Genomic DNA, 125,903 nt, shown 5'->3' with positions numbered 1-125,903 from the left:
GACACATTAATTTGACTTTAAATTAAATAAGATCTCACCTGTAACACACACAGTTGTGTGTGTGTGTGTACAGTTCAGAATCAGAATCAGAACCAGAATCTGAATTTCTTTTTTTATCCCTGAGGGAAATTCTTTTTGTTACAGACATGCAGATCCAACCAAGAATAAAAAAATCAAAGCTGGCATGGAATTGAAATATATAATAAATATCTAAATAACTAGGTAAATGCCTTAGTTATATGTAAAGAAGAACATATTTACTACTTTATAAACCCTTACATTGTAAAGAGCATGACATGACAAGAATATACCATTATGAATGTACAGTGTCTGAGTGACTGTTATAGTTTAGAGTTCAGTTGTTTGATTGGGAAAGGCAGGAATGACTTCCTGTGTCTCTCAGTGGTGCATCGTGGGAGTCAGAGTCTGTTGCTGAATGAGCTCCTATAGCTGGTAAGCACATTGCTTAGAGATGGCTGTTAAATTCACAATGTATTGTTTCAATTTGTGATATTTTTGGCCTGCACAAAAACAATAAATCATATAAATTCAACAATTGCTATCGTTTACATGGAAATGATGTACTGAGCTTATAGGGCTTGGACAGGGGGCTTCACATGATAGAGAACTCTGCTTCATGCTGTTTTATTCAACACTTTGAAATAATTCACTACAAAACATGCTAATGCATACAACCTACAGATAGTTGCAGGATAGTTTGAATGTGGGCAGTGTATGCTGCAGCCGACACCAGCATCTACCGGCGGGTGGATAAAGGCAACTTTCTAAAAATGTGAATTTGCAAAGTGTTGTGCTTGTTTGACTCCACATGTATGTGTGAGCAAAGTGACTCCAGCCAGATGTGACATTTTATGCATGACCTTCCCTATGCACTAAAATCCAGATCTCTGTATCACCCTTCATATTAGTGTCAATAACTTACCTGTTGCTCAATTATCACATTATGTCCTTGAAAAAAATTTGGACACCCCTGCTTTAATGGGTACAATGTTATTGTAACAAAAAGACACAAAAACCTTTTTTAATTTCTAAAACAGAGAATGACACTGCAATGCATAGTACATGCTGCTCTATACTTCTACAGTAGGAATAGCACTTTTAGAATCATTATTCTCAAAGTGATCGAACTGTTTTTTTTTATTATTCAGTTGACATGATGTGGTTTACATTTTAAGTGTTTTATATTTTGTTAATGAATGATGCCAGCTGGCTAACTTGCTAATGCAATAATAATGCAATGCGAAGCTAAGTCATGTGCATCTTTGATGTTACTGTCCTTGATTAATAGCAGTTATGTTAGCTGCTACTTGCTTGCTCCAACCCAGTTTTGTTGGATATTAAAATAAATATGAGCAAAAATGAGTAATTCAAAGACATATATTTGTACATACGGTGGTTGCAGAATTATCATGGGACATGGGTGTCACATTAGTGTTCTCCACTACACTGGCATACTGTTCCCCTGTTCTTGCCATGCCATAGTGGGTTTTTATAATGTTCCCTTATAATAAAATGTGGCCCATTAACTGAGTGAAGCTGTAAGCATTTGCTTTGCACTTAAAGGTTTATCTTTCAATACACTCAGGGCTCTGAAATCTCACGCATTTAGAATGAGACACTCGCATTTCAACACATATGTGTTCACATGCCAGACATGGCATTTCTCCCTTGGAGAAATGATTAACTTCGCCAGAAACGCTGGTCTATTCACAGTCTTACAGGGAAGCTGATGTTGAGCATATTTAACTAACCCCCCCCCCCCCCCCCCCCCCCCCCCCCCCCCCCCCAAAAAAAGTAAGAATCGTTCATTACTCCTTAATTGAGGATAAGGCTTCTATTAATCTTGATATTGATTTTAAGTAGTATCGCCCAGCCCTACGACACTGAGTTGCAAGTGTTAACTACCTTTTGTAATGTGTACATAAAATGCTATACAGATAAGTAGATTTAGAGACTCATTGAAGCTGATGAAATATTGCGCCTTTATTTCACTTTGTGAATAAAATAATAATAGTATAAGGTATAAAAATAAAACAAACTTCATGGGAGAAGAGATTAACTGGCGATGTATTACAAAATGTCATCTGCTACATGAACTGTTGCTGAATTTACTTCACAAACTGGCATCCACTACACAAACTGGTGAATAATTACTATTATTTGATTTTAACATAAATGTGGACTGATGTGAACTAATGAGCAAAAGAATGGCAAGTACCTTAATTCTGTTGCCTTTTCCTTAATTTTGTCTATTTCAGACAGTTTTTTCTCTCTGTATCTCCTTCTGAGTATATTGGATTTTGGCGATGATGCAGGTGGTCATTTAACTGACCACTTTAACAACCACTCTTTCAAGTATCTTAGAAATGAAGGTTAGGTTAGAGATTGGTCTGTAGTTTCCTAAGGTGTCTGGGTCCAGTGAAGGATTTTTTTAAGTATAGGAATGAGCCGGTGGTACATATCCTGTTGCCAGAGACAGGTTGATCTGTCCCACATGGGCATTGAAGTCCCCAGCAGGATGACAGAGTCCCCAGTTAGAGCGCCTTCCAGCACCCCTCCCAGGGACTCCCAGAAAGTCAGGTACTCTGCTCGTAAGCCAAAACCACAGTGAGAGACGTCTCCCTGACCCAACGACGCAGGGATACGACCTTCCTACATACTAGGGAAAACTCTAACACACGGCAGCTGGGCTCGGTAGCTATAAGCAAGCCCACACCAGCTTGCCGCCTCTTACCGTGGGCAACTACAGATTAGAGGAGAGTCCAACGTCTCTCAAGGAGTTGGGTTGTGGAGCCCAAGCTGTGTGCATGGAAGTGAGCCCGACTATCTGTAGATGGTACCGCTCAGCCTCCCGCAGAAGCTCATGTAAGAATGCACACATTTTGGGTCTGTAACATAAAAAAATGATGATTTTTGGAGCATTTATGATGGAGTTATAAACTTGCAGTACTCTGTGCGTCCACAAGGCAGAGTGAGACCACACGAGAATAGTGGAGACCTGTCTGTGCATCAAACATCCAAAAATATTTGATTCATACATAAAAATTGTCAATAAGCAGTAGTAACTTCCTGTTTCCAGTAGGTGGCACTGTGCAGGTAACTCTTGAGCATGCAGATTTGTCGGGGGGACAGATCGTTAAAAAATTTGAGGACATTTGGTTGATGCACGCCGAAGTTATGAGGAGTTGATGTTTCATAGTGAGGGTTTGACAGTCCCCACCGCCATAGGCAGCCTGATACAGGAAACCACAGAGGTGTCTCTGTAGGTCGTCTGTGCATGTGAGCGTAGAACATGGCACTTCCTGTCTCCACCATAAGGGAGCGCCATGAGCGACGCAGATCATGATCACATAGAGACGTTCAGGGTGGGGCTCTGACGGTGTGCAGAACATTTGAAGCCGTTTGGAGGAAGCATATAGGAGAGATAGCTGTTGGCGAAATGGCGAATTTGACACCGCAGCAGCCATGCCCTTTAACTTAGAGAAAAGCCTTTGATAACCTTTGATCATAGAAGGTCGTTAAGGTCATTAAAAACCGAAATGTACGGACGCAGTTTCACGGCCTTCATAGTGTAGCTACACCAACTAGTTGGGAAGGTTGTAGAGCAGAAATGAAGTTGATGGTGTCAACTATTTAGGAGCAGTAGCCTATATCACAGTAAAAAGAGGACATTTCCTGTTACCAGTAGGGGGCGCCATGAGTATGTCAGGATTTTTACATATGGAGGCGTTCAGGGTGGAGCCCTCATCATGCTCATAAAGTTTGAAGACGTCTGGATAAAGTATGCGGGCGTGATGGTGAGTTATCATCCCAAGTAGTTTAAAAGTGGTTAGAGTGAACAAACTGAGAAGTGATGCAAACTACAAGCTCATGGTGATAAACACAGAAGGCTCATCACACAACTGTCATCAGCCAGGAAAGTGTCATGTTAAAGAATGGCAACCTTCTGCTTTATAGAAACTGACAGGCAAATGTGCCAATATCAAGCAGAATGAATGGAAAGTAACATTTATTAGTTTTGATCAGTTAATATTTTGTGCTAATTTAGTTTTTAGGCTCCATAGCAGAGGTGTGTGTGTTACATTGAATATGTAAATAAAAGCCTACATAATCATATTGCTGACATGAAGCCATGCTAAAGTGCTTATTTGAAGGGCTTCAGCGCATACACGGGAATTAAGAGTGTGTTTTTGTTGCCTCTGACATTTTTGGGACTTTTCTTCATGTTGAAAATGATTAAATACATGCCGACGTCAGTATGCTAGGTTTTAATTTTCTCAGTGGAAGATAACAAGGACAATATATGAGGTAGCGTGGACTGACTGAACGATTAAGGTAAACACAGTGGGCCATGTGTGAAAGATAATAATAACAGGGAAAGATGAGAGAAGGATGGTATGGTAGCCCCTTCTGTTCTGCCGCAACCTAGCAAGCGGGCGGGGACTGCTGTGCAGCCCGATGCTTGACGCGGGACGTTTCTGCTGTTGTTGAGCTTCTCGGGTTTACTCCAGCTGGCAGGCGCATGATCACAGATATGAATATGGAATGAAAACGAAGGACATCGCAAGATGGGCAGGCTTTGAGATCAGCTTAAACTTCATCCGTTGGTGGCTCAGCTTTGAAATGGTAGGACAAAATCTGTTCCGGTTAATTAGTTTAGTTGTGTCCGCTCCTATTGGTGTGCTCTTTCGTGTATAAAAAAAAGAAGAAAAAAAGACGCAATGCGAGTTGAATGAGTTCTATGGGCTACGCAGCTGAACGTGGAGCAGAGAGAGAGCGACAGCATATCCCATCAGTTCCTCTACGTCAACAAGCATGTCGTTCGGCCTATAATTCTTTATTTCATTTTAATTTTCTTTCTGCGTGTGAACATTGTGGTCCGATCTACAGCGTTTACCAGAGGGAGAATCTGTCCCTATTTTCATTCAAAATCAGAGTAAAAAATTGGAGCATGACTCTGGCGCAACACAACTTGGAAAAGGCATTGAAATTTCAGAACCTATAATTATAATAATAGCACATACAACACGCTCCGAACAGGCCATACTTTAGTAAAAATTAAAACTTATACGTCGGTTTGCTCGATCATCCAGTTGGCATTTTTCAAACACACAACGAAAGGCGGAAGCCAGGGGGGTTAATACGGTTATTAAAGTTCATCTTCTATCGACCAGAAGCTCTTGCTGAGTATTACATGTCAGCCGAATTGACCACAACGGCAATACACATGAGATATGTATGCGATAGGATAGGTCAGTTTTGCATAAAACTAATGAACTATAAAAATATACAATTATGTATGAAGATTTGAATTGGGTCTCCTAGGTTCCGGTGAAAGGGGCGTATTTATAATAGCACGACGCAGACGTTGTTGGTGTGCTTTCCGACCGCTTACGTATTGCAATAAGCGTAAAACGTGTGTGTGTGTGTGTGTGCGTGTGTGTGTGTGTGTGTGCGTGTGTGTGTGTGTGTATATATATATATATATATATATATATATATATATATTGTGTGTGTGTGTGTAAGCATGGTGTTCATCGTAAGTGCGCAGCCGCAGCCCTGTCTACCCCCTATGTATTTGTCATGCGGATGTTGGAAGGCCAAGTTGAAGTTCGTTCTGTCTCCTCTTACTGGTCTGAGAATGTGTAAATGTTTGTGGGTGTAAGTGTTAGTCAGCAGAAATGGCTGCAGTTAGTAGGCTACAACAGCTGAGCTAGAATAACAGGTCAGTGGAGGGGTAGGCCACAGGGCTCTCAAGTTTTCAAGTTTGCTTGGAGTGAGATTGGGCCTTCGGGGGCACACAAAGACAAACACTGCAGTGGTCCCAAATGATGGTTATTCTAAAAAAATGTTTAATGAAGTAAAATGCCATTTCCTGCATTTTGGTGGATCGTAAAAGGTTGTTAAACACCTATTTTACCTACAGAAGTAAAGGTTTCTCAGTAACTATTTCCTGAGATTTCTCCTTATTTATTTTAAACATTAGTGACACAAAAATAAATTCACAACAGGAGCTTGTCAACCTAATGGTAGTACTACACTTACAGATTATTAAAACAAAATAGGTTTATACTTTCAACTTTAGTGCCACCATAATTTTAACCACAAACATATTTCTGCTTCACTGTATTCCCAATGACACCATCAGCTGTTCCAGTTCTAAAGAAAACACTATACAAACAGATCAGATTAAACAGATTAGAAACATATTACACAAAACATCTGTCATGTGAATGAGAGATGGCCTTTCCTTTTTGTGAGTCTTTATTTTATAAGACCAGAACCCGCTAGCATACACTGGTAGCTCTCCTAGTTCAGACCAACACACCCCCACTACGTCATCAGGCACCACTCTCATACAGGCTACGGAAGCCTCACATACAAACTAATCTCCCAACAACCTCCAAAACTGCCCTTTTCTCACATTTACAGAGACAAAGGACTGGCAAATATCAAATAATGATGTGGGGTGAGCATAAACTAATAAAGATGACTACAGGATCACAACTTTGTAACAGCACACTTCAGTCAAGTTTATTTTCTTATTCCTTCATCTACTATATCAGTGTTTCCTTGTTAGTAAAAAGCACCCTTTTTTATGTTGTTGAATTTGATGAGATGATAGCCTACCTAGCTAATGGATTGACTAGCCAGCTAACTGCACTAAAACCCTGTCCTGTGTTGACTACTTTCCATTTCTTTGGGAGAAATCTACCTATGTCTATGGTGTCTGGGGAGTGAGCAAACTACTTATCTTTGCAGCGTTAGGTGGACTAATATGTCCCCCTCATTCGGAGCATTCATGGAACGCACGCTTGCAGCTGTAATTCAGACCTCATCTGAAAACAAGAAATTCTATTTTCTGATTGGCTGAAAAATTATATTTTCTGATTGGCTGAAAAATTATATTTTCTGATATGTTGCTAATTCCAGACAACTGTAGGAGTGCACATTGTCTGCCTTTAACTCATTTAGTTTATAGGCATTTCTGTGTGGTGAAGTTTATCATTTGAACTTGTTGAAATGCGTGTGTGTCATGCTCAATGCATAGAACCGAAACAGTGCCAACTGTATCCTGCTGGAAACCCAGGGAAATACATGACACAGAAGTCCAGGCTATTTGAAAATATAGCTACCTTTTTTAACTGATTGGCGTGACATTCTTCTGATCACAGCTTGTACTGCCCACAAAAAAAAGAAAAAAAAAGAAGTCTTTGACTTGACAGTATGTATTCATGTAAAAAAAACTATGGTTGTTTGATTGGCATAGGTTTATTCAGAAAACAAGCAAACTGAAGTATAGGCTTCTTGTGTGAGATGATACATTTGGTATTAGAAGTGACTGGACTTCACACTGCAGCGCTTCACCATAAGGTCACTGTCCCGTATATGTGGCACAGTAGCTGTGTAAATGATGGGGGTTGGCTGCCGGGAGATCCCCGCATTGATCAGAAGAATGACAACAGTAAGTGGAAAGTTATGGCGCAGCTGCAGCCAGACCAGCGCTGGGGCATAAAGAGCAGTGAGAGAAATGATTTTAAGGTTAGTTGTGCAGGTGATCATGCCACTAGCGAGGAGGCCAGATATGTTCCCACACCACAATGAAACCCCTTAGGTATGATGAAAAGGTTGACTGAGAAGCCTTCCATACAAAGTTTGAACTTTTGGCCCATGTTTCTAAATAGTCTACTTAAGAAACTAGCCATGTGCCTTACTGGTGATGCTATGTTGTACCCAAGCGGCAACCTTCGGGACTCAAAGTTGAAGCCCATGCGGAAGTGTCAATACTTGTAATTCACGCTGCAACTGCTGGGGGCTGGCTCCAAAAGCGAGTAATTTCCCATAGACTCCCATGTTAAATTTTACAGCAGAAAAGAACATGTTTACAGCCTGGTACAAAAAAAAACATTCTGGTCTCAGATGATAGGTTCTCTTCTAGTGTCAATTGTACGGGAATTTTTTTACAACTCACTCGTTTCAATTGTATTCGGACTTAAAATTACGCTTAATTATGGGTGTTGCCGCTTGAGCAACAGACAGTTGACGTATCACAGACCGAGTTTCCTGCTTCCACGATCGCCCGCCCCCCTAAACCCCGCTCATGCTCCCCCATATTTGGAGTTTTGGCGGAATTGACGCTGCCAACATGGCGGCGGCCATCACGTCCCGGAGCCTCCCACCGAGCCTCAAAACAGCTCTTCAGAAACAAACGGGTGACATCACGGAAGCTCTGTTCATAGTTTTTACTGTACCCAGTATTGGGAAGATTACTTTAGAAATGTAATTGGTTACAATTACAAGGTACCCTGTCAAAAATGTAATAGTATTGTAACTATTTCAATTACTATATGGAAGTAATGTAACTAATTACATTTGATAACATTTAAATTAGTTTTTTTAATTTTGAATGAATGCTCTCAACTGTTCCATATTCACATTTTAAAACCTTGCAGCAGTAGCCTTAACTTAGCCAACATTACCACATTAATAAAATCAATCACAAGATTGAATTTCAGTCTCTCTTTTTACTGAAGTGAGGGGTCAGCAGCTGAAACAGACAGGCTAGAACATACACACACCCACACACAAATGTGGGCTATTGTGCTGTATCTTGATCAATAAACAAGCATACGGTAATATTAAAACACCAGGTGTAGTCTTGAGACAAAGAAACATAATTTTAACATATCTGAATGTAAACTTTCACAGCAGTCAATGCACTTGGCAAATGCAACCAAATCAGTGCTTATACTCTTGAAGGCAGTTGTGAAAAAGAACATTAGTGTTGGCCCGACAGCGTACAAGATAGCATCCTTTGATACGCTGAGTCCTGCTGCTTGTTTCAGAGCAGGTTCAGGTTTACTTGGGAAGTGCTGGCTGATTCATCTTCCCTCTCATCAGACAGACTGGATGTGCTCAACAGGACCCTCAGGTGTTTCCTCTAAAAAAGTAGATTGACATGATAATTAGATCATTAGAACTATTATACTTTTTCTTCTACAAAAGAAAGATTACGCCACTAGGTGGTGCTAGCGATCAGCATTTAACATATAATGGTTTGGCTAAATCTTAATTAATTACAATGTTCCACAACGCAAACTATATGATACTAAAGCTGATTTTATCACATACTCTGTTTCTGAAAGTCATGGAGCAGCTGGACTGCTATGGAAACAAAGTGGCACAGATGAGGCTGTGGTTAGAAAGCTAGCTACTAGCTAGCTATACCCCCTCCCTTCCCCCACACAAAACCCTACGACTTTAAATCATGTTGTGTGTTCAACACAACACAGGAGAAGACAGATGGAATGCTGGCTCTGCTCACATTCTTTTTAGCCTAATGTGAGCACCCTCAGTACTATGCTGTATTACTGCTGTATAGATGTGGATGGAGACATACCCGTAGATGCATCTTCAAGTTAGACTGGTTAGATGTCGACAGCATCTTAACTGCAAACACTCCTTGCACTGTACAATAATTTGGCCTTTACCTGCGGTTTGGGTTCTTCTGAATCTCCAATATATGAACACACTCTTCATCGCCATTGTTCCTGTCTGACAAATGGCACTAGCAGCATCAGGGCAACAGGTAATGACAGACGAGATGAGAACCAATCATCATTAATTCAAGCTTTTCTGAAAGTTGTTCAAATCAAATGTAATTAAAATTGTAACGCTTGAAATTTCCAAAAGAAACTGTAATTTAATTACATACTTTTCTCCAGTATTGTAACTAATTACAAATATGTTAATTTTGTAATTAAATTACATAACGGCATTACATGTAATTCGTTACTCCCCAACACTGGTTGTACCTGCTGCAGCACAGATGACGGAAGTGACTATATTGCTTTGGTGGGAGCTTTAAAGGTAGGGTGGAAGATTTAATTCTGATGCAGTTTTGTTAAACAAGTGTAACTTCACTTTACAATCCGATTAGTTAGGCAGTTTTGCATATAGAATATTAAACATCTGTGGAAGCTATAAAACACTAAAAACATCAGCCAATCCTGCGAGGCTCCCCTGCGCGGAGAGTTGGGTGGTTGGCTGCTCTCTTCCTGCCCTGCATGCACCAGAGAGGTACATGCATGATGGTCGAAGTCACAGGTAATGCACGTCCATGTGATTGAGAAGCGTGGCTTTGGGGTGAGCTCCGAGAGAAAGGGGTGTGTGTTTACTTTCAAAATCTTGCTGACTCTCACTGAGTTTTCAAAATCTCCTACCTTACCTTTAATGAGGTGGTTTGGGTTTGCTCACTAATGACATTGAGGGACATGTGTTGACACATATGCTGACATGCCACCAATTATCCAGAGTGAATTAGCCCAGGACCATTTTCCCAAGCTCTGCTGCCTACCAACCTGTTGGTCCAGACACTGCTGGCTCACCCTGGGTCTCTCCAGAAGGCCTTGGAGAGGACAACTCAGAGAGATCACTAAAGATGAGTACAGCCAGTGAGGTAGAGAAAGACACAGCTGAGCCTCCCTGGGTTGGTGAACTGACCTAGCTTGTGCGGACTGCCATTATAGAGCAGCCCGCACAGGAGTGGAGCAGCGGCAGAGGCCACATCAGCAAATGTGCTGGGGGTGTGAAGGCTTGTCAGTGCCCTCACATCTCCACAAGACAGGGAAACAGAACAGGGTCCACTTAACCGGGATGCTGCAGACCCCTGACACCTGTCCTGGCCTCTTCCAGTAGAGGACACAGCACTGTACACCACCCAGAGGGGAGTGACACAACAAGCAGGTGGTTGTGAGGGCTGGCTTTAATGAGGTGTGGTGTGTCTGGACATGGACATGGGTGGGAGACTGCTGATAATCACAAGTGACAGTTGTTAAGAATGTTTGCTCTGTCTTGATGGAAACAGGCTTGCTGGGCAGTGGGGCCACCATTTTTCCTACCCTCTGAAAGCAGTGCCACGGAAACTGCCACTGGATAAGCCGACAGTGTCCTTCCAAACATTCCGTCATGATCTGGTTTTTATTTCTTTTGTTTTCCTTGTTTTGGGTTTTCTTCTTTGTTCTCTGGGTTTTTGTTAAGTTCTTGTGTCTTGTTATTCTTGTCTTGTGCTTCCTGTTTTACTTTATTAGTCCTGTCCTCCTTATGCTTTGTCCTGTGTTTTACTTTGTGTGGTTTCCCACCCTGTGCGATTACCTGCTCCTCCCTAATTTGCCTCACCTGTGTCTAGTTGTCTGCCCTACCCTCTGTGTATATAGACTCCGTCTTCCCTGCACTCAGTGCTAGTTCGTCTCGTCATTCGTGCAGTATGTGTCTCGTCACTCTGGTAATGTGTTTATGCCTCGCCAAGCTTTGACCTTCTAGTTACCATGCCATGCCTTGACCTTGCCATGTTTTTGCCATGCTTTGTTTTATTTTTGATTTTGCGCTGTTGTTGGCTTTTTCCACGTTAAGTGTGATTTTTAGTTTGTTACTTTTCGGTTTGCCTTTTGACCAGGCCAAGTGCGATTTTTAGTCTTGTACTGCTTCTCTCCAGGCAGCATTCAACATCCTACAGAGAGCCGAGGTAGAGGCTCCAGTTCTGTCCCCACGTTGATCCTGCCTTGCCTTTTGTCCTTGACACAGATAGTGGCAGTGTTAGGTCAGGGGCCTTGCTGACAGGTTGTACCAGGGGGTGAAAGTGGTAGCCTACTACAGTAGGCAAACAGGCAGATGATACAGACATTAAACCAGTGATGGAGTGGGTGGTGTAGCAGTAAGACTACATTACCCACATGTCTATGCGGAAATGCATGTGTTCCGAGTTCACTGTTGCTATGAGAGTATGAGAGAGTCCAGTCGTATCATTTATACAGGTGGCAGTACAGCTTCAAAGGGAGTGGTCAATGTTATAAGGGAGGCAGGCGATGTTGCCAAGGGCCTTCAAGACAATCGTGTGTGTGTGTATTGGGGCAGAGTGTGCACTGTGCAGCGGTGAATTGCAAACGTGTATGCGTGTAAGTGAAAGGGCTTCATATTACTAAGAATTTGCTTTGGGTTGTTAGGTTGTGTTATTTGTGTTGTTGTTCTGCCTTTGTTATATAGGCAAGAGACCTGGATGGAAATGAGTTTTCAATGACGCTCCCGACCCAACCCTAGTCTATCCCAAACTGACTGCTCACAGAGTTCTGTCGGTCCCGTTGGGTCCAGAGAAATATACAGTGGGTACGTAAGTATTCAGACCCCCTTAAATTTTTTACTCTTTGTTATATTGTAGCCATTTGCTTAAATAATTTAGGTTAATTTTTTCCTCACTAATGTACACACAGCACCCCATATTGACAACCCAAAGATCACTGTGGCTGAGCTCCAGAGAGGCAGTCGGGAGATGGGAGAAAGTTGTAGAAAGTCAACCATCACTGCAGCCCTCTTCCAGTCGGGGGTTTATGGCCCAACGGCACAGCATCATGCTGTGGGGGTGTTTTTCAGCTGCAGGGACAGGACGACTGGTTAAATCGAGGGATATCCTGGATGAAAACCTCCTCCAAAGTGCTCAGGACCTCAGACTGGGCCAAAGGTTACTATTCCAACAAGACAATGACCCTAAGCACACAGCTAAAATAACAAAGGAGTGGCTCCACAACAACTCCGTGTCTGTTCTTGAATGGCCCAGCCAGAGCCCTAAATTAAACCCAATAAATGTAATAAATCTGCAAAAATGTCAACAATTCTGTGTTTTTCTGTCACTATGGGGTGCTGTGTGTACATTAATGAGGAAAAAATGAACTTAAATGATTTTAGCAAATGGCTGCAACATAACAAAGAATAAAGAAAAGAAAAATTTTAAGGGGGTCTAAATGCTTTCCGTATCCCCTTCAGTTTGGACACATGCCACACACACACACACACACTGATGTGCGCCGCATCCGGAGAAGAGCAGAAAGCTTTAAGTTACCTTGGTGGACTGGGCTGTTCTGCTCGTTATTTGTTAACTTTTAATATATTATTTGTTTGTAGCAAACAGGGCAAAATGCTATGATTACTGGATACAATTCTGCATGTTAACCCCCGAAAAAGATTATTTATTAATTTATTTTGTTACCAGTTAAACAAAGGACCTGAGTCATTAGATTTATATTATCTATAAGATATAAGGTTTATATATATTAGATTATTAGAGTTACCACATCCTTTCACTTTTTTACTCTTCATTTCCTCGTCTGTTCTACACGACACCTCTGGACATATTTTCAGAAGAATAATTACATGGAATTTTCTCAGCTTTTTCTCTGCAAAGCTTTTTAGAGGCCTAATCCTTTTCTAGTGTGTCATCGTTTCTGGAGTTACTGCAGCAGTGTGAGGTGAGACTAGCAGAATTCTCTCATGTCTGGATTTATTAAAGCCCAGGAAATGCAGCATTTTCTTCAAGCCACAGGTACACCGGCTTAGCTAAAGCATGTGACATCTGCAAAAGGAGATATTTTTACCTGTCAATGCAGAAATGTAATGTCAATTCACTGATTCATCATTAAACATATTATAACATCTGGTGGCTAGCTACTCAGTGGCCATCTGTCCCCGTATGGAATGGAATGATATTAGTTTTAGCATCGACTGCTATTCAGGCTTCACCGAGCCTAATCTGGCATCCATAGTCCCAGCAAAGTTTGTGTAACAACCATCCAAACCATCCAGTCTTTGCACAGCTGTCTTGCAATGCTGTTTACCTAGACTGTTGACAGCAGCATACAACAAGTGAGCAGGATCAGTCAACAACATGCTGACTTACTCAGCCATGCAGCTCCGGAGACTCAGCAACACCACATTGTGGACAAGGGGAAAGACATTTTATGCCTCACAGAGAAATGACAACAACCAGATGTATACTCACCTCTAAATGAGGCCTGCCCCCATGGCTACAGCTATTTAGACCAGTGGCGGTTTTGGGCACGGGCATATCGCAAGCCATTCATATCACATTTCCGCCATACTTTAAACAGCGTTTTTTACGTCGTACGCCGCAGAAAACGCCATTTTCACGTCATACGCCGTATGGCGTTTTCACAGTTTAACGTCGTACGCCGTACGGCATTTTCCAAACGGCCACTCATAACGCCGTATGGCGTTTTCTAATATTCTAATGATCTCCGCCCCATAACTTGCTCAGCCACTATAGTTCACTCTTTATCAGCCTATCAGCAGAGAAGGTCAGACCACACTAATCCATCACCGATCTCCTGTGCCAAAAAGGATCGCTTCGGTCTGGATCATAGGAGACTGTATATATAAGCCTGGATAATGCACAGCCATCATGTTTCATGAAAGAAATAAACTGAATTTTGCTTACAATAGCATTTGTTCACCTTTCTTCTTACTTCTTCTTCTTGTCTTACACACTTAAATCACAGAGAAAAGAACGTATGTTTTTAATGACTTTTTAAATCAGATTGGATTGATTTCCATGTTATTTGACACACTATCCTGAAGAACACACACCACGTTTTGCAAGTTATGGGGCGGAGATCATTAGAATATTAGAAAACGCCGTACGGCGTTATGAGTGGCCGTTTGGAAAACGCTGTACGGCGTATGACGTGAAAACGGCTTGCGATACTATCGCATGCCATTCATATCACATTTCTGCCATACTTTAAACGGCGTTCGACAGTACTTTAAACAGCGTTTTTTCGTTGTACGCCGCAGAAAACGCCATTTTCACGTCATACGCCGTATGGCGTTTTCACAGTTTAACGTCGTACACCATACGGTGTTTTCCAAACGGCCACTCATAACGCCGTATAATGCATATATTGCATTATAAATAAAATTTTGTATCATTATTATGTATTATTATTATTTGATTTGTTTTTCTGTCATTAATTAAGAAATTAATAAAAAAAAGAATTATTTCAGACAGTCATCCACACGTTTACAGAATTAAATTCACACATACCAGAGGTCTGCTATACAGTCAGCTATACTAATCTTCTATCTATTGTCATGCTATACGCCCTCTTCCCTGAGCATTCTCAGCTTGTTAGTCGGGCTGAAAATTGGTGCAGTTGCCCCTTAGGGCATTATGGACCAAAAGTTATCAAAAACGCAACACTTCGTCATACGGTCTGGCTGTGGCGCCACCACGCATTTGACCCCGACACACAGGAAATTGATGTTTTTTGTGGGTGTATCTCCCACATACTTCATCCTATGTTGGCTGAAACTATACTGTCACACTGAACATCATACTCTGCACTGATTGATATGCTGATTTGTTACAGTCAGTGCGCCACCTACTGGAAGGAGGACCTGTCTTTTGTATTTTGGTGTACTCTGCCCTGCAGACCACAGCTCGAGAGTAACTGGGGAGAGAAGACACAGGATGATATAGCACACTACGTCTGTAACTTCCACAGACCGCGAGGAATGTGAGGGCCCGCCCATCGCTGCTTGCAGCTTTAATTATTATTCTTCTCTATTATTTTTGTCCAACTTTAAATGGCTTTTCCCCCCTTTGCCATTTTCAGAAACTCAGCAAAAATTTCCAAATTCACCTCCGGACAAATTCCTCCGAAAATTGCTAGTTGACACTCGTCACAAGCACTACAAGGTCCACTCACTGCCAAAATGAATTGTGTTTTTTCCAGGAACATAGAAATATGCTACAGCCCATCCTGCCCTCATGTGGCTTCATAATTGAGAAAAGAAAACGTAAGAAAATAAAAAGTAAACATTAGAGACTATGAAGAATAGTAGTTTATTTGTTTATTATTGTGCTGTGATGGGCTCTGAATCCAGACTGGAAAGCATTGAGCAGACTGTTCCTATGCAGGTGGTCATTTAGCTGACTTACAACAGCTCTTTCGAGTATTTTGGAGTTAAAGGTGAGGTTGGAGATCGGTCTGTAGTTTCCTAAGACGTCCGGGTCCAGTGAAGGTTTTTTAAGTATCGGAATGTTCACAGCAGTTTTAAAAGCCTGTGGTACATATCCTGTTTCCAGAGACAAGTTGATCTGTCCTAATATAGACTCTCCGATCAGAGGAATAGCATCCTTGAGGAGCCGTGAAGGGATCGGATCCAGAAGACAGGTAGTAGGTTTAGATGTAGGTAGTAGGCTTGCAGATGCTGGTGGTCAGCTCAGGGAGGCCGATGGGCACGAAGCAGTCCAGAGTTAGATCAGGATCCATTTCCAGAAGTGGAGGTGTATCCTCAGTAGTCACAGAGAGATTGTGGTTGATTTGTCCTCTAATAGTAGTGATTTTATCGGTGAAGAAGCTCATGAAATCTTCACTACTAAGAGCTGCAGGAATGCGAGGCTCCACAGAGCTGTGGCTCTTTGTCAGCCTGGCTACAGCGTTAAAGAGAAAGCGCGGGTTATTCTTGTTTTCTTCTATTAGTGATGAATAGTAGGCTGTCCTAGCTTTGTGAAGGGCCTTCTTATACATCAACAGACTGTCTCTCCAGGCCCTCTGGGAGTCATCTGATTTAGAGGACTGCCACATCCTCTCCATCCTTCGTGTAATCCGTTTCAGTGATCGGATTTTTGAGTTTTACCCGGAGCTAGCCTCTTCTGGTTTGTAGTTTTCTTCTTCTTCAGTGGAGCAATCCATTTTAAGACTGAGTGTAGTGTGTCTGCAGTGTTGTTGACAAAGCGGTCCAGTTCTGCAGGAGTAATATTTAAGTTGGTACCCCCATCAGTACTTGGGACTGTGGGGAGTACTGGTAGGATTGCTGTCCTAAACTGCTTTACGGCATCTTCAGACAGACATCTGCTGTAGTAGACCTTTTCCCCAGATGCTGATAGGTCTGAAAGAGAGAAGTCAAAGTTTATTAATGAGCGATCTGAAAGAACAGGATTTTGAGACCACACTAGCAGGTTCTCAGCTTCCAGGCCATAGGTGAGAACCAGGTCGAGGGTGTGACTGTGGCAGTGTGTGGGTTCATTTACTAACTGAGAGAACCCAACTGAATCCAAGAGTGAGTTGAAGGCAATCTTCAGACTGTCGGAGTCGACATCCATATGAATGTTAAAGTCACCCACTATAATGACTTTATCTGTGCTAAGCACTAAACTTGATAAGAAGTCTGAAAACTCCAGCAGGAACTCTGAATAAGCAGCAGCAGGTGGACGATACACTATGACGAGTAAAACAAATTCTGACTTCTTCCAGCTTCTGTGAGACAGGCTGAGAGTGAGACTCTCAAAAGAAGTATGAGTAGACTTAGGTTTAGGATTCATCCAAAGACTGGAGCAGTAGATTGCTGCCACTCCTCCTTCACGACCTGTAACTCTAGGAACATGACAGTTAATATAACAAGACGGAATTGATTCATTTAATGCAACATATTCTTCATCCTGTAACCAAGTCTCAGTGAGACAAAATATATCAGTGTGATGATCAATAATTAAGTCATTAACTAAGAGCGACTTAGAGTGGAGGGATCGTATGTTAAACAATCCACACCTGAGTGTTCTGTTACCTTGTTCTATGTGTTTGTGTGTTAGTGTGTATTTTTATGAGGTTATTATGATTAATATATCTTAACTTGTGTGCTTGATGAATATACTTCAATAACTTCAACTTCAATAACATTATTAAGCTTAGTGTTTCTATGTGTAGTTGTATTTAATATGTTTTTAACTGAGGGCGGCAGTTCTCCAGAAGCAGCAGAGAGGTGTGTAGGACAGCGACTCGACCCTGGGTAGTCAGGTTGGTCTAATAAACTTGGCTATGTTGCTAGAAGTCAGAGCTGCACCACCCTGGGTGGGATGGATGCCATCTCTCCTAATAAGGCCAGGTTTCCCCCAGAAAGTTTCCCAGTTATCTATAAAGGCCACGTTGTTTTCTGGACACCACCATGACAGCCAGCGACGGAGCGAGGACATGCGGCTAAACATGTCATCACTGGTCAGATTTGGGAGGGGACCAGAGAATGCTATGGAGTCCGACATGGTTTTAGCTAAATTACACACCGACTCAATATTAACTTTAGTGACCTCAAACTGGCGTCATTAACACTGATGTGAATTATAATCCTACTGTATTTATGCTTATCTCTCGCCAGCAGCTTCAGGCTACCCTCTATGTCGCCCGCTATGGCCCCCGGGATGCACCTAACTATTGCCGCTGATGTCTGCTTTACATGCCGCAAAACAGACTTTGCCAATAACCAGGGTCGGCTTCTCAGCGGGTGTGTCGCCGAGTGGGGAAAAACGGTTCGATATATCAAGCGGCTGGTGGTGAACCACGGGCCTTTGTTTCGGGCTACGCTTCCTTCGAACCGCCACCCAACCTCTCTGACTTTCCAGCTGCTCAGGGGCTGCTGGAGGGCGGCTAACATCAGCTAAGGCAGGCCGGTCCGCACAGGCTAACTGCTGCTGGCTAGCTGCTGTGGCTACAGGTCTGTTATATAACGTGCGGAGCCGACCCTCTAACTAGCTTAGCCTCGCCTCCAAGACTGTGAATAAGCTACACTTTGTGCACACCTCACGCTCACTAAAGGAGGCAGAGGAATAGCTAAACATGTCACACACCGTGCAGTGGGCAGGAGAGGGAGATGCAGAGTGTGGGAGCGAGTGGAAAAAGCCATGCTAAGCGCTAATGCTAACCGCTAAGTTACGGTAAGCTTCGCTACAGTGGTAAACGAGAAGGGAACCCAGAGACTGGTGCGCTTAACTCTAACACTAAGGTGCTTGTGTATTACCACAATAAAAGCAAACACAATATGTCTAATGCAGAAAGTCCGTAGCACCAACAGCGCACACCAAGTGAGCAAACACAGAATTGTTGACATTTTTGCAGATTGATTAAAAACGAAAGACTGAAATGTCCTAGGTAGGACATTCCGTATTCAATTTGTAGGTTTCTTAGTTTTGTAAGTCATGTAAACAAAGTGACAGCTCACTTCATGAAAGATGGTTGCATGGGCCAGCCATTCGAGCACTAAAACATACAACATACTTTGACCACAAGATGTGAGTTTCTCTGGTAACAGACATGTTGGTAAATTGTGATTATGGAACTTAGTGTATTAAAGCCCATAAGTAATAAGGTGCTGTTGCTGCTTCCCACCTCCTCAAGCCATTGACAAAGTGGCATGGCCCTGTCAGCAGAAAGTAAAGCTTGTTCCACACTCCACAAGAAAAACAAGAAAAGACTGGACACTAGTGGAAACAATCAGGGCGGTGTGCAAGAAACACAAGAGGAACTAAGTAAACCAGGAAACGAACAGACTAAAGCTGGATCCATACTCTACAAGAACAAAGAACTTTCTTCTTGCTCACAAGGTAGCAAGAACAAGAACAACGTTCGTTTCAGCACGGACTCCGTGAGAAGCGTGTGTCATGGTTACCTGGCCTAACAAGCCAATAATGCTCAGGGAGTGGGTCTATTAAGCACTCATAGCATGATAATAGATAGGTATATCTGACTATTTTACCTCTGGTGTGTCTGAATTAAATTCTGTGAATGTGTGGATGACTGTCTGGAATTAATATTAATAGATCCCTTCCCCTGGTGTTTAACCCTTGTAGTACCCTAAGGCCCGAACGTGTACATTTTGTTTTTTAAATATTTTAAAAGAAACTGCATGAAAATGTATGAAACCCAAGTCAGGATTTAGTTTTTATATTTTTTTACAAAATGCAATGATCCCCTGTATTGTAAGGTGTTTGGTATAGGAGATAACATGTGTTGTCACACCTGTTACCCTAAGATTTTTTTGTACACATTGACTCCTGTTAAAAACACAAATGTTTGATATCGTTTAATCCTGACATGTTTTAATGCTTTCCCAATGCAAACCTAATATACCTGAGTGCATGCAGAAAAAAACATTTTAGGTCTGGTGACCCCTTTTCCAGTGTATATAGACCAGAATGTATGACATCATCATCATCATCATCATCAACAACAGCAACAATAATAATAATTAAAGCTGCACAGCGATGATGGGCCCTCGCACTCCTTGCGGTCCGCGAGACTTGCAGCCATCACCCCCCCCCCCCCCCAGCGTCTCGCGGCCTCTGTCCCCGGTTACTGGCACGTGTAGTGGTCAGCAGGACAGAGGAGTACAGTGAAATGCATATATACAAAAGGGAGGTCCTCTGGCCAGTAGGTGGCGCAGTGACTGTGGCATATCAGGATATCAATCTGTGCAGAGTCAGATGTCCAGCATTACTGTAAAGTGTCATTGACATAGAATGAAGTATGAGGGAGATACAGCCACAAAAACATCTATTGCCTGTGCATTGGCGAAGGGTCAACTTCGTGGCAGGACCACAGGCAGAGCGTGTGATAAAGCTCTGAATTTTGATACGTTTTGGTCCTTGTGGGCTTAGGAGTGAGGCCAAAAATTTGCAGCCTAATGGGGAAATTCCTTGATGAGGAGTTCATAAAAGCATGGCAGGTGCAAAACAGAAAATGGCGGTTTTTCAAAATGGTGGACTTTCGTGTCTGTAGGTCAAAGTGGGACCAATATCTAAAGATAAATATAAAGTGTAAAAAAATGTACCTACAATGAGGCACACACAAAATACAAGGCACAAAAATGAAGGCACAATGCAGTAAGAGTGCAAAAGATGTATAGTGCAAGACAGTGCAGTTGGCATAATGTAAACAGTCCAGGAATAGTTTAAGTTATAGCAGCTTATATGAGACTGGTATGACATGACTAAGATGCAAGAGAATGCACAGGATAAAGTGGCTGGTGCACAGAGTTCCTTTTGGTAAAGTGGCTGGGACAAAGAGTTCCTATCTTGGGTGGGGGGGTGGTGGTAGGGGTAGGGGGTGGGGGGTGGTGGTAGGGGTGGGGGGTGGTGTCAGGGAAGGAGGAGAAAGTGGGGCACAGCAGGCAGAGAGTTCAGCTTCCTGACAGCCTGGTGGATGAAGCTGTCCCTCAGTCTGCTGGTCCTGGCCCGGAGGCTGCACAGTCTCTTTCCTGATGGCAGCAGACTAAAGCTGGATCCATACTCCGCGAGACAAAGAGCGGAGAACGCGCTCCACGGGTGGTAAGAGATACAAAAAAAAGGTCTTTTCCGCACTGAGGTACCATACTCCGCGAGACGCGTGTGTGCAGAACTCCTCATACGGCCCGCCCACTAAACTATAAGGAAAGACTTTACTGAGTTTTTTAACACACCACAAGGACGTGTGCCATGGCAAGAGGGCATTATACAGAGAGGGTGCCTGCAACAGCGTGAGATGTCCGGCGATGAGCTGTGAAAATGCGACATTAAAAGTAACAATAGCAAAGATTCAGTGTTTGTGCCTTTATGACCACATTTGCACATCTACTGTGTTCCAATGTGCCTGCGATACTTCAAACTGTCCGGTGATGAGCTGTGAAGATGCGACATTAAAAGTAACAATAGCAAAGATATACAGACATTGTTAACGAGCCTATTATGCCCGGGTATGTAGGAGTATATAGAATGGTAATAACAGTCACCATCTGGTATGTGTGAACGGCTGTCTGGAGTTATTGGTGACAAATCACCCTGACTTGCCTTTCTTTCTTTCTTTTATTGCTCATCATGCAAACCTGTATGGTCTTATCTAAATCTGTTGAATCAGTGCTGTTTATACACCTACCTATATACCTGGAGAGGCTCTTGCGCTTCTCCACTTTCATCACGCCCACAATAAATTCCGACCAATCACAGCATGGTTGCCGCACAGCCTTGAAAGACAAAGTTCGGCCCGGACCCTGTGCACAGGAGTGCGGATCAGCGGGCGGTCAGAGACAAAAAATGACGTCATTTTGTGGGCGTAACGTCTGCAGGGGGGAAAAATGTCTTTGTCTCGCGGAGTATGGATCCAGCTTAAAGAAGCGGTGTGAAGGGTGGGTGGGGTCTCCTGTGATGCGGAGGGCCTTTCGGGTGAGACGGCTGTCGTAGAGGTCTTGGAGGGAGGGGAGAGGGACGCCGGTGATCCTCTCAGCTGCTCTCACTATGCGATGAAGCGTCTTCCTGCAGGTGGCGGTGCAGGCTCCGTACCACACAGTGATGCAGCTGGACAGGATGCTCTCAACAGCCCCTCTGTAGAAGGTGCACAGAATGGAGGGAGGGGCTCTGGCTCGTTTGAGCTTGCGGAGGAAGTAGAGGCGCTGCTGTGCCTTCTTGGTCAGGGATGCAGTGTTGTTAGTCCAGGAGATGTCCTCAGTGATGTGCACACCCAGGAACTTGGTGCTGCTCACCTGCTCCACAGCAGCACCGTCGATGGTCAGAGGGGTGTGCCGACTGTGTGCTCTCCTGTAGTCCACAACCATCTCCTTTGTCTTCTCCACATTCAGGGAGAGGTTGTGGTCTCTGCACCACTCGGCAAGAAGGTGCACCTCATTCCTGTAGTATGTTTCATCTCCACCGGAGATGAGACCCACCACAGTTGTGTCGTCCGCAAACTTCACAAAGATGTTGGAGTTGTGTGTTGGCGTGCAGTCATGGGTCAGCAGAGTGAAGAGGAGGGGGCTCAGCACACATCCTTGGGGAGCCCCGGTGTTCATTGTGATGGTGCTGGATATGTTTCTGCCAACCCGCACTGTCTGAGGTCTCCCGGTGAGGAAGTCCAGCAGCCCAGCAAGGAGTTCAGCCCCAGCTGGTCCAGTTTGTTGATGAGCTGCTGTGGGATGATGGCTGAAGTCTATGAACAGCATTCAAACGTATGAGTCTTTATTTTCCAGGTGGGTGAGAGCTGTGTGGAGTGCTGTGGAAACGGCATCACTTTAGCGGGCGCTGCAGAGCCATGCGGCCACACCCGCCAATGGCGACAGTGTCAAGGCGCGATTTTCGTCGGGGGACAATTTTGTGCCAAATCTGGTAAGTTTTTGAGCAAGTTCAGGGGGTCAAAATCGCGATACCGGAGCTGGAAGAAGAATGATGTGTAATAATAATGAAGAACCTCATGAAGACACTGGAGAGACTGGTCCTGAGACACCTCTGCTCCACAGTGGGCTCCTTCATTGATCCGCTGCAGTTCGCCTACAGGCCTAATGGAGTGGAGGATGCTGTCACCTTCCTGCTCTTTGTCACCTGGAGAAGCAGGGCAGCACTGTGAGAATCACCTTCTTTGATTTTTCCAGTGCTTTCAACACCATCCAGCCAGTGATCCTGAAGGACAAACTGGAGCAGACAGGGGTGGACCACCTGCTGTCAGAGTGGATCAGGGACTACCTCACAAACCGACCACAGTTTGTGAGAGCCCAGAACTGTGTGTCTGACCTGCTCACCTGTAGCACGGGTGCCCCTCAGGGGACTGTCCTGGCCCCCTTCCTCTTCACCCTCTACATGTCGGACTTCAGACACAACACTGACGGCTGTGTGCTGCAGAAGTTCTCTGACGACACTGCGATTGTTGGTCTCATCAGTGATGACGACGACGCGGAGTACAGAGGACTGACGCAGAACTTTGTGGACTGGTGTCAGCGAAACCACCTCCTGATCAATGCAGGGAAAACCAAGGAGATGGTGGTGGACTTTTGTAGACGACACTCCCCCCCCCCCCCCCCACCGGTGAACATCCAGGGAATGGACATTGAGCAGGTGGACTCTTACAAATACCTGGGTGTTCACCTCAACAACAAACTGGACTGGACTCACAACACAGACGCACTGTACAGGAAGGGCCAGAGCAGGCTCTACCTGCTGAGGAGACTGCGGTCTTTTGGAGTGAAAGGGGCACTCCTGAAGACTTTTTATGACTCTGTGGTGGCACGTTTCGTGCTCGGGCCCTAATTAAAATCAATGTTGACCAAGTCGAGATCGTATAGCCTCATACCAAGTAACTCAATTTACAACTCAATTTTTAAAAATATTGCATATTTTGTGTTTTGTCAGTTAAAAAATCATGCGTTTTAATTAAAAGAGTAAAAAAAAACATAAAAAGTATTAACAAACTTTATAACCATGGTTAGGTATAATGCTGAAAAGATTTGATGCAGTGAAAGTGAAAAAAAAGCAAAGCCTTTGTGAAGGCTTTCTGTTCAAATTCTATCAAATTTGGTATATTTGTAGCCAAGGAATAGCTGAATGTGATAAATGGCATCTGTGTACATAGAATCATTGTTAGCATAATGTTTTCCTCTGTCAAATAGGAAAAAAACCCAGGCAAGGATAGAAATGTTACATTTTTCCTGTAGTTTATTCTAATTTACTCAGGCATACTAATATATTAGTACACAATTAGGACACAATATTTTAAACACTGGAAATGCATTCTCTGAGGTCCCTAGATGTTCCTAGACACCAAGAACATGCATATGCACATTATTACTGTGGTGCATTTCTTCAGACTTTTCGGGTCTTTTTAGGTGATTTTTTCTTTTAGTATGGCTTGGGTTTAAAGGGTTAAGGTAACAGGTGTGAAAACAATATTAAGGGTCTACGAGGGTTAATGTGCACCGAGCCACTGTATCGCTGTGATCAATAATGGGATTAATTTCTTAATATGCAGCCATCGCCACCTCCTTTCAGGAGTTGTTTGCCAGCTGCTCATTAAAACTGTCCATCGTCGATGTACTTTCTCCTTCCAAGTCTGTGTATAGTGTGTTCTGCGCTCCTGGTTCACATTTATCATGCCTACTAAATTCCGACCAATCACACAATTGTTCTCGCACACCACCAAAAAAAAAGTTCTGTCCAGACCATGCATCGAGAACAGGCTGCAAGAGCTGTGGAACAAGCGCTCTGAGAATAAAATGATGTCATTTTGTTCTTGGAGTGCCAAGCGAAAAAAAAAGTTCTTTGTTCTCGTGGAGTGTGGAACAGACTTAAGGTCATTTTTAAACTTTAATATGTGAGAGAAAGTTAAGAAAAAGTAAATATTTTATTCAAATTTGTTGAAAGAATACTAGTTTTAGAAAGTTTCTAAAATAAAAAAATTAAGAATGACTAAGACTGTATCTGTCTTGGGTCCATGAAATATAAGGTGCTGTGCAAGAGAGGAGGGATAAAGTCTAATGAGGGGCTAGCATTGTTATAACTGTTAGCCTTGCTAGCATAGGTAGCATTTATGATTATCCCACATCTTTTTCATTAATATTATTTAGCACTAGTATTAACAGTCTTGTTTGATAGGCAGTGCTAATAAAAAGAAGGCAAACACAGGCATTGAAAAGTTGTTTTTATCCTAGCGGTCATCTATATGCCTTACCTTTACAGAACCAACACAAATTATTTTGCTGTATTCAGATGTAATCCCTTTGCAATAATCAAATATTTAAATATTAACAGTAATTTCATATTTCTAACTGTAGAAAATTACAAGTAATGTAATGTTTTACGTTCATGCAGTGGGGCCCCTTCTCAATGAACCTGGATACTGCTGTACACAGAAATAAGGGTCTTCTGTTGTGTCTCAACAGGTCAAACCTCCCCTTTGACCTCTCTGATCACCCCTTTAAAACCTTATACAATCTAATGCTTTCTACAGGTACAATAAACGTATACCAAATCCTAATGTTTAGACTTAGTCATTTGGATGTTGCAATTATTTTGATGTGCTTTTGCAAAACAGTTGATTGAACAGACATTACTGATAACTGTGTGTTAATGTTCATCTGTCTGTCACACAGGATGAGTTCCATCCGTTCATTGAGGCTCTGCTGCCCCAGGTCCGTGCCTTTGCCTACACTTGGTTCAACCTCCAGGCCAGGAAAAGGAAGTACTTTAAGAAACATGAGAAGAGGATGACTAAAGAAGAAGAGAGAGCTGTTAAAGATGAATTACTTGGGGAAAAAGCAGAGGTGGGACAAATAAGTGAATTGGTGGACAACAAAAATGTTAAAAAAAGGAAAGTCTAGTTGTAGTAAAAAGCATTTTTGCTAACCACAAAAACCTAAAGATGATTTATTTGGAACTAAACCAGTTTTTGCAACACATCCTGTTTTAATTACATTTACAGTAAGAGTATATACAGTCTTATGCAAAAGTTTGAGCACCCCTTGGGAAAATAACTGCATCAGTAGATGCCTCCATAGCCACAGACAAGTCCCTGAAGTCTGCCAGTTGGTGTTTTGGCCCATTCCTCCATACAAAACAGCTCCAGTTCAGTCAGGTTTCTTGGTTTCTGTGCGTAGACAGCCTGCTTCAAATCAATCCATACATTGTCAATGATGTTAAGGTCTGGGGACCAGAATGGCCATTCTAGATTGTACTTGTGCTTCTGGATTTTGTGTGATGGATTTTGAACTGTGCTTAGGATCATTGTCCTGCTGAAAAATCCAACCCCGGCATAACTTCAACTTTGAGACTGACTCTTGAACATTTTTTTCAAGAATCTGCGATACTGAGAGGAATTCATGTGACCCTCAACTTTATCAAGGTTTTCAGTACCTGTGCTAGCCACACAGCCAAAGAACATGATGGACCCTGTCGAGGTGTCCTTGTTTCTTCTGATCACCTCCTCCACCAAATGTCACGGTATGCAATAAGTTCTTCTCATGGACTTCAGTGTGTTTTTCACCATACATGCCTCCTCTAGTTGTGAACAAATAACTACTGTATTTTCCGGACTATAAGTCACACTTTTTTCCATCCTTTGGCTGGGAATGCGACTTATACTCAGGTGCAACTTATATATGAAAAAATATACAATTAGTTAGCCTTGTGTCCTGATGTCCCATTACAAATATAATGATGTTCTGTCCCTCTCCTGACGGTTCTGCATGTATTTTTTGGCTGGTGCGACTTATAGTCCGGAAAAAACTATCTCAGTCTCATCTGTCCACAGTCTTTCTTTCCCAAAATGCTTCTTTCTTGTCTAGGTGTGCTTTTGCATACCTCATACAACTCTTCTTGTGATGAACACTCGGGAAAGGAAGGCTTTTTGTGCATCACCCTTCCAATGAGCTTTTCCTGGTGCAAAGTACACTGGATTGTGGAACAATGAACAACTTCACTATCAGCAGCCAGATGTTCTTGTAGTTCTCTGGAGGTAGTCTGTGGCTGGTCTGTATTTGTTTCGACCTACCACATCTTCCGTTCACAGTGACTGCTCCTGTGGCCTTAAAGTTCTGCACTACATTTCTGACAGTGGAGATAGACAGTCCAAACCTTCCAGATCATTTCTTGTAATAATGAATTATCCTAGTTTGTGGGTCAGTGGAGAGCTGTTTAGAGGCCTCCATGTTTCCACTCTCTAAGAAAGAACCTAGGACAAGCGCAGCCAACAGTTATCTTTGTTAAATAGGTTTTTTCATTATTGATTCCACCTGTCTTTGTAACTGAAGATCTAATGAGCCAATCAAAGCAGTTTTGTGCTGCCTACAGGTCTTGATATGAATGTGATTGAAAGGGTTTCCAAATTTATACACATGCCTATTTCTGTTTAAATGCACATAAAAATGTTTCTGTTGGGCCAAAAAAAAAATGATTTCACTACTGAAATGTCTCTGTTTCCATAAGGTATAACATGTTAAATTGAAGTTGCTGCTTCAAAAGCTCAGCAAGTGAGAAACTAATGCAGTGGTTTTCCTAAGGGGTGCCCAATTTTTTGCATAAGAATGTATATATATTTATACACTACCGTTCAAAGGTTTGGGGTCACTTGGAAATGTCTTCTTTTTAAAAGTTTTTTTTCAAATCAGACATACAGTCTAGACAATGTTAATTAAAAAAATCAGCCTTTTCTATTGTAACTAGAATAGTCATTTACTACATTAACAATGTCTGATTAGGCCTACTTTAAAAAAATAAATAAATAAATATATATATATATTCATTCATATTCATATGTAAGGTGATATATATATATATATATATATATATATGAATACGAATAACTGAATTTATATATATAAATTCAGTTATTCAGACTATTCAGACTTATACTTTATCTGTTGTTTTACAATACGTTTGTGTTCCTAGGTGAAACAGAAATGGGCCAGCCGCCTTTTGGCTAAGTTAAGAAAGGACATTAGACCTGAATGCAGAGAAGACTTTGTCCTGTCTATCACCAGGAAGAAAGCTGCGTGCTGTGTCCTCTCAAACCCTGATCAGAAAGGAAAAATGAGACGCATAGACTGCCTCCGACAAGCTGACAAGGTACTTATTTTTGGCTGAAGAATTATTGTTTTTTGTTTTCATCAAATAAAGTTGTGGGCCTAAAAATGTCTATTGATATAATTTTATCAACAAGCTGCTTTTGTGTCTCATGGTCAAACTGGTCAATTTACCTGAGCTCTATCATACACCAATTCATTAACAAAGTGGCATGGTCCTTGTAACGCCACCAGACAGTAAGGTGTTTGTAAGCAGTGGCGCAGTGGTATAGCAGGGTTGTCCAGTAACCGGAAGGTTGGTGGTTCAATCCCAACTCCTCCCTAGTCACTGTTGTGTGTTCTTGGGCAAGACACTTCACCCTAGCCTGTGGTGCGCCTTGCAGCCGTAAAGAATTTCCCTCTGGAATTAATAAAGTATCTAAAATAAAAAAAAATAAAAAGTCAAGACATATCAAATATTTGTAATTGTTTTGTTTTAGACAGTATCCAGTGTGCCTTTGTTTAATTCAAGATAAGAGAGTGACAAAAATGTATTCCCTATCAGCAGGGTGATTGGTATCATTTTACCAACAAGCTGCTTTTGCGTCTCATGGTCAAACTTGCACATACAACACAAATTTTGCAATTTTGATCATAGACAATGCTATAAATATAAAATTGAGTGGAACTAAAATGAACTGTAAGAGATCTGATTATTCCACATAAGAATGACTTTTTTGTTCAGTCCATAATGATTGTATTATGTATTTTCCAAGGTATGGAGATTGGACCTGGTGATGGTTATCCTTTTTAAAGGAATCCCTTTGGAAAGTACAGATGGAGAACGGCTGGTGAAAGGAGGCCAGTGCAATAATCCACTCCTCTGTGTCCAGCCTCAACACATCTCTGTCTCTGTCAAAGAGCTTGATCTCTACCTTGCTTACTATGTACAGGAAAGAGGTATGTAAAACATCCTTTTATTTGTATGCTAAAATTATGGAATACTTAAGATACATACATACATAAAATACTGGCGTACCACATGGTGTCATTTTCCACAGTATCTTGAGATTTTTTTCCCCTCAACATATTCTCTCATTATAATGATCTGTTGATCTCTTAGTAAACTACCATTTATTCTTCTCTTATTTACTCAAATGCTCCACCTGAGTATTTCTGATCAGAAAGCACCTCACACCTTGGGGATTGCTGGCCACTCTCCCACAGGACTTGAGGGGTAAAAAGTGCACTTAGTGAGTAAGGAGCAGTACTTTAATGTTTTTGCTCTGTTTTGCTCTGGTTGGTAGGTGTTTCAGGCACTCCAGGAGTCAAGGAATCTATTTTTTCCAAGGTTGCTCATGGATATCTCTGCAATGTAGTATATCTGCTGCTGACAATTGTGACTCTTAAAAGAGCACCTGTTTTCTGGGTTACAGGTGTGGCATGTCATTTGCTCTGTGTCTGCTTGTGGTAGTCTGTTTTGTCATTAGATTAGTCATATCTGCACATCCTGGGTTGAACTGATATGGCATGAACAGGAGCAGTTGTTTCACCACTCCAGCAAGCAAAACTGATGCAAGCAGAATTGATGAAACCACATGAGAAGTGAGTCAAGTTGTCTCAGTTGAAACACTTCAGCTGGGAGGTGTGATATAATAGAATCAAAGTACATTACTCTTGATGTCCGTCTTACTATGTTACTAACAGAACTTTAGACAGAACATCTGCAAGTGCAATGTCTTCACGGTGAGTGAAGAAGAGCCTTATTAGCCTGATGCATGGGTTTTTTTTCAATTCAATTCACTTTTATTTATATAGCACGTTTTACAATCAGAATTGTCTCAAAGCGCTTTACAGAGCAGCTGAGCCTGAACCCCCTTAAGAGGATGAAGGAGAAACATGCACAAACATCATACATTACAGAAAACAAATATGTTTGTTGATGGTGCCGAGCAAGATGTCAATAAATAGTAATAGTAATTTAATAGTAATAATAAGTAATTAAAGCTGCAAGCAGCATTGCGGGCCCTCGCGCACCTTGCGATCCGCGGTGTCATCACAGTCTTCTCTCCTATGCTCTCGTCTCCTATACTCTCCTGTCCTATGCTCTCCTCCTCTCATTTCCACAGATATACAACGAACACAGGTTTACAACCAAACTTTCCTGCTACCAGTAGGTGGCGCTATGACCGTATCATCCTATTAGCATATATATCTGTTCAGAGTTGGGTCCATAGCAGTACTGTAAGATTTTGTCCACATTGCATAAAGTATATGGGTAGTACTGCATAAAACACAGCAAGTTCCTTTGTAATGGCGAATGGTCAACTTTGAGGCCACTCCCCCGCCACACGGTAATACTTTTGAAAGAGTTTTGGAATGCGTCTATTCCCTATGGTGTCCTGAGTGGACACAGAGAATTTCAGCTCAATTGCATGAAGTATGTGAGGCGTGAAAAGTTTTGAAGCAGGGTCACAAATAGGCACAAAATGGCCACAAAAGTCAAAATGTCGGACTTCCTGTTGGGTTTGGAGGGGGGGTCCAAGAGACTTTTTTGTGCGTTTTAGGGTGATACATATGTGTGCTAATTTTCATGATCCTGTGTCAAACTGGCCAGCGGGGCTACGCGTTAGGGCAAAAAATACAGGGAGTTCCTTTCTAATGGTGAATGGTCAACTTTGAGGCCACGCCCCCACCACACCGTCAGACTTTTGTAAGAGTTTTGGAATGCGTCTATTCCCTATGGTGTCCTGAGTTGACACAGTGAGTTTTAGCGCAATTGGATGAAGTATGCGAGGCGTGAAAAGTTTTGTAGCAGTGTCACAAATCGCCAAAAATTAACAGAAATTTCAAAATCGTGGACTTCCTGTTGGGTTTGGAGGGGGGGTCCAAGAGACTTTTTTGTGCATCTTGGGGTAATACACGTGTGTGCCAATTTTCATGACCCTACTCAAAACAGGCCAGGGGGGCAGGCAGAAAAACCTATGAAAACACAACATTTTGTGTAGCCAGTAGGTGGCGCTCTGTCAAAGCCTCAATATTGTTGTATAGATGTGTTTAGGGTCAGACTCTGATCATACATGTGACATTTCGTACAGATCGGACAGAAAACGAAGAAGTTATAGAGACTTTCTGTGTCCTCATAAATGGTCAAACTTTGAGGCCACGCCCCGGCCACACCGTCAGACTTTTGTAAGAGTTTTGGAATGCGTCTATTCCCTATGGTGTCCTGAGTGGACACGGCGAATTTCAGCTCAATCCGATGAAGTATGCGGGGCGTGAAAAGTTTGGCAGCAGGGTCACACATCGCCAAAAATGGCCACAAACCTTCAAATGGCGGACTTCCTGTTGGGTTTGGAGGGGGGGTCCAAGAGACTTTTTTGTGCATCTTGGGGTGATACACATGTGTGCCAATTTTCATGACCCTACTCAAAACAGGCCAGGGGGGCAGGCAGAAAAACCTATGAAAACACAACATTTTGTGTAGCCAGTAGGTGGCGCTCTGTCAAAGCCTCAATATTGTTGTATAGATGTGTTTAGGGTCAGACTCTGATCATACATGTGACATTTCGTACAGATCGGACAGAAAACGAAGAAGTTATAGAGACTTTCTGTGTCCTCAGAAATGGTCAAACTTTGAGGCCACGCCCCGGCCACACCGTCAGACTTTTGTAAGAGTTTTGGAATGCGTCTATTCCCTATGGTGTCCTGAGTGGACACGGCGAATTTCAGCTCAATCCGATGAAGTATGCGAGGCGTGAAAAGTTTGGCAGCAGGGTCACACATCGCCAAAAATGGCCACAAACCTTCAAATGGCGGACTTCCTGTTGGGTTTGGAGGGGGGGTCCAAGAGACTTTTTTGTGCGTCTTGAGGTGATACATATGTGTGCCAATTTTCATGATCCTGTGTTAAACTGGCCAGAGGGGCTACGCGTTGGGGGCGCTATAGAGCCATTTTTATATGTGCATTTCAAAAGTCAGCAAATTTCAAAATTTTTCGGGCGAATGAATTTTTCTACCAAGTTTGGTGAGTTTTTGGGCATGTTAAGGCCTCCAAAAATGCGATATTGGAGGGGGAAAAAAAAAAAAATTAAAGCTGCAAGCAGCATTGCGGGCCCTCGCGCACCTTGCGATCCGCGGGGTCATCGCAGTCTTCTCTCCTATGCTCTCGTCTCCTATACTCTGCTGTGCTATTCTCTCCTCCTCTCATTTCCACAGATATACAACAAACACATGTTTACAACCAAACTTTCCTGCTACCAGTAGGTGGCGCTATGACCGTATCATCCTATTAGCATATATATCTGTTTAGACTCGGCTCCATGGCAGTACTGTAAGACTTTGTCCACATTGCATAAAGTATATGGGTAGTACTGCATAAAACACAGCGAGTTCCTTTGTAATGGCGAATGGTCAACTTTGAGGCCACTCCCCCACCACACGGTAATACTTTTGAAAGAGTTTTGGAATGCGTCTATTCCCTATGGTGTCCTGAGTGGACACAGTGAATTTCAGCTGAATTGCATGAAGTATGCGAGGCATGAAAAGTTTTATAGCAGGGTCAGAAAACGGTAAAAATTACAAAAAAAAGTCAAAATGGTGGACTTCCTGTTGGGTTTGGAGGGGGGGTCCAAGAGACTTTTTTGTGCGTCTTGGGGTGATACACATGTGTGCTAATTCTCATGATCCTGTGTCAAACTGGCCAGCGGGGCTACGCATTAGGGCAATAAATACAGTGAGTTCCTTTGTAATGGCGAATGGTCAAGTTTGAGGCCACGCCCCCGCCACACCGTCAGACTTTTGTAAGAGTTTTTGAATGCGTCTATTCCCTATGGTGTCCTGAGTGGACACAGTGAGTTTTAGCTCATTTGGAGGAAGTATGCGAGGCGTGAAAAGTTTTGTAGGAGGGTCACAAATCGCCAAAAATTAACAGAAATTTCAAAATTGCGGACTTCCTGTTGGGTTTGGAGGGGGGGTCCAAGAGACTTTTTTGTGCATCTTGGGGTGATACACATGTGTACCAATTTTCATGACCCTACTCAAAACAGGCCAGGGGGGCAGGCAGAAAAACCTATGAAAACACAACATTTTGTGTAGCCAGTAGGTGGCGCTCTGTCAAAGCCTCAATATTGTTGTATAGATGTGTTTAGGGTCAGACTCTGATCATACATGTGACATTTCGTACAGATCGGACAGAAAACGAAGAAGTTATAGAGACTTTCTGTGTCCTCAGAAATGGTCAAACTTTGAGGCCACGCCCCGGCCACACCGTAAGACTTTTGTAAGAGTTTTGGAATGCGTCTATTCCCTATGGTGTCCTGAGTGGACACGGCAAATTTCAGCTCGATCCGTTGAAGTATGCGAGGCGTGAAAAGTTTGGCAGCAGGGTCACACATCGCCAAAAATGGCCACAAACCTTCAAATGGCGGACTTCCTGTTGGGTTTGGAGGGGGGGTCCAAGAGACTTTTTTGTGCGTCTTGAGGTGATACATATGTGTGCCAATTTTCATAATCCTGTGTCAAACCGGCCAGAGGGGCTACGCGTTGGGGGCGCTATAGAGCCATTTTTATAAATTTCAAATTTCAAAAGTCAGCAAATTTCAAAATTTTTCGGGCGAATGAATTTTTCTACCAAGTTTGGTGAGTTTTTGGGCATGTTAAGGCCTCCAAAAATGCGATCTCGGAGGGGGAAAAAAAAAAAAAAAAAAAAAAAAAAAAAAAAAATAATAATCCTAAGGGTTTCAATAGGGCTCTTGCACCATTCGGTGCTCGGGCCCTAATTAAAGCTGCAAGCAGCATTGCGGGCCCTCGCGCACCTTGCGATCCGCGGGGTCATCGCAGTCTTCTCTCCTATGCTCTCGTCTCCTATACTCTCCTGTCCTATGCTCTCCTCCTCTCATTTCCACAGATATACAACGAACACAGGTTTACAACCAAACTTTCCTGCTACCAGTAGGTGGCGCTATGACCGTATCATCCTATTAGCATATATATCTGTTCAGAGTCGGGTCCATAGCAGTACTGTAAGATTTTGTCCACATTGCATAAAGTATATGGGTAGTACTGCATAAAACACAGCGAGTTCCTTTGTAATGGCGAATGGTCAACTTTGAGGCCACTCCCCCGCCACACGGTAATACTTTTGAAAGAGTTTTGGAATGCGTCTATTCCCTATGGTGTCCTGAGTGGACACAGTGAATTTCAGCTCAATTGCATGAAGTATGTGAGGCGTGAAAAGTTTTGAAGCAGGGTCAAAAATAGGCAAACAATTGCCACAAAAGTCAAAATGGCGGACTTCCTGTTGGGTTTGGAGGCGGGGTCCAAGAGACTTTTTTGTGCGTCTTGGGGTGATACACGTGTGCTAATTTTCATGAACCTGTGTCAAACTGGCCAGCGGGGCTACACATTAGGGCAAAAAATACAGGGAGTTCCTTTGTAATGGCGAATGGTCAACTTTGAGGCCACGCCCCCACCACACCGTAAGACTTTTGTAAGAGTTTTGGAATGCGTCTATTCCCTGTGGTGTCCTGAGTGGACACAGTGAATTTCAGCTCAATTGCATGAAGTATGTGAGGCGTGAAAAGTTTTGAAGCAGGGTCACAAATAGGCAAAAAATGGCCACAAAAGTCAAAATGGTGGACTTCCTGTTGGGTTTGGAGGGGGGGTCCAAGAGACTTTTTTGTGCGTCTTGGGGTGATACACATGTGTGCTAATTCTCATGATCCTGTGTCAAACTGGCCAGCGGGGCTACGCATTAGGGCAATAAATACAGTGAGTTCCTTTGTAATGGCGAATGGTCAACTTTGAGGCCACGCCCCCGCCACACCGTCAGACTTTTGTAAGAGTTTTTGAATGCGTCTATTCCCTATGGTGTCCTGAGTGGACACAGTGAGTTTTAGCTCATTTGGATGAAGTATGCGAGGCGTGAAAAGTTTTGTAGGAGGGTCACAAATCACCAAAAATTAACAGAAATTTCAAAATTGCGGACTTCCTGTTGGGTTTGGAGGGGGGGTCCAAGAGACTTTTTTGTGCATCTTGGGGTGATACACATGTGTACCAATTTTCATGACCCTACTCAAAACAGGCCAGGGGGGCAGGCAGAAAAACCTATGAAAACACAACATTTTGTGTAGCCAGTAGGTGGCGCTCTGTCAAAGCCTCAATATTGTTGTATAGATGTGTTTAGGGTCAGACTCTGATCATACATGTGACATTTCGTACAGATCGGACAGAAAACGAAGAAGTTATAGAGACTTTCTGTGTCCTCAGAAATGGTCAAACTTTGAGGCCACGCCCCGGCCACACCGTCAGACTTTTGTAAGAGTTTTGGAATGCGTCTATTCCCTATGGTGTCCTGAGTGGACACGGCGAATTTCAGCTCAATCCGTTGAAGTATGCGAGGCGTGAAAAGTTTGGCAGCAGGGTCACACATCGCCAAAAATGGCCACAAACCTTCAAATGGCGGACTTCCTGTTGGGTTTGGAGGGGGGGTCCAAGAGACTTTTTTGTGCGTCTTGAGGTGATACATATGTGTGCCAATTTTCATAATCCTGTGTCAAACTGGCCAGAGGGGCTACGCGTTGGGGGCGCTATAGAGCCATTTTTATATGTGCATTTCAAAAGTCAGCAAATTTCAAAATTTTTCGGGCGAATGAATTTTTCTACCAAGTTTGGTGAGTTTTTGGGCATGTTAAGGCCTCCAAAAATGCGATCTCGGAGGGGGAAAAAAAAAAAAAATTAAAGCTGCAAGCAGCATTGCGGGCCCTCGCGCACCTTGCGATCCGCGGGGTCATCGCAGTCTTCTCTCCTATGCTCTCGTCTCCTATACTCTCCTGTGCTATTCTTTCCTCCTCTCATTTCCACAGATATACAACAAACACATGTTTACAACCAAACTTTCCTGCTACCAGTAGGTGGCGCTATGACCGTATCATCCTATTAGCATATATATCTGTTTAGACTCGGCTCCATGGCAGTACTGTAAGATTTTGTCCACATTGCATGAAGTATATGGGTAGTACTGCATAAAACACAGCGAGTTCCTTTGTAATGGCGAACGGTCAACTTTGAGGCCACTCCCCCACCACACGGTAATACTTTTGAAAGAGTTTTGGAATGCGTCTATTCCCTATGGTGTCCCAAGTGGACACAGTGAATTTCAGCTCAATTGCATGAAGTATGCGAGGCATGAAAAGTTTTATAGCAGGGTCAGAAAACGGTAAAAATTACAAAAAAAAACAAAATGGTGGACTTCCTGTTGGGTTTGGAGGGGGGGTCCAAGAGACTTTTTTGTGCGTCTTGGGGTGATACACATGTGTGCTAATTCTCATGATCCTGTGTCAAACTGGCCAGCGGGGCTACGCGTTAGGGCAATAAATACAGTGAGTTCCTTTGTAATGGCGAATGGTCAACTTTGAGGCCACGCCCCCACCACACCGTCAGACTTTTGTAAGAGTTTTGGAATGCGTCTATTCGCTATGGTCTCCTGAGTGGACACAGTGAGTTTTAGGTCATTTGGATGAAGTATGCGAGGCGTGAAAAGTTTTGTAGGAGGGTCACAAATCGCCAAAAATTAACAGAAATTTCAAAATTGCGGACTTCCTGTTGGGTTTGGAGGGGGGGTCCAAGAGACTTTTTTGTGCATCTTGGGGTGATACACATGTGTACCAATTTTCATGACCCTACTCAAAACAGGCCAGGGGGGCAGGCAGAAAAACCTATGAAAACACAACATTTTGTGTAGCCAGTAGGTGGCGCTCTGTCAAAGCCTCAATATTGTTGTATAGATGTGTTTAGGGTCAGACTCTGATCATACATGTGACATTTCGTACAGATCGGACAGAAAACGAAGAAGTTATAGAGACTTTCTGTGTCCTCAGAAATGGTCAAACTTTGAGGCCACGCCCCGGCCACACCGTCAGACTTTTGTAAGAGTTTTGGAATGCGTCTATTCCCTATGGTGTCCTGAGTGGACACGGCGAATTTCAGCTCAATCCGTTGAAGTATGCGAGGCGTGAAAAGTTTGGCAGCAGGGTCACACATCGCCAAAAATGGCCACAAACCTTCAAATGGCGGAGTTCCTGTTGGGTTTGGAGGGGGGGTCCAAGAGACTTTTTTGTGCGTCTTGAGGTGATACATATGTGTGCCAATTTTCATAATCCTGTGTCAAACCGGCCAGAGGGGCTACGCGTTGGGGGCGCTATAGAGCCATTTTTATATGTGCATTTCAAAAGTCAGCAAATTTCAAAATTTTTCGGGCGAATGAATTTTTCTACCAAGTTTGGTGAGTTTTTGGGCATGTTAAGGCCTCCAAAAATGCGATCTCGGAGGGGGAAAAAAAAAAAAAAATTAAAGCTGCAAGCAGCATTGCGGGCCCTCGCGCACCTTGCGATCCGCGGGGTCATCGCAGTCTTCTCTCCTATGCTCTCGTCTCCTATACTCTCCTGTCCTATGCTCTCCTCCTCTCATTTCCACAGATATACAACGAACACGTTTACAACCAAACTTTCCTGCTACCAGTAGGTGGCGCTATGACCATATCATCCTATTAGCATATATATCTGTTCACACTCAGGTCCATAGCAGTACTGTAAGATTTTGTCCACATTGCATAAAGTATATGGGTAGTACTGCAGAAAACACAGCAAGTTCCTTTGTAATGGCGAATGGTCAACTTTGAGGCCACTCCCCTGCCACATGGTAATACTTTTGAAAGAGTTTTGGAATGCGTCTATTCCCTATGGTGTCCTGAGTGGACACAGTGAATTTCAGCTCAATTGCATAAAGTATGCGAGGCGTGAAAAGTTTTGAAGCAGGGTCACAAATAGGCACAAAATGGCCACAAAAGTCAAAATGGCGGACTTCCTGTTGGGTTTGGAGGGGGGGTCCAAGAGACTTTTTTGTGCGTCTTGGGGTGATACACATGTGTGCTAATTTTCATGATCCTGTGTCAAACTGGCCAGAGGGGCTACGCGTTAGGACAAAAAATACAGGGAGTTCCTTTGTAATGGCGAATGGTCAACTTTGAGGCCACGCCCCCACCACACTGTAATACTTTTGTAAGAGTTTTGGAATGCGTCTATTCCCTGTGGTGTCCTGAGTGGACACAGTGAATTTCAGCTCAATTGCATGAAGTATGTGAGGCGTGAAAAGTTTTGAAGCAGGGTCACAAATAGGCAAAAAATGGCCACAAAAGTCAAAATGGTGGACTTCCTGTTGGGTTTGGAGGGGGGGTCCAAGAGACTTTTTTGTGCGTCTTGGGGTGATACACATGTGTGCTAATTCTCATGATCCTGTGTCAAACTGGCCAGCGGGGCTACGCATTAGGGCAATAAATACAGTGAGTTCCTTTGTAATGGCGAATGGTCAACTTTGAGGCCACGCCCCCGCCACACCGTCAGACTTTTGTAAGAGTTTTTGAATGCGTCTATTCCCTATGGTGTCCTGAGTGGACACAGTGAGTTTTAGCTCATTTGGATGAAGTATGCGAGGCGTGAAAAGTTTTGTAAGAGGGTCACAAATCGCCAAAAATTAACAGAAATTTCAAAATTGCGGACTTCCTGTTGGGTTTGGAGGGGGGGTCCAAGAGACTTTTTTGTGCATCTTGGGGTGATACACATGTGTACCAATTTTCATGACCCTACTCAAAACAGGCCAGGGGGCAGGCAGAAAAACCTATGAAAACACAACATTTTGTGTAGCCAGTAGGTGGCGCTCTGTCAAAGCCTCAATATTGTTGTATAGATGTGTTTAGGGTCAGACTCTGATCATACATGTGACATTTCGTACAGATCGGACAGAAAACGAAGAAGTTATAGAGACTTTCTGTGTCCTCAGAAATGGTCAAACTTTGAGGCCACGCCCCGGCCACACCGTCAGACTTTTGTAAGAGTTTTGGAATGCGTCTATTCCCTATGGTGTCCTAAGTGGACACGGCGAATTTCAGCTCAATCTGATGAAGTATGCGAGGCGTGAAAAGTTTGGCAGCAGGGTCACACATCGCCAAAAATGGCCACAAACCTTCAAATGGCGGACTTCCTGTTGGGTTTGGAGGGGGGGTCCAAGAGACTTTTTTGTGCGTCTTGAGGTGATACATATGTGTGCCAATTTTCATAATCCTGTGTCAAACCGGCCAGAGGGGCTACGCGTTGGGGGCGCTATAGAGCCATTTTTCTATGTGCATTTCAAAAGTCAGCAAATTTCAAAATTTTTCGGGCGAATGAATTTTTCTACCAAGTTTGGTGAGTTTTTGGGCATGTTAAGGCCTCCAAAAATGCGATCTCGGAGGGGGAAAAAAAAAAAATAATAATCCTAAGGGTTTCAATAGGGCTCTTGCACCATTCGGTGCTCGGGCCCTAATAATCCTAAGGGTTTCAATAGGGCTCTTGCACCATTCGGTGCTCGGGCCCTAATAATCCTAAGGGTTTCAATAGGGCTCTTGCACCATTCGGTGCTCGGGCCCTAAATAATAATCCTAAGGGTTTCAATAGGGCTCTTGCACCATTCGGTGCTCGGGCCCTAATAATCCTAAGGGTTTCAATAGGGCTCTTGCACCATTCGGTGCTCGGGCCCTAATGAAAAATAATAATCCTAAGGGTTTCAATAGGGCTCTTGCACCATTCGGTGCTCGGGCCCTAATAATAATCCTAAGGGTTTCAATAGGGCTCTTGCACCATTCGGTGCTCGGGCCCTAAAAATAATAATCCTAAGGGTTTCAATAGGGCTCTTGCACCATTCGGTGCTCGGGCCCTAAATAATAATCCTAAGGGTTTCAATAGGGCTCTTGCACCATTCGGTGCTCGGGCCCTAAAAATAATAATCCTAAGGGTTTCAATAGGGCTCTTGCACCATTCGGTGCTCGGGCCCTAATAATCCTAAGGGTTTCAATAGGGCTCTTGCACCATTCGGTGCTCGGGCCCTAATAAAGATTAGCAGCAGAGACGAGTGTAGGCAATAACATTGGAATATTCAGGGTCCAGTCAGCATGCGGGTCTGGAGGCAGACAGACAAAGAGAGAGAGAGACAGAGAGAGAGGCACAACACTACAGGAAGACAGCAAACACAGTTTATGACATGAATCACTAGTATGAACCAGACTGATGAGAATAGAGGAGAGGTAAGAGGTGAGAGGGGATTTGAGGGGACAGGGAACTGCTCAGTGGATCATGTTTGTGTCCCCCAACAGCATAGGTCTATAGCAGCATAGCTTTGTTAAAAGTTAAGAATTTATTGGCCTTATGATACCTGTTATACATGTGGCTGAGGCCATGTCAACAAGTGACTGTATCTATACCTATCAACCCCTCACACTATGTTTAAGGCTACTAAACTGCTTTACTAAACAGAAAGGTTTTAAGTCTAGTCTTAAAGGTGGAGGCAGTGTCTGCCTCTCGGACCCAGATTGGTAACTGGTTCTATAGTAGCGGTGACTGATAGTTAAAAGCTCGTCCTCCCATTCTACTTTTATGAATCCTAGGAACTACAAGTAAACCTGCACTCAGAGATCTGAGTGTCCTATTAGGAACATATGGTACAATCAGGTCCTGCAGATACAATGGAGAGCCTTGTAGGTTAGAAGAAGGATCTTGAAGTGTATTCTTGAGTTCACTGGGAGCCAGTGAAGAGACGCTAGGACAGGAGAGATATGATCCCTTTGGCTGCTTCCTGTCAGAACTCTAGCTGCTGCGTTCTGGATCAGCTGCAGACTGTTGATGGAGTAATGTGGACATCCTGACAATAAAGAGTTGCAGTAGTCCAGTCTTGAAGTGACAAAAGCATGGATGAGCTTTTCAGCATCACTCTGGGAGAGGATGCTCCTGATCTTAGTAATATTACGCAGGTGAAAGAAAGCGGTCTTGGAGACCTGCCTAATATGAGAGACAAACGACATGTCTTGATCAAAGATGACTCCAAGGTTCCTCACAGTCGTAGTGGAGGCCAGAGTAATTCCATCCAGAGAGAAAGTATTATCTGATAAACTAGTTCTGAGATGTTTAGGTCCAAAAACAATGAGATCATTGTTTTTGTTTTTAGTCTTGTCCGAGTTTAATAGTAAAAAGTTGGAGGACATCCAGTCCCTTATGTCCTTTAGACACGCCTGTAGTCTGACTAGCGGCTCTGTTTCTTCAGGCTTCATGGATAAATACAGTTGGGTATCATCAGCATAACAGTGAAAGTTTATGCCGTGCTTCTGGATGATGTTTCCTAGAGGGAGCATGTAGAGGGTGAACAGGATCGGTCCGAGCACAGAACCCTGTGGAACACCGTGGTTAACCCTTGTACCTGTGGAAGAAACATCGTTAGCATGAACAAATTGAAATCTGTCAGATAAATATGATTTAAACCAGCGCAGTGCTGTTCCTGTAATCCTGATCTCATGTTCTAATCTGTGTAGCAGGATGCGATGATCTACGGTGTTGAAGGCAGCACTGAGATCCAGTAGAACGAGTACAGAGACGAGACCCCGGTCCGATGCCGTGAGGAGGTCATTGGTGACTTTAAGCAGTGCCGTTTCTGTGCTGTGATGGGCTCTGAATCCAGACTGGAAAGCATTGAGCAGACTGTTCCTATGCAGGTGGTCATTTAGCTGACTTACAATAGCTCTTTCGAGTATTTTGGAGATAAAGGTGAGGTTGGAGATCGGTCCAGTGAAGGTTTTTTAAGTATCGGAATGATCACAGCAGTTTTAAAAGCCTGCGGTACATATCCTGTTTCCAGAGACAAGTTGATCTGTCCTAATATAGACTCTCCGATCAGAGGAATAGCATCCTTAAAGAGCCGTGAAGGGATCGGATCCAGAAGACAGGTAGTAGGTTTAGACTTGCAGATGCTGGTGGTCAGCTCAGGGAGGCCGATGGGCACGAAGCAGTCCAGTTAGATCAGGATCCGTCTCCAGAAGTGGCGGTGTATCCTCAGCGGTCACAGAGAGATTGTGCTTGATTTGTCCTCTAATAGTGGTGATTTTATCAGTGAAGAAGCTCATGAAATCTTCACTACAAAGAGCTGCAGGAATGCGAGGCTCCACAGAGCTGTGGCTCTTTGTCAGCCTGGCCACAGCGTTAAAGACTTATAAAAAGATATATATTTATCAGGGCTGTCAAAGTTAATGCCTTTTATGCAGGGTGGCTCTGTGTCTTGTAGTGTAGGGGTATGACAGCTACTTTTGGCGCGAGAGGTCCTCGGTTCGAGACTTTGATGCTGTGTGTGTGAAATCTTCCAGTGTGGTGGTAGCGACACACACACACACACGGGTTTTGCTGCAATGAGTGCTTTTATAGAGAGTCCTGAAAGTATCGGATCGTGACTCGGACTCGAGGGCAAAAAAACCTGATCGGGACATCCCTACTTTCAATGCAGCCTTAGGATAGTTCTGATATCTAAATCCTGACCTTTACTGCTTATTTTGGAGTAAATGAAACAAATCCTTTTATATTACTTAACATGTTCAGGTTGGCATGTGTCCACATAAGGCTACTTTAATTTATTAACTTTAGTAAAACAGAGGATATAGCTACTAAGTTTGTCATTGGCAATATCATTAATCACAGAGAACATATGACAATGGCTAAAACCATCAAGAAATGTGCCACTGAGTTGAGACAATCATGGCTATGGCTAAAGCTGGATCCATACTCCGCGAGACAAAGACATTTTTCCCCCGTGCAGACGTTACGCCCACAAAATGATGTCATTTTTTGTCTCTGACCGCTGATCCGCACTCTTGTGCACAGGGTCCGGGCCAAACTTTGTCTTTCAAGGCTGTGCGGCAACCATGCTGTGATTGGTCGGAATTTATTGTGGGCATGATGAAAGTGGAGAAGCGCAAGAGCCTCTCCAGGTATTTAGGTAGGTGTATAAACAGTTGTATAAACAGCACTGATTCAACAGATTTAGATAAGACCATACCGGTTTTGCATGATGAGCAATAAAAGAAAGAAAGGCAAGTCAGGGTGATTTGTCACCAATAACTCCAGACAGCCATTCACACATACCAGATGGTGACTGTTATTACCATTCTATATACTCCTACATACCCGGGCATAATAGGCTCGTTAACAATGTCTGTATATCTTTGCTATTGTTACTTTTAATGTCGCATCTTCACAGCTCATCACCGGACAGTTTGAAGTATCGCAGGCACATTGGAACACAGTAGATGTGCAAATGTGGTCATAAAGGCTAGCACAAACACTGAATCTTTGCTATTGTTACTTTTAATGTCGCATTTTCACAACTCATCACCAGACATCTCACACTGTTGCAGGCAACCTCTCTGTATAATGCCCTCTTGCCATGGCACAAGTCCTTGTGGTGTGTTAAAAAACTCAGTAAAGTCTTTCCTTATAGTTTAGTGGGCGGGCCGTATGAGGAGTTCTGCACACACACGTCTTGCGGAGTATGGTACCTCAGTGCCGAAAAGACCTTTTTTTTTATCTCTTACCACTCGTGGAGTGCGTTCTCCGCTCTTTGTCTCGCAGAGTATGGAACAGCCTTAACTGAAAAAGTCTGTTCACTGCTATGTAGGGGGAAGAGGGGGAAGGTGGGGCACAGCAGTGAGTACAGCTTGCTGACAGCCTGCTGGGCCTGGCCTGGAGGCTTCACAGCAGATTGATGGCAGCAGAGTGAAGAAGTGGTATGAGGGGTCTTCTGTGCGGAGGGCTTTTGGGTGAGACGGCTGGCGTACAGTTCTTGGGGGGAGGGAGGGCTCTTCTAAACTTGCCGAAGCCGTAGAGCAGGGGTGTCCAAAAAAGATAGAAGGGGTGTCCAAACTACGGCCGCAGTTGGCCCGCGGGCCGTAGTTTGGACACCCCTGTCGGATTTTCTATGGCCTTCTATCTTAAAATGTGTTATTTTTGGCCCGCCAGCCAAACATATCATACAATCATAAATCAAACAAAATCAACAGGCAATTCTTATTTTTGTTTTTAACTTATTGTGTAACTTTTGCATCATGATTCTCTGAACAGAACATTATCTCTCTCGCTGTCTGCATCGTGGTGCGTCACGCGGTGCTGCAGGGCTTGGTTGTTGGTTACAGCTAGCAGAGGGCTCAGAAGGTGCAAAACACCGGTTCAGCACTTCGACACAATTCACCACAAGACTAAACATGCTTCTGCATGCTGCCTGCTATCAGAGTGTCTGTACAAGTGAAGTCCTCCAAAACTACGGAGCCCCTCTGTGACATGGTCAAAAAGAAATAAATTGTGGCCACGAATTATGTATAACGTGCTCACGAAATATTGTTATTATTAGTTGTAGTATAGTAGCCCTATTAGAATTCATGGACTGGGTGCATGGGAGTGGGCTGCCCGGCCAGAGAGCAACCTCCCCGTTCAGAATTGAGCGTCCCTCTCTGGGGAATGTGCCGGAGTATTGTGGGGCTCCAGGAGCGCAGGGGAGTGGAGCGGAGCGTCCCTCTCCCTGTCCATCGTGTCCGGCCCGGGCAGGAGCGGGCTGCAGGGAGTGATGCTACAGCCATTAGAGAAGTTAAAGCGACATGATGGAGAGGGAGAGGGATGCTCGTTGCTCCCTGATGCACGGGGAGGCTGCGTCCTGGCCGGCAGCCTGCTCGGGCCTTTTTACCGGCGCCTGGATAAAACTCTCCAGAAATGCGAACATTTGTAAACCATGAATTAGTTTGTGTCGTGTGAGCAGACTGTCTGTTATAAACTTCGATGTTTTACTGATGCAGCAGAGCAGTCCATCTTTGCTTGTTAACGTTCTCTGTTGTTAAAGCTGTACAGTGAGATGCGGCACTTCTCTCAAACTGACTCCGTAATTCAGTACGCATCTGTCGTAAGGCACGTCATTACGTTTTTACGTCTCGTTGGCATGCACTGCAAACCTGTGTAAGCATTAACAAGACCCTTTGAGATCAGCACTAAATGACTCCCACCTAGTCTACCTGACATTTTACTGATGTCTGCTGCTCCTAAATCAGACCTGCCACATATGATCAGATCTCACCTTCACATAGAGTCAATAACTTGCCTGTTGCTCTGTTATCACAACCACAGTTTCTGAATGTTTTAAATTTATGCTGTAAATTCAGATAACATTTTCTGTTCTGTCATCTGAATGCTAAGATGTTATTTTGTTTGCTGTGTAAGATGTAACATATTACAAAACAGCATTTTTTCTCTGAAGTCCACAAAAATCTCCTTTGTCTTCTCCATATTCAGGAAGAGGTTGTGGTCTCTGCACCACAAGGCAAGAAGGGGCACCTCATTTCTGTAGTTTGTTCCATCTCCCCTTGAGATCAGACCTACCACAGTTGTGTCGTCCGCAAACTTCACAAAGATGTTGGTGTGTTTGATGTGCAATTGTGGGTCAGCAGAGTGAAGAGGAGGGGGCTCAGCACACATCCTTGGGGAGCCCCAGTGTTCATTGTGATGGTGCTGGATGTGTTTCTGCCAACCCGCACTGTCTGAGGTCTCCCAGTGAGGAGGTCCAGCAGCCAGTTGCACAGCAAGGGGTTCAGCCCCAGCTGGTCCAGTTTGTTGATGAGTAGGTGGTTGCTCTCGCTCCAGGTGACAAAGTTATCCACCACAGACCTGTACTCCCTCTCATCACCACCGGTGATACATCCAACCGCAGAGTCATCAGAGAATTTCTGGAGGTGGCAGGTCTCTGTGCAGTAGTTGAAGTCTGTGGTGTAGAGAGTGAAGGGAGAGAGGACGGTCCCCTGTGGAGCCCTGGTGTGGCTGATCAGTCTGTCAGACATACAGCTCTGCAGGCGTACATACTGTGGTCTGCCAGTCAGATAGTCCACCATCCAGGACACCAGTGGGGCATCCACCTGCATCGCTGTCAGCTTCTCAGCCAGTGGGGCCGGCCTGATGGTGTCAAAGCACTTGAAAAATCAAAAAACATGATTCTCACAGTGCTTGCCGGCTTATCCAGGTGGGTGTAGACTTTGTCCAGCAGGAAGATGACAGTGTCCTCCACTCCTAGGCGGGGCTGGTAGGCGAACTGGAGGGGATCAAGAAGTGGTTGGACCATGGGCCGGAGCTGTTCCAGGATGAGTCTTTCCAGAGTCTTCAAAATGTGTGACATCAGAGCCACGGGCCTGTAGTCCTTTAAGTCGCTGGGACGTGGCGTCTTTGGAACAGGAACGAAGCATGATGTCTTCCACATGACGGGAACTCTCTGAAGACTCAGGCTGAGGTTGAAGACATTATGAAGTACTCCACTTAGCTGTGTGGCACAGGCTTTCAGGACCCTGGGGCTCATGCCATCAGGGCCTGCAGCTTTGCCTGTGTGGAGTCTCTGCAGCTGTCTTCTCACCTGCTCTGTGGTGAAGGTGGAGGTGGGGAACCAGTAATTCCCAAGTGATGACTGTCAGCCGAGGGGTCTGAGGACGAGGTGCGAGCAAGGCCATCTGGGTGAGCTGTGGGGGAAGAGAGGGCGGGTGAAGTGGCTGGTTGTTGTCGCTCAGCTGCTGAAGAGTTGTTAGCAGGGTAAACTGGGGTCACTGTATCAAATCTGTTAAAAAACTGATTCATAATATTCATTAATAATAGTGATTAATTAATAATAGTGAGTTATCCAGGTCATATCTGGGTCGGTATAGAAGATTGAAGCAAGGCGTCTGGACTTGTAGAGTTTTATTGAAGACGTTTCGCTGCTCATCCAAGCAGCTTTATCAGTTCTAACTGTTTGGTGGGGAAACATGGTTTATATGTGGTTGCAGACCTCAGTGGGTGGGTCTGGGTGGGCTGTCTGTCTGTGATGAGCTGGCTGACTGTGCCTAGGTGTGTCTAATGACTGGCAAATGACTATGAGACTGCCGGAGGGGGACTGGTTGGCAGCCCTTTGTTCTTGCTGGGAGTATGTGCAAACTTACTGAGAATGGATGGAAGCACTGCATTGTATGTGGTAGAAAGATGATGTCTGAGGCCACCACCTCTGTTAAGGGAAGGTTTTTCCAGCTTAACCCTCATGGACTGTTCAGGACATTTTTGTCCTCTGAGAGAAATTTTTCTGTTTATTTTGGCCATAACTTTGTCAATATGTGGACAAATTGAATCATTTTTCCTCAACAAGCTTAATTTTACATAAATTTTGTTAATATGATTTTAAAATTTTTCATAGGTCAACAGTACACTGTGGGCAAATTTTACCCCCTAATGTGTTGTTCGGGGACAAAAACGTCCCCTAACTTTAACGGTTTTAAAAATGGTAACTGAAGTTAATTAAAAGGTCTATGCAAAAAAATTCCAAAAAATATTTATCTAATATATTTTTAAAACCGTTAAAGTTAGGGGACATTTTTGTCCCCGAACAACACATTAGGGTAGCGTTTGCGAACAGTCCATGAGGGTTAAAAAAAACCTGTGAGTGCAGAGGTGGAGTGAAGCTAAGAGCTAGGAGTTAGAGATATAAGCTGTTTGTGCCATCAGTTTGTCATGGTTTTAGCCAGGACTTTTATTTTGTAGTTCATTTTCTGTTGCATTAGTTGTAGTTTTACCAGTTATTTCCTGTTTTATTTTGTAGTCACTGTTCTCCCTCTTGTTTCTGGTGTTTTGACTTCCCCTTCCTTGTGTGTGTTCCCTCCTCCTCCGCCATTTTACAATCCCTGACATTAGTTTTGGCCCTGGTGGGCTTTTGTTTCCTGTTTCGAGTTTTGGCCCTGGTGGGCTTTCATCTCCTGTTTCGAGTTTTGGCCCTGGTGGGCTTTCATCTCCTGTTTCGTGTTTTGGCCCTGAAGGGCTTTCGTCTCCTGACTCTAGTTCTGACCCTGGTGGGGTTCCATCCCCAGCTTCCTTTCCTGACCTCGGTGGTCCACCGCTCCCGAGTTCTTCCTCCAACCTCGGTGGTCCACCGCTCCCGAGTTCCAGTCCCGACGCCAGTGGTCCTTCGCCTCTGGTCTCCAGTCCCGACACCGGTGGTCCTTCACCTCTGGTCTCCAGTCCCGATGTCGGAGGGTCCTCCGCCTCATCCTCGGCTCTGGTTTCCTGTCTGGGACTTTAGCCAGGAGAACCGCGAATCATTTGCTGCAAGCGGAGTTCAAATAGCATCTTGCATATTTTTGATGTCAGTGACGTTATCGCTATCACCATGGATGTAAAAACAACAAGCGTAGGGGTTATTCCTTGTGTCGTTCTCGATCATCCTTGTGTCATCTGTCCTTGCATCTGAGTTCCTCTGTTGGTTTAGTGGCGACGTGAATCCACGTAGTTCTCTCTGTGACCTGCAGGAGTGCATCTGGAATGCATCTCGAATGGACCTTGCCAGAGTTTGGGGTGCCAGTGGTTTCCTTCTCAGGTCCCTTATCATCTCGCCAGGTTGGAAATCATGGGGTGATGTGGAAGCTGGTGGTGGTAGGGGGGGCTGGCTTCATCTGTTTTTGTCTGAGATTTGAGAGAGAGTGGAAGATAAGTTTTGCAATTTGTAACATGTCATCCTCACATAGGCGGGAGGTTCCACTCTTAGGGATGGAAGTCTGTCAAAAAGAATTTCAAAAAGACCAGTTTTGATTTTGAGTGTCAAAATTTTATTTGCCATTTAAGTTAATTCAAGGCAGCTGGTTATAACATTAGTAGTATTTCATGATTTTCATCTTGCTAATTTTATTTTACTACAATATTATATTTGCCAATGTTTCCTTAACTAATGTAACGTTAACTGTCATTGGTCATGGTGCTTGTGCTCTTTGCTTCACGCAACTGTTGCTGGTGGCATTTTCTCTTTCGACAGCACTGGTAAGGCTGTTCCATACTCCGCGAGACAAAGAGCGGAGAACGCACTCCACGGGTGGTAAGAGATACAAAAAAAAGGTCTTTTCCGCACTGAGGTACCATACTCCGCGAGACGCGTGTGTGCAGAACTCCTCATACGGCCCGCCCACTAAACTATAAGGAAAGACTTTACTGAGTTTTTTAACACACCACAAGGACTTGTGCCATGGCAAGAGGGCATTATACAGAGAGGGTGCCTGCAACAGCGTGAGATGTCCGGCGATGAGTTGTGAAAATGCGACATTAAAAGTAACAACAGCAAAGATTCAGTGTTTGTGCTAGCCTTTATGACCACATTTGCACATCTACTGTGTTCCAATATGCCTGCAATACTTCAAACTGTCCGGTGATGAGCTGTGAAGATGCGACATTAAAAGTAACAATAGCAAAGATATACAGACATTGTTAACGAGCCTATTATGCCCGGGTATGTAGGAGTATATAGAATGGTAACAGTCACCATCTGGTATGTGTGAATGGCTGTCTGAAGTTATTGGTGACAAATCACCCTTGCCTTTCTTTCTTTTATTGCTCATCATGCAAAACCAGTATGGTCTTATCTAAATCTGTTGAATCAGTGCTGTTTATACACCTACCTATATACCTGGAGAGGCTCTTGCGCTTCTCCACTTTCATCACGCCCACAATAAATTCCGACCAATCACAGCATGGTTGCCGCACAGCCTTGAAAGACAAAGTTCGGCCCGGACCCTGTGCACAAGAGTGCGGATCAGCGGGCGGTCAGAGACAAAAAATGACGTCATTTTGTGGGCGTAACGTCTGCAGGGGGGAAAAATGTCTTTGTCTCGCGGAGTATGGATCCAGCTGTAGAGTGATATGCAGAATGTCATCCGAGCTTAATGTTAAAATGGTCTGTCCTGGTAGTGTCTGGTCGTGAGTGAGCGGTGTGTGTGACTGTTTGCATAAACAAACCATACAGGATTCATAAAACTTCCGCACATTAACTGAAAATCCTTTGGACTCCTTTTTGACACACAGTCCAACGCATGTGTCAATCAGCAAAGTGGGGAACGTTTGTGTGGTCCCTGCCATGCTGCTTCTCAGGTGTGGCAACTTAGCATCTACAGCAGCGCCTTGTGTCATGGTGTGGTAAGGGAATGTATAGCTGTAACATGCTGGGAATAGAGACTGGAGGTGAAACAAACAGGGGATTAATTATTAAGGATAGTGGGTTGCTCTTGCGTGTCTTGCTCTTGTGAGAGGAGAGTGAATCTGAGACAAAAGGTTCATGATTAGTGACAACATCAAATCACTTTTTGTGGGTTTGTGGGAGCCATCTGCAAAAGAATCAAATCAGGGTTAGTTAATGGGATTTCTTGTATATCCAAGTGTTGGGGAGTAAACCTGTTGGAGGACAGCAACACAGTTATGTGCTTGTCTGTCATCTGGTGTGGGAAAAACAGAGTTTAAAACATTGCATCATTTGACAGTGATGTTAGATGATGTTAGTTAGTGTTAGTGATGTTAAACATTTCCAAGAGTAGGATGTTGCATTTCAGCCACTGTGCTCTGGAGAGGTAAGGCGATTTTCATTCAGTGAAATCATGGATCTAGCACAACTATCTGAGTAGCCCACAATGTCTCTGAAGGGCATATGTCCCATAAGCCTGCAACACAAAACAGAAGTCATACACTCATTCTTCTCATTTGTAATCTGAGTGTAAGGCGTGGTAGGGTCAGGTAGGCCCAAGATTGGAGTGGTCTGTAAGGCAAGCTTTAGTGCAGTGAAGCAATGTTCTGCTTCAGGAGTCCATGTGGTCTTTTGTGTGCTGGTAGACTCTTGCCATGAATGAGGGAGGCAAGTGGAGCCTCAAGAATGGCATGGTTGGAGATGAATTTTCTACAAGAAAAGCACATTTCAAGGAAGGATATCACCTGGTTTTTGTGATGGGTTTTGGGAGATTACAAATTGCAGCTACTCTTTGTCTTTCCTTTAGAAGTAAATGACATTACCCGAGAAAACAATGTTTTCCTGGACAAATAGAAGTTTAGACAAGATGGCTTTGTGACCACCATGAGCCAGATGTTGCGAGAGTTTTACTGTGTTGGCTTCACACTGCTCCCTGGCCGGGCTGCAGGTCATAATGTCATCAACAGGCTGCAACAAAGAGGTGCCGGGAGACAGAACAAGAGATGATTATCTAAGAGTTATTGTAAATGGTGGAGCTCTTACAGTGACCTTGGCACTGGAAGAAAAGAAGAAAAGGAAAACAAAGCCAGAGTTGGCTCACTGGACGAACTGGAGGACTAAAAAGAAAGCATTTGAGGTCCACCACTGAAAAGAACTGCTGCATTTTGTGCTTGCAGAGTTTGAGTAAATCACCATTCTGTTGGTTGAGCTGTATCTATGATTTTCTTAACTGGTAAGAAAGGTGTGACAGGGAGCAATTACTACTGCTGCTTTAAGAGACTCAAAGACTGGTGTTATGCCATCAATGGCTTCTTGTTTAGGTGGATATTGAGTCTTGCAAGGTCTCTTTGAGTGTACACAACAGATGTTAAGCATCTAAAATAGCACTGCAGTGTTGGTAACAATAGACTTGATCAATCAGATGTTTCTTGTCAATTTGTTGCGCGCTGAAATGATTTCATAAATGGGCCCAAATCTTCCCAATTATGTGATGTGTGTTTGGTGAGTGCGATGTGTGGGACTGAAAGGTCCATGGTGTACATGTTACATTGAGCTGGTGTGAGAGAGACTGATATGGCACATATGTGTTGTGTCCAATATATGTGTGTCAATGTAAGCCTGTCAGATCTCTCTTTCAGCCAACCTTCCTCATATGGCACATCAGGTCCTATTGACACATGAGAGGTACAATGCAGATCCTCTGGTGCCATGAACTCTGTTGCAGCTGTTGGAATTAATTTTGTAGCTGCTGTGATAAGCTCAGATTGAGTTGTTGATGATTGCAATTTCCATTGGTGCATCCCTCAGGTTTGAGGTGTAATGGGCAAGTGTGAGAAAAAAATTGGTCCCTGGTAGTCAGTGAGCTTGGACACTGATCAAAGGCCTAATTAGCACATCAAGTCCCTGCCCAGGGTTAATGGGGCAGACTTTGATAAGCAAGAGTGCATTGTTTTCATTGACCTGATGAACCAAAAGAGTACACTTTATCTTCACTTCACAGTTCACAATGTGTGACTCCTGAGTCTACAACATTTGTTCTGTAATGGTCAAAAACTTCTGAATGATCAGATGTGTACTGAACTTATATCTATTGTCTGAGCTCTCAAAGGGTTGTGTATTGATCTGCTAGGTGTGTGTGTGTTTGTGTGGTGCAGTACCTTCTTCTGGCCTCACAGATTGGTTTGGCTTCTCAGCAGGAGTCCATCCCTCTCCAACAACCCCCCGAAGCTCCTTCTGTATTGTCTCTTTCCTCTCTTTTTTTGTTTTTTGAAGAGAGCATTTGATCATGGGATTTATTCTGTGTCTTCTGCCAATGCAGGAACTTAATTGTTGAGGCAAAGTCCTGTTTCAGTCCATTCTGTCAGTCAGCTGAGATATTCATCAGGATTTCCATCCTTCTTTGTCCTCAGGCGGTGATTTTCTCCATGTTAACTGATGTTGTGAGCTGCTGTGATGTCAACTGTTCATGGAAGTTGCACTTTCTGGTCCTGGGGAAGGTTCTGGTTCTTCAAACATAGGCATGCTGAAGGCTGCATTTTGCTGGGTGTGACAGTTTATATGCAAGTGGAGAAGATAAAAGCTGCAGAGTTTTGTGGCACTTCAGGATCAGCTGCTTCTGACTATGTTTCTTGCCGTGGCATCATGGTGGAGTCTGTTTTCCTCCTCATTGGAAACTCCTCATTGGAGTTGCATGGTGGTGGAGCTTAAGGATGGAGAGGTGGGTTGCCTTTGAGGTCTGGATCCAGCTTTAAAGCCACCAACTGTGGAAACAAAAGAAGAGGAGATGTGCGAGTCTGGTGTTCTTTGTGTGTGAATCATGTTTCTCATTGGTTTCAGTTCTTCCATGATTTTTCTACTTTTTTAACAAACTTTTGCTGTTTTTTTTCTAAACTTGAGGAATCCCCCTAATAGGAAACCAAACTCAGCTGTCCAGACATTTAAATATTTTAAACGTTTGTCCTCATATCTCATGCTCATAATATCCACAATCAGTCCCTCCAGAGGTCCAACCTCAAACCTGATCAATTGTGGATAATATGAGAAATGACCCAACCCAACCCAAACTTTTTAAGGACACAATGTAAATGTCAATATTTCAGTACTCATCTCAGATGAGTTAAGATAAGATAAGATAAAACTTTATTAATCCCGAAGGAAATTCTTGTGCCAGAGGTTCGCTGCCCCACTGAATTGCGTCCTTTCAATCCCAGCAGCAGAGGTCTGGGGCGTCTGCGGTCAGTCCTCCCTTCTCAGAAAAGATTTTGAGGTTGGAGGCTGGAAACTTTTTCCTTCCAGGATAGCCTATCACTGTCTGCGTTGCATCCCAGACGACTACACGAGGAATCCTTAGACGAGCACCCAAATTGTTGTGGAAACTTTTCTGCTCTGGTGAAAAATGAAATAGAGACTTCTTTCAACACCAAGTCACTTTCACACTGGCCCCATTCACACTGGAGAAATTCCAGCTAGAGTAGGATTGAGCCCAGACAGCCTTTAAGCTGGATGTGTTCAGACCTATTTTCAAATCTGGCTAGCACACACTTGTGTCCACACTCAATCCGGCTTCATCCAGCATGTTTGCTGTCCTCCAAACCACTAGGTGGCGCCTCGTAATATACAGAGTCCATTCAGGCCGTGACGCGCCTCGTGAAGCGGAAGTAGCATGTCGCTAGCCGGATTCGCTAGCCACATTTGCATTCACACTTGAGCCACATTTGAGCCAATCTGGATTGAAATCAGTTTGGATACAGTCGGATTCGAGGTGTTCACACTCAGAAAAAAACACATCTGGATTGATCTGGATGCGGCCGAATCCTGCTTAAGAGAGGCAAGCACAGTGTGGATTTAGAAATAGAAATGGGTGCAAATTTGGAAAGTAGCTTCATCAAATTCACAATGCACATGCAGAAAATACAACACAATGAAATATAAACCATGCTGGAAATAGCAGAAACAACAACAGAAGTGATTTCCTGGGGACCATATACAACAACGGATCTGCCTGGAAGCCTCTACCTTGACGTTAGATGCTGAATGAAAGCCTGTGTTGCTGGAAGAATCCTAAAATGTAAGTGGTTTGTTTAAACATCTTGGTCACACAATAATTATTTGTGAAACTTTGTGCTAACTTTGTTAGCCACAGCTATGCCATAAGTTACTTTCAGAAATGTAAAACATTTCAACATCAATTAATAATCAGTAGTTTTTACTGACACAACTTATAAAATGAAACAATTTACTGACAAATACCGAGAAAACAAAATGCTTTGTGCATCTTTGCCCCCAGACCCGCATGCTGACCTCTAGTCCGGCCCCCTGGTCATTCCAATGCTTATTGCCTACACCAGTCTCTGTTGTTCATCTTTGTTTTGATTATCATTTATTAACTCATGATATATACATACACTATAATATAAACACAATCATTTCAGCTTGTTCCTCTCTCTCTCTCCTTCATCCTCGCTGTCCTGTCTACCACTTCTCCTCCTTTACCCAGCCAACTGTCAGCAGGAAGGTTCTCCTTGTTCAAGGTTTCTTCCTGTTAAAAGGGAGTTTTTCTTGACACTGTTGCTCTTAAGGGGGTTCAGGCTCTGGGTCTCTGTGAAGCACTTTGAGACAATTGTTATTGTAAAAAGCGCTTATAAAATAAACTGAATTACTTGAATTTAATTGAATTGAATGTGAATAGACACAGTGAATTAAGTATGGGCTCATATATTGATTCACTTCTCTTCTCTTGTCGTCTTGATAGGTGACCTTTACATTTACTAATGTTAATTCTGATCATGGCTGAAGACCAGTCTGCTGCAGTGTGGTGGACATCTCAGCATGTGTTTTCTTGTTGTTGTTAGATACGGGTAACTCCTTTATTAAATCTGCAGACTACTCCATTGAGCACTGATAAACACCCAAAACCAACATACAAAGAAGTCATTTATTGTTCACAATTCATTACAATTCATTACCAATGATAGTTAATTTTATTTTTGTGGCCTGAATGGGCACTTGTTTAGGAATCAATATTTTAGATTTTAGATTGTTTTTTGTTTTGTCATATCTGTGTAATTGCTGATTTCTGTATTATTTTTTGTGTAATTTAAGCAATTTTCCTCTGGGATAAATAAAGTATTTCTTATTCTAATGTCCATGTTCTCTCCTGTATTCAGGCCTTCAGGTCCATGTCAGAGTCAGACAAACCAACAGATGCAAACCTTACCCAAAAGGCTGGCTCATATGAAGAGATCCTTGGAAGAAGCATAACACAGAGCCTGAGAACCTTAAAAAGAAGACTAAAAAATGCAGACCTAACTAAGAGGGCAAACCATTCATTTGACATAGAATGCAGCAATCTAGTTGGTCGTGGGTGTTTGAACCATATGCAATGTTTCATTGTTTATTAATTAGGATATGTACTCTGAAATTAAATGTTTTTTGTTCACATTTGATGAATAGCTGCCTAATAGAAATATTTGACAGCATTAAACATCAATATATTTTCTAATTTCTCAACAATGGTGATTTGAAAATTCTATGACTTTGTACATATGTATTTATGTACAAGGAGTGTGGATGTATGGACTGATTATAAAAGGTTCTAGAGTTCACACAAGTGTCATAAACATATGATAAACATGTGATATTACATTATAACATTATAAATCCATTATAAAACCAAAATGTAGTCAGGTGAAGCCCAAGCTTGTGCACTACTGTGTTATCCAAACTGATATCTTTTCTCCTGTCTTTCCTATTTTATACATCCTGAAATGGTAATAGGGCCCTGTAGTCAAATAACAATGGCTATGTTATATGATATACCTTCATAGGGTCCCTCAATCATAACACACCTATTTCTTCCTCCTGATACCTGAATGGAGCTCCTTAATCAAACATGAAATCTCAGCACTGCCCAGTAGCAGACTTTAACTTCTTAACCACCTCTAAAGTTACAGAAGAAGCAACCAGGAAGGTTTGTTGTTGTTTATGTTTTTTTAGGTGTAAATCACTTCTGTTGTTGTTTCAGCGCATTTTAAATTTGGGTGTGTTGTGAGTATATTCAGAAGGTGTGTGTTGTGAGATCAAAAAATGTTCCTAATTTGCAGTTGTTTTGTCTGTTTACATTCCACGCAGACACATCCGGTGGCTTCTTTCTCTCTTGATTCTTAGTTGTTTTTGTTTTTTATTGTAAGTAAACGCCGTGTATGTTAGGAAGTGCACATAAGGCCATGAGCTACTTTTAAACATCAGCAGAATTGTAATTGTGGAGTTCGACCCTGCACTGGCTGAAGAGCTTTGGCATTGTGGACTACTCCATTGGCTGACACCTCTACCGGCCCCTGCAACACCATCTCGCACACAGTGGAAGTGCCACAGACGGTGTGAGAGGAAGCAGAAGAAGGGCAAGCGTGGAGGAATATGGACCAGGATAGCTGCTAACCCACATAAACTGGCCATTCCCAGCCTCGTACTGGCCAATGTCTGCTCTTTGGACAATAAAATGGACTACATTCAGCTACTTTGCACTACACAAAGGATTGTAAGGGTGTTTTGTGCATTTGTGTTCACGGAAACATGGCTAAATAACAATGTCCTGAACTCCGCCATTCAGCTAACTGGCTAACGTGATTCAGGACAGAGGAGGAAAGACCTGTGGCACCGGGCTCTGTGTTTACATCAATGACTCTTGTGATCGGAACACTGTTGTGGTTTGCAAACACTGGTCACCACTTGTGGAGCTGTGTACATTCCACCGTGCTCCAACAACAACAGGAGCAAGGCAATAAATGAGCTCTACCTGCAAGTCAGTGAACAGCAGACAAGTCAGTGAGCAGTAGACAGCCCACACGGATGCTTTTCTCATCCTGGTGGGTGATTTCAACCATGCAGACCCCAAGACTGTGTTTTTTAAAATTTCACAAACACATAGACTTTCCAACACGTGGTAACAACTAGGGATGGAACGGTTCACTAAATCCATGGTTCGGTTTGTATCACGGTTCTGAGGTCACGGTTTTCAGTTCGGTTCACATTGTTGAGGTTTGTTCTGCCTTTAACACTCTGGAAAATACAGCATAAAATACATAGCCTATTTATCCAACATTCAACATATTTAAGAATCAGTTCAGTGTTTCCCATATCATTATATCAGGTCAAGTCAATTTTATTTCTTTTTAATTTCTTTAGCAGATCATAACAGAAGCCATTTACGAAAACCTTTACTACACAACAGGTCTATACCTTGTTCCTTTATTAAACAAACTGAACAGCTCATGTTATTTATCTTATTTGCACGGCAGCATGTCATTTCTGTCTGCGCTGCTGTCTGCGCACGATGCCCGATGTGTGTACACACACAAACACACACAGAGACACACACCGTCGGACAGAACGTGTGTTGCTTTGTCCACCGTTGCTCATGACATGCTTAGTTGGATAGACTGAACTCTATGACTACGCTAGGTTAAGCTAACATTACTGATGTCCGTGGTTTTCTTTTTATTTTTGCCATTGAAATATGCTATTTACATCCCGCTCTGTGAGCACTGACGAGACCAGCAGCAGCTTTGCGCACGATTGGACGCACAGTGGTTGCTGCATGGTTGCTGCTTGCCGACAGGCAGCAACCGTGAACTCCTCCCCTGCCTCAAAACACCCACAGCCGGTCAGTCTCACTGTAGCTTCACGCAGCAGGTTCAGCTGCAGGCAGAGCAGAGAGACCCACACCACTCTGCGTCCAAACGTGCGCAAAGCTGCTGCTGGTCTCATCAGCAGCAGCAGTAGCCTGACTGCAGAATGATTTCACGTCAGTCTCCAAAAGTCACTAGTGAGTGAGTCACTAGTAGCTTTTGATTAAAAAAAGTTTGGAAAGCCGCGAAATGTAGCAAGAGACGGCAAGTTGCCAACACTCGTCTCAGTGATGGTAAAAATGCCTCCCTGTATTACTTTGTGCGCATGTCCAGAACCGAACAGAACACGCGCCCCGAAACACGTGTACCGAACGGTTCGTATTTTTTTCCTGAACTGTCCCACCCCTAGTAACAACAAACTGGACATTATTTACACTGCATACAAACCCTTCATCTCTCCCACCTTGGAGCTTCTGATCACATCAATGCTAATGCTAGCATACAGACCACCGGTAAAAGTTGCCAAACCGGTCAAAGAAGAAGAGTGTGGCCAGAGGGAGCCACAAGAGCTTTACAGGACAGTTTTAGCACAACAGACTGGGATGTGTTTAAGCAGACTGCAACTTACGACATCAACACCAAACTCCAGGAGTACACAGACACAGTCACCAAATGTATTGATGATGTAACACAAACCAGGACTATCAGCATTTAAGCCTGTCAGAAACCAAGGCTTGCTTGTCAAAATGAGGCAGGCCTAAGGCTGCCCATAGAAAAAATAACTCACTACGTCGGCATGTATGCTGGGCATGTGTGGGACTGGGTGGGATATGTATGAACGCCCAACGTTCTGCAAAGTCTTTGAACTCAGCACTGGTATACTCAAGACCATTATTTGAGATGACCACATCAGGAATACCATGCCTGGCAAACATTGATTTCATTATAACACATGATTCATCATTCACTATAACACTGCCACTTGTGGTGTCTCTTAACTTGGTGACTTCAGGGAACTTTGAAAAGTAATCCACACATAGCAGGAACTCAGATCCTTGTAGTGGAAAAGATCAGTTCCTACTCTCTCCCATGGTATATCTGGTACTGGGCATGATAGTAATGCTCCCTCGGATTGCAATTTCTGTTCTCATTACAGACTGCTCTTCAATATGTGCAGACATATTTAGAATATATTGCAAATGTGTTTGCACTTAACAATTCCAAAGTGTATGTGATTTTATATTCTCCAAAAATTCTTCATTTCAGAAATACAGGGCTTATAGGTGACCCTCGGGTTGTATCTTTGTAGTCTTAGTAGCATTCTCTGTAACCTCATGGGAGCCTGGTGCAAAGGCATTATAAAGATGCTCTCCAGTGGCATGTGGTCACTTTCAACATAAATGTCTCTTCCATAAACATATGGATGAAATTTTTCACAGCCATAGACAATAGCAAGTACCTCTTTCTCTATCTGTGCATATCTTTGCTGACAGTCAGTAAGTGCTCTTGATAAATATGCTAGAGGCTGTTGATCCTGCCGTAGGACTGCTTTAAGGCCTTTTGAACTTGCATCTACTGAAAGTGTGACTGGTCTGTTGACATCATAAAACTTCAGGGTTGGAGCGTTTTTTTCCTCCCTCCTTCAAACATTACAAAGAAAATGGTGGAGATAAAAAAACAAAACAAAAAACCCCCAGAACTCAGCTTCTTTATGTTAACAACTGTTTCTTTATGTTGCGCTTTTCAGCTGCCATTTCCTACATGAAAGAGAGAGAAGAAAAAAAGGGGCCCTTTTCCCTCTTCCACACCTTGGGCCCTCTTCCTCAAGTAGCCACACCTTCCACCTTCCAACCAAAACACAAAAACTCCACTATTGACAGAATATTGCAAAATAAATTCATAACTAAACAATCCGGGAGGGAGCTGATGCTTCCTCACACATACCCAAGAACCACAGCAGCTCCTGTTTGTTCTGAGGTGGGGGTAGCTGTGTCACCGCTCTTACTTTTTTCTCTTCTGGTTGGTTTCAATCCACTAGCACTGAGACCCCATTTACACATAGTCGGGTTTTTTGAAAGACTATTTCCTTCCCTCCATTTTCCAAAATAATATCATGCCCACATCATCATTTTCAAAAAAGTTTCCTTTTACATTAACCTGCGTCAATACGCTCCCAAGAGCCATCATAACTATGCCAAGCCAAGGCAGTGTAGGAAGAAGGAGAAAGCCGTGCCTCATCGACGCAGTCTGGCTCTTTGTGTCAGAAGTTGTTCCAAAATTGCTGAACCTCAAGACCTAATATGTCTCTGCTCCTCTACATAGTAAGAGGAGCTGTATTTTAAAATGCAAACGCAAACGTTGATGAGAAGGGACAGGGACTTTTCTTCATCTTGTGCTTTGTGCTTCACGGAGACCTGGCTTTGTGAACAGATACTGGACTGCGCGCTGCAGCTGGAGGGATTCCAACTCCTCCGAGCGGATCGCCACAGGGAACTCTCCGGTAAAACCAAAGGTGGAGGTGTCTGTTTCTATATCAACAGTGGTTGGTGTACTGATGTGACTGTGATCTCCCAGCACTGCTCTCCTGCTCTGGAATACTTATTCATTCATTGAAAGCCATTTTACTCTCCACGTGAGTTTGCTTCATTCATTCTGTGTGTTTGGAGCAAACATATCCAGATTCCTTAATTATTGTCCTTGGTGACTTTAATAAAGGAAATCTGAGCAAAGAACTCCTGAAATACAAACAGTTGATCAAATGCCCGACCAGAGAGGAGAACGCACTGGAGCGAGGCATATTGCGCAGTGCCCCGTGCTGCTCTTGGACTATCTGACCACGGGATGGTCCATCTGATTCCTGCGTACAGACAGCTCTCCAAACTGTCTCTCCAAGTGTTCAGGGCTGCCACTGATAGTCTTGATGAGTATACAGACACTGTGACGTCATATATTCAGTACTGTGAGGACAGTATTGTGCCAAAACGCACCAGGGTGAGTTATAACAATGACAAACCCTTGTTCACAGCTAAACTCAGACAGCTGAGGCTAGAGAAGGAGGCTGCAGTACTCTGAGAAAATCCAGCAGCAGTTCTCTGCTAACGACTCTGCCTCTGTGTGGAAAGCACTGAGACAGATCACCAATTACAAGCCCAAAGCCCCCCACTCAGCTGATGACCTGCAATTAGCCAACAGTCTGAATGAGTTCTACTGCCGCTTTGATGGACTATCATCCAGCCCTGACACCACATCAAAGACACCTCATCAGAGTCCTCCTTGCCCCCCTCCTCCCCTTCAGCTGCCCTCTCAATCCTGGAGGATGTTAACAGGCTGTTCAGGAGACTGAACCCCCGCAAGGATCCTGGACCTGATGGTGTGTCCCCCTCCTCCCTAAGACACTGTGCAGACGAGCTGACTCCAGTGTTCACAGACATCTTTAACACCTCTCTGGAGTCAAGCCATGTGCTAGCCTGCTTCAAATCCTCCACCGTAGTTCCAGTTCCCAAGAAGCCAGGGATCACTGGTCTTAATGACTACAGACCTGTGGCACTGACGTCTGTAGTCATGAAGTCCTTTGAGCACCTGGTGGTACTGTCCCACCTCAAGACCATCACAGCCCCCCTCCTGGACCCTCTGCTATTCGTCTACAGAGCTAACAGATCTGCTGTGCTGTCAACCTGGCCCTTCACTACATCCTGCAGCATCTGGACTCCCCGGGAAACCTATGCTAGGATCCTGTTTGTGGACTTCAGCTCTGCTTTCAACACAATCCGCCCAGCTCTCCTCCAAGACAAGCTGTCCCTGCTGCATGTTCCAGACTCCATCTGCCGGTGGATCACTGACTTCCTGACAGACAGGAGACAGCATGTGAGGCTGGGGACGAATGTCTCGGACACAAGGACCATCAGCACCGGTCCCCCCCAAGGCTGCGTACTTTCCCCTCTGCTCTTCTCCCTGTACACCAACTGCTGCACCTCCAGCAGTCTGTCAAGCTGGATTGCTTCATTGGACTCATCTCAGATGGGGATGAGTCTGGAGATGACTGTAGACTTTTGGAAAGTGCCAGCTCCATCACCCCCCTCACCCTGACAGACACCCCCATCTCCACAGTGGACTCTTCCCGCTTCCTGGGTACCACCATCACCCAGGACCTCAAGTGGGAGCTCACCATCAGCTCCCTCATCAAAAAGGCCCAGCAGAGGATGTACTTCCTGTGGCAGCTGAGGAAACTCAAGATGCCAGCCAGAATGATGGTTCAGTTCTACACGGCCATCATTGAGTCCATCCTCACCTCCTCCATCACAGTGTGGTACGCTGGGGCCACTGCCAGGGACAAGCACAGACTGCAGCGTGTTGTGCGCTCTGCTGAGAAGGTGATAGGCTGCAGCCTGCCATCTATCCAAGACCTGTACGTCTCCAGGACTCTGAGGCATGCAGGTCGGATCACAGCTGACCCTTCTCACCCTGGACACGGACTCTTTGAGCCACTCCCTTCAGGCAGGAGGTTACGGTCCATTCGGACCAGAACCTCACGCCACAAGAACAGCTTCTTCCCCTCTGCTGTTGGACTGTTTAACTGTAATTAATACACTGCTCTGCACTGTCACTTCACAAGGTCACTTTAGTAGTCACTGCATATTGATGACTATTTGCACTGTTCACACATACACATACTTGCACACTAGGGAGGTGGTACTAGTGTGCAAGTATGTGGTACCTGTTACATTATTACATTATTACACTGTTCCACTCGGTCATATAAGGGTCTATGTTTGCCAGTACAACCACCACTCATTTTATGTTCTGTTCATTGTATGTCTGTTATGTCATGTCTGTTATGCCATGTCAATTTAGCCTTACTTTAGTTTATTTACCTTCATTTTATCTTAGTTCTATCTTATTTCATGTTAATTATTATATGTTCTTATGTATGCACCAATCACTAAGGCAAATTCCTAGTAATGTGAATCCCCTTCACTTACATGGCAATAAACACGATTCTGATTATGAAGAAGAACCAGAATCGGTTACTGAGCCTGGAAGAGACTCCACCGGTCCCACATGTGATGGTACGGTCCAGCAGGTAACGCGGAATATTGAGGAGATGCTGGACACTAAATTTGCTAATATTCTGAAACCAGTCACAGAGATGTCAGAGAAACTAGACAAGCTAGTATATAGATTGGGGACAGTGGAACAGCGAGTGTCCGATTTGGAGGATAATGCAGCGGCTAACGCTCCACAACTTGACTCTACTTGTTGGACTGAAAGAAGGTACTGAAGGCAAGAATCCACCCGCGATCCTTGAGAAATGGATTCCTGAGATCTTGAACATGGACATGCAAGGGGAGCATCTCAAAATAGAATGACCTCACTGTGTGGTACCTCCAGGGGCACTTCCAGACAGGGCTGTCCTGTTAAGGCTTCGCGACTACACGGACAGACAGAGGATTCTAAGCGCAGCAAGGAACAAAGGCAGTGATGGATGGTCAAGCAGTATCTTTTTTTCAGGACTTCTCTGTGGGGATTGTAAAGTGAAGGCAAGAATCTGCGGACACATGCAGAAGGCTTCAGGAAGCAGGGATCAAATATGCTTTTGTGTACCCAGCACCTGACTATAGTCAAGGTGTTCCCTTCAAATGGAAAACCAAACTGTCATCCCACGATTAAGGAAATCAACAATAACGTGAAAACACTCCTGTTTTGGACAATAAACTGGACTGGACTAAGAACACTGTTACCCTCTACAAGAAGGGCCTCTATTTTCTGAGGAGGCTCCGGTCGTTTAACATCTGTCAGACTATGCTGAGGATTTTTTATGAGTCTGTGGTTGCCAGTGCCATTTTGTTTGCTGTTTTGTTCTGGGGCAGCAGACTGAAAGCAGTGGACACAAACATACTCATGATCAGAAGGGCCGGTGATGTTGTGGGGGTGGAGCTGGACACACCAGAATACAAATCAGGTCTCAGTCTCAATAAAAAAGTTAATCTTTCCATGTCATGAGTATCCTTGTCTAACCAGCTGTCCTCCGTGGGTGGGTCAGGCTGAAGCCATTTTCGAGTAATAGCTTTCTTTGCAGTAGCTATAAGAATTTTTAATAAATACCTGTCCCCACCTAATATTTCTCCCGGCAGATCGCCTAAATATAATTAGTTACAGGTCAGCTGGACATTTATACCTAAGATCTGCTCTGATAAAATTAGTCAACTTTATGCTGAAAATGCGAACCCCATGGTAAAACATATTAAGGATAAGATGTTGGGCTGGAAGAGGCTCCCCGTTTCCTTCTTGGCAGAGTCAATCTTATAAAGACGATAATTCTTCGAAAATGATTTATTCTCTATGTATGCTCTTCATATCTCTGAAGACAAACAACATTAAAGTTATAAATAAAACTCTTTCTGATTTTATATGGGCTGGCAGGAAGCCTGAAATTAAATTAAAGCTGCAAGCAGCGATGACAGGACCTCACAGCCATCACCTCCTTATCGTCTTGCAGCCTCTGTCCCCTGTTGCTGGCACGTGCAGTGGTCAGCAGGACAGAGGAGTACACCAAAATACTGTTCAGCATGACTGTAAAGTTTCATCCACATAGGATGAAGTATGTGGGAGATACAGCCACAGAAACATCTATTTGTACTACGTGTAATAAAGCTCTGCAGTTTTGATAAGTTTTGGTCCTTATGGGCTTAAGAGTGAGCTCACTAATTTTCAGCCCAGTGGGAAAGTTCCTTGAAGAGGAGTTCATAAAAATATGGCAGGTGTGAAACCAAAAATGGTGCAGGTTTTTCAAAATGGCAGACTTCCTGTACATTTTAGAGGGGTACCGCCAAGAGACAGTTTTTCTCATCCAGAGGAGATACATTGGTTTACTGATTTTCGTGTCTGTAGGTCAAAGTGGGATCCATGTCCAATCCTTGGGGGTGCTGGCAAATGATGTGGCCACGCCCGCATATGCATATCTGTTCAGAATGACAGGCTCAGCATGCCAGATTTTTTTCATCCACATAGGATGAAGTATTTGGGAGATACAGCCACAACAAAATCCAACATTTGCTGTAAGTTGGCGAAGGGTCAACTTCGTGGCGACGCCACAGCCAGACTTATGACAAAATGCTGTGGTTTTGAAAACTTTTGGTCCCTGAATTCCTCAAAATTATTTAATGTTTGGTAGTTTTGAGCAGAGCTAAAGTTGTTTAACATATTTATGCAGAAAAAAGCAGAAAAAAATATTAATCTGTTTTTTTGGAAGTGGACGTTTTTGTCCCTGAATGATACACAGGGGTAGTAAATTTTAAAATTGCTGCTACACAAAAAACTAATAATGCACCAAACTCAATATTTTGGCTAATCTTTGACATATCCATGACAGATTTAAAAATAATGCCTTAGCCACCTTTTGTTTAATGGAAAAGAACTCGTTTTTTGTTTGTTTTTTTCATAAAAAATTACTGTGACCCTAAAGTAATCAAACTGGCATTTAAATTCCTCCAAATTATTTAATGTTTGATGTTTTGAACAGGGCTGAAGTTATTTAACATATTTATGCACAAAAAAAGCAAGAAAAAATATTAAAGCTGCAAGCAGCGATGACAGGCACTCGCAGCCCTTGCGGTCCATGGGACTCGCAGCCGCCACCTCTCCTATCATCCCATGACCTCTCTCCCACCTGTACCGGCACGAGCAGTGGTCTGCAGGTCAGCAGAGTATAGCAAAACACACATATACAAAAGACAGGTCCTCCGGCCAGCAGGTGGCGCAGTGACTGTAGCATATCAGCATATCAATCTGCACAGAGTCAGATGCCCAGCATGACTGTAAAGTTACAGGGAGAGGGAGATACAGCCACAAAAACATCTATTTCCTGTGTGTTGGCGAAGGGTCAAAGTCGTGGTGGCGCCACAGCCAGACCGTATGACGAAGTCCTGGGTTTTTGAGAATTTTTGGTCCCTAACCCTTTGAGAGTAACCAGACCAATTTTCAGCGATGTTGGGCAAATCGCCATGGATAAGTTTGCAGAAGTGCGGGGAGAAAAAAATGCAAAATGGCATGGTTTTTCCAAAATGGCAGACTTCCTGTGCGTTTTAGAGGATACCTCCAAGAGACTTTTTTTCACGGCTACGGGTGTACCAATTTTCGTGTGTGTAGGTGAAAGTGCAACCCACATGGCAATGTAGGGGGCGCTGGTGAGCCATGTTGCCACGCCCGCATGTGCATATAATTATATCAATCTGTTCAAAATGACAGGCTCAGCATGCCTGATGTTGTTGATCCACATTGGAAGTATGTGGTATAACTTTTGGTCCTTGACCCCTTAAGGGCAAGTGCACCAATTTTCAGCCCAATGGAGGTCACAAAAGTGCAGGGAGTGCAAATTGGAACATGGCGTGGTTTTTTCAGAATGGCGGACTTCCTGTACGTCATGGAATTTTCGACCAAGAAGCTTTTTTTCTTGTCACGAGGCGATACATCAGTGTATGTCTGAAGTCTGTAGCACGGTGAGTATTTTCACACTTTAGGGGGCGCTGCAGAGCCACGCCCACCAATGGCGACAGTGGCAAGTTGCGATTTTCGTCAGGGGACAATGTTGTGCCAAGTTTGGTGAGTTTTTGAGCACATTCAGGGGGTCAAAATGGTGATACCGGAGCCGGAAGAATAATCAAGTATAATAATAATAATATATGCTTGCATTTCAATAGGGCTCTCGCACCATTCGGTGCTCGGGCCCTAATTAATCTGTTACGGTTTTTTTGCAGTTTTTTGGAAGTTAACATTTTTGTCCCAAATGACACAAAAGGGTAGTTAATTTAAAGTGACGCCTGAGGGTTAATCTAGAGAAAAGCTTTTGATAACATTTGATCAGCAGGTCCTTTAGTCCATCCACCAAATATCAAGTCGATCGGGCCAAATGCCTAGGAGGAGTTCGTCCACATACCAATGGTGGAAATCACCAAAATCGCCAACTTCCACCCAAGATGGCAGACTTCCTGTTGTGTTGAAGTCATGGTGTCAAGAGACTTTTTGGTGCGTCTCAGTATGATAAACATGTGTACTGATTTTCATGCAGCTATGTCAAACTATGCCAAATTTCAGGGGTTTTGAACATTTCAAGGGGTTGCTGTAGAGCCATTTTGCCCCGCCCATTTGCAGTGACCACAAAATATTGCAATTTTCGCCACCCCTGATGACTTTGCAAAATTTCATGAGTTTTCATGCATGGCAAAGGGGTGAAAATGGGAAGCTTAGTGGTGAAAATAATAATAATAATACTGACAATTACAATAGCACTTCAAGTCTGTTATCATCATTTGGCTGTGAAATGATAGGGAAGGATTAAACAGTGTTAGTGCATGTTAGTGTAGAACATGGCACTTCCTGTCTCCACCACAAGGGAGCGCCATGAGCAGCACAGATCATGATTGCATAGAGATGTTCAGGGCGGTGCTCTGACCATGTGATGAAAGTTTGAAGCAACTACCTAACTTGAATGCAAGCCAGTTGGATCAGCCTGTAATGTGATTTTCCACTTTTATTTTGTATGGTTCCAAATCCAGACCTCCATGGGATGATCATTTTGATTTACGCTGATCATTTTTATGTTATTTTGTTTATTTTGTTTAACGTATTTCACTATGTCATAAATGAATATTTTCAACAGGAATATTTCATTAATTTTAGTGTTCCCTTATTTTTTTAACAGCATATTTTGAATGCAGGCAAAACCCTGGGGCCTGATAGAATCCCAATCGAGATATATAAAGATTGTAAAGACAAACTTGTACCACCTTTAATTTACATATATCAAGAATGTTTTAACAATGCATGCCTCCCTCCCTCTCTCAATATGGCAGTAATTACACTTTTGATTAAACCAAGGAAACCACCTTCAGGGTGCTTATCCACCTGTATAATGACCTCAAAATACTCTGTAAAGCTTAACGATTGGAAGTATTACGTTAAATGTAGCAGTTTAAACAGGACCCAAATGAGGACTCAAAAGAATTATGTTCAAAACAGAATCCGGGAGTCACAGCCAGCCCCCTCCCTTGTGCTGTCCCTTCTATCATTTGGCACTGAACATAGGATGTTCAGAATGGATGTTTAATTAAGGCAGGATGTCAACATATGGAGGTGTTCAGGGCAGAGCCCTCAGCATGTTCATAAAGTTTGAAGACGTGTAGAAGACATGCCTTAATAAGAGTACATTTTATTTATTGCTGCCTTTTTAGATTGGCCTTATGTTTCAGCTCCGATGGTTGTCGCTTGGGAGAAAAACTGTGGTGCACACCAGGAGCGGAGAGCATGTTAGAGTGTCAAGCATTTTGTGTTTGAAACGATGAAGCTTGGAAGTTCCTTTGACTACCATCCTAGTGTTAAACATGCGTTATCAGCTTTCAATAACATTTTGTGCTTGCATCCTGTGTCCATTTGACCACTAATCAAAGCCATAATTTAATAGTAAGGATGAGTGTGGATTTAAACCTGTTTAAACTGTATTTTAAAGTGGGTTAGGTTGACTATAATACAGTATAACTGGAATTATCTCTGAATTTCCCCTGTGGGGGACTAATAAAGGATTATCTTATATCTTATCTTATCATTTAAACTTACTGATTAGCTGACTTTTGTAAGCATGACAGATAAGTTGAAGTATACTGTATTAGTCATTTTGTATATGTAACAGGGTTACATCACAATGAGTTAAAAACAATGATAGATATGAGACCATTTGTCAGTCTTGGGAAGTCAAGGCTTCTTCTCCCTTTTTTATTGTATGAGGTGAAATGAGAAATGGGAATGTCCTACTCTTTCTTTCCAGAGGCAGAGCAGAGCAGCAGTCCCAGTCGTACAGGAGTGGGTTCTGATCAGGAGGACAGTCGAACTGCCACAATGGGTAATGACAAGGATTTAAGCATTTTGTTACCCTTTTCTGTCAGGTAAATAATACATCCTAAACTAATTACATGAGCCATTACTGTTTTGTAAATAATAAATTGTGTACCACAGTCATTTAAGATTGCTGTGATCAGACCTTTAGTTGACTCGGGGGTCTGACTGAGCCTGAACCTCTGCCTGAGCCTGAGGAGACAGCTGTTAGTCGGACTTCAGGCATGTCTTAAGGACATAAAGAATTGGATGACCTTTATGTTTTACTATTAAAATCAGACAAAACTGCAATAATTGTATAGAGCCCCAAACATCTCAGTACTAGAATTGCTCATAACATTCTATCTCTGGATGGCATTACTTTGGATGATGATCTTTAAACAGGACATGTCGTTTATCCCTCATATTAAACAGATATCTAAGACCACCTTTTTCCCCTCTATAATATTGTTAAGATCAGTTGCATTCTCTCAGTGTAATGCAGAAAAACTTGTCCATGCTTTTGTTACCTCTAGGCTGGACTATTGTAATTCATTGTTGTCAGAATGTCCAAATTACTCCCTTAATAGCCTGCAGCTGACCCATAATCCAGCAACCAGAGGTTGGACTCGATTTAGCATCTCCCCCATCTTGGCTTCTCTTCATTGGTTTACGGTAAAAATTTAGAATAGGCTTTAAAATTCTTCTTCTTACACGTGAAGCCCTGTTAGGTCTGTTATATCAGCTGGATCTCATACTACCATATATTCCCAATAGAACACTCAGATCGTAGAGTGCAGGTTTACTCTAATTCCCAAAAAAGTAGAATGGGAGGACAAGCCTTTAATCACCAGGTGCCCTTACTGTGGAACCAGATGCCAATTTGGGTTTGAGAGGCATCTTTAAGATCAGACTTAAAACCTTTCTGTTTAATAAAGCATATCACTAGTCTAAAACAAAGTATGTAGGGCCGGTATAGTTACAGTTATTTCCAAGAGTTTAAATCAAGGACTAGTCACGCCCAAAAAACATTGTCATATATCAGGAGTTTCTGAGAAACTCAGAAGGGTTTTCAATGCACATCAGATCCCAGTACACTTTAAACCCAGCTCTACAAGGACAAAACTCCCAGAGACAGACAGAGCAATGTAATCTATGCAGTTCAGTGCAGATCTCTCTATATTGGTGTAACCAAACAACCACTACACAGAGGGATGGCACAGCACAGGAGTGGCGAAACGTCTTCAAAAAACAATCCTTGAGTCCAGCTGCCTCGATTTAAACTCTTGGAAATGACTATAACCTGGATGAATGAGAGCATCCACAGATATTTAGTTACAGTTACTTCTTGACATACCTGTTGATACAGCTAGAATAGGGCTGATTAACAGCTATTCTGGAAACCTGCAGTGGCTTAGGCCTATCCTAAGCCACTGCAGGTTTCCTACGCTGGGATTCTGTAAAGCACCTAGAAACAATTTGATTGGAAAAATAATGAATTTATTAGTTACTCTCATTTTTGTTGTGTTTTTGCAGATGGTCCAGAGTTTCAGGAAAGTTTTATAACATCAGGAGTTTTCAGTGTTACTGAGCTGATCCAAGTTTCAAGAAGTAAGTCTGCTATACTACTGTATTACGGTAACCAAATCAATAGGCTATAGTCTAGTCTAATTGTAAATCCACTAAATTACTGTGCCAGACAATGAACAATCCGGAGTGCCTGATTTGTTATGTTTTTAATTCAGTCATCCTATTTTGTTATGTGATATTTTTCAATAAATTGTTCAAAATATTTTGACAAGGTGTCCAGTCATGAAGCTAACTTTTGTTTTCCCTGTCAAGCTCCCGTAGTAACTGGGGTAGGACCGAGTTTCTCTATGGGGGAACTTCATGGTCATCTGGCCTATGACCTCAACCAGCCTGTCAGTCTCAGACGATCACTGGCAAGCACCTCATCCAGCGGGTGATTTCATGATTTCAAGCACACACACATATACACCAACACACTTACCCACGAACAAACACACAAATAAGGATACTCATAAAATCTAAGTGAAAACTGCTCTCCTACATCTACACACCCTGCTTTGTTTCTTTTTAAATGTAGCAATAATTTCAGTCATTACTTACTATAGCTCTCACCTGAATCTTACAGTTAGATTAAGTTACTTTAACCCTTGTGTATCACCGGGAAATTGTTTGTCGATGTGGGCATTTTTTCCTTTTTACCTGGCCACCATTCTGTCTGTGTTGGTGCATATAGGACAAAAAATCTTGTAACCAAGACTCTCGACACATTTTAGAATTCAAATGTAAATGTTTCTAATACATCAATAGAACACTGTGAAACACAATTACTACCCATTTGTGTCATTAGGGACAAAAATATACACTCCAAAAACTGCTATAAAAACTTTAATACCTTTAAAGAACTGAAGTTAATTAAAAGGTCTATGCAAAACAATTTCAAAAAAATATTTATCTGATATATTTTTAAAACCGTTAAAGTTAGGGGACGTTTTTGTCCCCGAACAACACATTAGGGGGTAAAATTTGCCCACAGTGTACTGTTGACCTATGAAAAATTTTAAAATCATATTAACAAAATTTATGTAAAATTAAGCTGGTTGAGGAAAAATGATTCAATTTGTCCACATATTGACAAAGTTATGGCCAAAATAAACAGAAAAATTTCTCTCAGAAGACAAAAATGTCCGAACAGTCCATGAGGGTTAAACAACATTAGCCCTACTGAAAACTACCAAACATTACCAAAACATTACCAAACAACAACAATCGTTTTGAGGAATGATTGAAATACGAGTGACTTTGTAAGACATAATCTCTCATGTCGTATACGACATAGTCGACTCCGAAAATTCACATCACTTGATGTCACAGATGATTTGTTTTACTACTACTAGTAGTTTACTATTTTAAAAAAATCAGTCATGGATGTGTCAAAGATTAGCCAAAATATTGACTTTCATTTATCATTAGTTGTTGTATAGCAACAAAAATGTCCACTATGGACTTCCGGGTATGGCAGCACACTAGGCACACTATGCACGCCTCTTACCTCTGCAAACTACAATTCGTTAATTCGTTAAAAAGTTAATTTTTCAATACTGTAATACAAACTGCAAGTCGAGTAAACGTCGTGGAAAATCTTTACAAGGGTAGATTGATTTCGGGCTAACCAAAGAAAGTAGAGAAGCTAAAGCTAGCCCGAGCATGGAAGACACAGGCAGCGCAAGAGCCTGTGTCTGTAATAGCTCCAATTCTTGAAGCTATTACAGACCTAAAAGCTGACTTCTCAAATAGATTTAGATAGATAGATATTTACTTTATTAATCCCCGTGGGGAAATTAAGTTGTAGCAGCAGCATATCAAAAACAATAAATACAATAAACACAAGCAAAAACTCTTATACACATACACATACACGAGCTTATCTTAGCTTAAAGCCAACAACAGACCCTGCATTTTTGATGAGTTTGTCCAGTCTGTTGGCGTCCTTTGCTTTAATGCCTGATCCCCAGCACACCACAGCAAAGAAGATGGTGCTTGCCATGACAGACTGGTAGAACATGTGGAGCATCCTGCTGCATTGAAGGACCTGAGTCTCCTCAGGAAGTACAGTCTGCTCATGCCCTTCTTTCACACTGCCTCAGTGTTTGTGGACCACTCCAGTTTATTGTCCAGTTGGACCCCCAGGAACTTGTAAGATGGGACTATGTCCACATCTTTCCCACTGATACAGACTGGGGAGTACAGACGGAGTACTAGCCGTCAAGGAATGAGAACCAAGGTTGGAGAATGCATGGAGCGCATGGTAAATGCTGAGACGCGCATCTCTGACACTGAGGACACGGTAGCCAGCCTGCAAGCAAAAGTTCTGAGCCTTGAAAACCAAAACAGGGACATGGCAGTCAAGATCATCGATTTGGAAACCAGATCCCGGAGGTCCTATCTGAGGCTGGTGAATTTACCGGAGAAGGTGGAGGGTGGAGATGCTTGCTCCTTTCTTGAATCCTGGATCCCAGTGGCGCTTGACATCCCTCAGCTCAAGTCAAAACAATTCCTGGAGACTCCGTGTCGGTCCGAGATACGTTCCTAACACTCAGCCAAAAACATTTATCATGAAACTCCTGAGCGACAAGGCACTGGTGGTAAAAGCAACCAAAACAAAAGCTCAAGTTTTATACGAGGATAAACCTGTATGCTTCTACCCTGACATCACGGCTGAACTACGTAAGAAGCAGAAGGAATTCAACCTCATGAGGAGACAACAGCTCCACGACCTGGGGATACGACATGGCATGATTCCTCTGGCCAGGCTGCTGGTAACATTCAGGGACAAAACGCAGATTTTTCGAAAGCCGGAGGAGGATTTTGCATGTCGGATCCAAGAGGAGGGCAATACAGGATAATCAAGACAGGGGGGCGGTAAAACAATTGACTGTCGTGCACAACAAACATTGTAGCTGATAACTGGGGTGATTATGAACCGAACTTTGTGGTAATATGAGTTTCAATTACTCCTGATTTTGTAATATTTCTTCGTTAGATATTACGGGTATCTGCACCAGTGTTCCTCAGTTAAGGCACGGGGCTAAAAGACTGCAATATTCATCTGTGACTTTGAGGATTTATTTCTGTTTCTGTTATTCTGTCAGTCTGGAAATTTATAAGACGCTATGAAACTGCATTTAATTTTACTTACTACTTATTATTATTATTTAAAGGGGAGACTTTTATCTACACTTCCTGTTTACCAGGAGGACAAATTTGGTTAGGTAAACTAGAAAAGGTTTGATTTCTGCAGCTGAAGCATTGCTTTGAATGCTGATGTGAAGGATTGCTCTGAATTGCTGGAGAATCAGAGCAATTCAGAGCTTTGTATGCCTCTGTGTATGCCTCTGTGTATGCCTCTGTGTGTCAGTCTGTCACCATGGTAACAGCAGAGGAGACCTCAAAAACCACTCCAACTTTGAAAGCCTGGCGCGCGAAAACGATTAAGACGAATGAGAAAACGAATTAGAAAATTCTGAGTACAAGTTTGATAGAGCAGCATCTAATGAGCTTAATTAGTTTGATGGCCTAGCAGTCAATCAAACTAATTAAGCTCAAAGAGGGTAACAAATGTGGGTTACCTTATGGCTTTGCTATGTACCTGGTTAGTACAATGTAACTTTTTTGGCAAATATGAATATTAGTTTCTTTTTTGAACAGAGGAGGAGGTGTGTAAGTCGAGGACAAGCTTAAGTTATAGCCAGATCACTCCTCATTTTATGTGGAATGATCTTTATCACCACTGAAGTTAGTAATGAGGTGGATGGCTCAAATGGAGAAAAGCCTGTGAGGTAGCCCAAACGAAGATGGGCAATACACGTCTAAAGTTACTGCAATTCAATTGGCTAATGAAACTTTATTTTATACCAAACTTAACAAATTCAATATACAGATCCCAGATCTGTGTAATAGATGTAGAGAAGATAAGGGCACTTTGTTTCATTGTCTATGATCATGTCCAAAACTCAGAGAATTAGGGATAGGTTAGGGATATGTTACAGGAGATTTTGTCTGTGAAATTAAAGCTGGAACCCAATTTTTTTATATAAGGCTTATACCCTGAAGAAATTCATATAAATCGCCATGACAAAATTCTCATAAATCTAGGTATATTACAAGCCAAACGAATGAGTGCTATGTCATGGAAAGAAATGGGCAAACCAAGCATAGCAACATGGCTCAAAGAATTGTCTTTATGTTTACCATTGGAAAAAAATCACATACACTTTAAAAGGAAAACAAGATGTATATGAAAAACAAAGATTTGTCATATCTGTTGCACTACCTGGGACTAGTCCCTGTACAGTTCATATGCTGCATTTTCACTATTCATCTGCAAACTCTCATGTACTTATGCTCTGCTTTTAAAATGTGCCTTTTTGTTTGTTAGTTTGTTATTACGTGTGTCCACTTTACATTTGTATCTTGTAAAATTTCAATAAATATATTATTGAAAAAAATGGCCACTATAAAAACAGTACATATCAATGTGAGTGACTCATCCAGGTCATATTTATTCAAAAGGTTGAAGCAAGGCAACTGGACTTGTAGAGTCTTCTTTAAGACGTTTTTCTGCTCCTCCAACTGTTTGGTGGGGAAACATGGTTTAAATGTGGTGGAGGACCTTAATGGGTGGTTTATTTACTAGCTGAAACCTTGACAACTAACAGAACCCCTTTGTGTCTATGTGGGATACATGCTACCACGTACAGCTAAGTGTATGTTTTGTGGTTTTAAAAGTATAAATAATCACTTCAATTTTAAATCACATAATGAATAGTAGATGGGCAGCTGGACTTCATAAACTGCCTCAAACATCTTCTGGCATCACAGTGGTCTCATGTTTTTACACTGTAACATAGCATCTTGTCTGCAGGAGTAAGCGTCATAAGTCTGGCTCTGTGGAGGAAGATGCTGACAGTCCAGGAGGGGAGTTTTACCACTCATCCTCGTCCCCTGCCAGCAGCTCCAGGAACTGGACTGATGACATGGAAGGAGGTAATGGAGTAAGAAAGTAAACAGGATCAAGGGTTTTTATTGTGGCCATGTATAGGTCTTTAGTTCTTGATATATGCAAAAATGGGTTATGTATCACCCAACAATGCCCTAATTATATACATTATATTGGCAAAAGTATTGACTCACCCATCCAAGTACTGTAATTGAATTCAGGAGTTCCAATCACTTCCATGGCCACAGGTGTCTAAAATCAAGCACTTAGGCACGGAAACTGGTTATACAAACATTTGCAAAAGAATGGGCCACTCTCAGGAACTCAGTAAGCATGGTACTGTGATAGGATGCCACCTTTGCAACAAATCCAGTCATGAAATGTCCTCGCTACTAGATATTCCACAGTCAATTGTCAGTGGTATTATAACAAAGTGGAAGCAATTGGGAACAACAGCAACTCAGCCATGAAGCCACTGGGATTAATAAAGTAGTTCATAATATTAATCTTAAGTAGAAGGCCCCGTAAAATGACAGAGTGGGGTCATGCTGCTTAGGCGCATAATGTGCACAGATCACCAACTTTCAGCAGTCAATCGCTATAGACCTCCAAATTTCATGTGGTCTTCAGATTAGCTCAGGAACAGTGCATAGAGAGCTTCATGAAATGGGTTTCTATGGCCGAGCAGCTGCATCCAAGCCATACCAAGTGCAATGCAAATGCATCAGATATGGTGGTGTAAAGCACGCCTCCACTGGACACTAGAGCAGTGGAAACATGTTCTCATCATATCATATTAGCATATCAGTCTGTTCAGTTTTGGATTCTTTCATCACTGTAAAGTTTCAACCACATGAAGTTTGTGGGAGAAACAGCAACAACACGTTGCACAGTACCGGAGTCAGCAGATTTATGCTTAATGTTTTATGTTTATGCTTTTGTCCTGCTCCTGCATGCTGTGTTCACTTGTTAATTCAGTTTTTACATTGGGGCTTCTTTTACTGATGTATTCACCACTCTTGCATTACTAAAATGATTTGTTATATAGGCTCTCTAACCTATATAACAAATCATTCAACGTATCAAACACATGCCACACACAGAGGCTGACATCCGCTGCATCTGGAGACAAGCAGAAAGTTAAGAAAGTTACCTTGGTGTTAACTGGGCTGTTCTGCAAACAGGGCAAAATGCCATGATTACTGGGTACAATTCTGCATGCTAACCCCGATTAAAAGATGATTTATGATTTTATTTTGTTACCAGTTGAAGAAAGGGCCTGAGTTATTAGATTTATATGATCTACAAGCTATATACTATATAACTAGAAAAGCATTTCCTGAAGAAAATGCAAGTTTGATTGCTGCAGCTGAAGCATTGCTTTGAACGCTGATGTGAAGGACTGCTCTGAATTGCTGGCGAATCTGCAATCTGAATTTATTTTGCTGAAACACGGTTAAGAATTTAGAAAGATGAAGCTCTAATTTGGAAAAGTAGAAAATGTTTTACTATTATGAAGATATGAAAGAGAAACAGCTGAAGACAAGAACAGTATGAAGTCATGACCTTAAAGAACAGCCTGTGAATATACCATATGAAAGGTCTGAGGTATAACACCATAAGACTATAAGACCATAAGACTATAAGAAGCACAGGCTGTGTGATTTGAGTGTGGAAGTAGTATACAGCTGAAGGATGATCAATATGACAGATGCAATGCTTAAGGTCTGATAAAGACTACAAATATGGCTGCTTTGTATGCTTCTACTGTGTCAGCCGGTCACCATGGTAACAGCCCTGCCTGCCTGTATCCATGGCAACCTGAATGTTTAACATCTGCCCCTAACTGCAGCTCTTTCTGTCCCCTCCTAATGTGTTTTCTATGTAAAAACACCCTTCGAAAAACTGCTTTCTGTGTCCAAACCGAGAGACAAAAAATATGAGAATCACAAGAAGTTGCTCTACAACAGGGTATAATTTTTATGTATGTGATGTCAAAGATGTGGAGATGGCGGCAAGTTAGAAAATATGGCAGCTCTGCTCTGTTTTTGGTTTTACATTATGTCTTAATGGAGGAATGACCGGCACTCTCCCCAAACAGCTGGCTGTAAGGGCAAAACGGTTTGTTGTGGAGTTTTAAGAGTGACACCATCAGAAAGCTAACGAGTGTTCCTTCGAACTGATATAAAAATTATCCCAGATGGATGATGTGGGCCTGAGTGCAGGTTAGAGAGATTTTTTTTAGGCATCTCCTCAGCCTCTCTCCACTCTGAGTGATGACATCATCCACTCTGGCTCCCAACATTCCACGCAATACACACTAATGTTAAACTCAGAATTCTGTATACACGTTTTGAAGACCAAGATGTTGGAAGTATTTTAGGGTTTGAATGGTTTCTCTATCTTGAAATTTGTAGGAGGAGTAGCATTTTGCAGAAGACATGGTTTGAAGGGCTCTCTCATTGACTCCTATGTTAATTTGAGGGTGGAAAATGTTTAATATTTTTAATATTATAATATTTGTAATTATTATTGAAGGTTTCCGGGAATGTCCTGAATGAGCTTAAAATTTTTTGATGGTTGAACGGTTTGAATCGGTCAATGGATTCTGAAGATACGCTGAGCCAAAAAACGTACGGAAGAATAATAATAAGAGTTTGATTGCCTAGCAACGGCAATCAACTAATAATATATATTATTAAAACTCTAATAACTATTAGAGTTACACTAAGAGCTGAAATTAAGACAATAGAATACAAAGTTTTTAATTAAAACCTGTTAACAACCTGTAACATTTCCCAAAATTTCCTAAAATACGCCGGTCAAAACGCACAAAAAAATAGATTGAATGCTGTTCTTGAACCCTTTGGAGCACATACAAAAGCTTGGCATCTTTGTGTTTGTAACACAGTTAGTTTTTAGTTGAGCTATCTGATTTCATGTGAATGTAACTGGTACAGAAGTTTAAGTCTCATTTTTTGCCTCACCTAGATTTTTTTTATGTGACAATAAGGTTATCTGTTAGCTGCAACAAGTTGTCGTGGACTAAATAACATTATGAATCAAAAGTATATCACGTTTCCAGTTCAAATATTAGAACAATCCTACTAAAAATGACTGTTTTACAGACATTTTCTGGGATTTTTTCCAGGGGCACAGTGTAAAAACACTACATTTAATAACTATGCTGTCAACACAACTCATGTAATCTACATAAACACTGAATTTACAGTTTGCAAACGTTTCCCTCTTTCTATGCCATCTAGACTATTTCAAAATTCCTTTTTCCTACTTTTCTGTGTGTCATTTAACGCACCTCAGGGTCACGGTATTATTGATGGGCTCCCTCCCCACTCTCAAACACAGACACGTGGCATATGCACATGAAGCTTAGCGTCCCAGCTACATGCTTATTGGGTCAGATTTAGCATCTGAGTGGGCAGACTCGTGTGATAGGGGGACAAACAGCCAATCCCCTTTCATTCAGAAAAGTGACTGATCGGTTGGGGTGGCCACTGATCAGCTCAAGCTCACTTTGCTTCACCTTTGTTAAGTAAATCAAGCTGCAAACAAAAGTGTAGAACTGTATAACTTTGGAATTATAACTTCACAATCATGTCAGCAATGCTCCTTGTGATAACCAGGGCTCTTTATGAATCATGTAGGTGAATAACATAAATAAGATAATTTTATAAAAGCCTAAATATGAAGAATAAAGATCCTTCAACAGTTATCACAAAAGCATAATTATACTAACCATACTAAAATATCATTATAGAAATATTTATATATAATATTATATAATTATATTATTAGACATATTTTGGAATTTGAGAAAAACAAGATTTATTTCAGCTGGTGATATACAATGACATTTCAGTCATTCTGCACTTAGAAAGACACAGTTACCTGGATATTGATGAGTTTTATATTTTATTTTTATTTTTAGATACTGTATTAATCCCAGAGGGAAATTCTTTACGGCAGTGTCATACAATGACTAGCAGGCTAGGGTGAAGTGTCTTGCCCAAGAACACACAACAGTGACTGAGGAGGAGTTGGGATCGAACCACCAACCTTCCGGTTACTAGACAACCCTGCTATACCACTGCGCCACTGTTGTCCCTTTTTGTCAGTCACCTCTCTGGTTCAGGTTTGGGGATCTGTTTACTCTGAGCTCGTGGGCTTTGGGCTCTGCTGCTTTATGTTTGTGTAACTTAGTCAAGGGTCAAGGATGTCACCTCCCAATTAGCTTGATGAATACAGCAAACAACAGCACCTGATGTGCCATAACATAGGCCTCAGGATCTCGGGACCAGATATAAATTAAATATTTTTTGCCTGACCGCCCCATCAATCCCACCCGTTCCACAAGATCTGCATCATTTGTGCTCGCTGCAGGTCTCTGATATAGGCCTAGTGCCTGTGCACAGCTATGCGCAACATTTGTATGTTAACCTTTGCAGAAGTAAATTTCGCATTGAGCCAGGAAGGGACGACAGTCCCCTGAATCCCTGGAGAACTTCTCGGCTGACATCAGCAGGATGAAACCAGGGGAGTCTGGCGCAGTAGCCGATGCACCATCAGGAGCAGGAGGAGGGACTGGTGGTAAAGCGGGCAGCAGCTGTTGGACCTGATGCTCCGTCCTTGATGGCGAGGTCCCCTATCAATCCGGATATATCCGGATTTGTGTTGTTCAGACTCAGGAAAAAACTATCCGGATATATCCAGATACAGCCCAAATCCCACTCTAGCCGGATTGATTTCCCCAGTGTTAACGGGGTCTCAGTGATGGGGCCCTAAAAATAGCAAGCTAAGGACTGGTTCATTTCTGATGCAACTATATTGGACATTTATGTATACAACATAGTACATACTACAACATACAGCTACATACAACTACAAGTACGGCGTGTACTGCATGTTTAAAAGAGATCTTTTACAATATTTCTGGTAGCACATGGAGCAGCCAAAACCATCAGTTGGTGGTAGTAATGCAAAAATGCAGACATACTATTGACAGTATTTAACTATAAAAGAAAACCTTTATGACTACAGCCAGTTTTTAATTGTTCTTGGAAGAGTAGACAAAATTAAACTGTATGTTGAAAATGGCTGAGTAACTAAATGAGAAACATTCAGCAGCATATTGCAGAGTGCCACTTGGGAGTTGCAAAAGAATGTCAGACTGTCGGTTTATGTGTATGATTTAGGTCTTTCTCCTCCGGTGAAGAAGTCAGAGTTGGACAGTCCTTCTCCCCAGGAAGACTCACCCAGAATGGGCTCCTTCACGCAGCACCACCGGCCAGTCATAGCTGTCCACAGTGGTCAGTATACCTTGCGAACACAGACACAAACACAATGCAAAGAGGAAAATATTTGATTTTCTACTTAGGTCTCTCCCGGAGTTCTCACGCCTCGTCATCTCTGCACTTTCCATCCTCTTCTTACTTTCCCCATGGAGCAATCCGCTATCCTCCTCACCTGGTGCAGGACCCTCTGAAAGATTTAGTGTCATTGGCTTGCGATCCTGCAAATCAAACTGCCAGCTCAGTGAGTATTACCAGCGAGCATGTCTATTCTATCATACTGTTTCTTAATTTGGCAAAAGCACATACTCAAAAAATTACCTTGTTTTTTTAATGAATCTGTTCTAAATTTTCCAGCTGAATGGCAGCAACCATGTTAAAGTACACCCTCACTACATCTCCTCTCAGATGGCCCCACCTGGATCCGCATCATCCTTGGCTGCTCCCCGATCCTCACTCCCCTCAGATTCAAAGGCCACTACCACCTCCTCTGATGGGAGAGCAAACTCTCCCACCTCACCTAGTAAGTGGTCAGAAGAAAGCCCTTAGTGATATATAGAAGGTATATACATAATGTGTTTATATATACAACACAAAAAAGTAGAATTAAAATCAGAAACAGATAATTACATTTGTAATTTTTTTATTTTATATATACAATGGAGACTGCAATTGAAGTCAAGAAAAATAAGACAAAATGCTTGGGTCCTGGGGTATTCCAGAATGATGGTTTGAAAAAAAATCAAAAATGATTTCTAAATAAAATAAAAATCATAGTAGTATGTCCACAACAACTTTTTTCCCACGATGTATACATGGAACAAGCTGAAGTCACCAGCATTACCAGCAATCTAGATTTCAAGAATTTTTTGATCATGCATTTTGTTGTGACAAAGAATCAGACAAGTAGGTGCAGCTGCACAAAGGACAGCACTATACTGGGATATTTTGATAAGAGGGAATTCAAATGTGATATCACATATTCTGATCTGCTTAGTGTTAGCTTTGCTATCTCAAACATATTACAATAGACTGCTGGTAGGTAAATGGTGTTATTCAGACTAAACAGGTCTTTCTACAAAGGTCTTTCTGGAAGGTCAGTAGATTTAAGCGGTTCCATTGGCTTGTTCTTTGATGCGTTTTTTTGATGCAGATTATTTAACTGCTCAGACTAGGGCACTATAATCTGTTCATAGCTCACTATCTGCACTTTGTTCTCTCCTCTGTGTCATGAATCAAGACTTGTAGCCTCAACACATATAGCAAGAGTACCGCAATAGGATTTTGCTAGTCCTGTCAGTCCTGTCAGTTGCCTATGGTCAAGCCAGCCTTGCTGATTGAGATGAGCTCTGCACAATACTAAGAGGCATATTGAAGCATCATCCATATAGTGCCTCACATTATCATATTCTTTTACTATTGTGTCTTGATTAACAGGAGCATGTGAGAGTATATCCTAAAGAGTGGTAGATGAGCTGTATGTTATGACCCTGAGTTGAAACCACTGGATTCTGGGAGAAGGTCCTTAGTGCCTGGTGACCTAACAAACAATTGGTGAGAAAGTCTCTGAAGTGCTCCTATCCCCTAGTCTGACAACACTAAATGTATGTTATTAATAATATAACATAATATTAATAGTGCTGAGCCACTTTAAGAGATAAGATTAGATAATCCTTTATTAGTCTACCAAAGGAGAATTCACAGTGTTACAGCAGCCAGGACAGATAGGACACTTAAGAATAAGAAGAAAATTAGCAAAAATATAACAAATAAGCTGATATAAAAATAAATATAAATAATAAACAAAAAGAATGAATGCTTGTGATGAAAACATAATAAAGTGACTTCAGTACTGAATTGTTATTGCACATTCTGATCAGGCATGGTGACAGTTTACACTATTGAGAGCAAGTGTAAGTAGGGAAAGCGCATATACCAAAATAAAACTGGAAATGCAACATAAACTTAAACAAGATCAGACCAAGATGACATCCACCCCCTGCCGGTTCATTTAAGCCTGTTGTCTAGCATTTTATTCTAATGTAGTATTAAATGTTTTGCTAGCCAGAACAAGCCAGTATGTTTAATTACTTTTTTCATCTTGTACACCTTTCGACTTGTTACTCCGCTACCTTGGAAATAATTAATAAGGATTAGGTATCACATTCTGTACCGAAATATGGGTCATTGCAAAAGCAGGAAAGGATTAAGTCAGTATATATCTTGCAAATTTACCTGTCCACAATCTGGAATACCTCTCAGCTTAAATATAAACATATTCATACTTGCAATACAGAGATAATAATGAACAAAAGAAATGTCCTCCACAAGAAAAAAATTAATTGTTTTCCCTGGAGTGATTACACAGTGTCAGTGACTGATTTGATGCTGTGATGAATTTCGTGGCATCATCCAGTGTAAAGTTTTGAGAGACATAATGAAACTGATGTTACACAAACACCTTCAGCATACTCTGCCCCTGGGACTCCCCCTGCCAATCGATCCTCCTTCGTCGGAGTCACTCCTCGGGACCCAGGTGGACTCTATCAAGCCCAGGTTAGTATGGTTACTGTAACACTGTCAAGGTCCATATAGGGAGGATTTAGTTAAAAGGGAGTTTTTTTCTCACCACTCTTGCTCTTAAGGGGGTTCAGGCTCTGGGTCTCTGTAAAGTGCTTTGAGACTATTCTGATTGTAAAATGTGCTATATAAATAAAATTGAATTGAATTGAATACAATTACAGACAGTTTGACCAAATACAAAATGTTTAGATACATCTATAATCAAACTGACTTTGAAGCCATAAACACCTTATATCAGTAAGTAAGATGGTCTTGCTATTTTCACACTGCCGCTAAGAGGGCACTCTAGGCTTGTCTACCCTTCAGAGTTGGTGGAGTTGTTTGGAAGTGACACAGAGGATGAGGAATTGAATTGATTTAGTGATTTGGAGTGAGATCGAGAGTATGGTAAACTTTTGTCATGTTCTTTATGCTATAGTTATCTGAATAACTGTTAATATGTTACATTAAGGACACCGTGAGTTCGTTTTTTATGCTTCATATAGCTGAATAACCATCAATGTGTTACGTTAGCATACGTTCACACGAACACCCAAAAATTTGAAGTATGAAGTAATGCTGCTGCATTTTGGTATCTGCACCAGAAGCATATGGTTAATACTCGGAATTTCCAGATCTGATCACGTGATTGGAAATCGGGCCCAATTACGTGGTTTCATGGTCGGAATCTGACGTTACCTCCCAATCAGTACTCAATGACTCTTTGATGTTTTTTTTAGGGGTAGGGGTCACTTTGGGTTACAGAGCAGTTACTGAAAACTCAGTTTACTCCATCAACACAAAGGGCAGCTCCTCACCTTCCACTCTGGCAGCAGCTGCTGCTTCTCTCCCTGCCTTTTCCTTTCTGATGTTGTCCTTATAAATCTCTCTTTGTACATGGCTGTGGCTGTGTTCCTCTGCTGGTAGCGATGTTAAATCAGCAAGAGTTCAGTCTGACAGCATTTTATTTTGAAAATCCACCGGAAACTCTTTTATTCTGGTGCCTGACTTCCTGTCTGCTCGATGTAGTTGGTGCAAATAGATGCGTCTTGGGCGCAACACATCTCCATAATAGAACTGCAGTGTATCACTTGCATAGCAGCGCGCAGCAACGCTTCTGGGACGCTCCTAAAATACGCTGCTGCATGGCTGGTTTAAATACTCTCATAGACGTTTCACAGCAGTTGACGCTGTATGTAAACAACCGTCGAACTATGACAGCTTTGCCCCAAGTTTATTTTCGACAGGGCTACAAAGGAATAAACTACTTTTTAAACTGAAAAAACGAAAGTAACGAGCAACACGGGACAAAAAAAAAACCACACGACGCATGCGCACACTCGGTCCTAGTGGTTTGGAGGACAGAAAACAAACTGGATTAAGCCGGATTGAGCGTGGAGGTCTGAAGGTATCCAGTATACAATACGTATACAAGGTATACAATCCAACTTTAGCTGGATTGACTTTCTCCAGTGTGAAAGGGGCCTTATTGACATCAAACTACTCCCTCAAACAGTTACTGCCTGTACATGTAATGAGACCTGTTTAACTTGTATCCTTGCATAGATTAGTCTTATCAGTCAGCCAGTCAGTATATGTTTATAATCAGTACAGATTTTGATTATGTGTTTGTCTTGTTTGTTACAGTCTTGGTATCTGGGCAACTGAGTGAAATCTGGAGGAAAGATGATTACCATTACAGTGCTGTCCTGGACGAAAGGAAGCAGTGCTGTCAGGACCTTGCAAGAGGAAAAATATATTCAGCTTTGTAGAAGCAAAAAGTGTGGCCACGCACTCATATATAAATATATTTTGGAATAACTTTATATATGTGTTTGTTGTCAGAAGAGATGACCTAAATAAATAAGGATGCTGCGGCATGGTTGTCACAAATAGCCACTGACGCGTTATCCCCTAAACTGTGGGTCTATCAGTCCCCCCCCCCCCCCCAAGAAAGAAAGAAACAAAAGAAACAAAAAACCCTCAGAATACCCTTCCCCTCTGCAGGTGCTGCTTATAATATATGCAAATAGTTCCTGGTGTTAATATGTAATGTTTTTTTTAACTATTTTATTGACATGTCTCACACTACAAGCTAAAATGGCAGTTTCTTCCCCCTTTCCCCAGCAAAAGACAGAGGCTTTGTCGTTTTTAATGACAATCATAAGTATGAAACTAAAAAGTTGCTTTGGCTCTTGTTTTTAAGACTGTGCTTTTTTTACCAGAAAGCAATGAGTAATGATGAGTGGAATATAAGAGCTATATTCATGCTTCCTCAAACACATAATGCTACAGTATGTAGTGTAACTGTGTCTTAATGTGTGTGTGTCAGTCTGACCTATGCTACTTTCAGAGACACACATCTGACTGGAGATCTGTCAACAAGGGATGGCTAGTGCAAGGTATGTTAAAGTTAAAATAGAATGAATGTAAATTCCCTTTAAGAGATCTAAATTAGAGTTTATGTGTGGGTGTGTGTGTCAACATGGGCATATATTTCCTACATTTCCACACTCATTCCCTCTCATTTATAAGAGGGTGTAGTGTAGGCTGATGTCTCTGAGAACACGGTGATGGGATTGTATGTAGACTACAACAACAATGGATAAAGCAGGCACTGCAATATGAGTATCTTGAAATGTCTTTATGAGAGCAGTGTAATGATGTCAGATGTATTGTTGATATTAATGAAAAGATCATGTGCATACTGACTTGAACTGAGCACAAAATTCAGGTGTATTGTCCAGCTCTAGAATGCATGATCCCTCATAAGCATTTAAATCCACAATCTTTGGGGCATGGACTTGAATTTTATTATTATTATGATTTGAGTCAACAATATTCACTTATGGCTCACTTATCATAGCTTTTATTCATTCATTATCTTCAAATTTTACATACTACACTTCACATAGACTAGAAGCTTAAACATTTCACAAGTTTAGCTTTGTTTTACTCAAAACACAAAAAACCGTAAGGGCAACATTTTTTTGCAAGTTTTTGTTTTCAAATTATTAAACATATTAAACAACACTGACATTCTGTCAAATTCAATGAAAAATCCCTAAGCAACAAAGCAATGTGTTACAAAATAAATACCGTATTTTCTGAACTATAAGTCACACTTTTTTTCATTCTTTGGCTGGGTATGCGACTTATACTCAGGTGCGACTTCTATATTAAAATATATAATTTCACATTAGGCCTACGTTATTTTCACACTGACAGCCACTAGAGGGCACTCTAGGCTTGTCTAGAGTTGGCAGAGTTCAAGGATGAAGAATTCAATGGATTTAGTGATTTGGAGTAAGATCGAAAGTTTGATAAACGTTTTTTGTTATGTTCTTCATGCTATAGTTATCTGAAAACTGTTAATATGTTACCTATTGAGTTTGTTTTTTTATGCTTCGCACAGCTAAATAGCCATCAATGTGTTACGTTAGGCACATTGAGCCTGTTGCCTGTTGTTCAAGTCAAGTCAAGTCAAGTCAGCTTTATTGTCAACTCTGCTATATGTGCTGAACATACAGAGAATCGAAATTGCGTTACTCTTCACTCCGCAACATATAACATGTAACTAAAAACTAAAGATAAATATAAAGTGTAAAAAAATGTACCTACAATGAGGCACACACAAAATACAAGGCACATAATGAAGGCACAATGCAGTAAGAGTGCAAAAGATGTATAGTGCAAGTCAGTGCAGTTGGCATAATATAAACAGGAATGGTTTAACTTATAACAGCTTATTGAGACTGGTATGAGAGTGCAAAAGATGTAATGGTGCAAGTCAGTGCAGTTGGCATAATGTAACAGTCCAGGAATAGTATAGTTTTGTTCTCTATTCTGTTGTTATTATTATAACTTGCCTTCCAAGATAAAATGTCTGTTCTTGGTCTCGGATTTGGTCAAATAAATTTCACCCAAAAATGCGACATATACCGGTATATGTTTTTTTTTCTTCTCTATTATGGATTTTTTGGCGGGTGTGACTTATACTCCGGTGCAACCTATAGTCTGGAAAATACGGTAAATATTTAAACAGTAAAATGCAGTAGGTGAGCATCATTAGGGAATGTGTACTAATGCTTTTAAAGAATTAAACTTAAAATAATATTGTACTATTTTTACCTTTTGTATTTTAGCAATTTCCGCCAAGTCCAATCTTTTCCTTGAGGAAAGCTACACGTGGAAACCCCATGTGGAAAGCCTTTTGTGAAAACATTAATCTGATTTACATGAAATTGCAATCTTGTTCAAAGTCATTTCAGCCCCCAAAATATCTACATGGAATCCCCTCAAGCGTTGTGTCTAAGAGTTTTAATCGAGGCAACAGAACTAATATCTTTTTTCTGAAGATGTTTACATGACCTTGATAAAAGGTTGCTTGTTTCCGAACCTATAAATTGTCACCACTATGTTGATTCTTTATTTATATAAACCTTTTGCAATAGAGCTGCAAACAAAAACCTTGGGTCATATAACTCAAGGGTTCAGTAGATACAATGTTTGAATGTGTTCTTTTGACCAAAAATATTGGGGAATCATTAAGTAGCTCACAAAGGTAGTAGGTAGGTAGTGGCTTTGTGTGTTTGTATGGCAATTCACATGTGGCACAGGATCAGTTTTCTCTATGCATTTCAAAATGTTTGTTTTTTATTGGAATGAATGCGGTTTGCTTAGAATAGCTGTCTGTATGAGTTTGTGCTTTCTATTGGAACTGAACATTGGTGTCTGTGTCTATGCTCTCCCATAATTTGGGATGAAGTGGCGTGCTGTGTTTTGGTTCAAGGGGACTTAAAGCTAATGTATACTGCATGGTGCTGACTTGGTCACTGTACTGACCTAAAGAATGCATGGCTCAATCTGATGATACCTCTCCATCTCTATCCCGCTCTTCCTCCTCCTCTTCCTTGCTCTGTACTGTACAGAAAGCAACAAATAGGAGGGCTGTTTCTTTGAACTGTTGTAAAACTTGTAGTTTGCACGATATTTCATGAACATTATGTGCCTTGCCTTTAGTTAAAGAATAATAATACATTGTATAAATGCGATCAGACTTTCAATGACATAGCCAGTAGCACGTAAAAAAGAGAAAAAAACGCTGCATGTGTGATTGGTTGACATTAACTAGTGTTTAGCAAGTACACTTTTTTTGTGTCTCAGTTGAAAGCTTTCAGCCAAGGCTCTATTCAAGTGTAAACCATTGTCATATATAGTGAAAATGGGAGCTGTGGATGCCCTCAAAGGTTGTGAAGGATTGATTTGTTATCTCCAGCACATCTAAACCTCAGGCCACGAGGAAGCACTGAAAAAGCATGGTCCGTTTTTATAAAATAGTACTTATAGTTATGATTATTTGTGGCCAAGCTACTTGTCCAAGTACCTGTACATGTTTCTATCGCTCTATGATTGTCAATTAGAATACTATCCCTCTGCCAAAGGGATTACTTTGATCACATGAATAATTATGTGATAAGATACAAAACACCAAAAATGACTTTGAGTTTTATATGGCTGCATGCACCTAACAGTGTGACTTGGATTCTTAAACGTAAAAATATCTATAAACGTATATGTTATGTTTAAACAGTAGCCAAGTCACATTCACAAGCTGCGGCAGGGTAACAATCAGAATCAGAACTCCTTTATTTATCCCCCAGGGGAATTCTTTATGGAAACTTAGCCATAATAGGTAAATTGAATTGTCTTGGATTTCAAGTTCAAAATAACATGCACATATATGACCCAAACGAATTTAGTCTGAAAGCTAAATTGACCGACCACAGTAAGAGAATAACAGTAGCATTAGCTTTTCTTTTGCACTTTGTTGGTCTCACTTTTATTCGACAATGTAATCAGGGTCAATGACCAGTGTCCTAGGGACTGGATTAGGATGTGTGTCATTTTAAGTCCTTTCAGAAGTGAGGAGAAAAAAATATATCATTGTGTAATAATGGAAGTATGAAAACGTCATTTTTTCAGAATGAAATTTTTTTTATTTCCAGTATTGTTTTTTTCCATATGTGCAATTCTATAAATGTGCATCAGGTACAACTGTTTTACGTGTGTGCAGCATGGTCTCACACAAGACACACTCAAAATCAGTTATTTCAACCTTCAGTTGAACCTCACATTCAAATACTGGCATATAAAATATTAAAATAAACCAGCAGGTTACCAACAATACTACCAAAAATAATCCTAACAAGCAGTGCCTATGATCTAACTGCTCGTTAAATATGAGTAATTATGTAAGCTGTGTGTGCTTTGCAGAATTTATTATTACCACTACACAATTGTGACATAGTATTGCTATCTTCAGTGCATGTTCAAGGTGAAAAGCCATAAAACAACCCAAAGAGAAGAAAATCTGAGGAAACACTGTTAATGCTAAGCTTGGTAGCTTCACTTTAGCTGAACTAAAGTGTTACTAAAATGTTGTCATTTTACTAAAAGATGTTGAGTAATGAATAGTAAGTGTGCATTTTTGTTTATCCTTTACTTTAGTAGTGTGTTGTGATTTTAACACAGCACAGCAAAATGTTGTGGATGACTTAAATTAAATGGGCTTTTATGTACAACCCTTACACTACAAGTTGTGGTTATTATAGTGATAATAATGCTGGTTTGACTTAAAGTCCAATCTCACTATCTAATCTATAAAGATCAATGCCATGTTTTTAGTGGGGTGAAATATGCAGAGAAAACACCATTCCTTATGATTATGTCAAATAGTGTAGTCTTCTGTAAATTGTGGTTATCTGTTTAATCAAAATACTACAGTTGTCCAGCATATTTTTTGACTGTTTTCATACTCTCTTGTCTGTACATAACAGACAGATAAGGAAACCTGCTCTGAGAAAATTGAACATAAATAAAATATAAATTGAATTCATATTGAAAACATATTTGTGCCAGCTACATAATTTGATATAAATTAGTTTACTGTGCATAAATTACAATGCCATATTTTGGCATTGATACATTATTCAAATTATTCAGAAACAACACACTTAAGTGAAATGTTTTTATTAACCCTCAGAACCACAAGTCAAAAATTGAGTTTCTTTGAAAACTGATTATCAATTTAAAAAAAAAAAATCCAAGTGCCTTCAGATGTTAGCAATCTTGGAAACAAAGGAAGTTTAACATGCTACAGATATTTACAAGTAGGCCTATTTACATGTTAATGCATTTTAAAAACCATTGCAAGTTTTGAGGCTCCTATACCATGCTAACTACAATGTTTTATTTGGGAACTAGTTAGCTCTAAAGGTATAGTTTTAGCATAGACAGAGGTGACACGTCCCCACCAATAATTTTATCCCCTCCTCAGATTCTCATTAGGTGCAAAAAGGGTTCAATTCTGTTGGAATCTTAGGTCTCCACCAATCTACACCCTTTGTTAGCAGTCAGTTTTTAGTAACTAACTGAAAATGGCTACCTACAAATCAGACAAAATACACACAAGAACATGGCATCAATCTGGTGATGTATGTATCTGGAATAGACTTTTGTCTTTTGTCTCATATTACCTTTAGATTTGTCTTTATTCTGGGGTAACACAAAAGCTGTTCAGACCCTTAATAATTAGTTTGGTTGCCCAGCAACCAAACTCTTGTTCTTCTTTTCTTTATTATTAGTTTGGTTGCCCAGCAACCAAACCCTTGTTATTATTATTATTTTTCTGTACGTTTTTTTGGCTAAGCATATCTTCAGAATGCATGGGCCGATTCAAACCATTCAAATATCAAAAGATTCAGCTCATTCAGGACATGTGTGGAAACCGTCAATAATTATTATTATTTTTCTGTACGTTTTTTGGCTAAGCATATCTTCAGAATGCATGGGCCGATTCAAACCATTCAAATATCAAAAGATTCAGCTCATTCAGCACATGTGTGGAAACCGTCAATAATAACTGCAAACATTATAATATTAAATTAAACATTTTCCATGTCTTCGGTTGGCATAGCATATCTTCAGAATGCTTGGGCTGATTCAAACCATTCAAATATCAAAAGATTCGGCTCATTCAGGACATGTGTGGAAACTGTCAATAATAACTGCAAACATTATAATATTAAATTAAACATTTTCCATGTCTTCGGTTGGCTCAGCATATCTTCAGAATGCTTGGGCTGATTCAAACCATTCAAACATCAAAAGATTCAGCTCATTCAGGAAAAACCGTCAATAATAATTGCAAATATTCAAATGACCGGGGACTTTTGAGGTCTCTTCTTCTGTTACCATGGTGACAGACTGATGCTACTTGATGTTACATGATGTTGCCATGCATCCAAAATCTCCTCTGAGTAGACTGCTCAGCAGGTGGCCATGGATGCATGGCAACTTGAATGTTTGTTAGGAGCAGCTGATAAACATTCAGGTTGCCATGGATGCATGGCAACTTGAATGTTTGTTAGGAGCAGCTGATGTTTGATTCAAACCATTCAATACATCAAAAGATTCAGCTCATGCAGGACATGCGTGGAAACCGTCAATAATAACTGCAAACATTATAATATTAAAGATATTAGACATGGAAAATGTTTAATATTTATTATTATTATTTTTCTGTACGTTTTTTGGCTCAGCATATCTTCAGAATGCATGGGCCGATTCAAACCATTCAAACATCAAAAGATTCAGCTCATCAGGACATGTGTGGAAACCGTCAATAATAACTGCAAACATTATAATATTAAATTAAACATTTTCCATCTCTTCGGTTGGCTCAGCATATCTTCAGAATGCATGGGCCGATTCAAACCATTCAAACATCAAAAGATTCAGCTCATTCAGGACATGTCAATAATAATTGCAATTCAAATGGCCGGGGACTTTTGAGGTCTCTTCTTCTGTTACCATGGTGACAGACTGATGCTACTTGATGTTACATGATGTTGCCATGCATCCAAAAAGATTCAGCTCATTCAGGACATTTGGGGAAACCGTCAATAATAATTGCAAATATTATAATATTAAAGATATTAAACATTTTCCATGTCTTCTGCAAAATGCTACTCCTCCTACAAATTACAAGATAGAGAAACCATTTCTGCTGTTACCATGGTGACAGCAGAGTTTGTTTTTTGGTAAAAACAAACTTGCTGTGGCAACCAAACTTGCATTTTCTTCAGGAAATGCAAGTAATTCTTTATGCATTTGACCAGGTTGGTTTACAGTCTGCAATCTCACCACTAGTTTTATCTGATATTTTATTGCCACATTTTTAGTTTGCTTTTTATTTTTGTCAATCTTATGGCGTTTGAGCCTTCTCAGTATCCGTAGTCTCTGTTTGGTGGTCAGTTCTGGGTCAGTTTGTTGATTCCTGCATGTTAGTTTAGTTCAGGTTTAGATTTCAAGCTGTGGATTTCTATAAAGTGTCTACAGACAATTTTGATTTTATTAAGCACTTAATGAATAAAAATCTCTCTGGTTGGAGGGATTATTTGTCTAAAACTGTTATTTAAATTTAAAACTCCACCATTGCTGCAGTTATTTGGTACTACAGTTGATGTTTCTTCTTTCCTGTTTCCTACATGAATTTTACTATTGCCTTTTTATTTTTAATTTTCTTTGTTTGTAATCCAGAGTCTTTGCAAAGAGGAAAAAAACTTAATCTCTGTATCTGCAGGTATATTACTATTGCAGTTTAATCCACACGCTAGAGTTTTTAATGAGCAAAAGATTTCTCAGATTTAAGATTTGCATTTTTTTTTAGATTTTTCCATCACACATATTTCAGATATTGTAGTAAAGGACTGCTTTGCTTGCTTCAGGGTATACAGTATATATAATAGAATAGAATAGAAATATTTTATTCATCCCAAACTGGGAAATTTTGTTATTGCAGCAGCAATATGCAAGCACTCAGCATAATAACATATACCTCTAACAGTAAAAATAAACAGTATAGACATTATTTAGAGCAAATAGAAATATAAAATATATTAATAATATAGTATATATAGTATAAAATTATTAGAGATGGAGATATAAAATATACATACAAACACAGTGTGCAAAAAGTGTGCAATTTGACTTAAAAAGTTAAACCTTGCAAAATTTGTCAGTTACAGCCAGTGTTATCTCTGGCACAGAGATGAGGTGTTGATGAGATGAGGTGAGATGAGGTGTTGTACAGTCTTATGGCATGAGGCAGGAAAGATTTCCTGTAGCAATCTGTGTGACAATGAAGCTGTCTGAGCCTTTTGGAAAAGGTGCAACCTGCAATTGTCCTCCTCTCCACCACTGCTTCAAATGTCTCCTGTCTGCAGCCAATGACAGAGCCAGCTTTCCTTTGTTCAGTCTGTTGGCATCATTGGCTGCAATGCTGCCAGATTATAACAAAGGATTTATTATAACAAATGATTATAATAATTTTAATACCAATAATGTATGGTGTGAGAGCTGTAGGGCTAACACTAACCCTCACAGTGATGTTTACCATTGAAAGGGCTGCTGGAATGGATATAGTTTGTAGCAGCTTTAAATACTTATTCTTTTGAAAATTGTATCAGCTGATGCAAATGTTAGTCATAATTTATCTGCATGATGTCAATTAAAGTACCTGACTCAACAGATGCTGTTCATTATTCAAATGTATCTGTTTGAATGTACCTGCACCAGCTTTGATCTCATATCTAAAAGTTTAAAATCAAGGCAACTGAACTCATAGTTTTCTGAAGATGTTTCACTGCTGCTGCTGTGGAGGGAAGTCTACATATATTTTATGTGCTTGAGACCCATGGGTCGATCCCCAGTAAAACTCAAGGGAGCCACAAAACATCTACAGAAAACTTTGCTATAGGTTTCGTTGCCTGGATTTTGAAACTTGTGCATATAACATGACCGGATGAATAGGAGTCTTCATAGATATGTCTGACCTCATGTTAATTATTTACTGTTGGGGATATTAACATCTTTAGAACCATATCTGGCAAGTATTGTCAGCAACTTCTGATGTATCAATTGCTGAAAATGAGTATGTTTCCCTATGCAAAGGTATACCATAATAAATAAGATATATCACAACTCAGCCAACAGACTGTAATGTGTAATAATTTAAATAAAAGCTAATATCATGTATACCTGGACTGCACACAGACCCACAATACAGACTGCATGTTCTTTTAGGAACTACACCTAGAGACCTAAATATATTCTACAGCAGCTTAGCTGTGACATTCCAAAACACTGCAAGTCAAGATGCCAACTAATGCTATAATGTAAAGAAGGACCCTCAAAACAACTCAGAGTCTACCCAGGCTGGCTAACTGGTATGGACTCTAGAAAACTAGATGTTAGAGGTCAGTTAAGCAAGTGTTACACACATGAGGACAGCTTCACTTTGGTTTGGACTTTTTATTTCTGTACTCTCACAGAGAACGCTACAGGTAGCAACACATGACACACTGTGTTATTATTATTTTTCCTCATTCTTCTTCTTTGGCCACCATGCAGCAGCATTGTGGCCACACATTGCACACAGTTTAACTGCATCTAACTCATTCACTGTGCACACTTTCTTTATGCACCCCCTACCAGTTCCTTCTTGTTTTTCTCTTTTTCTCAGGCCTGACCAGCACCTTATAAGGTAAAATAAACAGCAGCTGAGGTGATCTCCATTTGGTACAGAACTAGGGAAGACATGTGACTTTATGGTACCCCTCAGTGTGTGCACCTCCGGGGATCCCAAGACAGGATAAAAGGTGTCTGTAAAGGAGGAGCATTGTTGTTCTCCTCTGTTGATGCTGGACAACCCAGAGATCTCTGTTAGTGTGGACTCGCGATTGCCCCATGTTGTACGTGTAGTAATTTTACAGGGCCCAAGTGCAGACATGAAAACCGAATGAATAATTTAAAGACAGCTTTTAATAACAAAAGCCAAAATACAAACAAAGTACAAAAATAACAAAGGACAAAAAAGCAAAAACTAGCCAGCTCAACAAAGGGAGATCCAGCGGGAGGACAAGAGACAACGAGACATCAAGGTAAGCAGAAGATCTGACAAGAACAAAGGGGAGCAAAGACTAGAGGAGATATATGGAACTCCAGAGGCGGTTGAACACTCGCTCCTGAAGAAGATCAAGGAGTTTTCTTTATATTTAGTGTACTTTCACTCATTTGCAGCTGATTATTTTAGTGTTCAGACATGTATTTATCACATATGCACAAAATAAGCTTCTCTCGCTGAGATAATGCACTTTTATACACACCAACATATTTAGTTGTTTTAGCTCATTTTAGCAATATTATGACTGAGTTGAGCAGTTTTCCACACAGTGTACATTCACTCAGTTACAGCTGATGTTTTAGTGTTCTGACCTGTATTTAGCACATATACACAAATTGAGTTTCTCTCGCTGAGATAATGCACGTTTGGACACACCAACATATTTAGTTGTGTTTTTAGTTGTGTGCTCATTGTAGATTGATTTGAGCTGTTTTCATCATGTTTAGTGTACATTCACTCAGTTGCAGCTGATGTTTTAGTGTTCTGATGTTTATTTATCACATATGCACAAAATGTGTTTCAGCTCATTTTATATTGAATTGAGCTGTTTTTTCAATTCAATTCAGTCCATTTATATAGCGCATATTACAATCAGACATTGTCTCAAAGCGCTTCACAGGAACCCCCCTAAGAGCAACGTGGCAAGGAAAAACTCCCTTTAAGAGGAAGAAACCTTGAGCAGGACCCATCAGCTTAAGGGGGAACCAGTCCTGCTGCTAGTCAGAGAGGATGAAGGAGAGAGAGAGAGAGAGAGAGAGAGAGAGAGGAGGGAGAGAGAGAGGATGAAGGAAAGAGAGAGGAGCAAACATGATACAAACATGATACAGTACAGAGCAAACATAACAGCAAGATGAAACAGTGATTATATTGTAATAGATATCTATATATATCGTCAGTTCATTCAAGTAGGAATTCCAAGTAGTAATAGTAATTTGGTAGCAAAGATGAGCAGCAGGGACTAGTTAAGTCGATGAGCACAGGAGAGTTCAGGGGCCAGACTACAGGTCAGTATGCAGGTCTTGAGACCTGCAAAGAGAGAGAGAGAGAGCGAGGCACAAAACTATGAGGAAGACAGTAAACACAGATTATGAGACGATATTACCCAGCATGAGCCAGACTAATGAGAGTAGAGGAGAGGTCAGAGGGTGAGAGGGAAACTGTTCAGAGGATCGTGTATGTGCCCCCCGACAACGTAGCTCAAGAGAGACTTCACGAGCCGGACTGCAGGTCAGCATGCAGGTCTTGAGACCAGTGTGAGCCAGACTAAGGAGAGAAAAGGAGAGGTTAGAGGGTGAGAGGGAAACTGCTCAGTGGATCATGTTTGTGCCCCCCGACAACGTAGGCCTAGAGCAGCATAACTGTGCTACACACTAGGTCTAAGGCTAACTGTACGCCTTACTAAACAGAAAAGTTTTAAGTCTAGTCATAAAGGTGGAGGCAGTGTCTGCCTCTCGGTCCCAGATTGGTAACTGGTTCCATAATAGTGGTGCCTGATAGCTGAAAGCTCGTCCTCCCGTTCTACTTTTATGAATCCTAGGAACTACAAGTAAACCTGCACTCAGAGATCTGAGTGTCCTATTAGAAACATATGGTACAACATATGGTACAATCAGCCGCCTGATACAACACACGTGCAATAATTTATATGTGCAATAATCCTGTACCATTTATGCTGCTGTGCAAATTTTGTACATAGTTCCTTAACATTACTGCACTATATCACATGACCATCTATGCTGGTGTGCAATGTTTGTAAATAATTCCTCTTATCTTTTTTTTTTTTTTTACTGCACTATATTCTATTTTATTCTATTTTATTTTATTCTATTTAACTCTTGCTCTGACTGTTGGTGTTGTAGTGCTGCTGGTACCCAAATTTCCCCAAGGGACCTTCCCAAAGGGATTAATAAAGTATATATTCTATTCTCTATTTAGTAACTTTCAGTCAGTTGCTCAATTTGTGCATATGAGCTGAATACGGGTCAGAACACTAAAAAATCAGCTGCAACTGAGTGAATGTACACTAAATATGATGAAAACAGCTCAATTCAGTCTAAATATGATGAAAACAGCTCAATTCAGTCACAATATTCCTAATTAGCTGACAAACAACTAAATATGTTGGTGTGTACAAAAGTGCATTATCTAAGCAAGAGAAGCTCAATTTGTGCATATGAGCTGAATATAGGTCAGAACACTAAAAAATCAGCTGCAACTGAGTGAATGTACATTAAATATGATGAAAACAGCTCAATTCAGTCTAAATATGATGAAAACAGCTCAATTCAGTCTAAATATGATGAAAACAGCTCAATTCAGTTATACTATTGCTGAAATGAGCTGACAAACAATGAAATAGGTTTGTGTCCAAAAGTGCATTATCTCAGCGAGAGAAGCTCAATTTGTGCATATGAGCTGAATACAGGTCAGAACACTAAAAAATCAGCTGCAACCTGAGTGAATGTACACTAAATATGATGAAAACAGCTCAATTCAGTCATAATATTGCTGAAATGAGCTGACAAACAATGAAATAGGTTGGTTTCCAAAAGTGCATTATCTCAGCGTGAGAAGCTCAATTTTGGCATATGAGCTGAATACAGGTCAGAACACTAAAAAAATCAGCTGCAACTGAGTGAATGTACACTAAATATGATGAAAACAGCTCGATTCAGTCATAATATTGCTAATGAGCTGAAAAACAACTAAATATGTTGCTTTCCAAAAGTGCATTATCTCAGCGAGAGAAGCTCAATTTGTGCATATGAGCTGAATACAGGTCAGCACACTAAAAAATCAGCTGCAACTGAGTGAATGTACACTAAATATGATGAAAACAGATCAATCCAGTCTAAATATGATGAAAACATCTCAATTCAGTCTAAATATGATGAAAACAGCTCAATTCAGTCTAAATATGATGAAAACAGCTCAATTCAGTCATAATATTGCTAATGAGCTGACAAACAACTAAATATGTTGCTGTGTCCAAAAGTGCATCATTTCAACGAGAGAAGCTCAATTTGGGCATATGAGCTGAATACAGGTCAGAACACTAAAAAATCAGCTGCAACTGAGTGAATGTACATTAAATATGATGAAAACAGCTCAATTCAGTCTAAATATGATGAAAACAGCTCAATTCAGTCATAATATTACTGAAATGAGCTGAGAAACAATGAAATAGGTTGGTGTCCAAAAGTGCATCATCTCAGCGAGAGAAGCTGAATTTGTGCATATGAGCTGAATACAGGTCAGAACACTAAAAAATCAGCTGCAACTGAGTGAATGTACACTAAATATGATGAAAACAGCTCAATTCAGTCTAAATATGATGAAAACAGCTCAATTCAATCATAATATTGCTAATGAGCTGAAAAACAACTAAATATGTTGGTTTCCAAAAGTGCATTATCTCAGCGAGAGAAGCTCAATTTGTGCATATGAGCTGAATACAGGTCAGAAAACTAAAAAAATGAGCTGCAACTGAGTGAATGTACACTAAATATGATGAAAACAGCTCAATTCAGTCTAAATATGATGAAAACAGCTCAATTCAGTCATAACCTCTATATCCCTCCCGTGGGCCTGGTACGGGTTCCAGAGGCCTGAGGTGATCCGTCCCGACCTAACTCCTCCTCCCTCTCCTCTAGCCCTCGCGGGTCAGAGAGACCCCGGCCTCGCCGGAGAGGGGAGAGGAGAGAGATAGAGAAAGAGAGGGGAGGAGGGGATAGGGCGGAGGAGAGAGGAGAGAGAGGAAGAGAGGGGAGGGGAGGATAGAGAAAGAGAGGGGAGGACGCAGGTCCTCCTCCTCCTCCCCCCACCTCAGGTTCCTTGTGTGTGTGTGTGTGGTGGGGAGGGCGGAGAGAGGAAGAGAGGGCGGGGAGAGGATAGAGACTGAGCCCGTCCCCCACCCTCTCCGTAGGGAAGGACCCCGGGCCCTGCGCGCAACAAGGCCCTCTCCCTCGGGGTCGGGAGGACAAGGCCTGCGCCCTGCCTGAGCGCTCTCCCTCTCCCTCTCCCTCTCCCTCTCACTCTCCCATAGCCCCGGCGGGTCAGAGCGACCCCGGCCTCGCAGGAGAGGGGAGGACGAGGCCTGAGCGCTCTCCCTCTCCTTCTCCTTGGAAGGTAAGGAGCGCCTGGTGGTATGCGTAGACAGGTGGAGAGGCACCGCCTCGGATTCCGGGCACTGCGGCTCGTTGGTGCTGTTTATCGTGATGGCACACAGTGTCACGCGCATGCCGTGCAGCCACTCCGCGATATCGTTATGTAAAATCGTGAGGGGTAAACTAGGCCAAAGCAAAAGCAGTCTTCGCAGAGTTCAAGCGACGCACAGTCATGCCCTTGAAGCCGAATGCTCAGTCGACGTTGCCGGTGTTAAACGGATTCGTCCCACGGAGCTACGACACTGTACAGCCCAAGATTCCCGTGATGACAGCGGATAGTTTCGGACGAACACACGCGACGGAGAACCCCACAGCGGAGTCCTCGAAATGGACCTTGTACGAGGTCACGAACGAAGTGCCGCTCATTCACGCCCACACGCAGGGCTCGGTTGACATTGAGCCGCTGTTACGCGAGCCGTGCGCCGTGTTGGGTAAAGGCGGTTTCGGCGTGACTGTGAGGATCTCCGAGAACATGGTAGCCAAGGTCAATTTGTTTCCCGAAATGCTAAACTGGAGCATACCCTTCGTCTCAGACGAATTCAAGCGTTACACGCACGTTGCATCTCAGGCGGAGGAGATCCTCATCGGGGTTTCGATGAAACACCCGAACGTGTTACGCACGTTCGGAGGGTTTTGGTGCGAATCGCCGGGCTACCAGCTCGGAGGGAGAGCTGTATCTGTCTTGGAAATGGCGGTGTGTTCGCTGCACAAGTTCTTCCTGATCATGGGGGATGACACCGGATACGTGCCTATGGTTGAACTGGACACCCTCTCCGGGCTCGGCTACTTGAGACGGAGAGACAGCACAGAGACATCACTCACAGGAACATATTGGTGTGTCGCGCAAACGACAGAGAGCCACTGCCCGTGGTTTTTAAAATCAGCGACTTTGGCACAGCGTGTAACTTCTCTACGCCAGACCAGCCTCGTGGCACACGTACCAACAAACCCCCTGAGCTGTTGTGGTGCCTCGAAGCCGACACGAACACGGACGTGTTCAGCTGGTACTGCGTAATGACCGTCACCCTCCACTATACTGTCGAAGCTTTCGCGGATGGCTACATGTTCCAAGCGCCGGGTGACCGATGTGGAATTCATAGAGTTGGGATCGCTATGCGTCACGCTGTTCCCTCAGGAAAGACCTTCTCCCTCACAGCTGCTCTCTCTACCTAGGTATTGCGTGCTGAAAAAAGAGGTGACGACCCCAGCCATACCCGTGGCAGAGTGGCAGAGTGGCATACCCTCCTCCTCCTCCTCCCTGTGGCTTCTTGAGTGAGGGAGAACTGGTTCGGCATTTGATTGCATGTATTAACATGGAGAGCATATGAAGGTGAAGCATGCACTAAAAGAGAAGTCTGATGTAACGAAGAGTAATGATTAACAAATAAACGAAAACGTTTTTACATGTCACATATGTCGATTGCCTTTATGTTTGTGGAAGTACATCATGGGTGGAGAACACTGCTACGTTTACATATAACACACACACACGTATAATAATGGGACTTAACATATGTGATGAAAGGCCTAAAATGTATACTCTGTTCCACAAAGTTTACAAACCCTGTCAAAGAGATAGACCAGACAGTCAAAGAGATAGACGCTTCTAGATGTGCCGAAACCCCGGCGGGTTTCGGCACATCTTTGCATGTTGCATGCATGTTGCATGCAAAGTGCATGTTGCATGCAGTTTGCATGTTGGAGCCGCATCTCTGTGCGGTTTTAGGACCATCGGCGGACATGATTAAACTACGTATTTTCACGACCATAAGGCGCACCGCATTATAAGGCGCAGTGTCAGTTACACGGTCTATTTCTGTCCTCAGCGCATACACAAGGCGCACCGTACTATAAGGCGCAGGTTACGCTAAAACATACCAGTACGTAAATTCAGTAAAAACCAGCTGGATATCAGCGAGGAGCCGGTGCAGCCTCTCTCTCAACGGTGGCAGCGACAGAGAAAAAGCGTGTGTGTTTCTATGGGCAGAGCAGTGGCTGCTGCTGAATGCCTGTTGTGATTCCAACTTTATCTTTACACTTTATTAACAAATAAAGACTGTCATCGGATATAAATTGCACCACAGTGATTCCTAATTCATTATCGCTGCCTCCCAGTCTTGGTAAAGCTGTGCTCGCCGTCTGCCATCCATCGCTCCCACAGCTTAGCTTTAAATGCCCTGTTTACTCCAATATCCAGCGGTTGAAGTTCTTTGGTCAACCCTCCCGGGATAACGGCAAGCTCTGAATTCGTCTGCTTCACCTGTTTTTTTACTCCAGCGGTGAGATGGGCGCGCATGGAGTCACAGATCAGCAGCGAGGGTGATACGTGGAAAAAACCACCCAGTCTCTGATGTGCGATCGGACCCTCGCATCTCAGCTTTAAGACAGAGAGTTACGTTGCGCTGCAGAAGTGAAAACCCAGGAAACTGCTCCGCATCCTCCACAAGCCGCTCACATCTCTATCAGCAGCGATTCAGTAAAAACCGGCTGGATATCAGTGAGGAGCCGGTGCAGCCTCTCTCTCGACGGTGGCAGCGACAGAGAAACAGCATGTGTGTTTCTATGGGCAGAGCAGTGGCTGCTGCTGAATGCCTGTTGTGATTCCAACTTTATCTTTACACTTTATTAACAAATAAAGACTGTCATCGGATATAAATTGCACCACAGTGATTCCTAATTCATTATTGCTCTGAAATTACGCCGGCTTTCACAAAAGCTTGGACAACAGTCACTGAGACGCTAAGACGCCAGATACCAGTACGTACGGTAAATAAAAAGGTAACGGGACAAAAACAGAGTTAAGTCGAACTTTATTACAGCTATGTACAATACACTCACATTTTAATCAATCCTCTCCCGCAAACCCATCAAAGTCCTCATCTTCAGTGTCAGAATAAAACAACTGTGCGAGTGCTTGCATACCAGCTTCCCTCACTGTCGGAGTCACTGTCACTGTCGTTGCCGGCTGGCTGTTCGGAAATTACGCCGGCTTTCACAAAAGCCCGGACATCAGTCAATGCAGAAACATTAGCCCATGCGTCCACAATCCACTCACATATGGTGGCGTAACTCGCCCGGCGCTGCCTCCCAGTCTTGGTAAAACTGTGCTCGCCGTCTGCCATCCATCGCTCCCACGCCGCTCGCAGCTTAGCTTTAAACGCCCTGTTTACTCCGATATCCAGCGGTTGAAGTTCTTTGGTTAACCCTCCCGGGATAACGGCAAGCTCCGAATTCGTCTGCTTCACCTGGTTTTTTACTCCAGCAGTGAGATGGGCGCGCATGGAGTCACAGATCAGCAGCGAGGGTGATACGTGGAAAAAAACCACCCGGCCTCTTTACGTAAACTTCCTTGAGCCACTCTCCTATTTTCTCCTCGTCCATCCAGCCCTGATCTGCGATCGGACCCTCGCATCTCAGCTTTAAGCTCCGCATCCTCCACAAGCCGCTCACATCTCTATCAGCAGCGATTCAGTAAAAACCGGCTGGATATCAGTGAGGAGAGCCGGTGCAGCTGCTCTCTCGACGGTGGCAGTGACAGAGAAACAGCGTGTGTGTTTCTATGGGCAGAACAGTGGTTGCTGCTGAATGCCTGTTGTGATTCCAACTTTATCTTTACACTTTATTAATAAATAAAGACCATCTTCGGATATACGTTGTCCCGCATTTTAATCAGATGCACCACAGTGATTCCTAATTCATCCTTACCAGTGGCTGACATTTATTACAACAATAAACAGGAAACAACTGCGCGAGTTCAAACCTGCCAGCTTCCCTCTCGGCGCTGTCAGAGTCACAGCCACGCACGTTGCCGGCTGGCTGTTCGGAAATTATTATTATTATTGTTCGGAAATTATGCCGGCTTTCACAAAAGCTCGGGCAACAGTCACTGCAGAAACATGAGCCCATGTGTCCACAATCCATTCACATAACTCACGTAACTCGCCCGGCGCTGCCTCCCAGTAAAGCTGTGCTCGCTGTCCGCCATCCATCGCTCCCACACCGCTCGCAACTTTACTTTGAACGCCCTGTTTACGCCGATGTCCAGCGGTTGGAGTTCTTTGTTAACCCTCCCGGGATTACGGCAAGCTCTGAATTCATCTGCTTCGCCTGTATTTTTACACCAGCGGTGAGACGGGCGTACGCGGAGTCGCGGATCAGCAGCGAGGGTGATGCGTGAAAAAAAAACATCCGGTCTCTTTACATAAACTTCCCTGAGCCACTCCTCGTCTCCTCATTTCTCCTTAACAAAGACTCCTGCTGGAAACATTTCTTTAGGCAGTCTTTCTCTTCCATAGGCGGAAGTTTCTGTCCATTACCATCCAGTCCACCACTACAGTCCGTATTGATACCGTGCTGGTCCCCATTCTCTCCACAGTTTGGTTCACGGGGATGTCGAAAGTGAGGTGGACTTCATCCATGTTGGTGATGTGGCTGGGCTGGATGTTTTTGCTGGCAATGTTGTCACTGCATAACGCGGAAGCTGTAATCCGCTGGAAGTTGCTGCGCCAGTACCGTAGCATTCAGCTGATTGGTGAATTGCTGCCAGCGTACGTAGTGTACGCTGGCAGCAATTCACCAATCGGCTGAACCGGTGTGTTACGTAGTATCCATCTGATTGGTTCATCGCTGCTAGCGTGCGTAGTGTACGTATGACGTAGCGTTCAGCTGATTGGTGATTTGCTGCCAGCGTACGTACTTTACGTATCATGTCCCCGTGTCTGGGGGACATGAAATTTTAGACTTTTAGGTGCGCCTTATGGTCGTGAAAATACAGTACTATGGATCTGTACCTCCTCAAGAAGTGTCTATATGGACAGCATATACTTCGAGTTTCCCTGAGGTTCCGTGTCTTCGTCGTCTTCACTGAACTGAGACTCTGAGGCACTGCTAGATGAGCCGCCGTCGCTGCTCTCACTGTCGTTGCCGTCGTCGCCGTCGACACGGTTACCTTGGACGGCTGGTGCCGAGTTGGTTCGAGGTGAAGTTTCGGCTTGTTTCAGGGAGGGCGCTTGCTGAGAAATGGGAGTTTTAGCGTGGCTCGTAGGGGTGTCGGGGTGCACTTCGTCAACTGTGGCCGCCACTCATAGGACGTTTAGTTTCTTTCGGAGGCGTCTTTTTCAGATCGACTTTAATAGGCCTATCCTGTAGACTTTCGCCCCTGAGGTCGCAAGAACTCCCTTGCTCTGGTCTTCCCTCCTCGACTTTCGGGCTGGTGTTGCGTGGACTGGTCTCGCCGCGCCTTAGACCCGGATCTTTACGTTCCTCGTTTCCTGCTCACTGTCACGTTTCGAAGTTCCTCCCCCTGACAGCTACTGTGCTCTGCTGAAAGATTACAGCGCTTGGCTTCGGTCTCTGATACCTCGCCTGAGCTGTCTCTAGGAGAGGCGGAGGTAGGTCTCTTGCCCCCTGCAGGGGAAGTCGAATGTTGCGTTTTTCTCTCACGCTCGCCAAGAGTGACTACTCCTCCTCCTCCTCCTCCCTGTGGCTTCTTGAGTGAGGGAGAACTGGTTCGGCATTTGATTCACACTAGTCTTGTAGTTCCTGGCTTGAGAGTTGTAGTTCCTGGCTTGAGAGAAGCTGCGAGCTCGTTGCCTGCTTTTAACTATTCTCCCTTTGACCCAGGATTCTCCCCTACGCCCGCCAAACAGGGCATCCTTAGATCGACCCCGAGTCTCTTCCGTGAAGCGTTCTTTAGCACAACTCGCGCCGCCCTGTTTCTTTACTCGCTTGCTTGGTTTGAACAGTGTATGTTCGTCCCGACCGACATCATCCGATTCGGAGAGATCAGACCACTGTTGCCTGCGTTTTCGGGCACCCTGAGCCGTCAATGGGCCATCGTCACTGGGCCTCACTCGCCGTCTCACATCTACACGCGCTCTGGTTATCTTAGAGCGCTTGCTCACGTTGTACGGGCGAGACTCTATCACGTCATCACACTCGGAGCGACCAGAACTAGCCCTTCCGTAGGTCTGCTCCCATAATGTCCTTTCGCGAGTGTGGGTGCGACCACTACCTTTGGGTTCCACAGCATTGGTCGGGACAGAGATGTCCTCTGTTTCAGAATCTGAGTAGAAGGCGCGCTTGCGTCTCGGGGGTTTGGTCTTGTTATACGGTTCCCTCTTCTTCATCATCTTAATATTTTCCATCTTCTTCCTCTTCAACGCCATAGCGCCTTTCTACTTTCTTCTTTTGTTCTCCTTAGGCCTACATCATCCCAGCGGTTCTCTTCTGCACTGCTATAATAGTCAAGAGGTCCGTCGTTTATGAAATCCTCGTCGCTTCTCCTTTGGTGCTCCTCTTCACTTGATGTATCATACCACGCATCAGAGTTATAGTCAGAGGGTTTTCTGTTCCTCCTGTTGTCGTCATCATCATCATCATCCTCATCCTCATCCTCATAGCGGTCTCTAAGCTCAACCAGTTCAGTGTTGTCATCATCGTCATCAACATGTTCATCATCTTCATCGTCACTAGCCTCCTCAGCTTCCGTCAGACGCATGCCCGTGAATCGGTCCCTTCGTCCATGACTGCATTTATGAGGCGCATTCTTTTTCTTCTTATTCTTCTTATCCTCCTCCTCCTCCTCAATGGGGGCATACTTGCTGGTTAGGCGGCGATATCTCACCTGAGCAAAGGAAGTTTGTTTTGTAGGTAGCCGTTTTCTTGAAAAATCAAAGGGTCGGATACGCTCTTTCCTTTCGTCCTCTTCTGGGATTGAATAGTTAGGTCTGAACCCGGCTTTAGGTTTCTCATATCCATGGAGCACATCCGGTCCTTTATTTCTCCTCAACAGCGTTTTGTCTTTTTTCTGACCCCCCTTGGTATACCCTTCACGGAAGGCAGAGTTGATTTTATCAACCCATGGCTCCGTAGAGAGGGAGTTAGCGCAGTCTATCAAAGCTTTAATGAGTCGATCCGACAGGCCCTGGGAACTTAATATGCTTACTATGTGGCGGTTACCGGAAACCCACTCCCTCAGGATGCTTGAGTGTGTCCCGTCCAACAGGGTCTCGTCCAAATTCAGGAGAACGCACACTGCTTCTCTCCTCTCTTCGGCTCCGTGTAGCCAACAGCAACGTGGCCAGGTTTTTGATCCAGTGTGACACGGGCACAGGATCAGGTATCGCATAAAACGGGCCCTCATCTTGAGGCTGAACAGGGGAATTTCTGAGGATACAGGGTGTCTTCTCGCAGTCACTTCTATCTTTTCGACCTTCAGCTTCCTCGTCACTTCTCTGATTGTCATCAGATGAGCCACAATCACTATTGGAATCCAGCACGTTATATCCATGGTCGTCCTCATCATCCTCATCATCATCATCATCATCATCATCATCCTCATCATCCGGAGCACCTTCACAGTCATCGTCGCGACCACAGGTTTCACTGGAGCTGGTGACGCGGGTAACGCCTCCGGCTCGTCTCTGCTGCTCACCAGCAGCTCACCAGAGCTGTTTTCATCATATTTAGACTGAATTGAGCTGTTTTCATCATATTTAGTGTACATTCACTCAGTTGCAGCTCATTTTTAGTGTTCTGACCTGTATTCAGCTCATATGAACAAATTGAGCTTGCACTTTTGGACACAAACCTATTTCATTGCTTGTCAGCTCATTTCAGCAATATTATGACTGAATTGAGCTGTTTTCATCATATTTAGACTGAATTGAGCTGTTTTCATCATATTTAGACTGAATTGATCTGTTTTCATCATATTTAGTGTACATTCACTCAGTTGCAGCTGATTTTTAGTGTTCTGACCTGTATTCAGCTCATATGCACAAATTGAGCTTCTCTCGCTGAGATAATGCACTTTTGGACACAAACCTATTTCATTGTTTGTCAGCTCATTAGCAATATTATGACTGAATTGAGCTGTTTTCATCATATTTAGACTGAATATGATGACTGAATTCTGACCTGTATTGAGCTCATATGCACAATTTGAGCTTCTCTCGCTGAGATAATGCACTTTTGGACACAAACCTATTTCATTGTTTGTCAGCTCATTTCAGCAATATTATGACTGAATTGAGCTTTTCTCATCATATTTAGACTGAATTGAGCTGTTTTCATCATATTTAGTGTACATTCACTCAGTTGCAGCTGATTTTTAGTGTTCTGACCTGTATTCAGCTCATATGCCCAAATTGAGCTTCTCTCGCTTAGATAATGCACTTTTGGAAACCAACCTATTTCATTGTTTGTCAGCTCATTTCAGCAATATTATGACTGAATTGAGCCGTTTTCATCATATTTAGACTGGATTGAGCTGTTTTCATCATATTTAGTGTACATTCACTCAGTTGCAGCTGATTTTTAGTGTTCTGACCTGTATTCAGCTCATACGCCCAAATTGAGCTTCTCTCGCTTAGATAACGCACTTTTCGAAACCAACCTATTTCATTGTTTGTCAGCTCATATCAGCAATATTATGACTGAAAAATGGCTCACTGCAGCTAATGCGCTACATAGCGGAGCCCTGGAATATGATCGCACTTCACTTACGTTTAGGTCAACGGAAGAAGCAATTGCATATCTGTGCAACTTTCATGTCAGCGATGGACAGATGTATGATGAACAACATGCTCGGAAAGCCAAAGCCCGTGACTATTTCTATACTCCAGAGAACGCAGGTCTCTCTAAGACCATGGGATTGAGTGTTTTTTTCAGGACAGGTCATGGCAATGATTCTTGTGTTTTATGCAACGGAGCTAGTGTTTACTTCAGCAACAGTGCTTCACAGTACAAACTGGAGATCAAGCCAGGGCACGCTCAACAACAGTGGAACGATGGTGACCTGGAGTTGAAGAGATTGGAGCATCTGGCGACATTGCACACACCATACTTTGTGATGCTTTTTGTGAGCTTAGTTGAGTGGAAACCGTATACGTTTCACGGAAGCATGCACAAGACCAATGGCATAGTTCATCATTTGCTACGGACATTGAGTGGGTCTAAGCGACCTGCCTGTCACACGGGGGATGCTCAGCGTGGAGCGGATGAGCCTTTCAGGACCAACATGACTTTCCTTAAACTCTGGTGGAGATATCAGGACAGACAGAGTAATTCGGGGATAAACATATGCATACCATCTTACTTTACCGTGGGCACAGGACAACACAGCAGAGCATGGACACCGACCTTTGACGCATTCGAAACTAGAAAACCTGAGCCCTTGTACTCTTTCGTGGAAGCCAACTGTCTGTATCACGAGGCACAGGATGCTCAACGTACATTAAACCACCGTGTTCAACAGGAGACCTGGCGCGGTTCTCCCGTACAGATACGGGAAATGGAAATGTCACACTTGAATACGGTGACCTTCGTTCTGAGCACGTTGATCCCCAGGTTGCACCTGGAACAAACTCTTCATAATGCGGTGAGAACATATAAGGCACGACAACAAGTCATGCAGACGCACCTCAGTCCGCAAGCATCTCACCATACACCTCGAGCGCTAAAGTTGAGCGACTCACTACAACCTCGGCTGGACTGCATAGGTCTGGAGCAGGTGAACGTACCAGGGTCGATCATGCTGCACGTGGTCAGCACTCTAGACTCAGGCTGGCTCACTTTAAGCTCTTGGCTCACAAATCCTCACGCTCACCTCTACACATCTGAGATCGTGAACAGGGTGCTGATCGGAGTGCTAGGTTCTCTGAAGGACCTGTGTGCGCTACACAAGAGGCCTTGTTCCACACTGTATACGGACGACACCCAGAGCGGAGTCCCTGCGCTTTCTAGGGCACTGCTAGTACACAGTGAACACACACAGGTGATACTTTGTCACTCTTGCCATACGTGTCTATGTGTAAGACCTACAGGGCTTCACGATTACAACGCGACGAACTGCAGTTCCGTACAGCATGCATGGAGGTAGCCATGAGCGTAGCACACGTCCGCACCGGCGCGCAAACCGACACGTGGCGGGAGCGCAGCCGTGCCACACGGAGCCTATGGGGTCGAGAATGCCATTACGCGGGCTCACCGTCGCCCCGGGTCTCTTCGACCATTGAGCTTGCTATATCAGCGTTTTGCAGTACAGGGTTGTCACAGGCAGAACACTGGTCGACGTTGAGCGTGATGTTAGGAAGCGGCACAAGGGATCTGAGGCTCTATGAAGCGGCTAACGTGTGGATAGGTCAGCTCTCACGAGACAAGCAAGAGTTGCGTGCTAAGTTTACGTGGCTAAAGGGACATGATGAAAGAACTACCGAGACGAATGGACAGATCTTCCAACCCATGTATTTGCTAGAGATACTCAGAGACGTCGAGCTCTCGTGGGGAGGCCCCATGAAGACGGAAACCGAACGGTGCGCAACGTTCTGCTCTTTTTTTGCTCACATGGAAACGCATTGTCGAGTTTACAACAACCCACGTGACAGCGAACCCCGTCCATGCGAACGGTCGATCGACAGGAGGCACAGGAAGCGCACTAGCGAAACCTCGGAGAGATCTGCAGTGGTGCAGAAAGTAATGGCGACTTCAAAAGGGACGACGCTGTGTCACACGGATCCTGCGGATCCTAGCACGTGCGACGTCAGCGATAACAACAGCCTCGCTCATTTACGGAGGTACATGGATGAAGAGCTGAAAGAGCAGCTTAATCAGGAATCGCAGAGACTCTCGATTTCAGAGGACGCTGTACCTCAAACCAGAACGTATCGTGATGAGGATTACGTGGCCGGTGACACGTCAATGAACGTCAACGACCCCGGTCTACTCATAAGTACACCAATACATAGCGGATTCTCTGAGGCATTGTACTTCACGACCAACGAGGTGATGTTCTACGACCCGCAAAGCCCATATAGCCGTAGAGACGATAGAGGAGCTGACACCCAGCGGGCCGAGGCCAGCAGCAACGATACAGGATGCTTCGCGTCATGAACACATCGGATGTAGTGAAACAGCTGTTGGGGCACGATGCACAGTTCAACACATCTAACCCATTCATCCAGTACAGCAGCTCTGAGGAGATGTACGGCGGCAACATACTAGAGCGTGCTATGGCAATGTATCCTAAGCACGCATCCTATGCGGGCCACGAGCACGCCCCAGGCCCATCCTGCGACAATGGACATCCCCATACCTCGGAAGGCGGTGGAGCGTCTATGCCGGAGATACAGTTGAGAGCCGATGAGCTCCATGATGACTTGCAGGATAACGCCCCTCAGCGTGAAGCGACGACCGTCCGAGATCAGCCGCATTATGTCGAGCTACACGACGGGGAGGGGCCAATGCAGGCGGCTCACGCTAGTGGAGATGCTCTCCCCAGTCACGACGTTCAACGCTCAAATGCGCGAGGAGAGTGCGCCAGGTGGAAGTCCAGAGGCTTTTCTAAGCAACAGCGACTTCAGTCCGAAAGGGCTGCATTTCACAAAATGAATTATCAGGTATCGCGAGATATCGAGATGCTATCCAGAGCACCTACTGTCCACAGCGCTAAGAAAAGCGAGCATACAGAAACCTTCAGTAATCCCTCGCAAGGACTAGCCCGCCCCGTGTGCAACGGCGTATGGGACCACCATGATGGAACACAGGGAGGTGACGAAGTAGTGATACTGGACGTTATGAGCGGTTATAATATGAACCGCTGCACTCAATGGCACTTGGGGATAGAACAAGCCGGAGGTAAAGATGCTACCAGAAAGATAGGGTCAAAACGATCCCTGAAGTGGCCCAGGAGGTTACACTACCAGCGCGTAGTAAATACCAAAACACTGGACTGCAAAATCGGTGAACAGACATACCGTACGATAAACCTTTCCACACCGCCTCACAACGGTTTCTCCCATACAGAGCTCCTGATAGACAGTCTGCCTAACCTAGTCAGGCAAGACGTACCGCATCTGATCTCAATGAAGGCCACCAAAACGAAATATTTGGGAGTAGTGTGCACGGCGTTTGGTCTTCCGAACCTGATGATGCACAGAATACAGGCGGGGTACAGCTCTCTGCTGAACATATTAGACATGCACACACGTCTCCAAGTACACTCTTTCGTGCATCGCACGTTCGCTTTGCACTGCTTGACCGACGAGTTCGCACCTGACAATTCAATGGGGGTGTTTGTGAGCGAGACTCCAGGTTCCATGAGTTTGGGACAGTCGCCTGGCTTTATCATCAGCACAAGCTACGACGACACCATTACTTTGACATACCACGTGCTCAGATGCCTGTTGAGAGTGCAGATCCTATCCCTCAGGGTTCTGGGATTCACTATGAGATGTATACAACCCGCAAGGATCTGGAAGGTTGAGGGTGAAGGTTTTAGGGTAGACATGCTAGGATGCCTGGTTGACACGTTGTACATATGGCCCGACGAGGATCATCCTACGCGGGAAGCCTCCGAGGGCCTGTCTTCTATATGGAACACTCTCACACAGCTCCGTCTGCACCAGCACGTACCCGAGGCGATTGCGAGGAAATTACAAACGGTCGGGAGTGATGACGAGGATGATGAAACACTGCTTCTGAGAGTGTACCGGCTGTGCGAGTACGGGGACGCGGACGCCTACGAACGCGAGCCCTGGGAGATACTGGGGCGTGATGGCAGATATAAGGACTTTGTTTTGCCAATTGGCAATAACAACACGGTGCACCCCTATGGGCCGTTTTTCCTACAAATACAGAATCAGATCATCAACTGGAATCGGGCCGTCGTGGTGGAACCGTTGACATCCGGAGTGGCATTCGCCGTGCAACTCAACCCGATTTCGAATTTCCCAGAGGATGTACTAGCGCAGGCATTGCTGGATGCACTTTTACCAAATACACACCCGGCGTCCTCCGTGAGCACACAGGCGAGCCCTGGTGTAAGACAGACAGGGGCCAATGTCGTCCAGGCGGCTGACGAAGCTTTGTGGCTTGCCACTGAAATCGATGAGTCCTCCTATCATAGCACATACTTAAGTTACTAGATCTTCATGAGATATACACCTATTGTCACTGTTTGGTTTTATGGAAACTGAAATGTTTGATGTTGCTCTGTGGTTTGTGTTGCCATCATGTTTATTGCGTACTGCTTATACATTTAAGGCTGACGAAGCTTTGCGGCTTGGCCACTGAAATCATAAAGTTACTAGATCTTCATGAGATATATACCTATTGTCACTGTTTGGTTTTATGGAAACTGAAACGTTTGATGTTGCTCTGTGGTTTGTGTTGCCATCATGTTTATTGCGTACTGCTTATACATTTAAAGAGTGTGACACTTTTGTTTAAGATAAGTAACTTCATTGGCCTACTGCTTGTAGATTTAAGAGATAAGTAACCATGAGTCTGTTGCTGTTTTGCTGTTTCTTACGTGTGCTGCTTGTAGCTATAACCCTACCGCTGTCCTCCCGAGGGAAACTTCAAGCTTGCAGACACTGGACGGAGACGGGGGGCGTTTTAAAAATCGCCCTCCCCTCTTCCCTCGGCCCGCGACTACAGCGCCCTCTTCAGGCGAAAACCCATTTCCCAGTCCCCTTTCGGACACCCTGTACCCGCGGGGTCCACGAGGGGGCGCTGTTTCTCAGGAGCACTCAGCAAGGACTGGGGTGTAGCTGACCCCGCGCACCCGCGGGGGAGGGAAGGTAGAGGGGGGAGGGGAGGAAGCTCAGGCCTCCTTTCTCTCTCTCTCTCCTTTCTCTCTCTCCTTTCTCTCTCCTGCTACCCCTGCCTGGTGTGTGTGTGTGTGTGTGTGTGAAGAAGGAGAGTGAGAGTGCTCAACCCCCTCCTCTCTCCTGCCAGGCAGGGGTAGGGATGACCCCGGGAGGGGGGGGGGAGGAGGAAGCTCAGGCCTCCTCTCTCCTCCTCTCTCATCCTCCTCTCTTTCTCTCTCCTCTTTCTCTCTCTCTCTTTCTCTCTCTCTCTTTCTCTCTCCTCCTTCTCTCTCCTGCCAGGCAGGGTTATGAATGACCCCGGGAGGGGGGGGGAGGAGGAAGCTCAGGCCTCCTCTCTCCTCCTCTCTCCTCCTCCTCTCTTTTTCTCTCATCTTTCTCACTTGGGGTCTGTAAGGACCTTGAGCGCTGGGAGAGGAGAGATGGAAGAGAGGGGACGATGGGCGGCCGGCCATCACATCCTTCTCCCCGCGTCCTCGGGGTCTGTACGGAGCTTGAGCGCTGGGAGAGGAGAGAGGGGATGATTGGGCGGCCGGCCATCCTTCTCCCCGCGTCCTCGGGGTCTGTACGGCCTCCCCGCGTCCTCGGGGTCTGTACGGCCTCCCGCGTCCTCGGGTTCTGTGAGGAGCTTGAGCGCTGGGAGAGGAGAGACGGCGAGAGGGCGGAGGAAGAGAAGGGACGATGGGTGGCCGACCATCCTTTCTCCCCGCGTCCTCGGGGTCTGTACGGCCTCCCCGCGTCCTCGGGGTCTGTACGGCCTCCCCGCGTCCTCGGGGTCTGTACGGCGCGGAGGGAGGGTGAGAGAGAGGGGGGGGGGGTGCCAAGGATGAGGCCTGAGCACAGGCCTACATGTCCTTCTCACTATCCCATAGCCCTCTAGGGTCAGAAGGACCCCGGATAGATTTGTTCATTTAACAGAGTGGAGAGGAGGAAGGGGAGGGTGAGCCTCCTCCTCCTCCTCCTCCTCCTCCTCCTCCTAGCTTTCACACACACACACACACACACAGCACAGCCACAGCACAGCCACAGCCACGCAGGCCTAGTCCTCCCCTCTATCTCTCTTTCTCTACTCTCCCCTCCCCTCTCCGGCGAGGCCGGGGTCTCTCTGACCCGGGAGGGCTAGGGGAGGGAGGAGGAGTCAAGTCGGACGGATCACCTCCTCGGGCCTTTGGGGCCCCTACCCGGCACACGGGAGGGATAATGCACTTTTGGACACAAACCTATTTCATTGTTTGTCAGCTCATTTCAGCAATAGTATGACTGAATTGAGCTGTTTCTCATCATATTTAGACTGAATTGAGCTGTTTTCATCATATTTAGTGTACATTCACTCAGTTGCAGCTGATTTTTTTTTTTTTTTCACATCACAAATCACAATAAACACAAAATTATCTCTCTTCTAATTTAACCACAACAACAACAAAAAATATTTTCCTAAAAATTAAAATACACCCTACCACCCTCTTCATAAAACAAACTATGCCCATCTAACAGTGCATCTCTCTTTTTCCCCTTTATCCCCTTCACCATCGTGCTTATGTACATCTGGAAGTTGTGAGTGAAAAACCCTTTTAGTTCCAACCCAGTGTTTCCCTTCCTGCGTGCATTTCTGATGGTGTATATGGTGTGTTTTGCAAAAAGTCCGGCTGTGTTTCTTATTTTTTGTCCTTTGTTATTTATGTTGTCCCCAAACAGTGTGAAAAGTTTCCAGTCTTTTTCTGTTGCCCATTTTCCGTTTGCTTTCTCCTCTAGCATCTGTCTGAGCCACGCCGGGAAGTTGTTGATGGCGGGGCAGTCGAGGAAAAGATGTTCCAATGTCTCCTCGGCTGCCCCGCATGTGGCGCAGCCCCTGTCCAACGTCCCGCTGATCTGGTGCAACACAACTCCGGAGAACAGCCTCCTGTGCCTCAGACGAAAGTCTGTCGTCAGGACGTTCCCAGGGGCCGCGCCACTCCTGAGCGTGGCCCAGACTCGGTCTCCTCTCAGGCCGGGGAAAACTCCCCTCCATGCTCGGTCCGCTGCTGGCAGTCTCCTCCTCTCCTTTACCAGGATGTCATATGTTTTTTTGGTCCTGAACTCCTCCAAGCTTTCCCCGGCCTGAGAAAGAGAAAAGCTGCAGATGGTGTTATTTGCTTCCTCCTGCTGCGGGGACAGGGGACAGACAGCCAGTGTGTGATTGACCGTTGACATTATTAGTGAATTGATTATTGTTATTTTCCCCTTTATTCCCAGTTGTCTTTGTTTCCATAAGTTTATTATACTTTTGATTTTCTCTGTCAAAATCCCCCAGTTTTTTTCGTTCACCTTCACCTCATCCTTCCCACACCACACCCCTAAAACCTTTAGTTCCTCCCCTGCTTCCTTAACCCCCCACGTGTTGTCAGTGCTCTGTGCCTCCCCACACCTCATAATCTGTGATTTATTTATATTCATCCTAGCACCCGATGCTTCACAATACTTTCTAATTGTGCCCACCACCTCGCTAACACTATCTCTATCCTGTACTGTGATATTTGTGTCGTCCGCGCACTGCACCATTTTGCAGCACGCGGACTCACCTACTCTAATCCCTCTAATATTTACATTTCGAGCGACCGCTGCCGCCAGGGGCTCCGTCACCAGAGTGAAGAGCATGGCAGACAGCGGACAGCCCTGTCGGATAGACCTGCTCAGCGGAAACGCACCGGTGCATGTGCCATTTATCTTGACACAGCTCGTGGCTCCTTTGTACAGAATCTTTATCCAATTAATGTACCGCTCTCCGAAACCCATTCTTTCCATGACTCGCCACAGAAAGGAGTGTTCCACGCGGTCAAAAGCTTTCTCAAAATCTACACTAATTACATACCCGGTGGTTGTGCACATGTGCTTGATCAGACATCTGACGGCCAGGATCGAGTCCGCAATGTCTCTACCTGGCACGCCATATGCCTGAGTGCCCCCCACCACCTCTTCTATTACTACTCTAAGTCTATTGGCCAACACCCGTGCTATTATTTTGTAATCCGTGTTTAATAAGCTAATTGGCCTATAATTTTCCAATTTACCTTTATCCCCCTTCTTTTTATACACCAACGTGATTATTCCTTTAGTAAATCCCTCAGTGACCTCTTGTCTTTCCTCTACATGTCTGAATACTTGTCCCAGGATGGGAGCAAGGCAACGGCCGAACACTTGATAAAATTCGGCCGTCAACTCGTCCCACCCTGGGCTTTTCCTTGGGTTTAGTGATGTTATTGCATCTATGATTTGTTGTGTTGTGAGGTCAGAGTCGCAGAGGTCCCTATCTGTTTTGTCTAATTTTTTTCTCAATGTATTCTACATGTTTTACCATTTCTTCTAAGTTTGTCCTTTCACTTTTGTATAGTTTGCCGTAAAAGGCCTGCGCTGTCTCTAAAATCCCCTCTAAATGTACTTCTTGCCCTCCCTCACTGTTTACTACCGAATGTACACTCAACAAAAATATAAACGCAACACTTTTGTTTTTGCTCCCATGTTTCATGAGATGGACTTGAAGATCTAAACTTCATTCCAGATACACAATATTACCATTCCTCTCAAACATTGTTCACAAAGCTGTCTAAATGTGTGATAGTGAGCACTTCTGCTTTGCTGAGATAATCCATCCCACCTCACAGGTGTGCCACATCAAGATGCTGATCTGACATCATGATTAGTGCACAGGTGTACCTTAAACTGCCCACAATAAAAGGCCACCCTGAAATGTGCATTTTGTTTCTGCTTTATTGGCGGTCTGGGGACTCAGAACCAGTCAGTATCTGGTGTGACCACCATTTGCCTCATGCAGTGCAACACATCTTCTTCGCATAGAGTTTATCAGATTGTCTATTGTGGCCTGTGGAATGTTGGTCCACTCCTCTTCAATGGCTGTGCGAAGTTGCTGGATATTAGTGGGAACTGGTGCACGCTGTCGTATACGCCGGTCAAGCACATCCCAAACATGTTCAATGGGTGACATGTCCGGTGAGTATGCTGGCCATGCAAGAACTGGGACATTTTCAGCTTCCAAGAATTGTGTACAGATCCTTGCAACATGGGGCCGTGCATTATCTTGCTGAAACATGAGGTGATGTTCATGGATGTATGGCACAACAATGGGCCTCAGGATCTCATCATGGTATCTCTGTGCATTCAAAATGCCATCCATAAAATGCACCTGTGTTCTTCGTCCATAACAGATGCCTGCCCATACCATGACCCCACCACCACCATGGGCCACTCGATCCACAACATTGACATCAGCAAAGCGCTCACCCACACGACGCCACACACGCTGTCTGCCATCTGCCCTGAACAATGTAAACCGAGATTCATCCGTGAAGAGAACACCTCTCCAACGTGCTAGACGCCATCGAATGTGAGCATTTGCCCACTCAAGTCTGTTATGGCGACGATCTGGAGTCAGGTTAAGACCCCGATGAGGACGACGAGCATGCAGTTGAGCTTCCCTGAGACGGTTTCTGACAGTTTGTGCAGAAATTGTTTGGTTATGCAAACCAATTGTTTCAGCAGCTGTCTGAGTGGCTGGTCTCAGACGATCTCGGAGGTGAACCTGCTGGATGTGGAGGTCCTGGGCTGGTGTGGTTACTCGTGGTCTGCGGTTGTCAGGCTGGTTGGATGTACTGCCATATTCTCTGAAACGCCTTTGGAGACGGCTTATGGTGGAGAAATGAACATTCAATGCACGAGCAACAGATCTGGTTGACATTCCTGCTGTCAGCATGCCAATTGCACGCTCCCTCAATGCTTGTGGCATCTGTGGCATTTTGCTGTGAGACAAAACTGCACATTTCAGGGTGGCCTTTTATTGTGGGCAGTTTGAGGTACACCTGTGCACTAATCATGATGTCAGATCAGCATCTTGATGTGGCACACCTGTGAGGTGGGATGGATTATCTCAGCAAAGCAGAAGTGCTCACTATCACACATTTAGACAGATTTGTGAACAATGTTTGAGAGGAATGGTAATATTGTGTATCTGGAATGAAGTTTAGATCTTCAAGTCCATCTCATGAAACATGGGAGCAAAAACAAAAGTGTTGCGTTTATATTTTTGTTGAGTGTATATATGCCCTCCCCTGCTTTTGTTTTTCTAGTCCTAAAAAATAACCGGTTGATTTTTCCCCTTCTATCAAATATTGTGCTTTTGCCCTAATTGCCGCTGCTTTACATTTTCTAATAGTTACGCTATGAAGTTTCCCTTGTGCCGCTGCTAAAATCCCCGTTCCCCTCCCCGGATCTTTTGTAATCTTTTCCGTTTCTGTTTTAATAATTTCGATCAATTCTCTCTCCTCTTCGTTTTCTTCCCATTTTTTTCTCTTACATTCCCTAATGCACATTTTCTTTATTTGATTTTTGACTCCCTCCCACCATGCCAATAAATTTCCCGCTCCCTCCATTTCATTTTTAATTCCCTCTAAATAGTTATATATTTTGTTTTTAAAATTATCCCTCTCTAAAATTTCGTTATTTAAAACCCACAACCCCCCGTTTCTGGGTCTGCCTGCCCTTCCCAGAGTTACCCGGAGAAGAGAATGGTCACTCCATCCATTTGGCGTGTATTCGACGGTGTCCACGTCCGTGACCACTCCAGGAGACACCAGAGCCAGATCAATACAGGTCTGCTTTAGTTTTCCTTTTACTAGTTGTCTCCTGGAGTAGTCACGGACTCCCGGATTGAGGGTTCTCCAGATGTCTATTAGACTATATTTTGCCATGATATTATATAATTCGTTCCTACTAATATCATTCCGTATATCATTATGCGCTATATCATTATTAGTTAGTATTGTATTGAAATCCCCTATAATAATACTATGATTTGTTATCCATTTATCTAGTTTATTTCTATAAAAATCCTTTCTTTCCATTTCATTATTGCTACTATATATATTAATAATACGAATTATTTTTATCCCTAACTTTACATCCACTACCACCAGCCGGCCTTCATCGCCGGCATGTATGCAGGTCACATTGTGAGGGAGGCCCGGTCTCACCAGGACCGCTGTGCCTGCTGTTAGCTGGGGCCCAGGGGCAAAAAAGAAACCCCCTCCCCATGTCTTCCTTGCATGCTCTTCCTTTTGCTGATTCCACCTTACCTCTTGCAAACAGATTATGTCAGTTTGAATGTTTTTTAATATCCCTGTTATTTTCTCCGTGGTTCTTACCCCTGCTATATTTAATGAATTGATGGTTATCATTGCAAGAGGTAAGGTGGAATCTTCTTCTTATTATCATTTTTTTAAAATTCTTTTTCCTTTTGTATTTGCCCCGTTTTGCCTCTCGTGCTTTTTCTCCTGCTCAATCTTCTCCCCGCTTCCCTTTCTAGGTCAGAGTCAGAGGACAGCTCTTTCCGGCCCAGGAAAGCAGAGACAGAGGCAGTCTCTTTTTCTCTGGCTTTTTCCGCCAGCAGGAAGGTGCTGGAGCGACAGGTGGATTCGACAGACATGGGAGAGGCATTTAACTGGGAGCCGGTGTCAACGTCTACGTCGTCTAGACTAGAGCCGAGCACCAGCTCCTGCCGTCTCCGCGACAGCCTCCGGGCAGGGAACTTCTCCCCCCCATCCACAGCTGTCGCTGCACTGATCCTCGCACTACCTGGCTCAGGCGTGCACAATATTTCCTCCTCTTCAGGACCCAAGGCAGAACCCATTTTTGGAGCTCCCCTCGCCCTCTCAGGAGCAGAGCCCGCCCTCAGAGCTCCCTCCCTCGCAGGGAGTGCCTCTGCCTCTCCACCTGTCTCGCTCACAGCTTGCTCCTCCACCTGAGCCATTGTCTCCGCCCCCGTCTCCGCTTCCTGGTCCTCACCTTCCTCAATGTTAGACTCATCATTCCCTTGATCCATCTCGCTCCCTTCTTCACTCTCCACCACACATATACATCTTTCCACTCTGTTGTAACATATTTTACATTTCTCTACCCTTTTTGTGCACTCTCTTGCGTAGTGCCCCTGAGCCCCGCATTTATTACATGTGAATTCCGGGCAGTCCCTCACAATATGACCTGCCTGAATGCAGATCCGGCACACTCGGACCTGCCGGTCATGTATTACCCTGAAGAATTCAGCTCCTCCTGCCGTATCAAATTTAGCCGAATATGGCAGCGATTGTACATCTTCATTGAATTTTACTTTTACAAAACGCGTCCCGTCAGCCACCCTTGTCCCCGGCCACATACGGCGCTTTATGGGGGACACCGCCGATACACGCCATGTCTCCAACTTCTCCAGGATCTCCCTGTCAGTAACATACACCGGCAGCCCCAGAAATGACACTACCAGCTCGTTATTACTAATCTCTTTCCCTTCCACCACCGTGTTACCTATTTTAAACCCATCTATTAATTTCAGTTTCCCCGCCTGACTTCCCATTGTGATCTCATATTCGTTATGTCCCGTGCTTCTACAGGCACAAATATTTCCACACATTAACCTTACCACTCTGATCAGCTCAATAGGGGAAACTATTTCTTCCCCTTTCAGTTGCACCTGCACAGTTAAATCTTTTTCGTAATTTACTGCCTTATCCCTCTCTCCCTCTCTCTGCGACTCCGACCTCGTGGCTTCATGGCTGTCTGTCCCCTTCCCGGCCATCTCTCCCTCCCTTCCATTCATATTTTTGTTTACCCGTCTCGTGTTCTTTTCCATACTTACCTGCTCATTCACAGTTTCTTTCTCTTTTTGTCCGTTTTCCGTTTGGTTTGTCATTCTTTCAGTCCGTTTTTCGTTACCATTATTATCCATCCTGTTTAATTGGCCCGTTTTCCTCTCCGTCAAAGCGATTTTCAACAAACACAAAGTTTTTCAAACAAAAAACTACTCCCCGACAGCCAAAAGACTGCGGGGAGCGAGGAAAAAAATATACTTTAACGAAAAATGTTCAATAAATAACGAAAAAAGCCAAAATAAAGCACAAGAAATATTACAAGGTTTCCCTCCAAAACTGCGCTCCGCTTGCGACCTCCTTCTCTGGGCGTCTCCAGAGCAGTATGGCCGTGAGCTGCTTTCTCCTCAGCTGCGATGTGCTTTTATGAGCGTCATACGGGCGTGGTCACGCTGTGACTCTGACGTGTGTCGCTGTTTTGCTCCGATAAGAAGATGTAGGAACGCTCTCTGTTAGCTTTGCCCTGCACACTGCCTTCCAACAATGCCCACACTCTCCTGCTCACCCACGCATCCTCCCACGAACCCCACTGCCACCTTGCGCACCGCTACAACCTGTTCACCCACTCTTAATCACCCCTCCCCGGGCTAAACCAAGCAAACCGCGCCGGGGAAATCCTCGTGCCCCTGGTACCGTCGAGGTCATTGTGTTGCAGTGATGAGCAGATGTTTGAAGAAAAAAGGAAAGAAAAAAACGCTCTCTGTCAGCTTTGCTTCTTTCCTTACACGTGCGTGCGCGTCCAAACCACATCTGTCGTGGCCTTTGTAGCCAATAAACAACCTTTGTAGCTTTTGTAGCCTGTCTTCTGTAGTTTTTGTCACCTGCTTTGGTATCAGCTATGGTGTATTTTATGCACGTCTTGCTTTCTTTGTCCATCAAAGACCAAAACGGAAGATGTTGGTTAGCAGGTAATGGTGGGGAGAGCGTCTGTGTATGTCAGACACGGTTACCGTGGTTACCAAAGGCCCAGAATTCGGAGATCAAAGGCAGGAAGGAACCTAAAGTCCTCAATTGTCCAAAGACAGAAAAGCTCACAGCACCCGGTGCTCCCAGGCGCTCTCCCATCCAAGTACTAACCAACCAGGCCCGACTCTGCTTAGCTTCCGAGATCGGGCGCTTCTGGAGTAGTGTGGCCGTGAGCTGCTTTCTCGTCAGCTGCGGCGTGTCTTGACGCGTGTCATGCTTGCGTAGTCACGCTGTGACTCTGACATGTGGTTGTGTTGCTGTGATGAGCAGATGTAGAGACGCTCTCTGTCAGCTCTGCCCTGCGCGCTGCCGTCCAACAATGCCCATGCTCTCCTGCTCACCCACGCATCCTCCCGCTGACCTTACCGCCACCTTGCGCACCGCTACAACCTGTTCACCCACTCTTAATCCCCCCTCCCCGGGCTAAACCAAGCAAACCGCGCCGGGGAAATCCTCGTGCCCCTGGTACCGTAAAGGCGTTGCGCTGCAGTGCTGAGCAGATGTTTAGTGGGCACACACACGTGCAAGAAAAGAAGCAACGCTGACAGAGAGCGTCTTTCCTTTTTGTAAACATCTGTTGTAGCCTTTGTAGCCAATAAATAACTTTTGTAGCCTGTCTTCTGTAGTTTTTGTCACCTGCTTTGGTATCAGTTATGGTGTAGTTTATGCATGTCTTGCTTTCTTTGTCCATCAAAGACCAAAAACTGAAGGTGCATGTGCCCAGGTAATGGTGGTAACCGCGCCTAACTGTTTGCTAGCCGCGGTTGCCGTGGTTACCAGACGCCAGAATTCTCAGATCAAAGGCAGGAAGGAACATAAAGTCCTCAATTGTCCAAAGACAGAAAAGCTCACAGCACCCGGTGCTCCCAGGCGCTCTCCCATCCAAGTACTAACCAACCAGGCCCGACTCTGCTTAGCTTCCGAGACCAGGCGAGATCGGGCGCTTCTAGAGTAGTGTGGCCGTGAGCTGCTTTCTCGTCAGCTGCGGCGTATCTTTACACATGTCATACTAGCGTAGTCACGCTGTGACTCTGATGTGTCGCTGCTCTGCTGTGATGAGCAGATGTAGAGACGCTCCCTGTCGGCTCTGCCCTGCGCGCTGCCGTCCAACAGTGCCCGCGCTCTCCTGCTCACCCAAGCATCCTCCCGCTGACCTTACCGCCACCTTGCGCACCGCTACAACCTGTTCACCCACTCTTAATCCCCCCTCCCCGGGCTAAACCAAGCAAACCGCACCGGGAAAGTCCTCGTGCCCCTGGTGCCGTGAAGGCGCTGCGCTGCAGTGCTGAGCAGATGTTTACAAAAAGAAAAGACACTTTGCCTCTTTTCTCGCACGTGTGTGTGTCCACTAAACATCTGTTGTAGCCAGTAAACCACTTTTGTGGCCTGCCTTGTGTAGTTTTTGTCACCTGCTTTGGTATCAGTTATGGTGTATTTTATGCACGTCTTGCTTTCTTTGTCCATCAAAGAGCAAAAAGCGGAAGGTGCATGTGCCCAGGTAATTGTGGTAACCGCGCCTAGCTGTTTGTTAGCCGCGGTTGCCGTGGTTACCAGACGTCAGAATTCTCAGATCGAAGGCAGGAAGGAACATAAAGTCCTCAACTATGGTGGATTTTATGCACGTCTTGCTTTCTTTGTCCATCAAAGACCAAAAAACGGAAGGTGCATGTGCCCAGGTAATTGTGGTAACCGCGCCTAGCTGTTTGTTAGCCGCGGTTACCGTGGTTACCAGACGTCAGAATTCTCAGATCGAAGGCAGGAAGGAACATAAAGTCCTCAATTATGGTGGATTTTATGCACGTCTTGCTTTCTTTGTCCATCAAAGACCAAAAAACGGAAGGTGCATGTGCCCAGGTAATTGTGGTAACCGCGCCTAACTGTTTGCTAGCCGCGGTTGCCGTGGTTACCAGACGTCAGAATTCTCAGATCAAAGGCAGGAAGGAACATAAAGTCCTCAATTGTCCAAAGACAGAAAAGCTCACAGCACCCGGTGCTCCCAGGCGCTCTCCCATCCAAGTACTAACCAACCAGGCCCGACTCTGCTTAGCTTCCGAGATCGGGCGCTTCTGGAGTAGTGTGGCCGTGAGCTGCTTTCTCGTCAGCTGCGGCGTGTCTTGACGCGTGTCATGCTTGCGTAGTCACGCTGTGACTCTGACATGTGGTTGTGTTGCTGTGATGAGCAGATGTAGAGACGCTCTCTGTCAGCTCTGCCCTGCGCGCTGCCGTCCAACAATGCCCACGCTCTCCTGCTCACCCACGCATCCTCCCGCTGACCTTACCGCCACCTTGCGCACCGCTACAACCTGTTCACCCACTCTTAATCCCCCCTCCCCGGGCTAAACCAAGCAAACCGCGCCGGGAAAGTCCTCGTGCCCCTGGTGCCGTGAAGGCGCTGCGCTGCAGTGCTGAGCAGATGTTTACAAAAAGAAAAGACACTTTGCCTCTTTTCTCGCACGTGTGTGTGTCCACTAAACATCTGTTGTAGCCTTAGCCAGTAAACCACTTTTGTGGCCTGCCTTGTGTAGTTTTTGTCACCTGCTTTGGTATCAGTTATGGTGTATTTTATGCACGTCTTGCTTTCTTTGTCCATCAAAGAGCAAAAAGCGGAAGGTGCATGTGCCCAGGTAATTGTGGTAACCGCGCCTAGCTGTTTGTTAGCCGCGGTTACCGTGGTTACCAGACGTCAGAATTCTCAGATCGAAGGCAGGAAGGAACATAAAGTCCTCAATTATGGTGGATTTTATGCACGTCTTGCTTTCTTTGTCCATCAAAGACCAAAAAACGGAAGGTGCATGTGCCCAGGTAATTGTGGTAACCGCGCCTAACTGTTTGCTAGCCGCGGTTGCCGTGGTTACCAGACGTCAGAATTCTCAGATCAAAGGCAGGAAGGAACATAAAGTCCTCAATTGTCCAAAGACAGAAAAGCTCACAGCACCCGGTGCTCCCAGGCGCTCTCCCATCCAAGTACTAACCAACCAGGCCCGACTCTGCTTAGCTTCCGAGATCGGGCGCTTCTGGAGTAGTGTGGCCGTGAGCTGCTTTCTCGTCAGCTGCGGCGTGTCTTGACGCGTGTCATGCTTGCGTAGTCACGCTGTGACTCTGACATGTGGTTGTGTTGCTGTCAGGGTTTCAGGTTTGAGCCAGGGCTTTTGTTTTGTGTTTTGGTTTTGCCTGTGTTATTTCCTGTTTTATTTTGGCATTTCCTGTTTTGTTGTTCACTGACTCTTCTCTCGTTGCAGGCGTCTTGACTTCCCCCTCCTTGTGTTCTCCCTCCTCCTCCCGGTGATTACCTGCTCCTCCCTCATGTGTCCCACCTGTGTCCAATTGTCCACCCTGATCCTTTTGTATTTAGTCTCTGTCCTCCCTGCACTCGGTGCTAGTTCGTCTCGTCGCTTTGGGATTGTGCGTGTGCCTTGCCAGCCTTGACTCCAGTGATCTCCCGGTGACTAAGCCTTGCTTTGGTTTTTTTTGACTGTTATGAATCTGTGCTAGAACTTCGTTTTTGCCACGCTTAGTGTGACCCTTAGTTTGTTGTTGATTTTGGGTTTTTTTGCCCTGCGGGCGTAAAATAAAAGACGCTTTTGCTATACCTGCTCTGCTTTCTGCATCTGTGTCCGCACTGACACGCAACCCTGACAGTTGCTGTGATGAGCAGATGTAGAGACGCTCTCTGTCAGCTCTGCCCTGCGCGCTGCCGTCCAACAATGCCCACGCTCTCCTGCTCACCCACGCATCCTCCCGCTGACCTTACCGCCACCTTGCGCACCGCTACAACCTGTTCACCCACTCTTAATCCCCCCTCCCCGGGCTAAACCAAGCAAACCGCGCCGGGAAAGTCCTCGTGCCCCTGGTGCCGTGAAGGCGCTGCGCTGCAGTGCTGAGCAGATGTTTACAAAAAGAAAAGACACTTTGCCTCTTTTCTCGCACGTGTGTGTGTCCACTAAACATCTGTTGTAGCCTTTGTAGCCAGTAAACCACTTTTGTGGCCTGCCTTGTGTAGTTTTTGTCACCTGCTTTGGTATCAGTTATGGTGTATTTTATGCACGTCTTGCTTTCTTTGTCCATCAAAGAGCAAAAAGCGGAAGGTGCATGTGCCCAGGTAATTGTGGTAACCGCGCCTAGCTGTTTGTTAGCCGCGGTTACCGTGGTTACCAGACGTCAGAATTCTCAGATCGAAGGCAGGAAGGAACATAAAGTCCTCAATTATGGTGTATTTTATGCACGTCTTGCTTTCTTTGTCCATCAAAGACCAAAAAACGGAAGGTGCATGTGCCCAGGTAATTGTGGTAACCGCGCCTAACTGTTTGCTAGCCGCGGTTGCCGTGGTTACCAGACGTCAGAATTCTCAGATCAAAGGCAGGAAGGAACATAAAGTCCTCAATTGTCCAAAGACAGAAAAGCTCACAGCACCCGGTGCTCCCAGGCGCTCTCCCATCCAAGTACTAACCAACCAGGCCCGACTCTGCTTAGCTTCCGAGATCGGGCGCTTCTGGAGTAGTGTGGCCGTGAGCTGCTTTCTCGTCAGCTGCGGCGTGTCTTGACGCGTGTCATGCTTGCGTAGTCACGCTGTGACTCTGACATGTGGTTGTGTTGCTGTCAGGGTTTCAGGTTTGAGCCAGGGCTTTTGTTTTGTGTTTTGGTTTTGCCTGTGTTATTTCCTGTTTTATTTTGGCATTTCCTGTTTTGTTGTTCACTGACTCTTCTCTCGTTGCAGGCGTCTTGACTTCCCCCTCCTTGTGTTC

The 125,903-nt window shown here is 43.6% G+C and overlaps 1 protein-coding gene and 1 pseudogene across 3 annotated transcripts; one reads left to right on the top strand and one right to left on the bottom strand.

Annotated features, from left to right (window-relative positions):
* Positions 1-4,461: 4,461 nt before the first annotated feature.
* Positions 4,462-86,248, top strand: nfic (nuclear factor I/C). Of its 3 annotated transcripts, none has more exons than XM_028403156.1 (13): positions 4,462-4,647; positions 25,525-25,695; positions 27,818-27,994; positions 28,707-28,890; positions 68,263-68,337; positions 69,846-69,920; positions 70,152-70,272; positions 74,761-74,882; positions 80,049-80,162; positions 80,231-80,388; positions 80,553-80,667; positions 82,612-82,700; positions 84,354-86,248. In XM_028403156.1, the coding sequence occupies exons 1-13, from the start codon at positions 4,567-4,569 to the stop codon at positions 84,372-84,374; spliced, it is 1,503 nt and encodes a 500-aa protein (XP_028258957.1). In that variant the 5' UTR covers positions 4,462-4,566; the 3' UTR covers positions 84,375-86,248. The 3 variants fall into 3 exon arrangements, with proteins under 3 accessions (XP_028258957.1, XP_028258956.1, XP_028258955.1); XM_028403155.1 differs by having other exon boundaries at positions 80,502-80,667; positions 84,354-86,246; XM_028403154.1 differs by lacking the exon at positions 82,612-82,700 and having other exon boundaries at positions 80,502-80,667; positions 84,354-86,246.
* Positions 86,249-122,006: 35,758 nt separating this feature from the next.
* Positions 122,007-122,129, bottom strand: LOC114435230 (uncharacterized; annotated as a pseudogene).
* Between the last annotated feature and the right edge of the window lie 3,774 nt (positions 122,130-125,903).

The sequence above is a fragment of the Parambassis ranga genome, chromosome 4 (assembly GCF_900634625.1).
Source record: "Parambassis ranga chromosome 4, fParRan2.1, whole genome shotgun sequence".
Classification (NCBI taxonomy): domain Eukaryota; kingdom Metazoa; phylum Chordata; class Actinopteri; family Ambassidae; genus Parambassis; species Parambassis ranga.
Note: the sequence above shows the minus strand (reverse complement) of the source record. Positions and strands in the feature narration are given on the sequence as shown.

Coding starts and splice junctions, on each gene's coding strand:
- nfic (XM_028403154.1), top strand. CDS start 4,567: ATGAAAACGAAGGACATCGCAAGATGGGCAGGCTTTGAGATCAGCTTA. Junction 25,696..27,817: donor TACTTGGGGAAAAAGCAGAG/GTGGGACAAATA, acceptor TTGTGTTCCTAG/GTGAAACAGAAATGGGCCAG. Junction 69,921..70,151: donor GCTGATCCAAGTTTCAAGAA/GTAAGTCTGCTA, acceptor TTCCCTGTCAAG/CTCCCGTAGTAACTGGGGTA.